Here is a 121,896-nt window from a genome sequence, read left to right on the forward strand (position 1 = left end):
CCGCCAATGGCTTGTAATAATCGTCCTTTGTAAACTGTGTAAGTCAACATCGATTTGCGATGTATGCAGACAACAAGACAAAACAATTTTGCCGGTGTTAAATGATAATAATCAAAAGCGATAATGAACGTTTGTTGTTAAAAAACCGATAAGGAAAGCATGTGTCATGAATATATCGATGTATCCACATATGATAATCAATACAATAATCACCAAAGATTATACATACCTGGACAACAGGTTTGGTCGGGTCGGGTGAATCTCCCACCCAACTATTGTTATAATATGCAGTCGAAACGACATTTTTTATTTAGTTAAAACGCAATCAATTAATTTGCGCGCGGTTTTTGAAAAAGGGCGGTATGTGAAACAACGTTTCCTTTATATTTGACTCACACGTCGATTCCGTAGCTGCATCGCAAAGGGGTCATCGATATCTTCATCCAGGCATGGCGCCAAAGAAGAGGACGATGGAAGCAATACGACCAGGCATGGCGCCGAAGAAGAGGACGATGAAAGCAATACGATCAAGCATGGCACCAAAGAAGAAGACGACAGATAATCAGCCAACATCGATGAAGAAGACAACCACATCTACACGACCAACACTAGCACTTAAGGCATATATTTTTTGAACCTCGTGACCGGTTTAAGCAATATTTGCCTTTTTATGTCGTATATTCGATTTGTGTTGTTTACTGTAGAAAATAATTTCAATGTCGAATTCTGAATACTATGCTCATGGTGCACTTAGTTCAACATCCACAGACAAGGGTGGACGACAACGCCCTAAAAAGTTCGAAGAGAACATCAATCAGATGCAAGATGAATTTGCAGACGGGAACACTATCAGTAATTTTGTAGGTATGTAACCACTATCATTTTCTAGGTCATCGGTTTGTATGTTATGAAGTTCATAAATTTTTGCAACCAGACAATGTGTGATTTCGTCAATTATATTCAAAGCAACGCAACACGCAATATCGTACGCATCATCACCCCTTATTTCATGGTATGTCTATTCTGCTATCGTTTTATTTGCTTTTATGACTTATTCACGTTTCTTGGTGGTTAAACCTTACTATTTCGTGCAACATACGTACGTCCGGCGAAAGCCATACAACAGTGGATTCGTAGATGCACTACCTTGTTGGAATACCGATGATCACTGCGTAGACCTTTCGAATTTTGAAAAGGTAAGTGAACAAACCTCTTCTCCAAGGTTTAGTCCTAACATCCTCATCACGACATGTGTATGGATTTATAAAATGTTGTATCGATTCACAAATTTTACTTCCTACACTCTGGCAAAATCCTGAACATTGGGTCTTATACGAGATGAATTTACGGGAAAAACAACTATGGTGCTACAACTCATTGGACTGCCACAGTGGTGTAGAACGTGACGCTATGCATTTGGTAACCTTCTGTCCATAGGTGAATCGTATCTATTTGGGGTGGACCGAATTTTACTATATTCTCCATTTATCACAGGCGGGATTCCTAAACGGCCTTTTGGGTGTCGACATTGCCGAGTGGATGTTGCTCTGTGCTGACGATGCTCCTTTACAAAGTAATGGGGTCGATTGTGGCATATTCGTAATGAAGCATATTAAAGCAATATACAATGGAGAAGAACCTTGTTTAGACGCTGTATGAGCTTTATATCCGCTATTATTGGGGAATCCTTTTATATATTGGTTTCACATTACATATTTTATTGCAGAAAGATATACCAGAATTACGCTACGAACTATGCCGAAATTTGATTGAGTTTAAAAAGTCGGCATACATAAAAAATCAGCCATCAAGACTACCTACAAAGGAAACGAACAACACGATCAAGAAAAGTTTAAAAGGATGTAAATAGATTTCTAACATATTTTGGAGACTGTCTACACCAATTTCCGTAGGCAAATTTTGTAAGACTACAAATTTTATAAATTTGTCTCGGTTGAAATATAATTTGAACTTTACTAAACACGCTTGTAAATCGTTGTACTGCTTCATCTACGAAAATTAAATCGTAACGAAAAATAGTTTTGTGTTGTATGCGGTGAACCAATGCTAGTAATTATGCTCTTCAGTAATTAAAAATATTGCACAACGAAAGATATTTTGTTGTTGTTCCAAAATCTTTGTATAACTCACACTCCGTGAATGAAAATCGTGAAATAGATTTCCGCTTTAGGTGGTCCACAAAGGCACGTAATGTTCACCCTTAACAAATGACAAAGTAATTATCGATAAGAATGGTTTGTTCCTCAGAAATCGTTGTATTGCTGAACTTACGAGAATGAAAATCGTAATATATATGCCTCATCGTGAATGAAAATAGTGCATAGCTAGAAGAGATGCTTCATGCTTAGAAATCGTTCTATTGCTCAATCTCATTGAATTAAAATCGCCAATGGCGAACCAGTCTGAACAATGTCTCATTTTCTGTGATGAGTTTAGTTGGGAGAGTGACTCGGGGTGACCCATTGTCGAGGTGTAAATCCATAATCTACACCTAAGGCGATTTGTTGGGACGAGGGTGGACGAAGTTGTGGATTTATATTAGACCAAAAAATATTTCTATAGTCAAACCCACACGATACGTGCTACCGTGATTTGAACTACTATGTCCAATCACATTGATTAGTTTTGTATACAGCTGTATGAAATGACATTGTTTAATTTCATTAATGCGGAGTGTATTTTATTTGAGATTTTCTCGATGTTTTTGAAAACTGTCATATTTATTTGAAAACTGGCGGAGGGTGATAGGACATTTCATTTATATATGAATGACACATCACACAGGTTAAATATGTGTTCCACTTTGCTTCGTGAATAAGGAACCGACAAACCGACAATTCCTGCATAAACGACTTGTTCTTGAATCGAGTGTATAACCGGCTACGTCGCAATTGAGGTATCCGTCTAGACTTATTTAAGATGTCCGCAAACTTATAATTAAAGGAAATGTCGTTTCACAGTGCAAATTTTTTCAAATTATTACACAAGATTTCATGGTAGTAGCAGTCAAGATGACGTTAGACCACGATTTCTGAACAGCAAACCTGTCTTATCGTTGTGTATTGTTTCTAATCACGAAAGCGACATTAATGACTCTTGTTGACTGCATTCATCACGAATCTCTTTTGTGATTTTCATTCAGTGAGTGTGAGCAATAAAACGATGTATAAACATCAACCATTTCCTATCGATGTTGACTATTATCATTTCGAACATTACAAGCCTTTGTTGATTGCATACATCGCAATCTAATTTTGCAGTTGTCAATCATGCGGGTTGAGCGCACATCGTTTATCAATTAAAAGATTTCATTACTTGCGCATGCTGACCGTATAAATCTCATATTTTTCTTGCGATTTGCACTCAATGACGACGAAGAATATTGTGATTTCTGAATAAAGAACGTTCCTTATCATTGTTGAGTATTACTATTTTAGGGCAAACATATACATGTTTTTTTAGAGCATGCATAAATCATGTTTGTTGTAAGATATGCACTCATGATAAAGGTCCAAAGTGGTAAGATATGTTTGCTGATCAAAAATCGCTCTTTTGCTTAGACACTATAAATGCAAACCGCGAAATAGGATTGTGATTCATGCGGTCAACAATGACTTATAATATTCGGTCGAAATAGGATTGATTACACACAAGTTGGTTGTACCGTCTCTAAAATCTACTTGAAATAGACGAACATGAAATTACTCTGGCGTGGTGGGCACCGCTGTTCGTTGCTTTTTAGATCCTCGTGGTGGTTGCGTTAGTTTCTCCTCCGCAATTAGAAAGGTCGTCAATTTTTGGCAGAGTTCTTCGTGGAATCCAGGTATATCAACCTGCAAAAAAAACTGTAATGTGAAACCAATAGACATGCATTTAATCCCCAATAACAGAGACCAAGAAATGGCATACAACGTTGAAACAAGGTTATGCATTATTGTATATTGCTTCAATATACTTCATTATAAATATGCCGCAATTAATGCCATTATTTTGTAAAGGAGCATGGTCTGCTCTGCGCTAGATCCACTCGCTAATGTTGACTCTCAAAATGCCTTTGACGAAACCGATCTGAGAATAATGCGGCTGAAAGTAAATTCATGACCCCAGTACATGACACGATACTCCTATAGATGGAATCTTACGAGATGGGAAATGTCAAGCCGTAAACCACTGTCAACATCTAACAAATTGTAATACCATAGTTGTTTTTCATGTAAATCCATCACGTATACCCAATGCTTTTCATATTGTCAAAGTGTAGGAATCAATATCTGCAAATGGATCGTAAAACTGTTGTTAGCACTGTTATGTTGCAACCTTGAACTCTAGGTTTGTTTACTTACTTTTTCACTTGACAAAAGGTCTCTGCAATGGTTACTGTTAACCCAGTAAGGTAGGCCGTCTTTAAATTCACTGGAGTATGGAAAACGACGTAAGATAGTCTGCAAACTGAAACATTGTTAACAACAATGTTAAAATATGAATCACTTGGACTAAATCAATAACCAAAAAAAATATAAAACATAACTGATATACCATGAAATAAGGGCTGACGATGCTTATAGTTTTGCTTGTTGCGTTGCTTTTAATATAACTGACGAAATCAGATATAGTCTGTTTACAACAAATATGATGTTGTTAACATACATACATATGACTTACGTATATAGATAACTCCTACTAGTTTCATACGAACAAAATTACTGATCATGTTGCATTGTGTGAATTCATCGTGCATCCGTTTGATATCCTCCAGGAGTGATTGACTGAGTTTTCGCTCAACTTCCTCGGTGGATATTCTACTGAAATGAATAAAGAATTTGCAATGAACGATTTTGAAATTACATTATACAGTACCTAACACAAATCGCAAAAATGGCATGAAAGAGACGGATTTTGATGAAAATGGAGACGATGTGTAGACAATATACGCCTGATTCGCCATCGTTGGTCATGTAGCAGTCTTGGTCTGCCTCATCGACCACAATTTGTTATGTAGCTGGTTACATGTTCGAGTGATGAACTCCAGGTTTATAAAGAAACCGTCGGTTTGACCGTTGCTCGTTCACGAAATAGAAGATAATCACACCATCCAGTACTTGTGCGACTATTTATGAGCTAAAAGATCTATTGCTCAACCACCGTGATCAATGAATAATGTACAATCAATGAAAAAATTGTCAATACATCTTTTGTTGTCCGTATGAATCGCATATGTTTCCTACGATTTACATTCAATGACGATGAGGAAAATAATTGCACTGTACTGTATTATTTGTTGTCCGTTGAGGCTTCCTGTTCAATTTTTATCTCGATTTATATTGTATTATGCTATACGTACATCGATGTTTGTATTAAAATCGTTACTTTGTTATAAATTTCTCATAAAATCGATACACAGTATTTCAACTACGAATTGTTGTAAATATGTATTAAGCGTATACGAATGGCTGTTATAGATTTCTCATACAAATTGCAGCCGGATGACTGCAGAAATCGCTATACAGCGAATACAAAATTGATTCACGCACCACCAAGCACGAACCACAAATTGTCACCGACAAATCAAAATCCAGTGAATACGAAAGACTTCCTCGGCAAGATCAATGGACGTCCTAGGAGTTCTGCTGTTGTCCGAATAAGAAGGGAAACCCAATAATTTCTCAGTAAACGAGCTCTGTTGTAAACCCTAAACTCTTAACAAATCCGACAATGTGGAAATCAGGTCATGCAAAGAGGCAAGACAACTTAATTAATAGCCCAAACAAGATTCCTGTGTACCAGTTTTCTCTTGCGAATTCATCAAAGCCTGTCATGAAACAAAAAATATAAAACACTGCCTTAAGTTTCACAAGAAATGCAAACCTCATCCCAACATTGATTACATACCAAACGACTTGTAAAACTGAAGCTATCGTTGCCAGAAATCTGGTCGGGAGGAATGAAGGTTAGCACATTGGGTATTATGTCTTTAGGGTATTGCTGCATGTTGGACATTACACGAGTTAGATATTGACAAGCTTCACGTAATGGGAAGCAATATAATGTCTTACATACATGTTCATGAGAAAGGCTTTGTTGCTTTTGATTAGAGGTTGGTTGTTTCTTAGACTTTTTCTTGCCAACCAATTTTAGTGCACCCTTTGTCCTCCGACGACTGCAATCAGAGGCAGGTTTTCTTTTGATACCCTTTGCTTCATGAATATGTCCATCATAATCAACAACGTTCACTACTGACTTGTTGAATATGATGTTTAGGCTACAGCGCAACTTTTTAGGAGTGTCAAGTGAAGCATGATTTTCACCTACGTTGTTCGATCCCATTATCTTTGACCGGTATTCATTCGCTGCAACAGACTGAAGGTTAATTAACTACACATTTTCAAGTAACTCCCTTGACGCTTTTCTCATGCATACATAGCCTTCTTCACTTCTTGATGTCAAATCAGCAACATGCATAAATGACCTACACAGTTATTGATAACAGAAGGCTATGTGGCACTTCTCGTCGATACCAGATTTACTCACATTGTCCATATCAAACATTTCAATCTTTGCTAGTCTTCTCCATCTTCGCATTACATAAGACTCCGGTATTTCTTGTATCTTCTCTTGATTAAGTGCATTTAACGCATGACAACATAAAATACCTTTGAATTCATACATTTTGCACGAACATTCAACTCTTTCATTGTCCACATTGTAGGTGACATGTGCTTCTTGCTTTTTGTGATGCTTTTCGCCCTCCCATAAAATACGGTATTTGCGCATATTCTCGATTTGCATGGGTCCTTCTATATTGCAATTCATGACATGAAACACCTCTTTCTTGATCCATTCAAATACAGTTAGTGTATACAGATCTGCAGGTCGCATCAATATTTTTATGTCAAAAGTTGGAGGTCGTGTATTGAAGCATTTCATGTCTTGTTCAAGCTCATTCTGTCTTAGACCGTCTACAAATAATTCATATTGTTCCATGAAGCGAAACATTGTTAAACATGAATACAGGGTTTTCTTCAGCGTGGCATGCATACATTCAGCTCTTTGTGTGCTTATCATACATGCACAAAAGTATTGTCTTCCATATGCCAATGCCCACTTCTCTTTTTCTACATATAAATTTTGTAACCACAGACAATCTTCAAGGTCGTATGTCTGAATCATTTCCTCCCAATCAGACATAAAGGTGATCTCGTCTACGCTCTCAAGTACACACCTAGTAAACTTTTTATCAAACTCTGTCTCCTGATTAAATATGTGTCTTATGTTCTTTGCTGCATTTTGAAAGATATGCCATAAACATAGGCGATGATGTGCATCTGGCCACACATGAAGCACTGCAGCCGCAATTGCGTGATCACCATCTGTAAGTACAGCATCAGGTTGCTTCTTGTTCATTGCCTGTGTAAATACTCTGAACAACCACTCAAAGCTTTCCTTGGTCTGACCTTACAAAAATGCGTCGCCTAATATACAACTTTGTGAGTGATGGTTCACTCTGACAAACTGCGCAAATGGCCACTGTTCAGTATTAATCTTTACTGTAGTGTCAAATACAAGCACATCATTGAAGCATTCATAATTTACTCTTGACTTTGAATATGCCCAAAACATATTCACAACATATCCATCTTCATTTAGTTGCATTGCACTAAAGAAACCAGGGTCATTGCTTGATTTCTTCTATAAGTAATTAACCAAATAACATATTTCTCCATTCTTCATGTTATCTGTCATCTTCTTTCTCAAGTGAATTCTTAGATCCAAAGGTGTGAATGACACATTATCGCGACCACCATCTATGTGGGCAAACAAATTGTATGTCTTCCTTGGTGCAATGCCGACGCTATCAGCTATTTCAGCCATTACAGCATGCGCTACAGTTACTTTACGATGTGACCTTAACATAGGAGTCATAAATGATGCAGATAAATCATGATTATGATCACTGATTAAAGTATGAACTAAAAATTCCCCATTCGGATGTCTTCTCAAAACCATTCTCGCTTGACATCCACATCTTGATTCTGGCATGTTCCTTGTTGGATTTCCCATTGATTTCTTCTAACCTTGCTTGGAACAAACATATGTCTTTCTCACCACGACACCTTGTGCATTTTTTGACCAAGAAAACCTTCTCACACTGAAGCCAACTTTTAAGGCATAATCATTGTAAAATTTATACGCAGCTTCCTCATTATTAAACTGCATTCCTTCTACCAGAACATAGTCAAGTGTACTTTCATGTTCATTCTGAGTGCCTACACTTTTATTATGTGTATTGTTATGATAATTTACCTCATTATTGAATTGCATTTCTTCTACTGGAACATTCAAGTCAAGAGTGGGTCTAATGCATGCACCCTTCTTATCATGTCATCATTAGTGCATATGTTTAATTCTTCAGTAGCGTCATTAGTATAGATGTTCAATTCTCCATATCTTTCAATTGATTGAGTTAGATCATCTTCATTACAACCTAATGATAAGCTCAACAATGTTATAAGCAATATATCAGTTTGTGTTGCCAGCAACATAGCAAACAAATCGATATTAACTAACAAAAACAATATCTCACAAATCGGTAGTATGTTACTAATACCGCGGTTTGAGATGCAATGCATATAATGAGTGAATGTAGGATACCTGATGGGGTAGAGGCCCTTCCTAGCATTTGTAAACAAGTATTCTTGTCAACAGGTCCCAACGTCTTACAAATATCGATAAGTTTCCAACCATCGTAAGAACAAGATCTACCTGCAGTAACAAAACAATGCCTTAATGGCATACAAGATGACATGCGTTCTTCATCGACAGCATGATGAGATGGAAAGCTACTCACGACGCTTTAATGGCACTGGTCGGAATGTTTGTGCGTCATTGCTTTCTTCCATAATGCCTAACGACAACGCAAAAGAAAAGAAGACACTGGAATGTTTTGTAAGCAATATATCATATTGCATTAGCAAGAACACACGTTTACTACGATTTAATCAAGATGCATATAACAATGGATACCGATAAGGGTTAGCAAGTCAAAGAATCGATTTAATGAATGACAGTATAAAAGCAAGTGTGGTTTGATATTTGCTTATACTGAGCATCGAGTTGTCACTTACCATGCCAATAAACGACATGAAATGTCATACATGTGTGTTGATGATAACGCTGTCAGTAGATCCAAGAGGTTGTGAAGCGAGTTCAATAGAAATCGCTCACAAAGCAGCGATTTGAATGCGAAAATCACCACTGCATGCGTGTAACGATGTGTTTCTACACGCACACGGTTTCAAAGTTTGTGTACAATATCTTATGAATACATATTACAAAACATATAATATCTTACAAATCGATATACATATCGAATAATATATTGAAAATCGATACGGCAGTTCAGCATAATAACTTACAAATCGACAATACAAAATCATAATATCCAAAAGGTCAATAAATATATCGCACGATAAATTACAAATCGATACGGAAGAAATTGAGCATAATAGCAAACAAATCAATATTAACTAACAAAACAATATCTCACAAATCGGTAGTATGTTACTAATACAGCGGTTTGAGATACAATGCATATAATGAGTGAATGTAGGATACCTGATGGGTAGAGGCCCTTCCTAGCATTTATAAACAAGCATTCTTGTCAACAGGTCATAGCGTCTTACAAATATCGATAAGTTTTCAACCATCGTAAGAACAAGATCTACCTGCAGTAACAAAACAATGCCTTAATGACACACAAGACGACATGTGTTCTTCATCGATAGCATGATGAGATGGAAAGCTACTCACGACGCCTTAATGGCACTGGTTGGAATGTTTGTGCATCATTGATTTCTTCCATAATGCCTAACGACAACGAAAATGAAAAGAAGACACGGAAATGTTTTGTAACACAAGGCAGGCACGAGAAGGCGACAATGTGTTGTAAAGCCGGATAAAAAACAAGGCGGAAACCTCGACTGGAGACGAAGGCAAAGCTTGCATTGACAATGGGAGCTACTGTTACAGTAGATGGCGCAAGAGTTTAATGAATAGCGAACGTCTACACCTTAAATAGTTAACATCAAACTTTATGAATGGAGAACTTTTTTGTCCTTTTCTCAAACCGTAGTTTCTCAACTTTTGAATGGAGGATATTTTTGTCATTTCCTCGAACCATCATTTCAAGGCAAGAAAAGCAAGTAAGGATGATTAATTCTTTGCAACAACACCAGAGTTCGATGCAAAGTTATGTCAACATACACGGGAATACGAGCCCCATGTGCATAAATATGTGGCGCTCATTCGCCCCCCCGAGCACAGACGTGGGATTCAGTGAATCATCGGGGGGTAGCATACTTTCAGTTGAAGCATTGTGATGTGGTTAGTCTGATTGACCGGCGTGTTCATTCATTTTCAGTTAACGTTTGAAAAATTGGCAATATGTAGATGTGAATGCATGTGATGCAGTTGTGTGTGTGTTGCAAGTGAGAAAATATGTATTCATGAAAGTTTGTTGTTATGTTCGTATTTCAAGTATGACATTAAGTAGTCTGAGTATGCATGAGAATTGGTTTGTTTGAGATTAGTATTTCTAGTGTAGCAATACATAACTGTGATGCTTATGTGAGCACAAATTTTTTAGTTTGTATTGCAAAATTAACAATAGGTAGATGATTGCATGAGACATGAGTATAAATGTTAGATTTGAAGTGTTGACCCTGACTGTGGCTTGTGTGAGCGTATTGTTTGATGCATAAGCATTGAAGCTAAATAATAAAAAGTTACACTAAATGATCGTTTTAACTCGCCAAAGTATATGATTGAAGCTAGCTTGTCAAAGATGGACCACCATGAGCATCAATCCCATGAGAGTTACAGTTGATTGAGTTCTTGTTTGTTGGATTGTAGGGATCCCATCAATCCAAAACACAAAAAAAAAAAGTGATGGTCATTCTTTTTTTCTAGAGAAAGTGATAGACATCTCATTCATACAGGTTATGGATGTTGTTCATCCTTGAGATCAACGGCATCCAAAAGTGCTTTGACAAAATAACATCATAGCACACTCCGACCTGATAACATTTCCCGATTATTGCCCCGTATCTGCCCAACAAGAATAACCCTAACCCAGGCCAACAAGAGCCCGGCCTGGTTATATTTGGGCTCGGGCCCAGCCCTCTAAGGCCAACCAATAAATGGCCCCTTTCCTATTGAGCCCGGTGTGCTTGTAAGTTGTAACATAGACTATGCCTGATTCGGGATCGTTTACGTAATCAGAGTGGGCCTAGCCATGCAGAAAGCAGCCTGAACTCGGGCCATCTTGGGCTAGGTACCTGACTGCCTGACGAGTACCTGGCCTGATGTCCACCCCTAAATAGGATTGAAATATAACTCGTAAAACAAACACTTGTGAACCATATTTTATTTGAAAAGTTTAAGCGAAAGTCTTGAATAATTATCTTTAGCCAAGTCTCAACGTAATAACATGAAACTTATTAGGTTTGAATATTGAATTGTCAAAAGTATTTACAAGAGGTACCAACGGGCTCCGCTTGTCTGGTAGGAGCAGCTAGTGCACGTCACCTTGTGTTGGGACGTTGCAAGTTCAAATCCCAATAGTATCATTGTATAACTAGTAAGGGTTTGCCTAATCCCAGCTAGAATTTAAAAAAAAAGTATATACAAGAGGTATAGGTTTTATAATATGGGTCATTAATGAAGACTAATTGCAGTGCAAACACCATATATAGTCTTCTTTTAAATCTCATAACTAAAGAACCAAAGCCCGCAATTGCAACCAACTTTGAAGTTTTTATTATTACAAAAAGCCTTTGAAATTTTGACTAATGCACATGAATCTTATGAGTCATTGTTTTGAGGATAATAAGTTCACACTTCGTAGTTTTTTTCGCTGTGATTGTGACTTGGCGTTAAAAGTCATAGTCCACAACACAGTATTTTTTAATAATTCCCAATATCAGGAAAATTGGAAGTCAAGGTTTTTCAGCCACTCCTTCTCTCAACCAAGAAAATACAGCTTTGCTACACACTCAAGACTATACGGTAAACATGGATAAGACAAGACCTAACAACCCTAATCCTCCCTAGCTAGGGAAATCACATCCAAAATCCTCGAATGGTCATTCTCACAATGAATTTGCAAGTGGAAACACAATCGTGGGGGTGACACTGACTGTTCACGTGTGTATATATATATATATATATATATATATATATATATATATATATATATATATATATATATATATATATATATAAAACTGAACATATTATACCCCGTTTCTTATTCTGGCTCATAGGTTTTAATTGTTTTATGATAGATCTGAACCATTAGATGTGTTTAGCAGGTTCGATTTAACGAGAATCAACTATTGGATCATGTTTTTGTTTTTTGACAAAAAAACATGTTTTTTTGAGCGAGAAAAAACTGGTACCTTAATAGCCATTGATTTTGGATCACAGGAAAAACCTGTATACAAGTCAGATTCCGGTGATGCAAAAGCCGGTTTCCACTAAACAAAACCTATAGATCATATCTACAATGTTAGATGTGAGAAAAAATACTTAAAACTATGCTTTTTGAAGAGGCCTAACAAAAAAGGAGGTCTAAGGAACACATTACTCTCTCTCTCTCTCTCTCTCTCTATATATATATATATATATATATATATATATATATATATATATATATATATATATATATATATATATATAACTGAACATATTAAGCCTCATTTCTCGTCCAGCCCCATTATGCCCTATAGGTTTTAAGTGTTTTATGATAGATCAGAATCGTTAGATGTGTTTAGCATGATCGATTTAGTGGGAATCGACTCTTGAATCATATTTTTTTGATGAAAAAACATGATTTTATGAGCCGAGAAAAACTGGTATCTTCATAGCTATTGATTTTTTATCATTTGAAAAACCTATATACACTTCAGATTTCGGCAATCCAAAAGTTGGTTCCAACTAAACAAAACATACAAATCACATCTACGGTGTTATATGTGAAAAAAAAATACTTAAAACTATGATTTTTGAAGGGGCCGAACGAGACCTAACGAAAAAGGAAGCCTAAGGAACACGTTACGATCTCTCTCTCTCTCTCTCTCTCTCTCTCTCTCTCTCTCTCTCTCTACATATATATATATATATATATATATATATATATATATATATATATATATATATATATAGAGAGAGAGAGAGAGAGAGAAATTGGTAGTTATGAAATGCTTAGGTACTAAATCGATGGTTAATCACGCTGGTCATTCATCATGCGCATTGATGGACGATCAGGCAGACAAAACAAATAGCATCAAAATGATGAGTTTTTCTACCAAAGAAGCATTAGCGGTGACAAAAAGGTCATTGCGACGATTTTTGTCCATACTAATGCTCATTTTTCAGCCTAGAGCATTTGCGGCGATAATTTTGTCACCATTAATACCCCTTTGGGAAAAAAAAAACTCATCAAAAATGTGATTTTTTATTTTTTTGTGCTGGTGCGTTGATGGACGGTCAGCTCGTTTGACCACAGATTTAGTACCTATGAATTTTACAACTACCAATCACTCTATATATTAGGCCTCATTTCTCATTTTGCCCCACGGTTTTGAAGTGCTTTATGATATATTTGAACCGTTAGATGTGTTTGGCTTGCTAGATTTAGTGGGAATCGGCTCTTGGATCATGTTTTTTTTTATGAAAAAACATGTTTTTATGAGCCAGAAAAAATTGGCACCTTCGTAACCATTGATTTTGGATCACTGAAAAAACCTGTATACGGGTCAAATTCCTGTGATCTAATAGCCGGTTCCTGCTGAACAAAACCTATAGATCACATCTATGGCGTTAGATGTGAGAAAAAATACCAAAAAAATATGATTTTCATAGGGCATAATGGGGGCAGAACGAGAAAGTGTGGGCAGCACCAACGCATTATTAATATATATATATATATATATATATATATATATATATATATATATATATAGAGAGAGAGAGAGAGAGAGAGAGAGAGAGTACAAGATCCATGCTAAATATTGCACATTGCTAAATGAAACATTTTATCAGATTTTTTATGTCTTTTCAAATTTTTAACTGTGCAGATGTGTTCAACATGATTGATTTACTAGAAATCGATGCATGAATCATGAATTTTGAATGACAAAAATGGTATTTGAAGCCTCAGGAATTTATAAAAATTGTAGGCTATTGATTTTTAAAACCTTATAAAATTAAACCTGTCCGTGCATCATAATCAAATCCCCAAAGAATCGTTTCCTATAAAAACAAGCATAAAGATTACATTTGTACGGTCAAAATTTTGGAAAAACACAGAAAATCTGATAAAAATATTTCACTTAGTGCCATGCCACAATTGAAAAGGATCATGTATCCTATATAGGGACGGGCAATAGGTCGGCCCGGTCTGCTATTGGACCAGTCCGGTCAATGGTCTGGCCCATTAACGATGGGCCAGTCCATTGGGAAAACCCCAGCCCATGGTCCGCCTGTTAGTGCCATGGGCCTAATCCGGCCGGGTCAGGCCTATTTATATTATATATAAAATATATGTTTTATGTCATATATAATGTATATTATATATAATATATATTCTGAATCGGTTAAAAAATAATTAAAACATATTACATGTCAATCAGAACCTGACACATGTTAAAGCCATTAAAATAATATTAAAAATTTATTTTAAGTATTTGTTATATTTTATTAAAAAATAACCGATTTAAGAGTATAACATATCGATTTTCTGCCAATACGATAAGTATATATATAGGTCGATACACACGGATACTAATAACATTGATCCGTACATAATTTAGCATCACATGGACCATGGCCCTCCACAATGCAATCTGCCAAGCAAGGAGTTCATATCCAAGCGATTTGACAAAGATGCACGGATCTTTTGGCCGACGTTAATGATGGATACCAAACACGCTAATAGCTCAGGATTTCTCTAGGTTCACATGGAGAGACATTCCTAACGGTGCAGCAATTCCATAGTGTTCTACGTGTTTGACGCTCTGGACGAACGCCGCTTCGGCTAGCCATGTGGCATTTGTCCAGGATGCGCCAGTAGCATCAATTGTCGCATGATTTCGCAAGAAAATCACGCTGGGAACAGTGTTTTCAACAAACATTGAATGCTCTGGATACAGAGAACGCGTCTGCGGCGTTCTTATTTTTATGTAATTTTTGTTTCACCCACCCTCTTACGGTGAGAACGGGGACAGGCGAAATGAAAGTAAAAAAAAAAATTGGGCCAAGAGTGGGCCCCCGATTCTCTCTCTCTCTCTTGCAGCCTGATGGAGGCCGGCGCTGGTCATCACCGGCATCAAGTGAGGCAGCATCCGTTGTCACCAGCGCCCGTGGTGAGGCCGGCAGCGAGGGTCCTTGACGGCCAAGTTTCCCTTTTTCTTCGTCTCTCCTTAGTTTTTCAATTTTTTCTTTTTTTTTCTTTTTCTTTGTCTCTCACCCTTCTTCTTCCTTCTTCTTTTCATGTTATGGTATTTGGATCCAATTCAAGATCCATATTCAGGATAAAAATTCATGATTTTAAACTTTGTAATTAAATGCATATATGATACCAATTATAATGTTGTGCAGCAATTCCATAGTGTTATGCGTGTTTGACGCTATGGACAAACGTGGCTTGGGCTAGCCATGTGGCATTTGTCCAGGATGTGCCAGTCGCATCAAACGTTGCATGATTTCGAACAAAAATCATGCTGGGGACAGTGTTTTCAACAAACATTGAATGCGCTGGATACAGGGAACGCATCTGCCGCGTTCTTATTTTTATGTAATTTTTGTTTCACCCACCCTCTTACGGTGAGAACAGGGACAGGCGAAATGAAAGTTAAAAAAATTGGGGGCAAGAGTGCCCCCCGACTCTCTCTCTCTCTCTCTCTTAGCCCGATGGAAGCCGGCATTGGTCATCACCGGCATCGAGTGAGGCAGCATCGGTTATCACAGCGCCCGTTGTCTCTCACCCTTCTTCCTTCTTCTTTTCATGTTATGGTATTTAAATCCAAATCGAGATCCATATTCGGGGTAAAAATTTATGATTTTAGACATACATTCATAATTGAATGCATATATGATACCAATTATAATGTTGTGATATTGAAAAATTTATTGCATATTTGTTTTATGTATGTTTTTATGTTATGCTATTTGGATCTAATTCGAGATCCATATTTGAGGCAAAATCCATGATTTTAGACATACGTGGGCCCCAGCCAGAACCACTTTGTCCCCACGTATCAAAAGGGGGACAGCACTCAGGAAGGGATAAGTCCGTTTTCTCTCAAGCGTGTCCCGCGTATCAAACACGTCCTAAGAGAACTGCACTTAACCATCTACAACTCTCACTATATAGTTTTCATCCAACCAATCATTTTAGAGAAACAACAAGATTCTACTTTCTAGTTTTTATAAAGAAATGGTGTTCTATTTATTTTCGTAGACAAGGATATCCACACATTTAAGTGCAAACTCCTTCTAGGTTGCAGATCAACCATGTCTTTTGGTCCTGCTTTTTGGATCCAAAACCCAGTCCGGTTAAGTTATAAAAATCTGCCGAGACCATGTTGAAACTAGATCATGTCAAGATATTCTAACTGGATTCTGGTCTGAGATAGTCGGTTATGTTTTGACATGGTTGATGGGTGCATTCAGAAGTTCCGGGTCCAATGATCTCATTGGGCCTCCTGCTCCAAATCCGACGGATCATAGTCAGCTACTATTTGCACAAGCACCATCTATTTATATCAAATTAACAATGATCTTTTTCAGAAAAGAAAACCTTAATTAATAACCAAAGAATACATTGGGCTTTAGGGCTCCATGTTAACTCCAATAAAATATTGGCAATATAAATGTCAAAAATTCTATGGGGAACTTGGATTTGTCTTGAATTGAATTGGACGAAATAGTTCTTCTTTGCCTTGTCCGTTTTGAGTGTTACAGTTGCACCTATGTTTCAGGTAACACGGGTCCCTGTGGCTTGACTCTCTTCAGTTTTTGTTTGTCATTTCGCCACAGCAGCTCTATTGGGCCTTCCCCCTTTCTCACCAAAGTTAGTTTCACATGAACCTACATGTTATAGGTAAACAAGATAAAGGAAAAGATTTGAGAGAATATTTTTCATATAAACATCCAATTTTCATTTTGTTTCAATTTTCAAGTACCTATAAACATCCAAATAAGGTTGCCCAGTTAACAAGCAATTGGTTTGGATGCATGTCAAGTAAGAGAGGGGATGGAAATAGGAAGAAGACGAAAACAGAGCCAAGGCTGGCCTCCCCTTGGCACCCAAGGCATCAATGGCAGAGTTAATGCTCTGGCACTAACCCCCGTGGGGCCATCAGTTAATGCAAAAACCATGGATTTCCAAGGGGTTCCAGTTGAAGGGAGAGCCTCTTGGGCTATAATAGTTATCTTATTGTTATATGTTCGAAGCTCCGAATGCACAATGGCTTCCGATGCCGGGTCGCTCGTTGGCAACGCTAAAAGATTGTTTATGTAATGACCCAAACCGGGGCTTATTGAGCTCGGGTTCCTGGACGTTAGTTTCCAAAGAAAAATTACCAAAACAACCTAAAAAATCATGCCAGAATTTTTTATATATAACAATAAGGTCCATTTTATCCATCAATTTCAATGATGACCATCCCAAATAAAAGTATTTAAATTATATATTCTAAATAAAAAGGGAAATGCAAAGATGAAATAAAATACTCCAAGTACTTCAATGTTCGATAGTAGTTGAGTCCGAGGTCAAGTCCTTCAATCAACAACAGTCCATGAACCTACATTTGTAACCAAACGAGGGTAAGTCTATAACTCAGTAAGTTCACATCATTACATCTGTAGTAAGCTCTAAGCTCCTAATCTTAGTTTATTTTGTTAACTAAGCATACATGTTATTTATGAATTTTATCTTCCTTACTAATTTTTTATCTTCATTCTTAAAGTAGGCATTCAAATTCTTTTCTAATTGGTTATTCCAAAAATAGCTTCATTGAGCGTAGCAACCCATGTAAACAACTTCAAAGTATATGGTGTTGGCCAGACATATGAACCACTCACAACAACATAGTTCAAACTGGCTCAGACTATGAACTCATAATCGCAGCAGCTTTGCTCGTCGAGAGCCTCAAAATGCTCATCGATAGCTAGCTGAAGAGCCCAAAAAACTATGCATACAAGAACGTGACAAAGATTTGGTTTCCTGTTTGTAGATTAATTAAGCTAGTTAACTTGGCCTACAGACCACAACAAGTGGTAGTTAATAGCATGATCTGAAGAACGAATCTTGATGGATTTGAAATCCAAAGATGCCACCATCAGACAGGAACATGGGGGACACCTTGTTGGGTCCTCAATTAAAATAGTAGGTCAATACAAATGCATGGTACAGTGCCATCAACTCAGCTCCGGGGCTGAACACAGATCAGATCCAAGTTGGATTAACTGTCAACCCGGTTCTATGACCAAACACAAAGCCTTGTGAACGTGCCTGTCTTGGTGAGGGACTTCTTTCGGGTCAGTAAGTCGTGGGCTCACTTGACTTCACCACCATTTGGTCCAGATTTGGCTGGTTTGCACGGTGCTTATAGGTCAACCCCATGTTAAATCAACCCCAAAGGGATTTGTTACAGTGGGGTGGGGCCTAGGCCATCGTATGGATGGTATTGTGGTGTCTTTTTCATTCCGAGTTAGGATAAAGAAAATAAGTTCCGGCCTTGATGCAAATTGAACCCTCGATTTACAAAAAAAAAACTATGTTATGATACTCCTTAGGAAAACCGATGGAAAGCAGGAAAGTACGACAAAGTTGCATAAATTTCAAGAAAAAATCAAGTTTTTTATCCAACCCTTGAATCACACTACGCATATCACTTCTCATCTCTTGCAAAGAAGTTATGATAGAAGCTTTTTGGGCTTTTGTCAAGTCACCTAGCAAACTTTCCTTGCTATGATATCACTTTGATGCAGTGACTAAGGGAACCATGTAAGAATAGCCACTCTAGCGCAGCTATGAAAACTAGGAAACTTCGAAAAACAAGAATTGACAAAAAATTAAGAAAATCATTAAAAATATCTTAGAATTCATTCAATTTTCAACTCTGGATTCTATATAGAGCTCTCATCCTTTTATAGATGAGGTTTCACAAATCTCAATCCAAGTAAACTACTTAATTTGATAAAATCTTAAAAAGATAAAACTTATCTTAATTAAGATGTGACTCAAGCATAAGAATTCAATATCTATTACAAAATGACCTAAATACGAAAACTAATTAAAATGATAAAAAATATTCAAAATCATCAAAATAAATTCAAACATATCTTTATGGGCCCGGGTTTTCTGCCTTACTCCTACATCAACCCATTATGGATTTTATGACCAAAGCTCAGCTGGAATGTTGGGTCTGGTCTTGCCTAGACCTGGGTTAAAATGATTGAACCAAAATCTTAAGAGCACTGACCCAAAGCATACTGTCTTAATTGGTTTAATTGGAACGGGCCAATTAAGCCACAAAAGGTGGCCCAACTGCTTATTGTTAAAGAGGTGTGTGTAAGTCTAATTAAATTGTTGATGATGTGGGGATAGGCATTAGAGCCTCCAACCTATTAAGGCATCTTCAAAAAGGATTTTTGCCTGCTATATGCTCACTACCTGTCCCTGATTATATGGTAAGTTCCAAACTGTTACAACATGTCCTTAGAGTGAACAATTTTTAACAATATGTTACAGTGGGTGATCTCTCATTGCAGTTTGGTAAAGCGATTATTTACTAAGATGTGTGGGCTGAGGCGGTAAGGTACGAATTTACTGCAGTAGATCGGCCTAATGGGTTTATTATCTTGGTTGTGGTCGTGCTTGGGGGCAAGGTCATGGAAATATCCAGTGTACTAGAGGTAATTTGTTCTTGAACATCTCTTTCTTAATTGTTTATGTTTTGTTGCTACCTTCACATTCATATAGGTGAGTACCAATTTTGGCATTTGAAGTATGTGCCTAGAGCAGCAGTTGAGCAATAGGCTGGAATTTGCAGGGCACAGATTCCTTAAGAGAGAAAAAGGTGGGAGTGAAGCGCTTAGGAAGGAAGAAGTCGGGCGAGTCCGAGCATTTTAATGTTGGATCTAGAAAATGGATCCAGTATGAAGGATTCAGTTCTTCTGTGGCCATAGGGTCTCGTGCATGAACTAAGTGGGCCTATTTTTGAGAGCTTAATTAGTGGGTTATTGGGAGTTACAACTTCACGTTCTGTGGTCAGTTACAGAATGTGAAGGGCCCATAACTTGGGGTTTGTTATGGTGGGAAGGTAACAACTACTCCAAGGGAGGCTATAAGAGCCCAACACTTGCACACAAGCAAATCATGAAAATACATGTGCGTTATCTTCCTTGACACAGGCCGTTTACCAGAAACCCATTTTTCATCTTCTTCCTTATTCCTTCTATTCTTTGTGCACACCTCCTGTAAGATCCAACAGTGGTATCAGAGATACGGTTTTTTGGTGTGCACAGTCCCGACGTTAGAAGGTTTATTCTCTATTGAATGGGTCTTACGGCCAGGCGAGGGGATGACTGTGGATGGACCTGGACAGCCTAAGACTGCGGAAGGACGCAGAGCTGCTAAGGGGTGTGAGCAAAGAAGCAGGCCCTATGGTGGCAACATGTGTCTTCCTTGCAGGGCTACGTGTAGTAGCGCACCGGGTGGAGCCAGCACTCAAAGACACCATGGGTGAACTCGCAGGCGTCGTAACACTTATAGTTGGCCTTGCGGAAGTATGGGCAAGCAGTGCCAGAGTAAAGGAAATTGCGTGGGTCATGGCGCTTCGCCTTCTCACCCGTGTGGGAATCCTCTGCTGCAGCGTCAGGGCGTTGAAGCTATCGACGAGGCACAGTGGTTCATGATGAGGATCCGATGAGATCACAGAGGGTGCAGACGGTCGATCCAATGAGCGATGGCTCCTTCTTGGGACTCTGGGCGTATGGCTCTGCTCTGTTGGAGAAGCCGACGAGGTTTTCCCTGAGGGTCGGGGCATCATCGACAACGCTGGAGGAGATGAGCAGCATCCGTGTCTAGTCCGGGTGCGACATGCAGAGGAAGCTCCAGTGGCACGACCTCATGGGGCTGGGCCTGGGAGCAAAGGTGGGCATGGGCATCTTCGTCACCATAGGCTGCATCGCCGCCCACAAGGTCAGGTTGGTTGTTGTCCTCTCCTATGTCATCGTCGGCCTCTACGCACTCCTCTCTGCCTTCTACTTCACTGAGTTCACCGTCAAAATGTCGATCGTCGGCGGTGCCTTCACCTCCTACCTCGCCACCATCTTCGGCAACTCCTCTCCCAACACCTTGAGGATTTTGTTCTCTCGCTTGCCAAAAAATTACAATGATCTTGACCTCGTCGTCGTCGCCATCATCTTGATGACGATCATCACTTAGAGTCATCGATCAATACAAAGGAAGGTGGAGTTGCTAGAGGCCGGCATTGCTGTCGACCTCAGGGGCAGCAGAGAACCCCTCTGTCACCATCTTCAGTTCATCAACAACGTTGATCGTTTGTCAAATTATGACCAAGTCTTCACCTCTATCCACCGACACAGATGAATTAGAGAGCAGGGTTTCCTGTAAGGATTAGTATGAGAAAATGATCGATTTTCCATATCTCAATGTTGTTGTTTTAGTTGAGGCTCTTCCGGATCAGCTTCGCCTACATGGTGGCCGCCATCCTTGCCGAAAAAACACGGATAGAGATTCATAACCACACAAGTAGAGAGAATCAGACCATATTTGGCTCATAGGGGCCTTCCTTATACAAAAAATGATTTTTTTTTACATCGAGTTTCAGCTCTCGGGAATGGGACACCCACCCTCATCGGCGGCAAAGAAGGAGGGCAGAAGAGATTGGTGGCCCATGCAGATCTCGAACCGGCAACCTTCGCATTATCAGCACGAGTCTCGTCTGGCCTGACATCTATGGCGACATGTCGAAGGATGATGATAGGCATCGCCGCTCATTGAGCGTCATAGCTTGGTTGATGGGCCTTGACATTCTAGGTTATGGCTCTGTACAAGGGCTTTATTCCCTCCATCAATAGGCAAGGCCCCTTCCTCGATCGGCTTCTTCTTGGGTGTCAAAAGCTGGAACTACCGTGCAACTAGAATATCACTGCATCAAGCGGTGGTCATTCTCGGAGGCGTTGCTCAAAACCCATTCACACTTGATATGTGGCTTGGCGAAGACCTAGAGGGGCTTGAAGGCAAGGCCGACGATGGCGAATCAGTGGAGCCCGCCTCTATACATGCCTATCTGGATGAAGACATAGTCGACCAAGTTGTAGGGGTTGAAAACCCGACGGAGGATCCGGCCATCCTGTTGCTCCTCCTCCGATGGCATGAAGAGGCAGGAGGTGACACTAGTGAAGGAGTTGGGTTTCGGGAAGAACTCGGAGAGGCAAGAGCGGAGCTGAGAGGCGAAGAAGTCACAGGCTGCTGAGAGATATCAGGGGCATGATCTACATTTTTTCCAACCTCAAGGATGAGGATCAACGACATATCAAAGCTCAAAAACTAGACTAGGAACAACTTGGCAGTGATTGGAGATCAATCCTTCCTCCATTCCTTCGTTGGAGTTAGGCGAAGGAGTTAGCTGGAAAAGGTCACCATAAGAAGGATTTGGCCATAACTAATATTTTCGAAGAGGGTTCCTGCGAAAAAACCCCATTGGAGGAAGAAGCAGTGAGAAACAAAGAGAATGAAAGTGGAGACACCTCCACCGAATGTGCGTCCATTGCAGACCACCGAACATGCCGAAAGGTGATGGAGACAACCCCCTTTCATGGGGTGGTTGCGTCGGCCTGGCGGTTGCCATAACTTTCGGCGAAGACAGCGGTGAGGGTGATGGCAGTTGCCCCTGTTCCCCCTTTTTAGTTCCTCTTTGGTTTCCCCATTTCGTAAAAGGGGAAAACCCTAAGAGTCTCCCTTTTACGAAAAGGGTAACCAAAAAAAATAAAAAAGAGGAAGTCAGGGTTTTAAGAACAAATCTAGAACTCACTCATTTTTTTTCTTTTTTTAAAGTGGTTTTTACCATTATGCCCCTTTCTTTTATATTAATTTTGCCTGTATTTTTTACATAACAGGGGCTCTGTTTCTGAAAAATTTCATAAACATACATGTTCTCTGAAAAATATTAGAGACAGGGTTATAGTTTAAGGATTTTCTCATAACTGGTTTTTGAACTTTTTTGAAATTACAAAAAAGCTTATGTAATTTTCTGTTTAACTCAAAAAATTATGTTTTAGTGTTCTGTGATCATGCATAAACTATATATATATATTTATACAATTTATGCTTGAATTTCATTGATTTTAATGTTAAAATATCCATGGTTGATGAATTTTGGTGTTTTTGTGTGCAAGAAGCTTTTGGTGCAAATTTCATCCAAATCGGGTGCAATTTGGGCATTTTAATGTTAAACTCTCTCTCCCTCTTTCTTCTTTCTTCTTTCTTCTTTCTTCTTTCTTCTTTCTTCTTTCTTCTTTCTTACATATTTAGATCAGATTTTGTTTTATTTTTCTTACATATTTAGATCTACTCTATATGTTTTTTACGTGTTAGGTTTGTTTAGAATCGTTTAGACTCATTGTTTTATGTTTTAAAATTTGTATTTTGGCCGAAAAACTCTTTTCTTCACCAGCTGGATTTTCTGTGTCAGACCTAAATTTTTCGGTCTGATAAATAACTTGTTTTAGCTGATCCAGAAAACATTGAACGCTGAAATTTTAGTATGTGTTAGTTGTTCGTGTCTAGAGTATTCTCTCAAAATTTCAGTTCAATCCGACTAGGGGTTAGGATTTTAAGGCCATTTTACGAAAGCCAGTTTTCTGGCATTATAGAAATCTGACCTCCGGTTCAGAATTTTTTTGTCTGATAAACAGACTGTTTCAGCCAATCCAGAAGAAGTTTAAGGCTAAAATTTTATTATGTGTTATCTGTACGTGTCTAGAGTATTCCCTCCAAATTTTAGCTCAATCCAACTAGGGGTTAGGATCTTACGACCATTTTATTGAAACCGGTTTTCTGGCCATGCAGAAATCTAACCTTCGGTTTTAGTTGCAGCGATCTTTGAAAATGAATTTTATTTTTATTTTTTTGTAAGTATCGAGTTTTTATTGCCTAGGTGTGATTAGACATGTTTATAAAGTGTCTAGATATTTTTGCCTAATTTTTAGAGTTTCCTAATTTCAATTTTAGAAGGCTCCAAAAAAAGAGAGTCCTTCTTCTTTTTTATTATCCTTTCTTGGACTTTCCATTTTTCTAAATTGAAAAGTCTAACTTGGGAATCCTTTACTTCCCTTCTTTCTAAATTCAATTTTTTTTAAAATGAAGGTCCCCTTGTGTGTGTTAGGCAACTAGAGGCCTCCCTTCTAGGAAGGGAGGGTCGTCCCCCCTAGACCCAACCTAACCTAGCCTAGCTAGGTCGGGTGGGTCAGTCTAGTCAACGTGATTTAGCCGGGTGGGCTAGGTCCTTTGTTGGTTTGTGTTCTTTGTCTTTAGTAAGTCAAGTATTGTGAGGTAATTTAGGGTTTGTTTGATGGCTTGTCCAGAGTTGAACGAAATGAACAAAAAGAATAGAACAGAACATTGGTTATGTTCGTTCTGTAACAACTGTTCCAAGTCCAACGTTTGTTTGCACCGTACTCAAATGCTATGTTTCAAATGTCCATTGTTTGATGACGATATGCGGACAACTTGGACATTCATGGATAATGGGTTGAATTACTTTGTTTTGGTTCGTATGACCCGATCCGTCTACCGTTTTACATGTTTTAACAAGTTTATTATGGTTTTTTGCCCGAATATGGATCCAATTACCAAATTATATCTAAAATCATAAATTTTGCCTTGAATATGGATTTGAAATTAGATTTTTGCCTCAAATATGGATCTCGAATGGAATTTTTGCCCTGAATATGCATTTTTGCTCCAAATAAGGATCGCAAATTGGAATTTTGTCCCGAATATGGATCTCAAATTGGATTTTTGCCCCAAATATGAATTTTTGTCTTGAATATGGATCTTGAATTGGATATTTTCCAAGAATATGTATTTTTGCCTCGAATATGGATCTCAAATTAGATTTTTGCCCTGAATATGGATCTCTAATTGGATTTTGCCCCAAATGTGGATATCAAATTGGTGCATACAAACCCCCGAAAACACATGTATTCATGTGTTTGCCTCACATAGACTGGTGCATACAAACCCCCGAAAAAATTTATGGAAAGTAGTTAGCCATGTCATATTAAAATATTCTCTTATACAAGAAAAAAAAAGGTAAGATATGGATGCAGGTTATGCATTGACTGAAGGCTTTCCTTTTGTAAGTTATGAGTCATAACAAATACTTAAATATGTTGAATTATGTATATGCCTTACTTTGGCTTCAATATCCATACCATAATTGAGATTGGCAACAACCACTCTGGTTCCCTTTTCATTGGCACTATGAGCAAGTGATTTTCCAGCTCCTCTAGCTCCAATGACAACAAATAGGTTTCCATCAAGGGGTGAACCACTAGAAATATTACTTTGAATATTTGCAACTGTGATAAATTACAGTAGGCACATAACTTGTCAGGCAATGTAGCTAGCATTTGTTAAGTATCACCTGAAAATAGTTCAAAATAAAGACCTCTTAGTGCATCTTCAATAGCAGAGATGGCACAGATATAATCAGTGTTGTATCCAAGCAGCTTCCCATCATGTCCAATAATCACATTTACTGCCCCAATAGCCTGCAAATCAAAGAATGTGAATGAGACTGCAGCAAATACTGGATCTTCAAATTTTTAGGCATTGTCTCACAACAATGGCTCTTAGCAGGTAGAGCTTTACAGTTTGTTATACTTGTGTTGCAGAACTGTATCCTCATAGCATTGTATTAAACCTATTAGAGGCATTGCTTCTATGCAATTCTAATAAGCTTGAATTGTCCTTATCACTGATATTGAGCATTTTTCTACTGTGAATTGCTAATAAGTTTTTATCGAGTCCACTTCAATCAGCAACTCCCTGACAAGTATGACAAACTAGAGAATTAACAGATCTAAGCAGAGTGTTGCAACTTTCTAGCCCATGATCGATGAGTCATGCCCGGAACCATTTAGGTAAAATTCTGGTTTCAGATGAGGTGGGAGGTCCAGCAGATTCTAGAAAAACTAGATTAGATATTTGCTTCTTTAAGCATTGGAGCTTGAATTTGGTCTCAAATAGGTATTGATTGCAATTAATAATTGAACAAAGAAATGGCACTTGGTAAACATGAACATCAATGAAATTCTGAACCAAGTGAAGGTTAGTTTCAAACATCATTATTGATAAGAAAATGGGGGAGGTTGTAGCTTATTGGAGTAACATCTCTGTTCAACCTTTTTGTGGCAATCGTCAACCCATCTTTTTTATTGGAAAGCTTTATCAGCTTGCCTAGAAATCTTCTGTTAATCGTCAATACAACAAACAAGAGTGGTGGTGACAATGATGACGTTAATGGTGTTCACAAAAAAACAGTTCTGAAGATACATAACTATGAATGAAGGCAATAGATTACTCTAATAAAAAATGATTTAGGAGAATGAAATCCACAAATGAAACCCCAAAAAAATCAATCAGTTTCAGAAGCGAAGAAAGTAAGGTCTAACAACACATACATTCTCATCGAGGATGACACGAAGACCAGTATATGTTTCTGAGTCTTTGTCCTGGAGCTCGTAAATCAGTCGGTCCTTCTCGGAGATCTTCTGCTTCAGCCTCCCCATCTCTGATTCAAGCTTCAAATTAAAGATTAGGTCAAAAGTTAAAGAGAAAAATCTTAATTTCCATGAAGGAGAGAGTCGGGCAAGAGAGGGGTGCGCCATCGCTGTACAGGGCAAGAGAGAGGCTCTCCTTTGCTGCACAGGAGAGAGGGAGAGTCGCACAAGAGAGGGGCGCACCTGTCGCTGCACAGGGCAAGAGAGGGGCTCCTCTTCACTGCACAGGAGAGAGAGGGACGGAGTCGGGCAAGAGAGGGGTGCGCCCATCGAGGCAAAACTTTTTTTAAACTTTGTTCCCCTCGTCCTGTTCTTTTCATAACAGGGGAGGGGGTGGAACGAAAATAATGATGTTTAAAGGACGCGGCGGATGGTGTTCTGCACATCTGATGCGTCCAACGTTTGTTAAAACTAGTATCTTTTTTGTGATTTTTGTCCCGCATGATGCGTGAGACGCTCCATCAAACGTGCCCTTAGGTCACCTAGGTTAGGTTTAGGACACATTCAGACCTAGTCCAAGGTCTAACCAAACTAAGTTAGATTAAGTTAAATCGGGTAGAGTAGTTTTGCTAGTTTTGTCAAGTTTTTAGTGACTAAGTGTCTTGGGGTGTATTTGGTGAGTTTTTTATGTCTTAGTTAAGTTACTTTGTATATGTTAGGTGCTAGTTTTCATCAAAAAATCAGAACCTAAAATTATGTTTTGAGTGCTTAAGCTACGTCTAGTTGAGTCTTTGTCGGGTCACTAACATAGTATAGAAATAGGTTTATCTTTTGTGTTTTCGTTTTGTGTCATTGCAGGTGGTGGCCTCTGTGAGCACTAAGGTGAACAAGGTGGTTAAAGTGGTCACACTAAAGTTCCTTGCACACAGGTTGAAGGAAGATAGCTTGAGATTATATTTGGCATTTTTATTTTCTTGTTTTCATAGTTAGGGCATTAGGTCATTTTATCATTTTCGGGTTATAATTTTTATTGTTGCTCGTGCTTTTGTAATACGTTTTGTGTGCATTTGCTTTCAAACTCTTTTCTGTTTTTTAGGCAATAAAGAGTGTGATTTGTTGGAATATTTGTTCATATCTCGTTCCCTATGGTTCGACCCAAACTTCACCACTTTTGTGTGAGCCAGATATATTTAGATTTGGTGTGCGATTTACACTTGATTTTCATTGAAAATATCTTTTAAAATAGCTTTAAAAAAAAAGTAACACCATTATGAATTGTTGATTTTACCCAGAACTATTTTGACCTTTCTGATTTTACAGAAAAATGCTTCTAGTTCGCGAAATACCTTCCAGAGCATTATCTAGACAGGTTTGGATCCAGTTGATACAAGTAGTTTCATAAAGACCTGGTTGGATCTGGTAAAACTTTTTTGTTCCTAAAATTCCTTTTGTTATTGTATTTTTTTATGCTTAACATTATGTTTATGTTTTGGATCATATTATATCTAGATCCGGTATGGTTTGTATTGATCTGTTTTTTATTTAGATCAAGTTTATTTGTAAGATCTATTAAATATAATGTTTAAGTCAAGATTGGATCTAATTAGTATTAGATCAGATGTTTGGATCTAGTAAGGTGACATAGATCTAGTTTGATCCAATAAAGCATATTAGATATGGTTGAACATATACGGATTTGGATAGATCAAATTGATTGAGTATAGATCCAGTTGAATTAGTTTTGAATCCAGACAATATTATTGGGTTTTTGTTGAACTTACATGAATCTAGATTTGATCTAAGTTTGTGATTGATCTGAATAAGTCTAATTACCATATGGAATATAGATCTAGATTTGATTCAAGATTTATGATTGAATCTGGATAAGTGTTATGCCCAGATATGGGATATGGATCCAAAATTGATCCAGATATATATATATATATATATATATATATATATATATATATATATATATATATATATTGTCAGATATATTATATGGATCTAGATTTGATCCAAGTTTTATGTTGAATCTAGATTGTATCAGCTCAGATATTTGGACCTAATAATGACATATATTTTTGTATGGGTTCGAGTTTGACACGGTTAGATACAGATAATTAGAACACTGGATGTGTAATATGGATCTATTTGCATTTGAAATATATGGTTTTGGATATGGATTTGGATTATGGTCAAATCCTTAGTGATCCATGGTTTTATTTAAGCTTGAATGAAAATCCATTTTAATATGGATTGTGTTAGACTTGATAGATAACATCTCAAGTCAGATTTGAATATGGACTCCTACAAATTTAATATATTTGGATACATATATTGTGGATCCGATAATGGATTTGAACTTAAATATTCAAACTTGTGGTTTGACTAAAGCCTTGAAATTAGTTTATCATATTTGGCATATTCAAATAATAACTCTCATTGGATATAGATCTGGTGTATATCCAAAATTGGTTTTGGATATATAGCTTTATGCTTTACTTCATGATAGAAAATCAACCAAGTCTATGAATATCTTCATGATGATAATATATCATAAAAGAAAAATCCATCTAGTGTATGCAAAACCTCGTGATGTCATGGCTGAATGCAAATATTGCTTAAATGCAATGCATTGAAAAAGTGAGAGTTGAATTATAATTTTACACATGCATGTGAGGATATTTATTTGTATATGATGCTCTTTATGGTATGGATACATTAAAGGATATTTTTCTTGTTTTAAAGTATTTGCATGAAATACAACAAAGTCAGACACTTATATAACTATCTAAATATATTAATCTAAAATGATCAGGTGGTGACCAACATGTGATAGAACACATGGATAGTGGGAGTATAAACTATAGAAAAAGATTTTTAAAGAGAGAGTAATTGCTATGTTTTGGCAACTCATGGATTTATGAATTTCATATTACTCCACTAGAATGCATGATTATGGTATGGTCATGGAAGAGCCACAATAACCCCATGACTATGTGAGACCCACATTATATTGTATTCATTTTTAAAAACTATGAACTGCATGACTCAGTATGCAGTGAATGGTGAATACTTAAAATAATCTATTACATATTAAAGGTTATGATAACATTTATAACATGATGAAAAAATAACCTAGTTTGTGAATAGTCTCATGATTGTGATATATCATGAAAGAGAAATCCAACTAGCATATGTAAAACCTCGTGATGTTATGAATACAATACATAATGCACAGATCAAGATACAATGTGGGTGTTCGACCCGTATAGCCAAGTGAAAGATGTTGGATCCAAAAAATGGATCCAGTATGAGAAGAATCCAATTCTCCTGTGGCCATAGGGTCTCACGCATGAACTAAGTGAGCCTCTTTTTTAGGGCTTAATTAGTGGGTTATAGGGAATTACAACTCTATATTCTGTGGTCAATTACAGAATGTGAAGGGCCCATAACTTAGGATTTGTTATGCTGGGAAGGTAACGGCTCAACACTTGCGCACAAGCAAATCATGAAAATACATGTGTGTTATCTCCCTTAACGCAGGTCGTCTACCAGAAACCCCTTTTCTATCCTCTTCCTTATTCCTCGTATTCTTTGTGCACACTTCCTATAAGATCCAACATTCAAGTGGAAGGAGGACGTGTTGGTTCCTTGTAGGCATTTGGTTCCCTCTAGGAAGGATGACAGCCCCTTGGTGTACAACGAGTACGCGGTTTATGATCCAAAACAGGTTCCCTGTCCCGAGTAGTTTGTTGCTTTCTCTTTTTTTCTTTTTCTTGTGAGTCAAAGCTAAACGTTTAGGCTAATGCTGGTGAGGGTTTCTGGTGGCTATCAAGTTCGAGGAGACGAACTTGGAGATGGTCCCGGGAGAATGAAGGGGGAAGGTGGTGAGGGTAACCCTTCTTAGCAAAGGGGTGGTGGAGGTGTATATATAGTGGTAAATAGATGTAAAGTCGTTTAAAGGAATGTGGGAATGCTGAAGAGGGTCGGTGGGCTTTCTTCATTGCATTACCTTTGTTTGGTTTTGGGTGGAGTTTTTTGAATTGGTCTTGTGATTTGCTTGGTTTTCTCTTGTTTGGTTTAGCTCCCTTGTGAATTATTTTCTTGGTGTTGGGCCTTGCTGTGTACATTTCCTTCACTTTGCTTTTGGCGCCTCTCTCTCTCTCTCTCTCTCTCTCTCTCTCTCTCTCTCCTGTGGCGATTGTTCTTAGGGATGCAGATGGATCGGATTTTAGATTCCAAAATACATTGGGAAGTCAGATTGGTTCTCTCTCCCCTGTTGCGATTGTTCTTAAGGATGCAAACAGATCTATTTCAGATTCCAAAATACATTGGGAAGTGGGATTAGTTTGGAGTTGGCTTCCTTTGCAACCCTAACTGTTCTGTTTTGTTGGGTAAGAGACTTTTTTTTTATGAGGAACTTTTGCTGAGAAAAACTCCCGATGGGCCTCAAAATCACCACGTGGCTCACCTCTTAAAGCTACTTCACACTCACGTCCCTCAGTGGGGTTTGATCGGGAGCTTTCATCTCAGCACTCTTACAACTACCTCAGTGGGGTGCTTTCATCTCAGCACTCTTATAACCACCCCAGTGGGCGCCCACCTCCACCCGCGTGCAGCAGAAGCCAGGATCAGGTGCCATCACATGGCCCACTTTGAGTGTGCCTACTGATAGAGGGCAATCAGGTGATTAATGCACAAATTTTGTGCCATGTGATTGCACCCGATCCAGGCTCGCTTTTGGGCCCCACAACTGTCATGTGATGGCACATGATCCTGGCCCGTGCAGCAGCATGTTTGAGATGTGTTATGTGTTGATGGGGAGGAATGTTTGGGATGGAATACACATCTAATCATAGGATAGGTTTCATCCTACATTCAATCCTAACCGTCCAATCAACAGTTAGGATTGGTTCACTTGGATGTAGAATGATCTTAACCGCCCACATGCTTCCGATGGGAGGGTAGGATTGACATGGAAATGGGATCACACCAATCCGATCCTTGCTGCTATATTAGGCAGTCACACGAAACAAGGCATGCATGCCTGCGAGAAATTTGCTTCCCCTAAGAACTCTTGAGGGGGGCAAAATTCAGTTAAAACTGATGCGTGGGAAATCATTTTTCTGATCCCAGTGACAAGCCTTAGAGCATTCATGTCCGATTGAGATCCGTAAGGTAGGGGTGGCAAAACCTGACACGACCCGCCAACCCGCCTCTTAGGCGGGTTCGGGTTTGGAAAAAATGAACTCGTTTAATAAACGGGTCGACCCGCCTAACCCGTTTATTAAACGGGTCGGGTTCGTGTTAGGGGTATGTCAACCCGCCAACCCGGCTGACCCGTTTAATAAACGGGTTAGTCGGGCGGGTCAACCCGTTTACCCGAACCCGTCAACCCGCAACCCGTTTATAACTTTATATATATGATTCTAACCCTAAAGTTAGCATTTTCACTTTTCCAGTTCTCGCTCCTTCTTACCTAGCCGCAGTCGATAGCGAGCTGCGAGACGCCGAGAGGTCCGAGACCCCTTTCTCACTCGACATCATCCACCGCTCTCCCTCCTTCTGTTTTGGGTGTCTCTCTCTCTATTTCTTACAGCATCCACCGCTCTCCCTCCTTCCGTTGTGGGTTGCTGAGTTGCGTTTACAGGTCCACAAGCAAGTGGAATACCAACAACAGGCTGCTACGAGTGCCTCTGCATCTTTTACTGTGGAGGATGCACATCCATGGGGTTTCTCTCAAATTGGGTTGAGGCTTTTGTAGGGTTCTAGTTTTTCCTCCTAAAATTCCATTTTTCCTTTTGTTGGTGTTGTTTTGGCTGGAATTTGAGGGTTTCTTTTATGGTTTTTTAGTGTATGCTCTCAAGCTAATCTGCGCTTGCTGCCCTATCCAGTTTGGTTACTCAATGTATCAGATTAAGTTGTTTTTTACCTACAGCCTGTTTGGACTTAGTGGTAGACCTATCGTTGGTGGCATGTTTTTGGTTTAAATATTTTGTTGTTGCCTTCCATCTTTATAAAAGGGAAAAACCATTTGAAGCACACGGCTATATATCCCACCCCTTTTCACATTCATCGGTGTGAGTAAGAATTACTATTTATGTTGTTTCAGGCTGATCCTTTGTTGTGGTTGTTACCATTTATTGGTACATCAAACATCATGTCTTTAGTATTATACTTGCATATTTACCTGTACATAGTTCAGATTATATGGAGAATGCATCTTTATACCAGCTAGGATATTTCATATTTGAAACAGATCAATAGTATTGGCTGTTTTGACATTGCCTGATTCTACCTTGCAGTACTGTGGTATGGTTGGAATTTTAGCACCACTTTGTGAAGAAACATTATACAAGGGTTTTCTGATGGTGTCTTTGACAAAGTGGTGATGGTGAGCATTTGAATTGTTCAGAAAGATGCAGCTTGAAGAGCTGAACCCTGATGCATTCACTCTGTCAGCTCTTTTCATTCTGTTTCATCAATTGGCAGTTTTAGACTTTTAGTTTAACTCATCAATCTGAAAGCCAGTCGGGTTACTCGGATCGGTTATCGTGTCTATGTTATTGGGTCGACCTGTTTAATAAACGGGTCCCCGTGTCGTGTAAATGGGTCGTGTTGACCCGACCCGTTTATTAAACGGGTTAGGCGGGTCGTGTCGGGTTACCCGTTTAATAAATGGGTCGGGTTTGTGTTTGCCACAGTCGACCCGTTTAATAAACGGGTCGGGTTCGTGTTGAGGTATGCTGACCCGCCGACCCGACCCGCCAACCCGACCCGATTGCCACCCCTACCGTAAGGGGAAATTTCAAATCAATATGTTAAAGGACAAGATTCAAAATCTTGAACGCCTAATCTCTTCAGATATGAAAGTTACTCCTCAAGAAAAGAAGTTACACTCTTGTGATGTGAGTTTCCCAAAATCGTGGATTTGATTCCAGTTACTTTTCGTTGTAAATTGTATAATTTTGTAAAGTTTACTCAAGGAACATCCTCACCTCCCCCTCGTGGTGAGAAAGCTTGAGGATTCTACTGCATTATAGAACTGAGCGTAATTTGCAAAAAGCGGCCTCACTTATCAGAAAACCGCCTAAACCTTCCTTAATTACATTTAGCTGTTACTTTTCAATGACACTTGATCCAAAAAGTCAAAAAAGTAAATAAAATTCACTTATTGTTTATCTGTATAACAGAAGACCATAAGATAGCACAAGATTGAGTTGTTATATATAAAAAAAAAAAGGACAAAACGCTATCTTGAACCTCAGCTGGGTATTTGAAATGCATTCAAATAAATGAGGCGGTTGAGTGCTATAATGTAAACTGTGACCATGCTCTAGTAAAAAGTCTGGGCAGCTTTTTGTAAATTACCTTTAAAATCAATATCTTCCGTTATCTCTCTCTCTCTCTGTAGGACGTCCAGTCTCAGATGATATGCAGCCCAATTTGAGAATATAACAGAACACAAAACTCAACATGTACTCGAGCTTAATATTCTGAATACATCAAGACTAAATGATTCAAAACATGGCAAGGAAATTTAGATAGCTAAGTTGGCTTCCAATTTACCCTTAATCTTAGCGTCCTCACCAAATAAATCTTCCATCTTGAACTCACACTCACTACCCCACCGGTTGCTGCTACTGTCTCCCACGCTGCTTCTTCCTGAAACAGTGAGAATTTTCAGGGAAATCAATTGCTTGATGTTGCTGGTGAGCTCTCTGAATGGAGTCCTTGTCTTCTCACACTCCTCTCCCAACACCCATCTGGCCATCATCTCCTGTGGAAAACGTGCCTTCTTGGGCGCCAGATCGGGGACCGGAACGGCAGCAGAGAGTTGGAGCACGGTGGAGAAGCAGTTGGCAAGGAGAACTTGGTTGTTGTTGGCGAAGTGGACGGTCAACGGGCTCGATGAATTCGGAGTGTTAACGTCTCTCCTATTGACCACATTTTCTAGATTTATCTCAAAGAGTTCGTCGTCGTCGTCGTCTACTTCTTCTTCAGGCCTCTCTGTTGCTCCTTCGCTCTTGGTCTCCCCTTTGGTGGTATCGGAGGCCTGTGAGGAAGGTGATGATCCAGCGAAGTGGCTCTTGAGGCGCTTTAGTGAGTTGAGGATGAGAGCTAACAGGGAGAGGAAACAAGTATTTCTCCATAGGGTAGGAGCTTCACCCATATTTGAATTCCTATTTCTTTCCTCCTGGTTAAGTTGTAGGTTCCAGTCTTTAATGTGCCAGAGAGAGAGTTGTTGATTTTCGTTGGTTGCCGTTACAAATCAGGTCAAACAATTTTACCAGTTTCACAACGACGAGCCACAAACTCATCTCTCTCTCTCTCTCTCTCTCTCTCTCTATATATATATATATATATATATATATATATAAAGAGAGAGAGAGAGAGAGAGTTATATATATATATATATATATATACATAGAGAGAGAAGAGGGGTCGGTCATCGAACTTCACCAATCTGCTTCCCTGGTGCGGTGGGTGGAGCGGCTTGCCCTCTCACTCTTTGATTGATGCAATAAAAGGTTTTGTTTAGAGAATCACGAGCAACATTCATCATCCTTTATTCCTTACAATATGAACAAGGTACGGCTAGGATGACTATCTCTCGAGGCATGTTGGTTGGTCCTAAAACTACAGCAGGAACCCGACTAGCTTCAAGTCAAGTTCTGTTGGGCAAATTGTCTATGATCCCACCACCCCCATACCTAACTAAAGTTCGCTTCAACCCTCCAACATCATGGAATGCCCTGTTGTGATTATAGGCACGAATACCAGCAATATTTAGAAAATATTCCGAGTCTGTAATTTATATATTCCCAAATCGATAAAAAACTGATATTTTCATATTATTTATTTTCAAAAGATTTATTTATTTGAGGGGGCATCGTCCTAGCCTTTATATATGTTCAGCTTTTTAACAATCCAATTCGTCCAAGTGCTTCATTAGAAGAACGTTCAAGTAATCAAATCTGAGCAGCTTCTGACCAAAACCGGACAAGCCAAATCTCAATATCAGATGCTGACCTCGTTGCAAGGTTGGGTCCGAATGAAGCAGCAATTTTTATCGTGATTTTGCCAACCATGGTGAAAATGAGTACCCAATAGCCGTTTGGATTTTCACAAAATTGAGCTCATAGGCATTCTCCATGGGCTCACAAGGGCTCTGCTCATCTGGTAGGTGTGACTTGTGAATGTCACCAAGGTGGCATCCCTTGCGCAAGGTCGAAGCTGGGTGTACTACCCAGTGGGCAGGGGGGGAGGGGGCGGGCTCAAGCGTTATAGCAACCAGAGGTCAGCCCCACCAAGTGATGGGGGAGTGGGGGGTGTTTCCCTTGGACTATCCAAAAAAAACATTCTCATTGGACCATAAGTGATGGAACAAAAATAGTGGACCATGTTTTAAAAATACGGATCACGTAGATTAACACCCAAGAACCAGCTCATCAAAGCAATAATATTGCCCAAACCAAACCAAAACTCACAAACTGGTCTAATCCTCTGTATAAGTTTGATAACAAAGTACCCCAACTGTTAGAAATTTGATTGTTGGAGTAACAAAATGTGGAATGAGGTGTGCTTATAAAGGTGAGCAATCAACAACTAAAAGCAAGATCCTATGACGTGATCAATCCTAACCGTCCAACCCAATGCATTTGGATGGTTAGGATCATATGTACAAATGCATCGGAATGTGGATAGCAAGGTCGCATTCGGTTGCATGGATGGTTAGGATCAACCAGTGACGTGCATCATCCAGAAGATATGATACCACCCTTTTCGCAAAAAGAAATAAACTTAGCAGCAGCACAGATATTAGATCCCCATCTTCAAAACAGATGGTTGGTATTAGCAGGAAAAAACATAGATGAATGGTGGATATGGGGAAAAAATATAAAGTATCAAGAGATGAGGAACAGTATTGCCAGAAATCTTCCCACAAGCGCTTAAACAGTTTGGTTACTTGGGGATGGATCAGCTCAAGGATGGAGGATGTTGGATGCTCAAGAAGATCATATTATCTATGCACCTCTACATGACATCAACTTTTCATCAGTTGGTAAAACCCTTGATGTCCCCCTTGCGGACTGGGATGTACACCCAGCTTGACCTTGGTGACATTCACTCACAAGTCACACCTACCAGATGAGAGCCCTTGTGGGCTCTACATGACATCAACTTGGTTTGTGGCATCCCATCAACTTGGTGACATTCCACAAGTCTCCCCTACCAGATGAGCAAAGCCCTTGTGGGCTCTACATGACATCAACTTACTAGAGAAAAGATGGTAGACCATAATGAACACACAATTAGCAATAACTGGTGTGGCTAAATGATAACTAGGTTCAGATCTATTAACTATGAATGTAACTCAAACTACATAATTAACAATACATCAATTGCTAAATGTCATCAAATGCTTAAACTCCCATTCAAAAGCAAACATCAATTGCATGCAAGGGCATCATCAATTGAGTAGTCATTGAAAAAAAACAGGCAGAACTTCTTTATCTTCGTCTCCACAACATCAGCATGTTGGACTATTAAATGTACCCGCAGCAATACTTTCCACAAAATAGTGTTATTACACAACTGTGAAAGAGCTCCATCGAATAATTTGATGTGAAGATAACTTTTGTTTATTGTATAACCACAGGAGAAACCATCATGTGATCATGCCATAACATTTAAAGACAAGATAACAAATAAGAACAGTTATCACAAAAAGATGACAAAAGGCGTATAAAACAAATAATTTGCTTCAACTAATGCCAACACATGATGGAAGCTACAGTTGCAGCTTCAAGAACAGATCTAAGGATCAGGGCAAATGTTCTTGTAATTCAACAACTTGCAGATCTATCATTTCAGCATATTGTCTGCAAATAGAGAAGGATAAGAGAATAGGAAGACAAAGATGACAATACGAGCACTATTGCAACTATCTTCCATTTTTTTGTTTTTACAAAAGTTTCCTAAACATAAATCATAGAAATGATGTGCTAGAACCTGAAAAAGTTGCACAATTGGATCAAAGTGAACCAGCCAATGACACCACACACAATGTGATCATCATCAACAACAATTATCTTATAGTAACCAGTGAACGTGTACTGTCTCCTTAGCATGCAAACAGCATTATAGAAGGTTGGAATATGTCATCATACAAATGTTGATACTTTAATTCTTGTAATATAGAAATAGAATTGGTCAAAGGCCATAGTAAATTCCTTTGCACAACACATTTGAATTTCCTCCTAAAGTAAAACTATGAAAAAATGTCTTCATTAAGATTTATGTTTAGCACACCCAAAAATATTATATTTAGTAGTGTTACAGTTTGCGGCTAGGGTTTTCAAGTAAACAAGAGAGAGAGAGAGAGAAGAATAGAAATCGTTATTCAATTAGGGCTAATCTCTATATTAAATAGAGAGAGTCCAAAGAACAAAATTACACCCAGGTCCCTCATTAAAGAATAAGATTCAAATAACCTCTAGTTTGGAAAAACTTATTTACTAAAAACATTTTACTAAAAACATCTTAGTCTCAACACTCCCCCTCAAGCTGGAGCATAGATATCAATCATGCTCAGCTTGTCACAACACTTTGAGAAATTTGGTCTCGCCAGGGCTTTGGTAAAAACATCAGCTACTTGATCTTCGGAAGATACATGATCTGTGCAGATATACCCAGCCTGAACCAAGTCGCGAACATAGTGACAGTCAACTTCAATATGTTTAGTCCTTTCATGAAACACTGGATTGTTGGCAATATATGTAGCAGCCCTATTGTCACACATCATCAATATAGGTAGGGATACTTTCTCCTGAAGCTCGGTCAAGACTGACTTTACCCACATAATCTCAGCTGCAGTCTGGGCCATTGCTCGGTATTCAGATTCAGCACTCGACCTGGCTACAACGGTTTGTTTCTTACTCCTCCAGGTAACAAGATTTCCTCCCACAAACACACAAAATCCAGATGTTGACTTCCTATCTTCAACAGATCATGCATAATCTGCGTCAGTGTAAGCAACAACGTCCAAAGATGGATTTCGTTTAAACAACAGACCTTTACCAGGAGATGCCTTTAAGTACCGAATAACCATCATAGCTGCATTCCAGTGAACTTTTGTAGGTTTGTCCATGAACTGACTGATTTTACTCACAGCTAATGAAATGTCAGGTCTAGTAACAGTCACATATAGTAACTTACCCACCAAGGATCTAAAGTTGGCACTGTCTACATACTCAGACTTCTCATCGAACATGTGAGTTTTGGGATCCATTGGAATATTAGCAGGCTTGGCTCCTAGCATTCCAGTCTCTTTTAATAAGTCCAACACATACTTTCTTTGAGACAACACTAAGCCCTCTTTGTTTCTTGCAACTTCGATACCCAAAAAATATCGAAGGTGACCAAGATCTTTAGTAACAAAGTGTTTCTGAAGATGATCTTTTGTGGCAGAAATATCTTGGGCACTGCTCCCTGTTAATATGATGTCATCGACATATACCACCATAACAACAATTTCAGCACTGGTTTTCTTGATGAACAAGGAGTGATCTGAAGCTGACCTGACAAAGCCAAAACTAGACATTACCTCAAATAATTTGTGAAACCATGCCCTTGGACTCTACTTCAGGCCATAAATAGCCTTCTTCAACTTGCACACCTTCTTACACTCCCCCTGAACCTCGAAGCCTGAGGGTTGTTGCATGTAGACAGTTTCATGCAAATCCCCATACAAGAAGGCATTCTTGACATCCAACTGAAACAAGGGCCATCCATGGTGCACAGCAACAGAAAGAACAAGACGAATCGTGCCAAGTCGAGCAACTGGGGAGAAAGTTTCAAAAAAGTCAACACCATAAGTCTGAGTATACCCTTTTGCAACCAACCGTGCTTTGTACCGTTCAATTGACCCATCCGAGTTATATTTAATGGTATATACCCATTTGCAGCCGACAATATCTGCATCAGTTGGAGGATCCACCAAATCCCAAGTGTCCCTGGAACATAGGGCATCCATCTCATCCTTCATAGCCCGCATCCATTTGGGGTCGAATAGAGCCTGACTGTGATGAAGCGGAACAGAGGAGGCAGACAAAGCCGAGATAAACTTCTTCATAGAAGCCCCAAGATTAACTTCAGAAACAAACTGAGAAATGGGATGAAGGGTGCACTGTCTTTTCCCTTTTCGCAGAGCAATAGGAAGATCCTCATCAATAGCAGAAACTTCAGTATGCTCAGTGATACTTGCCTCAGGAGAAGAAGATAGTGGGGGCATGGAGGTAGGTGGTAACCTGTGAGTATACACTATAGGAGGGTTTCTGTAACGAGACTCCCCAGAGGATGGAGCCACAGGCTTTGGACTGAACGACTCTAAAGGAAAAGGGGGAATTGGCAGAGGAAAAACATCACCCTGACTCTCTTATATCCTTGGAGTAGTACTCGAAAAATAAGGACTAGACTCAAAGAAGGTAACGTCCGCACTGACATACTCTTTATGAGATATAGGGTCATAGCAACGATATCCTTTTTGGTTTTTAGGATACCCAAGGAAAACACATTTAATAGACTGCGCAGCAAGTTTATCTCGATCAGGACCCAGCTTATGCACAAAACACACACATCCAAAAACTTTAGGGGGGATAGGAAAGAGAGGAGCCTCTGGATGGAGAATTTGAATTGGGATCTGGTCTTCTACAGAACTAGACGGCATGCGATTTATAAGAAACCCGGCTGTCAAAACCGCATCGCCCCAGTATGTAGCAGGCATATTAGATTGAATCATAAGGCACCGAGCAACATTAAGGAATTGTCTATGTTTCCTCTCAGCCACCCCATTTTGCTGGGAGATATGGGGACATGTAAATTGAGGTTGAATCCCATTACCAGAGTAGAATTTAAGTAAGTCTTTGGATTTGAACTCAAGAGCATTATCGGTGCGAACAATTTTAACACATATGTCAAATTGAGTTTTTATCTCTGCAATTAAAGATTTAAGAATGACAGGACCTTGAGACCGATCTTTTAACAGGAACACCCACGATAGTCTCGAGAAGTCATCAACAATAACTAGATAATAACGACATTGAGACCTATTCGGAATCCTACTCGGACCCCACACATCTACATGAAGAAGATTAAACAATCCTTGACTTGATGGATTCTGACTAGAGGGAAAAGAGCTTCGACAATGTTTTCCCAATTGACATGTTTCACACTGAAAAGAAACTGAGGGAGGTATATGAGGAATGACACGACGAAGTTTTGTCACTGGAAGGTGACCCAAACGATGGTGCCACAATAGAGGACTTGAGGATGATGTAACAGCAGAGTGGGCCGAAACCTCTGGTTGGTGAAGGTAATACAGACCACCTTCCTCATAGCCACCACCAATCCTTCTCCCCGTCAGCAAGTCCTGAAAGGTGCATCCCATAGGATCAAAAATCACTCTACAATTCAACTTTTTTGTCATTCGACTGACTGATAATAAATTCTGTGGAAACGAAGGAATATGAAGAACATGTGACAATTGAAGAGTAGGGGTAATAGACATGTTTCCCTGCCCTACAATTGGGGAAGAGCTACCATCAGCAAGACGTACCCCTTTCTGACCTATCACAGGTTTTAAACTCAAAAAATTGCTCGAGTTTCCGCACAAGTGACCAGAGGCTCCAGAATCAATGACCCACCTACCACCTTGAGCATATAGGCCATCACCTGCCGAGCACACAACCTCCGCAACAGAAGACTTTGAATTGGATGAAAGTAAAGCAAGGAGCTCGTCATATTCAGCCCTACTAAGAGTTACACAATCATTGGAGGAATCTGCATCTGATTTAATCACTTGAGCCATAATATAAACTAATGGGCTTGATTCACAAAATGCAGGAGCAACCACACGCGCATACCCACAATCAACAACAAGCCTGACTGTATCAAGATTTGACTTCACCAATGAAATCTGAGAAACACGACCTTCGACTGTTCAGATCCAAACTCCAAATATAATTTTAAAGAAACTTGACTAAAGCCTTTCACCTCAACCAAGGATGACTATAGGCTGTAAATCAAGATCACACATCCAACACGACTTAGAGTGTGTTATCATCACACATACGCCTCTACTACAACCAGTAGCAGCACCCAACACACGACTTAAAGTGTGATACCACAGTGCCCAACACAGAATCCCACTTAAAAAAAAACATGGTTCTGCACAACACTTGTACTTATCAACATAGATAAAGGTATTCACGACAGCTGCGTATTTATCAACCAGCCAAAAGGAATTCACGACGAAAACTCCCAGCAATATAAATCACGACAGCCACACACAATCTGCTGCAACAACTATATATCTGACCAACACCTAGATGCAATTATAACACCAATAAATCTGATCAAATTTAAGAGACGCTGATCAGTTCTGGTTTTCCACACCGATCAACAACTTCAACACTAATAGGTCTGATTAGCTTTAAGAGATGCTGATCAGATCTAATTTTCCACATGATCGGTAACTTCAACACTAATAGGTCTGATCAGATTTAAGAGACGCTGGTCAAATCTGACTTTCCACACGATCGACAACTTCCATTGTCTTATTTAAAACACCCCCCACAAACACTTCCATCGACTTAACAGATCTGATTTAGATCACAAAGAGAAAGGCTGCGACACGCAGCATGAAACCCACAACCACGACAAGAAGTTTATAATCACCCAAAACTGAACACAGACTTGAATCATAAAAAAAACTGTGTCATTCACCCTCAGATCGATACCCAGATCTGAACACACACAATTAAAACTGTATCATACCTCACCAGATCGACTCCAAGCAGCAACTGCAATCTTGGTTTACATACCCGATAACTACGACGCAGAGATCACATGCTTGCATTCATCGACTGGCCTCCACTCCGATGTCGACAAAAAATCTATCCTCTACGACACACCAAGAACAAAGATGACGCCCAGATCTGCAACCTGCTTTGATACCATGTTACAGTTTGCGGCTAGGGTTTTCAAGTAAACAAGAGAGAGAGAGAGAGAGAAGAATAGAAATCGTTATTCAATTAGGGCTAATCTCTATATTAAATAGAGAGAGTCCAAAGAACAAAATTACACCCAGGTCCCTCATTAAAGAATAAGATTCAAATAACCTCTAGTTTGGAAAAACTTATTTACTAAAAACATTTTACTAAAAACATCTTAGTCTCAACAAGTAGTATCTATTAAACTGAGCGATAGTCAGTACATCCCACTGTCATTTCTTTTCCTTGTGAAAAGAATTAGCGATTAATAGATCTCCATAAGAATGCATACATCACAACTGTATGTCTGTAGAGCAATGTTCACCAGACCACAACTTAAATGCCATTGATTCCTTAATGGACATGAGGTTTAGGCTACGTTTGGGAGCCTTGCAGTGGGATGGAAACACTGTTTCAGTGTGTAGCCAAAATATGGTTTTTCCAATGTGAGATGTTGAGAGATCAAGTTGCCAAAAACATCCTCCCGTGAAAGGTGTTGAAATGTGATGTTGGGCCTACCAACACCAGTCCCAACACATTGTTTCAGCAACACCACTGCTCCCAAACAGCAAGGGAGTATAAGAGCATTGAAACTGTCTCTACACAACCGCCGATTCAAGGCTCCCAAACATAGCCTTATTGGAATTCACATTTAATAGGTACAACAACACAAGGACATGAAACCTTTGAATTTAATATCAGCTAAAATGCCTAAGAAAAATGTTAGTATTAACAAGAGGATGGAATTAATTAAATTTCAAACATCATCTGTGGCATAAAATTCTGACTATTTGAAACTGTGAGCGAGGATGAGAATGTAATGTTCAAAAAATACAAATTGATATTGCAATAGACTAAGGCCAAAAGATAACCTATAAAAATATAACATGGTTTGAATGGGAGATCGCTGCAAAGAACGTCTGTCATGCTACTTTACGTGGCATGCCTGGGAGCCTTATTGGACATGGTGGTGGAATGAATTCATTGGAGAAATGCAGCTCAAAAAGGATATTATTTTCACTAAACATGTGATTTCGACTAACACGGGATGCAAGCAAACATGCTCTAGATCTTTCTGTATAGTAGATCCAAGGTTATAAGATGACAGATGAATCTTTCAGGCTCTTCTGGTATCATTTCAAACATAAAGCGGTTATGAAAAGCATCATCCAATTTCAAATTGAAACGCCTCAGGATCAGCCAATTGGCTGTGGCTAGAGCATGAGTTGAAAATTTTAAAGGCAGGTATGCTTACTGTGAGAGAAAACATTCACAGAAAGGCACCTGAATAGATAATGTTTACAGCAGCAGTCTATGGAAAAGAACTGGGATTTTTTTACTCAACAGTCTCCATCTGCCTATATATTGTCTTATGGTCGATACAAGAACCTATCCAACAGCTCATATACCAACAACACCTAAAAGAAACCCTTAGTTCTTCGCCCTGAAATGCCAGCCTGATGGTCATGGTATCTCAAAGTAATCATACTATTTGAACTAATTCTTGACAAATAATAAGTTCCACTTCGCTATTCAAAGTTCAAACTGTAAAATTTTGCAAAAGTCATGCTGCATCGCCTTCTGCATCCGTTCAGTGCTTTTGATATGACATGAGAACAGAGAACATCTCAAGCTCATAATGCATAATCAGAAAATTAAACCCAATCAAGACAAAGAATTCGCAAATTAGATATTTCCTCAGGTAACCATCACTATCATATTAACTCTAAAAAAATGTGTAAATCAAAGAGCATTAAAAGAAATAATGTACACCTTCAGAATATAACAAAAAGAAAGAAAAAGATACAAAAACCAGCAATGTCATGAGACATCACAAATAACCCAGTAAATGTTTAAATCTACATGAAGGAAAAAAAATGTCCAATGAGACCAATGGAGAGAAGATTACAGAAACCATTCTAAGACGTTGCACCTATGGCACCTACCCAAACCGTGGGGGAAGAACCTTCTTTCAATTTGGTTGTTTCCTCTCCAAAACTCCAACCCAATCAGAATATAACCAACAGAGAAAAGAGCGAGAAAATCAAGAAGCAGGCGTAACCCACCAACCCCCGATGCTCATCTCCATAAGAAGCCAACTCCACCAAAAGCCCCGTGCAAACTCTCGTCGACCAGACGACGAAAACCGCGGCCATAACGTAGATGGCGACGCTCTGCTGCGGGACGAACAGAGAAGAGGCCGAGAATATCACCATGGGAAACATACAGTAACCCACCAAACTCAGGCATCGGTAGAGATCCAAATTGCCGTTTCGCCCAGCCAACATATTGAAGACAACATACAGAAACAGAGCAGCAACAGTGACCCACCCAAGAATAATCCCAAAATGCAACTTCCCGGAGAGCAATTGGAACAATCCGAAGGCCATGAGGAAGATGAAGGGGCCAGATAGATCATCATCCTCGTGCAGATTAGGGTTTACTCTGAAGGGGTTGAGGATCGAGAGCGATTTCTTCCAGATCAAGCGGGTATTGATCCCCAGTTCTTCGAGAAGCGGGAGCTCATCCTCGAAGGAATTCCCGATTCCGTGCCCGCCGAACACCGGCGCCGAGTAGGCGGCCAAAGAGCTCGAGGAAGACGCCGATCCGATGTCAAACGACATGAACGGGAGGCTAGGGTTAGGGTTAGGGCTTGGCTGCGCCGGGCGGATTGCCGGCTGAAAGGGAGGCGCCGTCGTGGGAAGCCGACGTTGCTGGGGTCCTCCGGTGGTGCCCGTCGGAAAAACAACCGGAGGGACGTTGAAGTCCTTCGACGACATGACGGAAGCGTCCGCCGGACTATTTTCCGGCGAGAATAGGAGTCTGTATCAAAGGCGCTTCAGATCTACGGTCGAGGAGAATTAGGGTTCCGTCCTCCCCATTTCTACCGGTCTAGGATTGGAGATTCTGAAGAGAACTACGGATTTTCCTGCCTCGTTCTTCCTTCAGATCTCCGTTTGAAGAATTTTGAAAATCCTTCGCTATTCCGACCCTTCTTTTCTTCTTGGCCTCGCGATTCCGCGTTTGGAGAAGTGACCGGAAAACGGAAACTTTCCAGGGTTTTCAAGTGACGCGACGCGGCCTCTTCAGCACCGGCTTTTTATTCTTAACAACTAAGAAAGCGTCGGTTTTGGATTCTTTGGAATTTGAGAAACGGCAAAAACACAATTTACTGAACGGCTGGTGACACAGATACGGTACGATTCGAAACACGATTTGAGTTCTTTTTTCTTGTAAAATGTTTGATCGAATCGATTCGATTTTTTTCTCTTCTTTTTTTTTTTTTTTTGTCAAGGAACCGATTTCCAAAACATTGCTAAGGGCCACTAGCGAATGCCGGGGATTTTGGTTAGTGTCTCCTATGCAAACAGACCGGATCTAGTATGGATATTTTATGATTTTGGTTGTTTCAACCTGATCCAGATCTGACCCATTTGCATCCTTAGTATCTTTTTGAACAGTTATCACCACCAACAAGTTTTTTTTGTCGATTTATAACTCGAAGAAACAGCACCCTACAATTGCTGAGCCTTTTTAATTTGATTGTGAAATGGTAGTTTCACATTCCATTTAACAACAAACTTGACGGTAGTAAACTTGTAGGCCTTTTTAATTAACCACAATAATTTTGAAGGGCATTTTTTAAATTTTCAAAAACATAAGTGCTTTTATGACTAATTCACAAACTTTAGGTGCCTTTTTGAAAATTTCCCTTAGTGAGCAGAGAAAAATATAGTTAATAAGGATAAAACTAGGGTTGATAAATGAGCCGAACGAGTTTAGCCAATCTTGTTCAAGCTCGGATGCTATCATCTAACTCAGCTTGGGCTCGGCTCATGTTGATAACTAGATGAGCCAAGCTCAAGTCAGCTGAGCCGAGCTAGCTCTAGCTCGTTTAAAAAAACAAGGAATATTTCAACAATGGGATTTGAACTGCAACTAGGGCTAAAAAATGAGACAAGCAGCTTGTTGTTCATCTCGGCTCGGCTCATGAGAAGCTCATCTTGACTTGGAAATTGAACTCAGGGAGCAGAGCTATAAGTCAGCTCGTTTAGGTAAATAAGCCGAACACGAATATGGCAAGCTCGGCTCGGATTTTGTAGGCTCGTTTTACATAGTAAATACTTATATATTTTATATTTTATATATATTATATATAATATACATGTTATATGTATTTTATGCATTTATCATATATATGTTATGTATTATATATATCATATGTATTTTATATATTATCAAGATTAAAAAACAATTAAAAATAAAATTTTAAAGAAAACAAGACAGCTCGTGATCAGCTCATAATGAGCTTGGGCTTGGCTCGGTTTGTGACAAGCTCACGAGCGAAACTCTAGCTGGGGGTGTGCCTTTAACGAGTCGAGCCCGAACAAGCCAAGCTCGAGTTGTTCGGCTCATTTACCAGCCCTAATTGCAACACTATTTTTTACATATCATAAGTCCTTCTCAATAGTACAAAACTATTTTTTATGATAAATTTTATACTAGCATTCTATATATTATAATCTTACGAGCTTACACAAGTTGAATGGAGTCAAGCACCTTCATGCTCGGCTCCTTTTTGTTAACAAGTTGCTCATGGCTTGGCTCGGCACCTACATGAACCGAACACGAACTAGTTCATGGTGATCCGAACCACCAGCAGCTCAGCTTGTTTCTCAGCCCTAGATAAAACTGTCATATTTTGTTATTTGTTAACTATTAATTATGGTTGAAGAAATAGTAGTTACTTGATATATGAATTTGAATAGCTGAAGAAAAAACTATAATTTTTTTTTTTTAGTGAAAAAAATAGGTAAGATGTTAGTTACAAGTTTATCTAGGTATGAACCTCAAGGGAGGTCGGCCTAGTGGGGTGAGGCTTTGTCTGGTAAACAGGCAATCAAGGTTCAATCCCATGAGCATCTCTCCTCTGTGCAAGCCAACACCCAACATAGGCCCTAGGGACATGGGTCCTACTCTCAAAGTTTTACACCTCCAGCACGAGGATATGGCACTGCGCCAACACGGCCAAGTTTTCCTGTCCGTTGTGATTTCTTCGGGTTATAAATAAAAAAGTTCATCTAAGTATGAATTTGAATTATAGTAAAAAAAAAAACATACTTTTATTAATAACCCAAACTTAGTGATCGCACCCATAAAATGTAATTGTGATACAAAGGAGGTTTTAGATATATACATCAAGACTAATGAACAAGGCTATGTTTGAGAGCATGTATTTGGTATTAAAATGCTAGATCATAAATATACGAAATTCAGAATTTGGGAGCTTTGAGATTTGCTAATAATACCTACGCTTATTTTTTAATATTTACAGGGAGAAACTACCCCATGAACAGATAGCTTGTCGTACTTACGATCATTGTTGTATTGGCAATTGGCTACAAATTAGGGTTGCCATCTCCTTGTCAAATACCAATTCTAAAGGAGCCAATGCAAAATGAGGGAATTGAGAAGGGCCATGTAGGGGTGGCAATCGGGTCGGGTTGGCGGGTTGGCATGTCAGCATACCTCAACCCGAAGCCGACCCGTTTATTAAACGGGTCGGCTGTGGCAAACACTAACCCGACCCATTTAATAAACGGGTAACCCGACATGACCCGCCAACCCGTTTAATAAATGGGTTGGGTCGGAAAACGGGTTGGCGGGTCGGGTTAGCGGGTTGAACACCCCCCCCCCCCCTAACCCGTTTATTAAACGGGTCAGGCGGGTTGGCATACCCCCAACCCGAACCCGACCCGTTTAATAAATGGGTTAGGCGGGTCGACCCGTTTATTAAACGGGTTGGCTTAAGCCCAACCCGAACCCGCCTAAAAGGCGGGTTGGCGGGTCATGTCAGGTTTTGCCGCCCCTAGGGCCATGAGTAGAAATTGAGATCCAGGGATTGAATAAGCGTCAGCTTCATTATGTGACACAACCCAATCACGTGGCAGCATTATGAGTGGGGCTTGCATTCTGTTATTGTGGGGCTGATGGGTTGTATTATGTGATTCTTGTATCCCAACTGGATGACTAATGCATGATCCCTTGTTAGAGTTGGTTACTACAACCAATAGAAGTGAAGAGATGGTAGTCCAAGGTGGAAATCTTATTCTAAAGAAGCACTAGCGTGCAATTGAGCCAGCTTTGTTGGATCAGGCAAAACCGTTCTAGAGCACAAGTCAAGCTCATGATAGGCTTGTAGCATTTGAGTCAAGGAATGAATCTGCTACATCTGCTAATGCAACTTTTGATGCCTTCACTTAACCTTGTGCAGCCATAGCGCTATACTTGAAATGCTTTCTTAATTGATTCGATTTCATCTCGAAAACATTATTGTCAATTGGTTTGGTTCGATCCGGTCCAACAGACACCCCCCTCTAAAAACGGAACTTTTAAAAGGCACGAAGCTTCTGAAGTGGGTTTTCTCACCTTTTCTTAAAAAAATATTCATACGCATACGCTAGGGCTGGTAAATTAGCTGACAAAAAGCCAAACTAGCTTTTTTACAAAACAAATAATCATTTTTTTTAAAATTTGTGCATTGTTTGGGTGCCAGAAGCAATAAGATTTTATCCCTAAACCTATTGCTTACAAACTAGATACTTAAATCATTTGTTCAACACATATTATATGATATAGCTATTGAACTTTTTGGATCCTGTTCAATCCGATGTGACTCGGTTTGATGCGAGGCACACCAAGAGATGCATAAGAGTGGGAGGGGTGTTAGGTGAAATGTTTGCATTCAATATGAGCCCATGACCCAAATTCACGTGCATGAATACCATGCATGTAACCCCCACTTTTCTCCCACTATATAAGGAGATCCATGGTAGCTAGATGAGGACTACTAAGGTGATCTCTCTCTCCTAATTAAAATGGTTTCAGGTAGATCGGGTATGCTCCTGATCCGGAGGGACCCAGTGCAAAAAGTTTTGGGTCTTGGACTGGGCCTTACCTTGATCTGGTTTAACATTTGGATCTGACCCAAGATTTGGTTGGATCGGGTCTGGATCTGGACCAGGTCTGGATTGTGAGATTTGACCAGGGTTTGGTTGGATCGGGTTTGGATCCATACTGGTTCTGGGTCGTGTGATCTGATCCAAAATTCATTTAAACTGGGTCTAGATTCGAACCGGTTTGGTGACCAATATGACGCATTTTGAGACCGATTTAGAGCCTTTTCTGACCCGTTCTAAAAGGTTTTTCACTAGTTCCTACAAGTGAGGACCTTGTTTCCTTGTATCTCAGAAAAAACAGGGGTTTTCTCATTTGGTTTTAGGGGTTTATAAGCTTTTGTGCATGTTTCTGACCGGTTTGACTGTTTCAGGACTAGTTTGGGGTCTTTCTTGACTGATTTGAGGTTGTTTTAGACTGGTTTGAGGTATTTTATGATCGGTTTCAATATTAGGACCCTGAGTATTACCTGTAAGAGCATGTCTTTGTCATTTTAATCATGCTCATGTAATTTTATCATAGATGCATGCCTTTTATATGTGTTTGATATTGTCTTGTGGCATCCATGATATATAAGCATGCATTATGACTAAATTCATGATATATATGATGTATTTCATCAAAAATTTATTTATGCATATGATATGTAGCATAAATTTGTGTTTTTTATTTTATTATACATAGTTTGTCATAAATATACATGCATTATCATGATTGCATGGGCATGCTTTGTAATACGAATATGTTTGCGGTAATAGATCTCGATCAACTCACTTTTGTAATCACCAAAGTGATCTAAGTTGTGTTGATTGAGAGTTCTTTGAACCGTGATGATATTCAGTTTTATGGTTATGTATGACTTTATAAAACAATGATTCTACCCAAAGGTAGGTCATTGTGTTTCAAATTCACACAGAGTATAATAGTAAGTGTGTTCACCATCCCATGAAGCACGATTGTACCCAAAGGTACAATATTGAATTGACTCTAGTGACATGATCTACCAGTTTTATCAATTGAAGTTAATTTCTTGAGAATTGAGAAGGTGAAACAACTTTGAGTTTATTGTTTCCACCAAAGTGGAACAATAGTCGCCCTATTATGCTTGTCTTTGAAAAGGTGAATAATAAAGGATCTCAATTTTACCTTTTTGACATGAGTCTCGTATGAGCATTTTATATGGTATTTTTTTTCATTCTTGCAGTACTAAATTCATTGATCATTGACGATTCTAGTAATATCTTCATCTTAGGAGGATCCAATTTTATGGATTGAAAAGAAATAATGTTATTCACTTTGGGTTACATAGACCTAGATTTGTCTCTTAAAACTAATGAATATTCTGCTCTTGCAGAGTAAAGCACAACCGATCAAAAGGCTACCCATGAAAAATAAGAGTACTCGAATAGACTTAACCTATTATTTTTGCAATTGAGAGTGGCTAAGAATATTTGAGGTGTCATCCCTCACTATAGGATAGTGAAGGAATTTCTAGGAGTCATTGAGGCTCAGTTTGTCAGTTCTAATAAAGCTTGAGCCAGTACTCTGATGTCTAAGTTGGTATCTATGAAATATTTTTGTGACAATCACATCTGACAATAGATTTTAAAAATAGAAAATATTGCATCTCAATTAAATGACATGAAGTTTGTCATTTTAGAATTATTCATAGTCTACCTGATTTTGACCTTGCTACCTAATGAATATGGACCCTTCAAGATTTTTTATAACACACATAATGATGAGTGGTTCTTTAATAACTTTTTAACTAAATATGTTAAAGATGAAGAAAGACTGAAGGGCAAGAAAATATAGAGTGCACATATGGTTTCTCATAAGGAAAAGTATAGGCTGGGGGCAAAGAAATATTCTTTCAAGAATAAGACCTCTAGGGAGAATTTTAACTCTCAGACGAATGCCAAATCCTAGGTAGGAGGTTCTTCTATAAAGTACTTCTTATGTAAGAAGAAGAGACATAAGAAGGTGGATTGCCTAAAGCATAAGAAATGACTTGAGAAGAAAGGTAATGAGTCATTTGTTTCTTATTAGTGCAATTTAATTCATATTTCATTACATAGTTGGTGGATTGAGTCTGATACCACGATGCACATTATCAACTATTTACAGTTATTTTTAAATAAAAGGAAACCAACACAACATGAAAGAAGCATCTTTTTAGGAAATAAGATGTGTTCGCATGTCAAGAACATTAAGACCTATAGAGGTGTATTGGAGTCTAGATTCATTTTTTATTTGGTTGATATATTTTATGTTTCATCCTATAGTCGAAACCTCATTTCTATTTTAAAACTTGTTAAGTTTAATTTTGCTTTTAATTTTGAAAACGCCAAGCTTATTATTGTTAAAAAATTTATTATTGTTGGTTCTTTATATGTGTGTGATGGTTTGTATCATTTAAAACCAAATTTCAAATCCAGGAATCTCACTCTGTTAAGAATACAATGATTGACAATAAATATTATTTAAAAGATGATCAATCATATTTCCTTTGGCATTGAAGGTTAGGATACATCTCGAAAGTGAGAGTCCAAAGACTTGTGAAAGAAGAGACTCTTGGATCTCTTGACTTTATGGATACAAAACCATGTGTTGACTGCATAAATGCTAAGCAGTCCAACATATATAAGAAAGATGCCAAATGCAACAATAAAAAATTAGAGATTGTGCGTACGAATGTTTGTGGGGCATTTTTCTCATGTTACACAAGTGAAAAATATTTTGTCATCTTTATAGATGATTACTCACGGTATATGTATCTCTACTTGTTATTTGAGAAATCAAGAGTCCTTTGAATTTTTAATGACTTTAAGAAAGAAGTAGAGAAACAAACTGGTAAAGTTATAAAAGTAGTTAGGTAAGATAAATGTGGCAAATATTATGATCATTTTACTGAAATGAGACAAAAAAAATGACCATTAGCGTGGTTTCTAAAAGAAGAAGGCATTGTACCTCAATATATTGTGCTGGTAGTGCTTATCTGAATGGTGTAGCTTAAAAGAGAAGCTGTATATTTAAGAAAATGGTTTGAGCAATGTTAAATCACTCAAATCTTTTTTTGACCCTGTGGAGTGAAGCTCTTAGGACAACAATGCACATATTAAACAAGATTCCTATGAAGGTTGTCTAAGAGACTCCTTATGAGTTATAGACTGGTAGAAAACCTTCATTGTCATATATGTACATATGAGGATGTCCAACTTAAGCTAAATTATATAACTCACATATAAAAGCCTTTGATCTTAAGACGACTACATAATAGAACTAAGGGTGTACTTGGTCTTTCTCAAAAATCATGTATCATTAAAGTTCTTAAAAGATATATGATAAAGAATTGCTTACCTGGGTCTACACCTATAGTAAAAGGAGATAAATTAAGCCTAAAGAATTGCCTTCAGGTTGATAATGAAAAGGCTCAGGTAGCATGCATCATGTATGCTTTGACAGTTGGGAATTTGCAATATGTGTAGACCTGCATACGATCAGATATCACATTTGTTGTTGGGATGCTTGGTAGATATTCATCTAATCCAAGCATTGCGCACTGAAAGATGATGAAGAAGGTCATGTGCTATTTATAAGGAATGAAAGACTATATGTTGACCTACAGGAAGGTTGACCACCTAGAGGTCGTTGGATACTCTGATGCAGACTTAGGAGGATGTCTCGACACTAGAAAGTCTACTATTGGATATGTTTTCCTATTAGCAGGTGGTGATGTCTCATGGAAAAGCAAAAATAAATCTACAACTTCAGTTCATACCATTCAAGTAAAATTTATTGCTCTATACGAGACTTCATTTTAAGTCATATGGATCAGAAACTTCATTATGAGTCTTGGTATAGTAGACTCTATTAAGAGGCTATTAAAGATCTTATGTGATAATGAAGTTGTCGTATTCTTCTCAAATAACAAAAACTCTACCTCATGTCGACACATGGAGTTAAAGTACTTTGTTGTTAAATAAAAGACTGAGAATCATTTAGTGTGTATTGTTACAATAGGTACGAAGGAGATGACTGTGGATCATCTTACTAAATGGCTAGTACCAGGATTATATTCCCAACATGTAATAAGGATGGGTCGATTTGATTTCTTCTAATATATGATAATATATTATGATGTTATGTGATCACATTTATGAAACTAAATTGATTATTTATGATTTTGTGCATTGTTGGTTCTTTGTAAAGTATCTCTCATTTTGAAAAGAGAGAATAACATAATAACAATATTAAAAAGATCAATAGAATGGGTTAGAGACCAACCTATTCATAAAGGTATTCTTAACATGCTAAATACTTAAAATGAATAATATTGTAGTACATAGAAATATGACATCTCATATAAAAGTGTTCGTCTCCATGACTCATATGATTCATTCTTGTGATACATGACAGCATGTGAACTCACATGAAAATTTAATCGAAATAACGGTAAAGAACCTCGATTATGTGTTTTTCTGTGTCAATGGGTCAAGTGGGAGAATGTTAAACTTTTTAGATTGGGTCCAACTAGATGTGACCCAGTTTGACATAGGGCACACCATGAGATGCATAAGAGTGGGAGGGTTGTTACATGAATGTGAAAAGTTCACATTCAATATGGATCCATAACCCAAATTTAATATGGAAATCTGAAAGATACACATGCATGAATATCATGCGTGTAACCCCCACTTTTCTCCCACTATATAAGGAGATGCATGGTAGCTTGATGAGGACTACCAAGGTGATCTCTCTCTGGGTTCAAGAGTCCTACTCACCATCGACCTGATGACCTGGACTCATTGATGGCATCGATTGGCTGAAGAGAATGCCGACCACTCACGTCCGTCCAAGCTTCAACCAAATCAACCATGGTGGCTTTCGGTAAGTTGCATTCTCCATGGTTTTTCACTGGCAATAGCATAATCCAAAATATACTTATTACTACTTAACAAACTTATATGAGTTGTGCTGACTCGAACACCTATTGTTCATGTTCAACTAAGACTATTTTATGAGTTTAAACGAGCTTCTTATGAACCATATATGAGTAGCACCGCTTATTTCCAGCCTTAGTTTTTGGATTTGCGAGATGAGGTGGACTTGGGGCTGCCAAACCTCATCCCATCTCTTAAGATTTATCATATCTTTGCTCCCAAATAATAGTAGGCATTGGAGATTTTGTGCCAACTAGGAACTCCCAATTGGAGGAAAAAAGACCAGGTGCAATGTGATTGCACACTTTTAGTGTGCTGCTACACCTGGTCACCCTCCATCTTGGAGAAAGGGCTTGTTGGTTTGGGGCCAAAAAATTGAAGGAGGGCGATCAAGTGCAGTGGCACACTGAAATAGTGCAATCACATTGCACCTGATCCTCCCTCTAATGCCTAGGTAAATTCAATTTCATCGTTGGATTTAGGCACCTAAGTGTGCACTAGAACAAGAAGCTTGCAAATAAGTGCCAAGAAGTATTATGGTATTAATTTACTTTTAATTCCTAAAAAAATAAATTGATATATCAAGTTCTATACTTTTGCCTCAAAGGGGCTTGGCATAGTGGGATGGGGCCTAGGCCACTAGGCAGGCGGTCTAGGTTCAAATCCCATGAGTGTCATTCCTTGTGCAAGCTGAATTGTGGCAACTCCCTGGGGGCAAAGAGTACGCTCACAGAATTTTACGTTGCCAGGATAGTGATAGTAAGTACGACATGCAGAGCCAACACAACTAGGTCTCTAATTCTGGGGGCGGTTTCTCTGTGTAAATATAAAAAAATTGTTTGGTTCAACTAGATGGTGGCTAAGGACTACTTATTAAATAAAAGAATTTGGTTTAATATTTTTTTAGTGGCATGTATTATTGCAATAAAAGGGAAGTATGTGACACTAGTTTTTGAAATTTTGACTTTAGTTTTGCTTTCATCATACAAATAGTCCAATTTGATAAGATTATGCATGATTTTAATTCATTTTATGAATTAAATAAAATTTAAACATTTAATTTCCCATCAAACATTATGTCAAATTTGAATTTCTCTATATGGTCTAAGAATGACCAAGCAATTGGAGACTACATTATAGATACTTTGTCTCGAGAAGTCTTGTTTCATATTCTCACATGTGTTAATGCTCACAATCTTTGGCAAATCTTGCATTGTTAGTTTGAGTAGACCTCTATACCTAAAATCTATCATCTGAAGGGAGAATTTGGAAGGATTTTCAGAGGAGATTCTAATGTGATAGATTATCTAAGCCAGGTAAAATCTATCATCGATCAACTCGCAACAATAGGTGCATATGTTGCTCATGAAGATATTTGCATGCAGACTCTTAGAGGTTTGGGGCTATAATTCAATATGTTTGTCACTATATACTTAGGATAGAGACCATGACCTCCCTTCGATCAATTGTGTGCTATGTTGCTAGAACACAAGGCTATGTTTGATCTTAGCACCTCCTCAAGAAAGAAGGATATGGATCCCACATCTAATGAGTTTGTGTTTACTGGCTCATATTCTAGGCCTGATCACGGTGAAAAAGGCAATGGACATGGTAGAGCTAATTCTTTTGGTAGAGGTATAAGACTTTTACCGACTCCCAGTGGTGGACCACGTCCAAATGATAACATCATATGTCAGATGTGTGGAAAACATGAGCACACCAGTTCATATTGTTATTGGAGGTATGTGCCCTATTCTAGCTCATTTTTATGCACTTTCAAGACTTCTTTTTGGAGGACCAAGGCCTCCATCACCCTCTATAGCACCACCTTCACATCCTGTATCAATTGCCTCATATCAGGATCATGATCTCTTAGAACTACATTCCCAATCGACGAATCTGTGGTTTACAAGTCCACATGTGCAGTAGAACGTTAGAGGACATGCCACTCATTCCTCCTCACAAGCTTCTTCTTAGAACACATAATGTCTGAATTCCATGGCAGCTCACCATGTGATAAAAGATTTAGGTAATTTGTGTATGTTATGCCTTATCATAGATTATGATGTATTATTAAAGGAGATGATAAATACCACCCCATCACTTACATAAGCACTATCATGGTTTCTACTAGCTCTAGTCCTCTTTATTTGTCCAACACTCTTCTTTTTCCTAGTATTAAGCGCAATCTTATTTTTGTTTCTCAATTATTTGACCAAATGAATTCTCTTGTTTCCTTTTTTTCGTCTTTTGATTCTGTGAAAGATATTCATGTGAAGCAGATGCTCTTCCTCTCTCATCAAATCATTATGTTTTCTCTCCTTCTGATTCTTCATTGCTTCTATCTAGAGTAACTTGTCATGTTGATAATATCGAGATGTGACATCATAGATTAGGTCATTGTTATTCTAGTTTCTTGAGTGTTTGTCTAATAAAAATCACATTCCATTGAAAGATAAAGTCAAGGAGTCTTTTATTTCTTGTGATAGTTGTCATGTATATAAGAGTCATGAATTGTCATTTCGACATTGTAATAGAAGAACTTCATTTCCTTTTTAGCTTATTCATTTTGATGTGGGGGGGCTAGTACTTGTTATGTCGCGTTCTAATTTCAATTACTATGTAATTTTTGTTGGTAACTTTAGCCGTTATACTTGGATATTCTTTTTAAAGTCCAAGGATCAAGTTTTTCCTATTTTTAAACAGTTTAAAGCATATGTTGAAGCCCAACTCCTCCCCCCCCCCCCCTGCAAAAAAAATTTGCCTTTCATAGTTATGGGGGAGATGAATATACTTCAACTTATTTTGTTGAATATTTTTGTGACAATCACATTGTGTATGAAATGTCTTGTCTAAGGACTGCAACTCAGAATGAAACTGCTGAGAGGAAGCATCACCATGTGGTAGAAACAACTCTCACCATGTTGAACATGCCCGTGGAAAGAAGCCTTTCATACCGCTGTGTTATTCACTAATCGAATGCTTTTGGATGGGTTGAATGGTGAAACACCCTTTCTTAAGTTGTTCGAAAAGCATCCTAATTATTCTATTCTTAGTGTTTTGGTTGCAAGTATTATGTTCATGTTGATGATTTCCTTCGAAATAAATTTGCTTAGAAAACTCAAGTTTGTCAAGTTGTTGGGTATGATGATAACAAGTGCCTTAATCTAAAGACTAGTCTCCTTATTTCCAAACATGTTACATTTCAGGAAATTGAGTGCGTTGTTTCAGCTGAAAAGGATAATTCAAATAGGTTAAAGTTGTTGATAAGATTCTAGCCCATAGCAGTTCAAACAACGTCCAATGATTCCCAATCACATGGGGGAACATCTCCAACTCATATAAGGTCAAAAGTCAGTCATCTAAAGACTCAGACAATAACTCTTGATGTGCAGCCTAGCTATGATTCTAATCAGGATCATGAGTTCAACGTTAAGAAAAATACAACGGGCCTCGTTCAGTTTTAGTTTTTTAAGTAATTTCATTTGGTATATAAAAGGCATTCTAAAGTGCAGCCAAAATCACAGCCCAATCAAAGGGCTAATGGTGATGATAGGATTCAAGAAAGAATTTTAGATAATGTATATGACATAACAAATAGTAGTGAACATCATATTCAGTTAGAGATATGCTATAAGTTATGCTGCCTTTTATGTTGATTTTAAATTGTTTATGGATGCCATTGGAGTTTTAGCAGGTTTACACTTTGCTCCCCAATAATTTTTCATCTCTTCTCTTCTCTTCTCCTCCTTTCCCTTGTGACGTGAGGGTTGTAGTTATGTTAAAATCTAACATATTTTACATGTATTTTTTGTAATCCTATTTCTTTCAGCTCTAAGCTAATGTATTTTTTCTATAAACAAACCAACTCCAACTTGGCTTGGCTCACCACAAGAAAGAGCCAAGCTTGAACACTTCAAGCTCGGCGAGCAGCTTGTTTACCAGCCCTAGCTAGGGCCCCTGCCCACCCCCCCTTGGTTACGTCCCTCATCCAGACTCCAGCTGCATCCACTACCAAACTACCCAAAGGCTCTACTTCCCGAGTCTCAAAAGACTCCAAAATCTGACAATGCACAAAATTTGGAAGAGATAGGGTTGTCAAAAAGGTTGAGTACTTGACCCACAAGAGTGTACTCAAACCCGCCCAAACAACAAATGATTGGGTTTCAGACTTCAAGTTTTACCAAGTCATGTAAATGAAATCTCAAACCCATATCCATATAATTTTATAAGCAAGCTCTTTATATATATATATATATATATATATATATATATATATATATATATATATATATATATATATATATATATATATATATATATATATATATATATATATATATATATATATATATATGAGTCACTAGATTATGAGAACTAGAAATATGGGGCATTTTCAAAACATTTTTTTTGCAAATCCTACCATGTGGATGTGCTTGGCATGGTGAATTTGCTAGGAATCAACCATTGGATCGTGTAATTTTGATTAAAAAAATATGATTTTTGAATGCTTAAATATTTATAAAGATTATGAGTCATTGATTTTAAAGCCTTAAAAAATTTGCATTTATGCATCAAAATTGGACTATTCAAGAGATGGTTCTTATAAAACCAAGCATGGAGATCACATATGTACAATTAGATTCAAGAGAAAAGAACAAAAAATCTATAACATTAGTTCTCATCATGAGAACATGAAATATAAGAACTAATGTGTGGACCACAATTTTTATGATTTTTTTATTCTTTTCTCTTGAATCTAACCACGTGGATGTGATCTACAAGCTTGGTTTCATAAGAACACACTCTTAAATGATCCATTTTTTATGCATAAATGAGATTTTCTTAAGACTTTAAAATCAATGGCTCATATTCTTCATAAATATTCAAACATTCAAAAATCATATTTTGTCATCCAGAATACAAAATCCAATGGTTGATTCCTAGCAAATTCATCATGCCAAGCACATCCACGTGGTTGAATTTGCAAAAATTCTCATATTTTGGTTCTCGTATTATAGTGATTATATATATATATATATGGGTTAGTGCTAAACCACGTGCTAAATGGGTTTTTAGCTTCTCCGATGATTTTTATACGGTTCCGGCCCTATAAATGTGTTGGGTATAGTGAAATTACTAAGAATCCACACCTGGATTATGTGTTCTCGATGAAAAAAAAATGATGTTTTGAGCCTCAAAAATTTACAAAGTTTTTGAGCTGTTGATTTTCAAACTTTATAAAAACCCACCCATTTGTTGGAATCAAACTCTTGAAGAGTTGATCCCTATAAAATCAAGTACATAGATCTAGGGGTGGCAATTTCTGACACGACCCGCCAACCCGCCTCTTAGGCAGGTTCGGGTTGGGCTTAAGCCAACCCGTTTAATAAACGGGTCGACCCGCGTAACCCGTTTATTAAACAGGTCGGGTTCGGGTTGGGGGTATGCCAACCCGCCAACCTGGCTGACCCGTTTAATAAACGGGTTAGGCGGGTGGGTCAACCCGCCAACCCGTCTGCCAACCCGACCCGTCAACCCGACCCGCCAACCTGACTACCTGCCAACCCGCCAACCCGACCCGCGAACCTGAAAACCCGTTTACCCGACCCAACCCATTTATTAAATGGGTTGGCGGGTCGTGTCGGGTTACCCGTTTATTAAACGGGTCGGGTTCGTGTTTGCCACAGCCGACCCGTTTAATAAACGGGTCGGGTTCGGGTTGAGGTATGCTGACACACCAACCCGCCAACCGACCCGATTGCCACCCCTACATAGATCACATCTGTACCGTCATAATTTAAAAATAAAATGAAAAAAAGCTCAAAAAACCTATTTAGCACACGATTTAGCACCAAATGGGTTTAACACCGACCCATTACTCTATAAATACATGACAATGATCGAGTTAAGTATCCGGCAAAAATCATAATGCAAACCCGGCCCACATAATGTTCACGTCGGGTATGGGCCGAATCAATTATTATTCTTCACTTTTTACGCCCAAACCTGAAGTTCGGGTTAGGCTCGGGTCGGTACCCAATATTACCCAATACAAATCTGACGCATCGATAACCCTAGCCAGGGGATGAACCAAAAACTGATCGACCTCTAAAGTTACCTTGAGAAAGTTGTTGGTTGCCACGTTTAAACCCCAATTATTTACATTAATTACCTTAATACCCCAAGCTTCGCCTCTCATCGAGGGTAAGCTAGCTGAAGAAGAAAGGCCAGAGAGGGAGAGAATTCCGCGCCACCACCATCGAGTCTTTCTCTCTCTCTGACACCGTCCTATCATGGACATGGAAGAAGCTAAGTGGGTGGTGGGTCGAAATCCCGCGCATTACGGGGCAGAGGGCTTGGTCTCGAAGGGGTGTGCACTCGTGGCCTGCTTCTTCATGGCCCTCTTCTACGTGGCCGTCCTCTACGCACCGACCCTCCTCCTTCGCCTTCCCACCGCCCCCTCCCTCAACGCCTTCATGATCCGACGCTTTCTCTGCGCCGCCTTCTCCTCCGCCGCTTCCCTCCTCCTCTGCGCTCTCCTCCTCCCCGTGAGCTCTCTTCTCTTCCTCAACCTTCCTTTTATAACGTTGTATTTTGTTGGTTTTCTTCTTTGAACTCCGCCGATCGGTTTTCAGTTTCTGATTTAAGTGTTGGTTGTTCGAAAGAATCGGAACTCCGGGACCCCATCTTTTCGCTGAATTTAACGGCAAGGATAATAACGGATCTTCAGTATGAGATATTGGCCTTTTTTACAGTGATTAAAAGTTGGAGAAACTAGCTAAATGAATTATAAGCTGGAGAAAACAGAAACGAGAGTTTATCGCGTTTGGGCATGTTTTTAATGGGTTAATAACGCGATTTAAAGCAACATTAGTTGGTTGGTAGGGTTAGATCTCTTACCGAAGAAGCTAACAAAGCAGTGGTAAATCATCAAACTGAAAAAAAAAAACGAAACTTATTTTGGGGCACTATGATTGTCAGTGTTTACATGCCCAATCCATAGAACAAGCATCCAATTGTCGAATTTATTCCGTTCTTGTTAGTTGATCCAAGCGCGAGAACTTCGAATATTTCATAGTGTTAGTGAGGAACGCAATTTTGTTGATGAATGGTTAATTCAGTTACTGGTGTTGTCGCAGCGTCTTATCATGGCTGTAGTCATAGATGGTACACGAACTTTGATTGTTGTCTTCACAACAATGTTACCTTCTATTGATGGATTTTGGTGGCTTAGATCGATAACCATGCAATAAGCGTCTATGCCTAGCTTCATGTCCTTTTTAGCTGTACATGTGAGAGGAAGTGATGTCTGCCTGTCATCCATAAAATGATATAGTTCGGTATATCTTAACGTGTTCGTGGATTATTAGGTCGATGATTGCACGAGAAGCATTTATATGTTCTTCATGTCCTTTTTTAGCAGAACACATGACAGGAAGTAATGAATATCACCAATTGATTTGATGTAACAAGTACTAACATCATCTCCTTAAAAAGATATAGAGCCGTACATATCAACAAATCCCTGTAATATTCAACGAAGACATATCTTAATGTTATACGTAAAATGCACTTGAATTATAATCCAAGACATCTTGTAGATTGAACGACTTTTTGAAGAAGCCGACAATTTATTTCTATTTTGTTTTTCCAATGATTTCCTCTAGTTCATTAACTGGGTTTGGCTTCAGCCAACAGTGATTCTATTTATAGTACTAATAATAGTACCGGTGCATTTAAACTTTGCTGTTTATATTTCAGGAATTTTTTTTGGTCAAATTTATGTAACATCTGCATGAATCTTTTTTTGTGATTCTTGACTATTGTTCTCTTCTCAATATGACTTCCAGGATGACATAGCAATGCCATTTTACAATTGCATCTCTACTGCCAATAAATACAATTTGTCATTGACTTCTTCTCTCTCTTTCATGCTTTTGAAGATGATTTCTTGAGTCAGGGAATTCATCATTACCTCAAAAAGTTAATTGTCTTTGTGTCACAGGTTAGAACTTCTCAAGGTTCATCACTTATTCTCAGCATATATGGCATTCGAGTGGACCATCTGGTAAATGCTTGAATAGTCATGTGATGTACTTTTTAAGTGTTTTCAGGCAGTGTTCTGTTGTTTTGCATTTGAACCTCGATGAGCAATGCTGCAAGAAGTGAGAATTTATTTGGCTTCTGTCAAGTGTCAACACATTTAATGCTCTATGCATGTTCTTCCGTTCATCTGTAAACTAATCTATAATATCTGTTGTGAAACAGTGGCAGGCCGTGGCTATTCCTCTTTGTTTAACATCCCTTTTCTATGCTGGATCAATTGTTTCAAGATTTTTGGCTTTGAGTAATGCATCAGAGGAAGAGGAATCCCCTGCTGAAGCTTATTTAGTTAAAATTTTCAAAGTTGCTTCCCAGAAACTGGTGGATGACATCTACTTTGTTTCACTGAATATTTTGGCTTGGCGTAACTATGTTGTGGTCAGTATTATGCTGTTTATAATATTTTTGTATTTCATTTGAATCACTTTATAACCAATTGTAATTTTGTTATAAGCTTTAATTTGAGATGTTGATGTACTTGTTTAAGCAATTGTAATTTTGTTATAAGCTTTAATTTGAGATGTTGATGTACTTGTTTAACCAATTGTAATTTTGTTGTAAGTCATTTATGTGTGCTTTTCAGTATTTAAAATTAGTTTACACTTTTTCTTTCTGTGAAATTTAATTTCTAGACATGTGCATGCTCACACTCGCACATGCGTAAACGATACATGGAGTCATGGACACACACACGACAGCCATGTTCATCGTACAAAGAAAAACAGGTGAATAACTTATGCACAACAACATACAATGTTTTTACATCCCTTACCCTAGCATACCAACCAGCATCCTCATAGGTGCATAAGGAAGCACATGACATTGTTCAATGGTTGAGGAGAAATCTTCATTTCATTGGAAGGTTGATGGATCCTTTCCTGTTGTCATTGTGTCTGTTTTTTTTATTTATTTTGAGCACTGTAACATATAATTTCTTTTGTGTTGAATGGTTGCTCTTTCCTCTCAAGTTTTAGGTTTCCCAGGAGAGTTTGGACAAGATGTTAATATTGGAAGCAGTTTTATCACTTTTTGCCAGTATTTCTTTCATTAAGGTGTTTAAGGGCAACATATTTTCCAACTTTTACAAAATTTGAGGTCTTTTTTTTATAGGTGTGAAAAGGATGGGATATAAGGAGTTTGGTCCAACATAGAAGTGGAATCCTATGACCATTCAACAGTAATAATCACTTAACACCTACTCCCTTGTTGGAATATAGAAGAATAAAAAAAATTATGCAAGGAGCCAAGCTTTTGGCAAGGAACTTGGGCTTGGCTTGAGCTTGCTCATTTAATAAATGATCAAACTGAAGCCTAAAATTATGGCTAATTTACATATTGTAAAACCATTAAAAATCTATTTATTTTGATAATGCATACTAATAAATATATTTAAACAATTTAAATATATTTAGTAGTGACTACTAATATTTATATGTATGGATTGTCTTCTTAAACAATGAAATAAAATTTAGAGGGTTTACATTTAATTCTTGAATATAAAGGCTAATGTTCTTGTGTTGGTTTGCATGAAAGAGGTGACAGGTCACATGCTTGAGCTGAGTCAATTTGAACTTAATCTTACCTGCTTTAAACTCATAGAAAGGTTCAGCTTTCAGCTAGGTTAATTACTAAGGTGAACTTGAATAACCCAGGCTCAAGCTCAGTTTGCCTTGTGTACACTGGAGGATAGGGCATGCTGCTTTGAATACATGTGAAATTGTTATGGCTGAGTCTCTTGGTACCAGTGTGTTAGTTCACCTTAGAAAGAAAGTGATTCACATTGTCTGCATAACTAATAATAGTTAGTAGTGAAAGGAAACAAAGTCCTTCAAAAGGTATTCACCAAAACAAAAAGTGGAACCTCAAAGAGTTCCACCAAAGCACCAAAAGAACATTCACAAGCTACAAAATGGGCTCACACACAAACACTCACTAAAGGGGCAAACACAAGAAATAAAAATAATATTTTATTGATCAAGACCATTCAAAAAACATATATCATGTGGGGGCTTTGCCCTATATTTATACACAAAGGAGGAGGACTCCATAGAGAGCCCTTGGGACCCCAACGACTCTTATGTTTGACTAGTCAACATGTGTTGACTAGTTTAATTACAATTAAAAAAGTAAAAATCTAACCCTAGTTCATGTTCTTAGTTACTATCTAGTTATATTATATATATACATTTATTTTTAATGCTCCCCTCAAACTTACAGTTGGATAACCGAAAGTTTGTTCAAGAGAAAGTGAAATCTAAGAGCTGCGAGAGGTTTAATAAAGAAGTCCGAAAATTAATATTCTAAAGTAATGTAAGGGAGATCGATAGTGCTGTGTAGGAATTCCTCTCATACATAGTGACAATCCATCTCAATGTGTTTGGTTCGTTCGTGGAAGGTCCAGTTACTGACAAAACTTTTGTTGTCAAGGTATAGTTGGGATGCTCCTTTACTCTGAACACCCATGTTAGCCAGTAATCTCCTTAGCTAGACTACCTCTATGGTTATTGTAGCCATGACTCGATATTCTGCTTCAGTTGACGAGAGAAAAACTTTTTGCTGCTTCTTGAACCTCTATGAAATCAATGAGTCACTTAAAAATACACAAAATCAGTGGTTGAGTGTCGGTTATTGGGATCACCTCCCTAATCAACATCAATATAAGCAATTAAATCTAAAGAGGAAGAAGCAGACAAGAAAAGTTCTCATAAAATAGAAGTTTTGATATATCTAATAATACGCAAAATTGCTCCCACATGAACAGTGGTGGGAGCATACTGAAACTGGCTCACTGTGTAAACTGCATGCGCAATGTCAGGCCTTGTAATTGAGATATATGACAGTGCCCCGATAAGTTGTCTGTATGGTGTTAGATTTTTGAGTAGTTCCCCATCATCAATCTTTATTTTGACATTAACAACTTTAGGAGTGTCAACCTTCTTATCATTTGAGATACCAAACCTAACAACAATATCTAAAGCAAATTTAGATTGAGCCAGTAAATACCCTCTAGAAGAATAAACAACTTCTATACCAAGAAAATATTTTAAAAATCTCAAATCAATCATTTTAAAATGTGTTTTAAGAAGCCTTTTAATATGTTCAGCTCCCTGTTTATGACTCTCAGTGATGATCTTGTCGTCCACGTAGAGAATAATAATAATAATACTTGCATCAGAAGTCTTAACAAACAAAGCTATGTCAGTTAAACAAGATTGAAATCCAATATCAAGTATAACCTGACTAAAGCTATCATACCAAGCCTTTAAAGCTTATTTAAGGCTACACAAAACCTTATTTAACCGAATGACTTTTCCTTTAGAAATAATTATACTAAGCGGTGCCTCCATATATACTTCTTCAACCAATTTTTTTATTTAAAAACACATTCTTAACATCCATTTGATATATGTCATTTCTTCACAGAGGCAAGGGCTACTACAATTCTAATTGTGGTCATCCTAGTAACTGGAGCAAAGGTTTCCTCATAATATATTTCATACTCTTGAGGGTATCCCTTGGCAACTAACGTAACTTTGTATCTTTCAAGTGTTTTATCACTCTTGATTTTTATCTTATATACCCATCGACAACCTATGGGTTTTTTTCCTAGGGTAATATCTTTGACAGTCCAAGTATTCACCTTTTCTAAGGCATACAATTCTACCCTCATGACTTTCACCCACTCAGAATGTTTCTTTGGTTCGTCATAGTTTAAGGGTTCTATATAAGAATGTATCAGTGCAACCTAAGCTTGATACTTAGGTGAAAATGACTCAGGACACAATTTTTTCAGGGGGGGTAGATACTCTAGATGTCCTTCTAGTTTGTATTTCTACATGGTTTTCATTATTAGTATATTTTTTCTAGAGCGCATAGATGTTCAGAACTACTACACCTGGAATATTGAATGCAATCCTGATTTTGAGGTTGTTCTTTACTTATCTCATTATCATGAGATTATTCATCACTTACCATATCATTTTTGATGTCCTGATCTTCATCACAATCACCAAACTTTGGAATTAGATCAAATATAAAGAACACTCAGTTATTTCCTTAAGATTTTCAAATTCAAAGAAATTTTATTTTCTTAAGAAATACACATTTCTTGAAACATATAATTTCTTATTTTTAAAATCAAAGCAGCTCTAGCCTTTTTGGTTATTTGCATATCCCAAAAAGACACAAGAAATAATGCAAGGAGAAAGTTTATCATTTTTATCAATGAAAGCAAAACATTTGCACCCAAAAACTCTTAATCGGGAATAATCAATAGTAAGTTTAAAGAGTTTTTCAACTAGTGATATATTTTTCAAGGTGACAAATGGCATTATGTTAATAAGATAAACTGCAGTTAATGTGGTTACAACCCAAAACTCTTTAGGTACTTGATATGAGATAAGTAGACTTTCAACAAAGCCATTTTGTTTGTGGAGTGTAGGGACACGATTTTTGATGTGTAATACGATTTGATTCCAGGTAATCTTTAACATCTTTTGATAAGAATCCTCCCCTGAATAAATGCGAAAGATAGAGACTTCGTTTTGAAATTTATTTTGGACCAACTTGTAAAATGTTTGAAAATATGAAAAAACTTCAAATTTATGTTTGAGAAAATAAATTCACGTGTGTCTAGTAAAACCATCAACAAAGATGACATAGTATACAAACCCACCTTTAGATATAACAGGTGCTTGACCCCAAACATCCGAATGCACCAACTCAAGCAGTCATGTAGAGACAAAAGTTCTTTCTTAAAATGATAATCTTTTCATTTTGCCAAGAATACAATCTTTACATGAAAAAATTTCAAGATTACAATTTTTTTTCATATTTGAAAAGTGTTGGATTTTGGATACATTAGGATGACTAAGTCTTTTATGTTATAAATCAAAATTCAGTTTCTGAATATTACAACAAAAGTCAATCTTAGGTATTTCCAAAAACTCCATGTAGTATAAACCTCCTTCTCTATGGTCTTCCCCAATCACCTTCCCAGACTAGTGATCCTGCACTCGACAACCAATAGAAGAGAAGGAAACATTATGCCCATGGCTAGAAAAGTTAAACAAAAGATTTAGGTTTAGCTTGGGAATATATCTAATTTTTGAAATAAAAAATCTTTTGAAACATTTTTCATGTTTCCTTTATCTTAAGAGATGTCTCATCAACAGTAAAACATTTGACCCGTTTGAGTTACGACCAATGTTGTGAAAAGCGTTGAGGCGTAGCAAGACGCTCCACCAAAAACTGAGGCAAAGCGTAAGCCTCAATTTTTTTTTGAAAACTTAAAAAAAACTATAAAAAATATCTAAAAATATAAATAAATAAATAAAATATTGTATTGATGAAGCAACAAGTAATAAGAAATAGAAAATCTAAAATAAATACTAAAAAATATGAGATTAACATGTAAAAGTAACTGAGAAATTGATCGTAAAGCGTAAGCCTCAATTTTTTTTTTGAAAACTAAAAAAAAACTATAAAAAATATCTAAAAATACAAATAAATAAAAAAATGCTTTATTGATGAAGCAACAAGAAATAGAAAATCTAAAATAAATACTAAAAAATATGAGATTAACATGTAAAAGTAACTGAGAAACTGATCATAAAGCGTAAGCCTCAAAAATAAATTTTAAACTTAAAAAATATCTAAAAATATAAATAAATAAATAAATGCAAAAGTAACCTTCTTCTTCTTCTAAAAAATGCAACTTCTTCTTCTTCTTCTTCTCCTCCTCCTCCTCCTTCTTCTTCTTCTTCACCATTTGGTGTTCCTCCTTCTCCTTCTCCTTCTTCACCATTTGGTGTCATATGAAAAGAAGCAACTGAGTTAAGAAGCCAAAAGGACATGCTTCCGATGTTTGATTCTTGTGTAGCTTTGAACTCATTTGGCTCTTGTGCAACTAAGGCTACCTTCTTCTCATAGGGTCTCTTTAATTTAGGACAATGTCTTGATATATCCCGATTCATGGCAATAATAACAAATAATTTTTTTCTTCTCAAACTCATTGCCTTGTTTTCTATAGTGTTCATTGTTAGGTATCTCATAATGTAGTGGTTTGTAAGAATGAACATTGTTTCCTGGCCTAGACACAGCTAGGACCGAATCATCATCATCTTTAGATATCTTCTTTTTTAGTCTATTTTCCTCTATACTTAGCTCTTCAGTAATATCTTCAATATAGGGGACTTTTCTTCTATGAAGAAAACCAATTTAGTAGACTCAAACTCCGATCTTAGACCATTGATGAATTGATAGAAATACTCCACATCAATTTGTCTTTGACGGAGTTCCATGTCTTTGGGACAATGCCATTGTGGCTCAAGAAGAGCCAACTCATTCTAAAGGTCAGACAACTCACTAAGGTACTTAGTTGTCAAAGGCGGCGCGTATGCGACCTAGGCGCAGCCCTTCCGCCTAGGCGACCAGGTCTGGGGGGTTGGAGCCCTATATTGCTACCTAGGCGGTCTTCATCTGAGCTTTTTTTAAAGCTTAGGCTTTTTTTTTAAGACATATCATTTTTTTTTCTTCGAGGAGGAGAAGAAGAAGAAGAAAGAGAAGACATGTTATTTGTCTATTGCTTTTATTATGTTTATTGTTGAGAAGAATAAGAAGAAGAAGAAGAAGAAGAAGAAGAAGAAGAAGAAGAAGACATTATTTGTCTATTGGTTGTATTATGTCTATTGTTGAGAAGAAGAAGACATTACTTGTCTATTATTTGTATTATGCCTATTATTGTTGTTAATTTTTTTGTATACATGATTTTATTTTTTGTGTATTGTTCATTCACATTGTTAGTTGTATGGTTTGTTTATTCAATTGTTAATTTATTTTTAATTTGTTTGAGCAGGTTAAGGTTATGCAATATAAATGTTTTACAGTGTTCAATGACATATTATTTGTCTATTGCTTATTATTGATTGATTTTATGTTGTATACATGCTTCTTATAATGTTTATGTTTTTAAATTTTTTATTTTATTTTGGGTACTGCCTAGGTCTTTTAGGGGCTCACCACCTAGGCTCCGCCTAGCGCCTATGACAACTAAGCTAAAGTATTATCTAATACTTTTTTCTCCTTGAATCATAGTGCGTACTTTGTCTTGCAAGTTGCAAATGTGGGCAATATCTTTAAGAGAATACATTCTCTTAAGATATTCTCGTGCTTTATTTGTATGTTTAAATTTAGTTAGACTCAAGCAGTTTTTGATATCAATACTACTAATGAGCCAAGACATAATCTTGGCATGCTCCATTCTTCATTCTTTTTATTTTTATCATACGTGGCCATAACCTTGGTCTTTTCCGCCTCCGTAAGAGTTATTTCTTTTTCTCGTTCTATCTTACTAAGAATTAGTTTGGGTTTCATATTCGACCCATCTACTAATCCCCACAACCTTTCCCTCCATATGAAGTACTTCATTTTTGAAGCCTATGTGACAAAGTTTGTGTTATTGAGCTTGATGGGTTTTAGGGTAACATTATCATTGTCATCCATGATTACAAGTGTTAAGAGAAAGAATAGAAGATAGAGGGGAAGAAAAAAAAGAGAAAATAATCAAAATGATCACGAGTATTCCACCACCAAGAGATCACGTCTAATGAAGCGCACGAACACACAATCACTCCACCACCAAGAGAGTACCTCCAACGAAGAGCATGAACATATGAGCACTCCACCACCAAGAGGACACAACAATCTCGCAAACACTTAAATGAATTTTGCAAAAGAGACTATCTCTTCCAAATCTTGAGCACCACACTTCCCAATGCACCAAAAAATCAGCTTGATCTCCAAGCTCTGATACCATAAAGGGAAACAAGGTCCTCCAAAAGGTATTCACCAAAACAACAAAGTGGACACTCAAAGAGTTCTATCAAATCACCAAAATAACATTCACAAGCCACAAAATGGGCTCACATACAAACACCCACTAAAGGGGCAAACACAAGGAATAAAAATAATATTTTATTGATCAAGACCATGCAAGAAGCATACATCATGTAGGGGCTTTGCCCCATATTTATACACAAATGAGGAGGACTTCATAGAGAGTCGTTCTAAATAGAGCCGTTGGGACCCCAACGACTCTTATGTTTGACTAGTCAACATGTGTTGGCTAGTTCAATTACAAATAGAAAAGTAAACATCTAACCCTAGTTCATATTCCTAGTTACTATCTGGTTACATTATATATGACTATATATATATGTACATTTATTTTTAACAAGTAGAAATTTGATACCTTGCTTAAGACCCAAAATTTGTGGTAAAAATTAAGATCTATAAGGCTTCTTAGGCCTTTATTTTTTTGCTACATTAATTGCTGGAAGATACTGTAATGAAAAGAGGCGGAAGCACCAATAGAGCAAATGTCACTCTTAAAGAGTGACCACTAAAGCCAAGAACACAAACACCAAATGTGCACACACAAAAACTCTCAAATATGGAAATGACTTAAAGTCATAAGTTGGATATTATTGAAGAAGAGAAGAGAGAGGGGTATAAACCCATACATTTAAGAGGGGAAGACCTCCTCTATTTATAGAGGAGGGAAGCACTAAAGGAACCACAAGGGGGGGGGCTCCCTTGTAGTCGTTGGGAGCCCCAACGGTCAGAAATCTGACCGTTGGGGCCCCAACGACTACAAGTGTGGGGCCCCCTTGTGGTCATTTCAAAAAAGGAAAAATAAAGGAAAAAAGAAAAGGAAAAAGGGAAAAAGAGAAAAAATAAAAAAGAGAAAAATACATAAGTGGTTTTACAAGAATACCCCTATCGGGTATTTATCTAAATGAGAAATAAGTATATATATATATATATATATATATATATATATATATATATATATATTTTAACACGCCCCCTCAAACTTTACGGGGAGAAGACTGAAAGTTTGCTAAGGAGGAACATAAATCGTGGAGTTGGAAGCGCTTTGGTGAAGAAGTCAGCCAGCTGATATTCTGAAGTAACATATGGTAACGAAATAGTCCCTCTGAGATATTCGTCTCGAACATAATGGCAATCCATCTCGATATGCTTTGTCCGTTCATGAAAGGTGTGATTGCTGGCAATGTATATCGCACTTTTGTTGTCACAGCAGAGCTTGGTAGGAGTGGAAATGAGAACGCCCATGTCGGCAAGGAGACTTCTGAGCCATACGATTTCCATAGTTGTCATCGCCATAGCCCGATACTCAGCTTCAGTAGATGATAAGGAGACTTTCTGCTGCTTCTTACATCTCCACGAGATGAGAGATTCTCCTAAAAAAATACAAAGACCCGTAATTGAGATACGATCATTGGGATTGCCTCCCCAGTCAGCATCAGTAAAAGCAGTCAATTCAAGAGATGAGGAAGAGGATAAGAAGAGTCCCTTTGAGATGGTATTTTTTATATATCGCACAATTCTCATTACAGCCGCCATATGAACTGTGGTAGGTGCGTGCTGAAACTGGCTTGCTGCATGAACCGCATGAGCTATGTCAGGACGGGTGATGGATAGATAAGTGAGGGATCCAATTAATTGACGGTAGGGAGTTGGATCTTCAAGAAGAACACCATCTTCAAGTCTAAGTTTTGCATTGATAACTTCTGGAGTCTCAACTTTCTTTTCGTCAGATATTCCTGATTTGGTACAAATTTCAGCAGCTAACTTCATCTGAGATAAGATGTATCCACGTTCGGAATAAGCCACTTCAATACCTAAGAAATAGCGTAAATAACCAAGGTCAGACATATCAAAGGTATCTTTTAGCATAGACTTAACATCATTTACTCCCTTTTTGTCATTCCCAGTGATGATCATATCATCAACATACAACAGAAGCATAATAATGGAGTCACCTGTTCTCTTCACAAAAAGAGCAGTGTCAGTATAACAAGAAGAAAAGCCTAAATTTATTAATACGTTACTAAACCTATCATACCAAGCTTTAGGTGCTTGCTTAAGACCATATAAAGCCTTTTTTAATTTCAAAATTTTTCCATTTAAATCCATACCTAGAGGTGGTTCCATATACACTTCTTCATTTAAATTACCATTCAAAAAGGCATTTTTAACATCAAGTTGAAAAATTGGCCATTTTTTAACTGCGGCTATAGCAATAAGAGCTCGAACACTAGTTATTCGAGCAACGGGGGCAAAGGTTTCATCATAATCTACCCCATACTCTTGGGCATATCCTTTGGCTACCAACCTAGCCTTATATCTTTCCAATGAACCATCACTCTTAGTTTTCACTTTAAAAACCCATCTACATCCAATGGGTTTCTTGCCATTGGGAGGATCAATGATTTCCCAAGTTTGTGCCTTTTTGAGGGCATTAAGTTCAAGTTGCATAGCATCATTCCAATGAGCATATTGCTTAGCATCATTGTAATGAGATGGTTCATGAAAAGAGTGAAGAGCAAGAAGACATGCTCGAAAATTAGGCGAAAAAGAATCATAAGAAACAAACCTATTTGGTATTTTAGAAATTCGATTTGACCTTCTTTGAGAAGTCTCTTCGATGGACTCATTTTGGGAAAATCTTTCAAGGGCACAAGGAGGATTCCTTTCATTCCTTCTAGAGTAGACTTGTATTTGTCTTGAACCATTTTCTTCTAAGTTTTGATCATCGCTTGGATGTTCAACAAGATCTTCACCAAGGAATTCATTAGGATCAATATGATCATCTTTAGGCAATAAGTCAAATAAGAATGAATAATCGATATTTTCATTTGGTTGGGGCGAAAAACCACTTTCCTCTTCAAGGAATGTGACATCTTTAGAAATATAAAGCTTGTTTTTAAGTATGTCAAAACATCGATATCCTTTTTGTTTTTCGCCATATCCCAAAAAAATGCATTCAATAGCCCTAGGGGAGAGTTTATCATTCTTGTGGGTTAAAACAAAGCATTTGCATCCAAAAATTCTTAGTCTTTTATAATCGGGAGACATGTTGTAAAGTTTTTCAAAAGGAGAAAGATTTTTCAAGTAGGACGAAGGAGTTCTATTGATAAGATACGCAGAGGTTAGAACCGCCTCGGCCCAGAAAGATTTTGGAATGTTTCTTGAGATCAATAACGTTCTTGTAGTCTCTATTATGTGCCTATGCTTTCTTTCCGCAAGGCCATTTTGTTGTGGAGTGTTGGGGCAAGAACATTGGTGAAGAATTCCATTTTCTTTCAAATAGGTTTGAAAATCATTGGACATATATTCGCTTCCCGAATCGGATCTAAGAATAGATAGATTTCCCAAAAATTGGTTTTTGACCATTGCATGAAATTCTTTAAAGAAGGAAAAAACTTCGGATTTACGACTTAGGAAGTAAATCCATGTGAATCGAGTAAAATCATCAATAAATACCACGTAATACGAAAAACCACCTTTAGACAAAATAGGGGAAGGTCCCCACACATCGGAATGAATAAGTTCAAATGGCCGAGTGGTAAAGTAACTTCTTTGAGGAAATGGAATAGCTTTAGATTTCCCAAAAATGCAATCTTTACAAGTCATGTGATTGTCTTTACAAGTATTGTTCAAAAACGGAAAAAGAGACATTTTTACAAAATTTGGATGGCCAAGTCTCTCATGCCATATTCCAATACTTTTGTCCTTTACAAGATTACATGATGGCTTAGATGGAAGAGTCAAAAAATCCATAAAATAGAGGTCACCCCTTCTATGGCCTTGCCCAATCAGCTTCCCTGACTGGAGATCCTGCACGGTGCAATCCTTGGGTGAGAAAGAGACTTGACATCCATGATCGGTAATTTGAGATACGGAAAAAAAGTTTAAATTTATTTTAGGAACGATTCTTACTTTAGGAACAAAAAAGTTTTTAAAATTAAGAGATCAGATCCAATACTTTCAATTTTTAATGATGTACCATCGGCGGTTGAAACACAAGAAGATATAGGTTCGGAAAAAACGTTTGAAAGAGAATTTTTATGAGATGTCATATGAAAAGAAGCACCGGAATCTAGAATCCACATACCTGGAGGAGATGAAGAGTAGGCAATGGCGGCCCCGGATGTTGAAGGAGAAGCCTTGAGTAGATGTTGGAGAGCTTCGGAGATGTGATTTAGAGTTTCTTTGATATCTCCTTCTTTTGTGCAATCTTCCTTCTTTGGAGAATCTTCTCCAACGGCGGCAACTTTTCCTTTAAGCTTTGGGCAAACCGGTCTTATGTGCCCCGGTTCATTACAATAATGGCATATAATCCCCTTTCTAGGTCCATAGTTATTTTTGTTAAAGTGGGGAGGTCTATATGCTTTAACATTAGATCCGGGCCTAGTAACGGCCAAAACATCATCACTCTTAATGCTCAAACCAAACCGAGTTTCTTCTTGACATATCTCGGCAAGGGCGTCTTCAATAGGTAGGGCTTTGCTTCTATGGAGAAGAGATGCCCTTACTTGTTCAAATTCCGGGCGAAGACCATGAAGGAATTGAAAAAAGTGCTCCTTTTCAATTTGTTCCCTTCTTAGCTCAATATCTTGAGGAGCAACCCACTTAGGCTCAAGAAGAGCAAGTTCATCCCAAAGGGGGGTTAGAGAGCTAAAATAGTCCCGGACACTCATGTCCATTTGTTTGGTAGAACGGATTTTCTCTTGACAAAAAAATTGCCGAGCAAGATCCTTTTGGGTATACATACCCTTAAAGAAAAACCAAGCCTCATTGGCCCTTCTAAATTTGGCAATATTAGCACAATTTTTAAGATCTACATTATTCATGAACCATGCCAAAATTTTGGCATGGTTACTTTCCCAATCCTCAATTTTGGATTGATGTTCATTAATGGCTTTGATGCGCTCATCGCCATCTAAAGCCTTCTCAATCTCGTTTTCCATTTTGGTGAGAACAAGAGAGGGTTCGGGAGTAGTTCCCATAACAAAACCCCAAAGTTTCTTACCTCTTAGGTAATTTTCCATCGCGGAGGCCCACATGAGGTAGTTGGACCCATTTAGCTTAAAAGAAAGCTCCACTTTAGAGTCACGTTCCATCGGCACCAACTATTTTTCTCTTCTTCAAAAAACTTTGAGAGGCACGCGTTCCAAGATGATAAAAGAGAAGCCCAATCACCAACCGAGCTCTGATACCATGTAATGAAAAGAGGCGGAAGCACCAATAGAGCAAATGTCACTCTTAAAGAGTGACCACTAAAGCCAAGAACACAAACACCAAATGTGCACACACAAAAACTCTCAAATATGGAAATGACTTAAAGTCATAAGTTGGATATTATTGAAGAAGAGAAGAGAGAGGGGTATAAACCCATACATTTAAGAGGGGAAGACCTCCTCTATTTATAGAGGAGGGAAGCACTAAAGGAACCACAAGGGAGGGGCTCCCTTGTAGTCGTTGGGAGCCCCAACGGTCAGAAATCTGACCGTTGGGGCCCCAACGACTACAAGTGTGGGGCCCCCTTGTGGTCATTTCAAAAAAGGAAAAATAAAGGAAAAAAGAAAAGGAAAAAGGGAAAAAGAGAAAAAATAAAAAAGAGAAAAATACATAAGTGGTTTTACAAGAATACCCCTATCGGGTATTTATCTAAATGAGAAATAATATATATATACATATATGTATATACATATACTTATATATATACGGATGTATATATATATATATATATATATATATATTTTAACAGATACATGGTATCTAATGATTTCTTATCTCAGCCACAGGTCAGAAACAATAAGTATTGACAGCTGAGTGCTGCCATGTTCAATGTCACGAGAGTTTTTGTTTTCCCAAATTTGTTAAATATAAAAGGAACCCTGAACTTTGTGCAACTGACAGCTGGAAATAATGGAGACTTGATGTTTGGGTTCTATCTGGTCACTGTATATCTGGAATAAGATGAAAATGTACTGGACTTATTTTGTTTGCACAAGGGTTTAATTTTAAATAGCTATTTCTTACTAACGTTTTCTGGGTTGTGCTGTTTTGAAGGCAAATGATTGTGGTATATTTAGTGGATGGAATTTATTATTATCATAGATTATTTAATGAATATGTAAATTATTGATTTTTTTGTTGTGCAGGCGCCGATTACAGAAGAGTTGGTTTTTAGAGCATGCATGATTCCGTTGCTTCTCTGCGCAGGATTCAAAACATACAGCATCATATTTCTCAGTCCTATCTTCTTCAGCCTTGGTAAATTGAGAATTTTGTTTGAGAATGTCACACAATATATATGTAATATTAGCTGCTTTTGGTTAGATGCTTGTATGAACAAATACCATTTGAAGATCTGCAGTCCTACTTATGCTTGGACATCAGGTTGGATACCTCATGGGCCACTTGTGTACAGCTAAGATGAACCAGTTTTGAGCTGCAATTCAATAATGGGGGTTGGGCTTCCGCCATGTTTTAATGGTCTGATGGGAGGTTGACTCTGATGCTCACTCCTGGTCCTGCAGACTATTTTGGGCTTTTGCTGTGAGCCCTGTATTTGATCATGAGAATTTATGTCTTTGACTGCATGGTGCAAGATGATGCATGCATATTATACTCCTTGTCACTGTTGAGATTATAAGAATAACTATAACCTATCTAAACTCTAAAGGGACATGGTCCTTTGATGGAGGAGTCATGTCATGTTCAGTACCATGGATTTAAGACTGCAAACAAAGCTTGTAATTGAGAAAGTATAAGTAGATTTATAACTATGACAGCTGAAGGAATTATTTGAACCTATGTCACAGGGATTCGGCTAGCAGGGTGCCGCAGTCGCGTCGATGCGGGTGCGGGTGGGGCACAGGGTGCGGTCAACCCGATCCTGGGTGCGTTGACCGCACCCATGATCATTTAGGTCCATTTTTTTTGGATTTTTTTTTTTAAATTGCCCTATGAAATGGGCTGCGGAATTTTTTTAAAAAAACATTATACTGCCTTTTCAATCCTGATCCTTCTTTTTCGTAAAGGATTTTCTCTCTCCATAATAAATGATAATGATGGTGGTTAGGGGTGGCAATTTCTGACACGACCCGCCAACCCGACCCGCCAACCCGCCTCTTAGGCGGGTTCGGGTTGGGCTTAAGCCAACCCATTTAATAAACGGGTCGACCCGCGCAACCCGTTTATTAAACAGGTCGGGTTCGGGTTGGGGGTATGCCAACCCGCCAACCCGGCTGACTCGTTTAATAAACGGGTTAGGCGGGTGGGTCAACCCGCCAACCCGACCCGTCAACCCGCCAACCCGGCTGACCGACCCGCCAACCCGACCACCTGCCAACCCGACCCGCGAACCTGAAAACCCGTTTACCCGACCCAACCCATTTATTAAATGGGTTGGAGGGTCGTGTCGGGTTACCCGTTTATTAAACGGGTCAGGTTCGTGTTTGCCACAGCCGACCCGTTTAATAAACGGGTCGGGTTCGGGTTGAGGTATGCTGACCCGCCAACCCGCCAACCCGACCCACCAACCCGCCAACCCGACCCGATTGCCACCCCTAATGGTGGTAGCCTTGCTGATCCTTCTTTTTTGTAAAGGATTTTCTCTCTTCATAATAAATGATAATGATGGTGGTAGCCTTGCTGATCCTTCTTTTTCGTAAAGGATTTTCTCTCTCCATAATAAATGATAATGATGGTGGTAGCCTTGCTGGCTATTAGTATTCACTGCTCTCCTGACGAGATGGGTGCGCTATCATGCAGCTGTATATAAAATGAAATTTGAAAAACCCCGCGTCGGGGGAACCCCCGACCCCCTTTTATATATATATATATATATATATATATATATATATATATATATATATATATATATATATATATATATATATATATATATATATATATATTACATTTTTGCCCCTGCCGCACCCGGGTTTTTTGGAAGTGCCGAATCCCCGCACCCACACCCGCACCCACGCCCGCACCCGCACCCATGTGACATAGATTTGAACATCTGGTTACCTTAATTATCATTTACAGTAGTTGATATTATGCGGCTCTTATGGGTATGAGTGTAATGAAACAAGCGAAAGTACAAGAGAACCCACTAAGGGCATACAAGAACACAATAAAGTGTGGGATAATACAAGAACCAAGCATAAACAATTACAAAAGCACAAAAGTGCAAACAATAGCCACTATGGTCCAACACATAAAAATAATAAATCTTTATTCACTTGAACAATGCTTGAGAAAGCGTAACAAGAGAAGGGGTTTAACCCCCTTTAAATAGGCACATTGGACTCCAATGTAACCGTTGGGATGCTCCCAATGGATATAATTATAGCTGTTGGGGAGATCCCAACAGCTATATTAGACAAAGTCCAATATGCCCTTACATGAATATAAAAAAGACAAAAAACAAAAAAATATACAATGACAGAACTGCCCCTAATGGGCAGTACTAATTACGAAAATGCCCTTACATGGTCCAACCTATTACAATGAGAAAATAGTCATATATATATATATAAATTTTATATAGTCATATATATATAAAATATATGTACTCATATATGTATATATATATAACACTATAATTTAACACTCCTCCTCAAACTTACGGTGTGATCACTGAAAGTTTGTCAAGAAGAGATACAAAACGAGGTGAAGGTAAGGCCTTAGTGAAAAAGTCTGTCAACTGACATTCCAAAGTCACATAGGGTAACTCAATTGTTCCTCTCAAGTATTTTCAGTCCATCTCTATATGCTTGGTTTGTTCATGGAAAGTGTAATTGCTTGTAATGTGGATAACACTTTTATAATCGCCGCATATATTCGAAGGACTAGAGATGACTAAGCTCGTATCTTTAAGAAGACTCCTCAACTAGATAATTTTCATAGTTGTTGTCATTGGCTTGATATTCAGCTTTGGTCGATGATAAAAATTTTTTTTGTTGTTTCTTACACTTTCAAGATATAAGAGTCTCTTAAAAACATACAAAAACTAGTAGTTGAAACTCTATCATTAGGATTATCTCCCTAATTTGCATCAATATAAGCAATTAAATATAAAGAAGAAGAGGAGAATAAGAATAGTCCTTGAGATATAAAATTTTTGATATGTCTGACAATTCTTAATACAACACTCATGCACCGTAGTTGGTGCATGTTGAAATTGACTGGCTGAATGCACAACATGAGCAATGTTTAGTCTTGTAATGGATAAGTGGTCAAAGATCCAATCAGTTGCTGGTATAGAGTTGGATCTTATGGTGTATCAACCTTCTTATCATCAGAAATTTCAAACTTGACAATGATATCTGCAACCATCTTCATTTGGGACAAGATATATCCTCTAGGCAAATAAGTCACTTCGATACCTAGAAAATATCTTAGAAAACCAAGGTCAAACATATCAAAATGATTTTTAAGAATAATTTTAATTTCATCAACTCTCTTTTTGTCACTCCCTGTAATAATCATATCATCTACGTATAACAAAAGAATAATAATGTCAATACCTCTATCCTTAACAAAAATAGCAATGTCATTATAACATGATCTATAACCCAAGTGTTAACCTATCATACCAAGCTTTAAGAGCTTGTTTAAGACAAAGAACTTTTCTTCTCTTGATCTTAAGGCTGGGAGGAGGATCTATGTACACTTCTTCATTTAGGTCATCATTTAAAAAAACATTTTTGACATCAAGTTGGAAAACATACCACTTAATGTGATCACATTAGATAGTTAGAGTCGTTTAGCTTGAATGTGATCGCCATCATGGATTATTTTTCGCCCTGAAAGAGAAGAACAAGAGTTTGAAGAAGATCCCTTCTTTGCCGCAATCACGATCTTTGAAGAAGTTCCATGATCCCAAGAGCTTATGGCTTTGATACCATGTAATGAAACAAACGGAAGTAAAAGAGAGAACCCACTAAGGACATCCAAGAACACAATAAAGTGTGCACATGCACTAGTCCACCAAGATACAATACAAAAACTAAGTAGAAACAATTACAAAAGCACAAAAGTGCAAACAATAGCCACTATGGGCAAACACATAAAAATAATAAATCTTTTTTCACTTGAACATTGCTTGAGAAAGCATAACAAGAGAAGGGGTTTAACCAGAGTTATCAGAAGCTTCTTAGATAAGTGGGAAGCCCGCTTCCCGAAAACTCGCTTCGGAAGCGCGATACTCCTCGCTTCCGAAACTTGATGAGAACCTCAATTCCCCCACATTTCTCCTATGGTTTTCACACACTTCATCTATTCTTCTTATATATTTTTTTATGCGTTTTCTCAAACTCTTCTCACTTACTTTCATGTGCTTTCTCTAAATTGGTAGTCATCATTTTTAGATTTTGTTAAAAATGTAATTCTTACACTAATTTATTTTAATTTTTATTTGTGTTTCATTTTGATTCCCATTCAATTTTTATATTTCTTGTTTTATTCCTCGCTTCCCGCTTCCTATACATTTTAAAATGCATCGTTTCTTGCTCGCTTCCGCTTCTCGTATCGTTTCCTGCTTCCGCTTCCTAGTCTGGCAACCTTTGGTTTAACCCCCTTTAAATAGGCACATTGGACTCCAATGTAGCTGTTGGAATGCTCCCAACTCCCAACAGCTATAATTATAGCCGTTGGGGAGATCCCAACAACTATATTGGACAAAGTCCAATATGCACTTACATGAAAATAAAAAGACAAAAAAACAAAAATATATATAATGACAGAACTGCCCCTAATGGACAGTACTAATTACAATAATATAAAAAGACAAAAATGCCCCTACATGAACAAACCTATTACAATTAGAAAATAGTCATATATATATATATTATATATATGCATATGTAACACTATAATTTAACAGTTAGCTCGTCTAGAGCAATATTGTAATAGTATAAAGTTCTTTGCCATTTGCAATTCTCCCATGATCAATTTTACCCATCAGAGTTGGCTTTCCTTTCTATTGGTGATTTGGCTTTTGCTTATTTCTGTACTTTTTGCAGGCACATTTGCGGTGATTGAAGCATATTGTACACATTTTATAATACCTGTTTTATTTTTGCAGCACACCTAAATCATCTTCTGGAACTATATTATGGGCAGAAGTACACCTTCTCTAGAGCTGTTATAATTGTAGGTATTTGTTTATCCCTATGGGCCTTATTGTTAGAAAGATTCTTCTTGCACATTAAGAAGTTGCTCTAGATGCCTTAAAGTATCTTCTTGCTTTATGGCCATATTTGTGCTCTCGTTTGGCCTTTTGGGAACTTAAAATGGACAAGATGCGGGTGCATGTTATACTTTCTCCTGTGTATAACCATGCTTCATCACCCAACTGCATGTAACTTTGTGATATTTACATTGTGAATGTTCTTTGCTTTCGTTTGCAGTGAAATCCATTATTGTATCCATATTTGTCACCTAAATGGTTAAGAAGCATTTCATTTACTTTTTGCATGGAAATGTTCATGCCCAAACCTTTCTCCACTCCTCAGGCACATTCTCACACTCGCACATATGTGCGCCCCCACCTACCCTCACATGTACATTGAATTTTATAAATCTGGACGCGGCCACTGCTTATGAGCACATGCGTGTGTATTAACACATATGCTGAGGGCATATTTATCTTACTTCCTATTTTTTTATGCTTCCTGTTGGGTCACTGCATCATAGGTTTATCCACAATACCCCTAATTAATAACCTGTTAGTTTCACAATCACAAATACTACTGATGTTTTGAAAAATTTCAGATACTTTTGCAAGATTGTGGAAAATATCTATTTTTGGCGATTTTGAGAAAAAATCTCCATTTTTTAAAACATGGAAAGGACATCCAGAGAATTTGAAAAATTCCTGAAAGTTTTTCATTTTTTTAAATATTCAAGCAAATTTCATTACTTTCTATTTATCTTGTTGATTCTTTAACATTTCTTTTTATGATTTTTGTAAAAAGAAAACTTTTCTTGATTTTTCATATTTCTAAGATTCTTTTTTTCTCAATATTTTTGTAAGATTTATAGGAAAAGATGCTTGTGAAGATGTTAGCAGGACCAATATTAGTTATTAATATTATAGCTAAAACTACAGTTTTCTTCTCCATGTTATATGCCCATGAACAATACTATAGTAGACACATAGTAAAAGTTAAAGCATCTGTGCCAGATGTGTCTATTCCTATGCTTTTCCCCTTGTCCCCCATGTTTAAGAATGTCCAAATTGGCTTGTATTATAATTGCTTTTGATTTTCCCTGTTGAAAATTCTACATGGATACAGTGCTAGAGATTATTGAAGACATGGATGAGGTTTAGGAAGTACAAACTATATCCAATGTCTCATTGCATGCTTAGTTAACTGAGTTTTCCATCATCAAACAATAAGGTCAATGAAATATTCAAGTTTCTAAAGGGTGCTTCCATGTAATCAATGAGTTGTTCTTTCAGGGTTTAGTATAAATATAATTTTTATATAACCAGCTATTGGGACCTAGAAAATGTGCACCTGACTGATGGCGTGGTCATGTTATGAAGATTTAGGTGGTAAGTTGAAGTGCCTATGCAGTGTCCGTTCTTGTTCTTAATAAAATAGGGCTTTTGAAATTTGTGATATTGCCATACGCTTACTGTTAGAAACATTAGGTAGTATTTTCATTTATCTTGACAACCAAGTTTGGTATCAATTCTAAAGCCATTAAAATTTAAAATTCTGCTTTTTATTTCTATATTTTTGCAAATGTATCAATTATCTGCTGGCATCTTTTTTTATCGGATTAATATTGACTAATTTATAGTGTATGGCAGGTGTGCAGCTTGGTTACACAGTGATGTTTGGGTGGTACGCATCTTTTTTATTTCTTCGAACAGGTTTGTGAACCCTTTCACTTGGTCATGATTAACTTCACGTGTTCCAGAAATGTTCTATGGTTGCACATTCTGATGCTAAGTATCTCTTGGTTTGTATCTCAAAAGTGGATAAATTGGGTTATCCAGTGGTTATCTGCTGGCCCCCTTTGTTACTATGAAACTGGAGCATTTATGCTGATCTGCTGGAGCAAGAAACATTTTGTATCCTTATTCTTAAGTTTGGTGTTTAAGGTGTTGCAAACTGATCCCTCTTTGATTGTTACTTGTGAATGTTAATATATATATACTTTTGTAATTTGTCATAGCCCACAAGGGTATTTTAGTCTTTTTGTCATATGTAATTCGAATAGTCCACTAGGAACTAATTTGTATTTTTTTTTCTTTTTTTTTTATTCTTTTGACCAAAGGCCTTTTGGTCTCTTCATAGAGCCATTGGGACTCTCCCCAACAGTCATAAATATGACCGTTGGGGAGCTCCCAACGGCTCTATGGGAGCCTCTCGTTGGTCTCCTTTGGTGTATAAATAGAGGGTATTAGTCCCTCTCCTCCTTAATGCTTTTTAGCATTTGATAAATCTATTATTATTTATTTTATGTGTTCTTGATTGTGATCGTGTGCTTAGCGCTTTCTGGTTCTTTGTATCTTGCCCATTAGTGGCTTCATTATTGTGTGGTTGAGATCTCTCTGTAGCCTCTTGTGGTCTCTCTTATAAGCTTGTATTTCATTACATAGTATCAGCGCCCATTGGGTTCTTTTTATCTTGAAGGCCTTATTCGTGGTGATAGAAGATCGTGTGCTCATGATCAAAGTGTGTTGCTTCCTCTTCTTCTTTACTCACTTTTTTTTTGTCATGGGGCATGAATCAAGAGTAGAGCTTTCCTTCAAACTCAATGGATCCAACTATATGATGTGGGCTTCGGTCATGGAGAATCACTTCAAAGGCAAGAAACCTTAGGGATTCGTAATGGGCACTACTCTTGAACCCTCTTTGAAGCTTACCAAAATCGAAGAAGGTGTTGAGAAGGTCCTTGAAGGAGCTGATCGAGTGAAAGCTATCCATGAACACCAAATAAAGGTAGAAGATTATGGAAACAACCACGTTAAAATTTTGGCATGGTTGATAAACAATGTTGACATAAAAATATGTGTCAACATTGCTAAGTTTAAAAAAGCCAATGAAGCATGGTTCTTTCTTAAGGATATGTATACCAAAAAGATCTTGCTAGACAATATTTTTGTCAAGACAAGATTAAAACCACTAAACAAGGGGACATGAGTGTCTGATTATTTTAGTGTTTTGTTTTCACTTTGGGATGAATTGACACTTTTTGAGCCAAAATGGATAACTCCTGAAGATATTAAGCTTAAAAGAGAACACGTTGAGAAAAGACACTTCTTTCAATTCCTCTGTGGCTTAAAATCGGAATTTGAACAAGGTTCTCTCTTCTTCGTAGGACTAAAGCTATGCCTTTTGAAGATGCTCTTGTCGAGGTATGCCAAGAAGAAACTCGCTTTGGCATGACTAATAAAGGTGAAGATGTTTTGGCCATTACTAGGCCTGATATCAATGTAAAAGCTTATAGGCCTCCTCATTTTGTAAAACAAAATAACAATAATAGTGGATACAACTATAATAGTGGATATAGAAAGGGATTTGTCATTATTGTAATGAACCGGGACATATTAAACTGGTTTGCCCAAAGCTTAAAAGCAAAATCGCTTTCGTTGGAGAAATCACACCCAAGAAGGAAGGATTTGGCAAGAATAGAGGAGATATCAAAGACACTCTTAGTCAAATATTGGAGGCACTTTAACAGCTCCTCAAATCATCTCTTTGGGTGCCGCCATTGCATCTTCTTCATCTCCTCTAGGTATGTGGATTCTTGACTTAGGTGCTTCCTTTCATATGACCCCTCATGAGAATGCTCTTTTCGAAGTTTGCATTAATTATATTTTATCTTATGTTTCAACCACCGATCAAACCTCTTTAAAAATAAATAGTATTGGAACTCTTGATTCAAAATCTTCTCAAAAAATTCTTGTTCCAAAAATAAGGGTTCCAAAATTAAATTTAAATCTTTTTTTCATCTCTCAAATTTTCGACCATGGTTGCAAAATTTCTTTCTCATCTAAAGAATGCACCGTGCAGGATCTCCAGTCAGGGAAGATGATTTGGCAAGGCTATAAGAGCGGTGATCTTTATTTTATGGATTTTTTGTCCCTTCCACCCAAGTCATTTTGTAATTATGTACAAAACAAAAGTATTGATACTTGTCATAAGAGACTTGGCATCCTAGTTTTTTGAAGATGCATCTCTTTTATTTTTTGGAAAATGTTTGTAATGAAAATGATATATCTTGTAAAGATTGCATTTTTTTTAAAAATGAAAGCTATTCCTTTTCTACAATGATCTTTCATTTATACTTGTCCTTTTGAATTAGTGCTTTCAGATATATGGGGTCGTTCACCGGTCATATCGAAGGGAGGTTACTCCTATTATATTATTATTGTTGATGATTTCACTAGATACACATGAGTTTACTTTCTAAATCTTAAATCCAATGTGTTCTTTTTTAAGGAATTTCATATGATGATTAAAAATCAATTCCTTAATAATATATATATTCTTAGGTCTGATTCGGGAGGAGAATATATGTCAAATAAATTTTAAAATTATTTGAAACAAAATGACATTTGTCATTAAAGGACTTGTCCTCTAGAACCCCTCAACAAAATGGATTAGCGGGCAAAAAACATAGACATATAATAGAAACCACTAGGACTCTTCTAATTTTTAGGGATATTCCAAAATTTTTTTTTGGGTTGAAGCCATTTTAACTTTGATTTACTTAATCAATAGAATACCTTCATCCTCTTTACAAAATATATTTTCATTTGAGAATCTTTTTAAAATGACTCCCAATTTTAAAAGACTAAGAATCTTTGGTTGTAAGTGCTATGTGCTTACCCATAAAAATGATAAACTATCTTCAAAAGCTATTGAGTGTGTTTTTTTGGGATACGTGAAAAATAAAAAAAGGGTATAGATGTTTTAATTCAAAGAACAACAAACTTTATGTTTCTACTAGAAAATGAAAATGTATTTGATCAAGGAACTAAAGAAGAAGTTGATTACACCTTTTTATTTGATTTCTTGATTCTTGTTCAAATGATGCCTCTAGTAATGAACATCTGGTTGTTGATGAAGTATATCTTCAAAATGAAAGCTTAATTAAAGATGCATCCAATAATATGCATGTTTATACTCGGCGTGGACAAGGTGATCATCCATGTGCCATTGACAAGTTCTTTCAAAACATATGCTTAGAGGAATCCCAACTTATGAAATCTAATCGAATTTCTAATGCTCCTAGTAAATTTGTATCCTAAGATTCTTTTTCTCTAAATTTTAGCACATGTTTAGTAACTATTCACTTTTATTATGAACCATCTCATTATAAAGATGTCAAACGATATCCTCATTGGAATGAAGCAATGAAAATGGAGTTTAATGCCCTTAGGAAAGCCAACATTTGGAAAATAGTTGATCTTCCTCTAAGCAAGAAACTTATAGGATGTAGATGGGTGTTTAAAGTTAAAACCAGAAGTGATGCGTCTTTAGAAAGGTATAAGCAAGATTGCAAAAGGATATGCTCAAGAATATGAAATAGATTATGTGAAAACCTTTGCTCCTGTCGCTAGGATGAGTAGTGTTCAAACCTTAATTGCCATTGTCTCTATCCAACAATGGTCAATTTATCAATTAGTTGTTAAGAATGCCTTTGTAAATGGAGAACTATGTAAGGAAGTTTACATGGATTTCCTTCCAGAAGTTCATATTGATGATAAAATTTTGAAGCTCAAAAAGGCCTTGTATGATCTTAAACAAGCTTCAAATGCTTGGTATGATAAATTTAGTAATGTGTTAATTGGTTTGAGGTTCATTTCTTGTTATATTGACACTGTTCTTTTTATCAAGAAAACATGTACTAAGATTGTGATACTCCTTCTATATGTTGATGACATAATCATCACAAGAAATGATAGGAGTTATTGAAATTAAATATGTTTTTAAAAAAAATTGATATGTCTGATTTGGGGTTTTTGAGATATTTTTTAGGAATTGAGGTTGCTTACTCACCTAGAGGATATATTCTCTCTCAGATGAAATTGGCTGCTGACATATGTGTTAGGTCAGGAGTTTCTAATGAAAAGAAGGTGGAGACCCCAAAAGCTATAAATGTCAAATTAAGACTTGAAGATGGTGTATTACTCGATGATCTTACTCCATATCGCCAATTGATTGAATCTCTCACCTACCTCTCTATCACCCGACCTAATATTGCTCCAGTTTCAATATGCTCCTACCACAGTGCGCGTGGGTGCAATTATGAGAATTGTTTGATATATTAAAAACGCAATCTCAAAAGGGCTTTTCTTATCCTCTTCTTAATCCTTAGATTTAACTGTTATACTTATGCAGACTGGGGTGGTAACCCAAGTGATAGAGTCTCAACTAGTGGTTTTTGTGTTTTTTTAGGAGATTCCTTAATTTCTTGGAGATGCAAGAAACAACAGAAGGTCTCGTTGTCTTCAACTGAAGCAGAATATCGAATAATGATTACAACTACAATGAAACTTTTATGGCTAAGGACTCTTCTTCAAGAGATGGGAGTTTTCATCTTCAAACCTTTAAAGATGTGTTGTGACAACAAAAGTACAATTTACATTGCAAGAAACCACACCTTCTATGAAAGAATAAAGCACATTTAGATGGACTACCACTTGTAAGAAAATGCAATCCACAAAAAATACCTCTCAACAAGTTCTCACAATGAGATTACAACTGCAAAGGTTCACAAAGCGAGCATCAACACCAAACATACACCATACCCGAAAGAGGGTATTCACAACAAAAATAGAAAAAATAAACTTTTATTAAACTTGGGATAAAATCCCACACTCAAGAGCATGATTTGTACAAGGGGAATAACCCCATATTTATAGAGGGAATGAGAGGAACCTCAAGGGAGTAGTTGGACTCCCAACGGCTCTAATAGAGCCGTTGGGAGTCCAACGGCTCCCTTGGAGCTGCACCTTTTTGACTAGTCAAAAAGGTAAAGCCTATGAGAGTTCTAAACTGGGGATTTAAGTTAGTTGTAGTTGAATCAAACTAAAAACTAACTGGAAAAAAGAAAAATATTGCAAGGGATTACATGAGCTACCTATGAGATTACATATGAGATACATGAGCTGCCTATGAGATTACATATTTTAACACCACTATGTACTTGATGAGTATCTAAAATAAATTATTGAGTTGTCGTACGTCACATCGGAGTACCAACTTGCAGATTTTTTTCATCAAAGCTCTTCCTGCACCTTGGTTTATCTTTCTCCTTAACAAAGTTTCGGTGATCTCACCGTAAGTTTGAGGGAGGGTGTTAAAATGTATGATAATATATATATATATATATATATATATATATATATATATATATATATATATATATATATATATATATATATATATATATATATATATATATATATATATATATATACTTTTGTAATTTGTCATAACCCACAAGGGTATTTTAGTCTTTTATCATATGCAATTAGAATAGTCCGCTAGGGACTAATTTGTATTTTGTATTTTTCTTTTTCTTTTCTTTTATTCTTTTGACCAAGGGCCTTTTGGTCTCTTCATAGAGCCATTGAGACTCTCCCCAACTGCTCTATGCGAGTCCCCCTTGGTATATAAATAGAGGGTGTTAGTCCCTCTCCTCCTTAATGCTTTTTAGCATTTAATAAATCTATTATTATTTATTTTATGTGTTCTTGATTGTGATCTTGTGCTTAGCACTTTGTGGTTCTTTGTATCTTGCCCATTAGTGGCTTCATTATTGTGTGGTTGAGATCTCTCTATGGCCTCTTGTGGTATCTCTCTTGTGAGCTTGTATTTCATTACAATGAAGCCAATCATTGGACAATGTACTACTTGTGGCAATGTTTATACATTTTAGTGATGTACTTTAGAAAGTTGATATCTTGACAATCTTGTGCTTGCATAATTGGTCATATCCTGTTAAAGTTTAGTTAATGGAATTAGTTCTCACTATGAAACATTATGAGTTTAGTGTTTTCATTTTGGTTTTAAATCTATAAAAGGATTATTGATTTGGAGCTATAATTCTTGTGATACATATTTGCTTAAGTTGAATATGGTCTTGTTAGCCACATTAATTTTGTTTTCCTGTTATAGGTCATCTCATTGCTCCCATTGTAGCACATATACTATGTAACGTGATGGGCTTGCCAGTAGTCTTCTCCTCGACTAAAAAAGGTATGTGGTTGAGATGTCCAGGATTTTTTTTGTGCTACACATTGTCCTCTGTCCTCATCCTTTCTATAAAGTTTCTTATGCCCGCTTCTTAACCACTTTGACAAATTTCTGATTCATGGAAACGACTGTGTGTGTGACAAAAATACCACGTGGATGTCTGGAATGCAAAAGTTATTCAGATAAATCTAGACTAGGCTAAGATCTGCTCTCGTGAGGAGCTTGAGCTCAGCTCCATCCTACTCCTTTAATAAACAAGAAGAGTCTTAAGCCTGAGCTTGGGCCCACTAAAAGCTTGATGTGCTTGTTTGCAATTTTATTAAAAAGTTAAAAAGCAGAATATTTATACATTTTTTTATAAGATAAGCTTTGTTTCAATTATACAATGTCATCTTTACGTACAGGGGGTGACATGTTCAACTTTCAAGTCCTGTTCCTTATGAAAACAAAGTAACAAACATCACACAATGCACATACACATAAACACACACACACAGCCAAACTTGCTACATGCAACACCTATCTTGGGTTTGCTCATGTACACCGCTGTCTGTCACATTCAACCTGCCTTTAAGAGAATCACACTATTTTTTTTTAATGATGAGGAATCTGCCTAGGAATGGGGTCACTTATGGACCCCCTCCTGCGAGTGCCCTAGCCTGCAAAGAAGGGAAACACAGATAGCATCACATACATCTCTGAATGTTCTGAATCCTTGTGAAAATTGTTTTAGATGATCATGATTTTGTTACATTTTGCATATTACTGAGACTTCTATATTTGAGCTTGTCTTTTACCTTTTTTTCTTCAAGAAACATGTACCTATTAGCTGTCATTTACAGATATTTATTATTTCTATTGTTTTCTGCAGCACTGGTCATGATTTCTTTCGCGATTGGCTGTGCAACTTTTTTCATTGTATTGTTTCCAGTGACATCTCCAGATCTGTATAACAGCAAGACAGAGCATTGCAGATGTTGGCATGGCTACTGTAGTTGGAGCAAGAGTTTGTAAAATGGTGGTTGGTTTAGGCATGCCCAAGTAATTATCTGTTGTGGCTCTCTTCTGTTTGTGCTTGTACTGTTGTAATCTGATTTATTGTTGCATGAAGCACCCACAGGGGCAGCATTGAAGGGGGGTGGGGGGCGCTTATGGATATTGTCAAGAGGGGGGCCCCTGAAAAATTACTTTGGGACTGGCAATGTCATTGGCTGGGAAAGGAAGATTATGCTGCTAAAGTTTATTTTCTCTTGATGTCAAATTTTGTACATTGAAGGCATAGGTCTTGTTTAATGAGACCTGATAGACAGCAGCCTTATGCTCCAAGAAAGAGGATCTTTTGCAATATGTGATGCTTAAGTTTATCCTCTTTCTCTATTGATTGTACAAGAGGATGTTCAAGTCTTTGAGGTGACCCCTTTTGTCAAGAAGAATTTTCATGCCTAAATTTTTAATTTGTTGCATGATCATTGAAAAGTTTGATTTTTAATGTGTTTCTGTTGCTTGAATTTACACCTCAAATGTGTCTGTCGTAATGTAGAAGAATACTGCCTTTGGAAAAAAATGTAGAGGATTCATCATGTTTTCTTCTTTAGTCCGCTGCTTCTATATAAAATATTCTTTCTTTTTCTTAATTGTACATCAAAAAATGAAACCAAATGTTTTCCTAAGAAATTGCTGATAAAAATGAAATTGTTGCTTTTGTATGATAGTTTTTAATGATAAAATCGTGATACTTCAGTGTACCATAATCTAGTCTCCATTTTTAATCTTCATAAAAATATTATGGTTTTGTGGTATTTTTTCTGAAATACGGTCAAGCGAGTGAATTGTAAGGCAATCTCTTGAAAGAGTAGGGGCGAAAATGGGCTGGATCTCCAACTGAGGCCCAACCCTGGATCCAATGCATATTGTCAGGTCCAAATCGGGTCAGGGAACAAATATGTTCGGGTTTATCAGTCCGTGTTGATTCCCCGCTATAGATTCTTGAAATAAGATTTAGGATGTATTTGGACTGGATTCAGATTTATATGTTCAGATTATTGTTGGATTTGGATCAATATTTTCAATCAGAGATATGTTTAGTTTTAGTTTTGGATTTAATTCCATTCATTTACAGTTTTTACATGTAAAACTCGTGGCCATGGTTTTATTGGATCCAGTATTGCCTTGTATATTTCAGATCCGGATTCAGCTGTACATCATCCGATCTTATTTAGATCTTCGGATTCATACCTTTCACACAACAGTGGGATTCAGATTCAGATATAGTATGATCCAGTTCGAAATTGATCCATTGTAACGTCCACTATGAGATCCGGTTCTAGTTCATGCAGGGATACGGTCCCACTCTTCAAATGATACGTATTGGGTCAAGCCTGATCTAACACATACCCGACCCGTTAGAGGAAAACAATAAATAGGGAAATGTCACTTGTATGCCAACTTTTTACCCTAATCTCAAGAAACGGCATCACCTTTCTAAATTTCCTGATATGCGTCTTTTATTTTTTCTAGAAACTTTCAAACAGATATGTAATATTACAATCGAGTAATTGACCATTCACTCCTAGTTAAATATCAGTAAAATTAAGTCAAAATGACAACAATACCCTCAAATCACTGAAATGCCCACCTTTTTCGCGAAGTTAAATAGCTATTTCTCAAGTCTCAACTCCAAGGGGCAACATAGAAAACTCAAAAAAGTCACATTTTTAACCTGAGCCCTCGATTTGGCATTTTTATAGAAAAACTGTGCCTTGTATCAGCAAATTCATAAAAATGAGTCCAAATTTTTGAAATTATTGGAATAGATTGGGCCTAAATGAAATTTTTCCGCAACAAAAAATCCTTAACGTTCACCGGATCGACGTCAGTGGATAAATAGGGGAAGGGAGCGATAAAAGGGCGCGCCCACTCGTCCGGATTTGAGCTTCCCGGGAAAAGGACGATGGCGGCGAGTCGCCTGCAACTGCTGAGGCCCTCTCCCTTCCTCGCTTCGTCGTCGGATTTCCGTCGCCGGAGACGTTTCTTTCCCTTCTTCGGATCTGGAAACCCTAAATTTATTCTTCTCCGACCGATCTCTTCGTCTCCGTCGGCTCGGTTTCTGTGCTCGTCTCTACGTTGCTCTCAGAGTCCTTCTTCAGACGTATGCTCTCTCTCTCTCTCTCTCTATGTCGTTGAATTCTTGATTTATAGATTTGATATATATCTTCCTTTCTTTGGTTCGATTACTGGAAGAAATAATGACGTAGATTGTGATTGTTGCGGTTTTCACTGATTTCTTTTGTTAGATAGAGGGAAGGATTTAATTTCTCTTAGGACTCATTTTCATAGGATGTGGCTGGAGTTTCACGGCCGTCGGGTCGAAATCTCCCTAATGGTGGAGTTAGATAGACAGAAATGGAGAAATAAGACTTGTAAAGTCGACCCCATATTGTTGGGATAAGGCTTCGATGATAAGGGAAGAATTTAGTTTTATTTTTTATTACGTCGTGGAAACGTGCAGTGTCTTTCTCTCTCTCTCTCTCTTAACAGAAAGTAATGACGTGTATTTCTGATTGAAAAAACATGATCTTTCAAAATGTTTCCTATTTTGAAAATATCATGTTTTTATTGCAACGGCAACATGATAAAAGAATATTTTTTGATATTTTATATTTTCTTTATGATTTGGCATCCTTTTATATATATATTTTGTGCATACCGATATTTTCATGATATTTTCTCGGAAAGTCAAAATATTTTAATTTATCACGAGATTTTCGTCGCCAGGATTTTCCTGGGAACGATATTTGTGAGATTGCTTTTAGGATTGGAAGATAAACGGTAAGATGTTCTTTCTGGGAAGGCATTTGGGACAGATTTCCTGTTTAATGAACCTCACGCTATATTGTTCTGAAATTTCTGCAGCAAAATAGGAATCTTTGTATGTATCCTTTTAATTATATCTTATTCTCTTTGTATTGATGATAGACTTCTGCAAGTGAAGAAAGTCCATCGGTAGTAAGTGGTCTGCTGGATTTTCTGAACGAATCTTGGACTCAGTTTCATGCAACTGGTAAGAACTTGTATAGATGAGCAGTCAGTGAAAATTTGAGTTTAGTATCTGTGGAGAGAATGTTCTAATTGTCTGATTTTGTATTAAGATATCCAACTTTAGTTTTGGTTAATCATTTCTGCCTGTTCATTTTTTTGAATTCGTTTGCTTGAATTTGTTCGTGTCACTCTTTTGATGTTTTACTTTGCTTGCTTTGGATCCACTATTGACTCTTATGTACACTCTGTTTGCAGCTGAAGCAAAAAGGCAATTACTAGCAGCCGGATTTCATTTGCTAAATGAGAATGATGAATGGGACATAAAGCCTGGTGGACGCTACTTTTTTACGCGGAACATGTCCTGCTTGGTTGCTTTTGCTGTTGGAGAAAAGTGGGTCTAATCTGCTAGTTTTTGAGGCTCAGATTTACCAATCTATTTGTATTATGTGATGAATTACTCACCTTTCTTCAAGGACTACCCATCAATTTCATCTCCCATGTTTATTTTGCATCAGCGAATGGTGTTGGGCGTATATGTCACTTGTTTCCAGTTAGTTTTCTCGACTTCCAAGGACAGAGTTGTCCATGGATGTTTTGTCTTGTGATTCTCGATTTATGGAATAAGCAAGGGTTGCTGATTCATCGAGAGGACTATTCCAACTCAGTGCTGCACGTTTCATTTTTCTGTTTCTGCCATTTCCATACTGTGGCCTTACTACAGCAACTGGGAAGGCTAGGTCCAACATAGTTCTATCTCTATTTTCAAGCATTCACTGACTCAGTTGCATGGAGTATCCACACCCTCTTGAGACTATGAAAGGAATTTTTTGTCAAAAAAGAAGACTGCATTTTTTCAAATTGGTAACCATGGTCTTCCTTTCTTTTTCTCCACTTCAAGGTTTGCTGCTCATTGAAAAATGGGTTTGAGTTTGTTTAGTGTTGATGAATAGTGGTTATCCAAATTGTAATATGAGGAGCATCTATTTTGCTGTTGGTTCAGACAAAAAGAAAACAACATACACAAACTCAGAGGCAGACATACACAAAGAAATGATCAGATGTACTATGTAAATTTTCTAATTGCTTTGTTATGACTTGTTAAAGTGGGATCTTTGCATTGCTATATTGTTCTTGGCTTGGATTTTTAAGGTCAGAGTTCTGAACTAAAGCATCAGCTACTTATCTTTTTGCTATCAATCTTGGACATATAAAGCATTTTCAGGGGGTTAGAATTATATCTCTTTGGGTATTTGATCCTTGCAGCTGAATATATACAGTTTTTTTTGTTTCATTGTGGCCCAAGATCTTCTAGAGAGCCTGTAGGCAATGTCCTTCCTCTGTTATCATTTGCCTTTGTTTTTTCCAGTAGTTCTTCAATATAAAGCTCTAAAATGGTTCTTTTTGTTCCACTTGGATCCATACTTAGTTTATTGTATTCCTTGTATTGTGGTTATGATTATGCTTATGCTTATGCTATCTAGATGAGTTATCCCTGAATATCCATTCACAAGCTGAAAGTTTGGTTCAGTCATTGCCATCATGTTGCCCATGTGCAACCCTGAGAGTTTGCTTAATGTGTTTTTTTTTCTTTTAGTGATGCCCATTGTTGCAGTCTTTTTTGCTAATGGTTCTCTATTGTTATGCAGGTACAATGTGGGTAATGGATTTCATGTGATTGCTGCACATACAGATAGTCCCTGTCTTAAACTGAAACCAATATCTGCATCATCAAAGTCTGGATTTCTGATGGTGAATGTGCAGACATATGGAGGTGGTTTGTGGCATACGTGGTTTGACAGAGACTTAAGTGTAGCAGGAAGGGCTATATTAAGAACTGGCGATGGGTCTTTCGTGCATAAACTTGTCAAAGTGAAGAGGCCTATACTGCGTGTGCCAACACTGGCAATCCATCTTGACCGGTTGCTGATTAACTTGTTCAGTCTTGCTTTTGCTGAAACTTGATGGATTTCTATCTTAGCTGTACATGTATTTCCTCTTAACACCAAATGTTCTTTTGTAGATAACATAGTGCTTGATTTAAAGGCAATACCATAATTATAAACTGCAAAATATTTTGAATAAATCTGAAAAATTGAAGGTCAGAGTTTAGGTTGGAAGGCAGTCATAATTTTGTTTTGTTGAACAGATAACTATGATACAAGTAACTATATAAATGTGATCTGTAGCTTGATGGCTTTCATGGTCGAGATGTGGTTGAATGCTTCAATTTCTGAAGTGAAATTGAATTAGACTAATTTTGGGTTCACCATGTAGGGTATGTATATGGGGTACTGAAATGGCTAAAATGCCCTTACTAATATGCAGAATTATTAATAAAAAAAGACTGCTATGCAGAATTATTAATCAAAAAAGAATGAAAGACCTTTGAATAGTACTGCATGATATAAAAGTTATTTGATGCCTATAACTCGGCCATATATGTTGATTTTGAACATTACTGCATGAATAAGGAATATGTGTCTTTGCTATACGGGGCATGCTTATTTTGAATATTCACTTCCCATCACTTACATGCACATTGATGTGTTGTTTTCATCGGATGATATATATTGCTTGCTTGTCTTTCTTATGAACAAACTTTACTAAATGATGGAGGCCATCAAATCCTAGTAGTTTTTGTCAGATGTTGCCAAATTTTTGGCCTTTCAGTGCCATTTTAAGCTGTGGATGTTGCCTCTTTGTCTGGAATTCAATAGACGTGGTTCTATGTGTGCTTGAGTTTTGCTCTCACCTGCAGTATCTAATCACTAAAAGATTAGCTGAACATTTTGCTGCTTTTTTTCTATCTTGATTTATATTTTGCAATCTGAACTTTGCCAATATCACATTGGGTAGTGCTCATTTTTTTCTGTATGAAGTGATATTTTGAATGTCCAAAACTGAAATGCTGAATATATTTTCTTTTACTGTCACAGCACAGTCAATACGGAGGGGTTTAAACCAAATCTTGAGGCTCATCTTGTTCCTCTTTTAGCAACAAAACTCGAAAATGAGACACCTCTTAAGCATGAAGAAAAAAAATCTTTTTCATCCTTCAAAAATGCTCATCACTCACTTCTTCTGAAGGTAGTTCCAAATCTGCAATTTCTTTACATTAGTTTTTATAATGGGTCAGTTTAGTTGCATTAAAATTTTTGTAATTACATAGTTTAGGAGATTTGAATGTATAAAACTGCACTCTGTGCATGTCACTGTCATGGAGATATTGTCATTTCTCTTATTCTAATTTGTTCCAGATTTTGTCCGATGAAGTGGGATGTACTGCTGATGAAATCATGGAGATTGAGCTGAATCTTTGTGATACCCAACCTAGCTGTCTTGGAGGCGCACAAAATGAATTCATTTATTCTGGACGACTGGATAATCTTGCGTCAAGTTACTGTGCACTGAGAGCACTTATAGATTCTTGTGATTCTTCAGAAGGCCTACTCAATGAATCTTCTATACGGGTGGTTGCTTTGTTTGACAATGAGGAGGTATTTACTTTTGTTAGATTTGCAATCATATCTTTAATCATTCTTACAAGGATGCAAGAAATCCATCACATAAATATGCTGTCTTTGTCATATTCTGCATGGACTGCAAGCAGTATAAGAGTTTTGTTACTTTTGAAACTTGATCTTGAGTTATGGCTGCCAATCTTTCTAAAAGCTGTGATATTCTAACTACTTTTATTGAAGAGGTGACTGGTTTTTCATGACAAGAAATCTGTTGTATCCTGCAGAAGAGTTGGTGGCTGAATCAACTACCACTCTTAAGAGTAATAATAAAAGTTTTCTTTTCACAGTTAATAATTATGTGGCTGGTGTTTATTGTTTCTTCTGTCTATTATCTTGTACTTTTGTTTGTTGTCTCATATATTTTCTTTTGGAATGCTTAGATTTTGATTTGAGTCCAAGATTACTTGGCTAAGGTGTCAAACAAAGCTATTCAACCTTGCATTCAACCCCAGACTGTCACATAGGTGCGGGTGCAGATGTGGGTGCGGGGGTGCAGGGAGGGTATATATATATATAATTTTTAACAGTTTTAAGTTAATACTATGTGTATATGTGTGCATTTATGTATTTATATATATATATATATATATATATATATATATATATATATATATATAATATAGATAAAACTGGACTTGGTTAGGGTTAACTGAATCTACTTTTGGACAGAAATGGACCTCTTCAACTGACACAAGGGAAGCAGTGTCCAAGTGTTGCACTCACATGGGTGCAGGTGCGATGTGGGTGCAGTGCCTTGTTAAAAATTTCGGATGTGGTTTGACTTTTGTCTGGAGATTAAGCTGTAGTTATCAGGGGCTGGGAAGCATACCTCCTAGGTGAATTCCTTTCCTGGAATCTTGCTTCATGAATAAAATTCCCTATCATTATAGGAACACTTTCTTTCTTCTTCACATGATGCCCAAAAAGTATTCTGCAATATGATATGCTTTCTGCATCAATTTCTCAAGATTCATTGTTCCTGGATTCACTTTCGAGATTTCACCCTGGTAGCTACGGTCTGCGCCTATGGAGCTCCCCAAGTGCTCTATTATTGATGAGATGAAGTTCTTCATTGTCAAATGTGATAGCTAGATTGGTAGATTCACACTACTTAAACAAAGAGGTCCTCAGTTGAAGATCCCACTGGAGCCTATTTCCCTTGCTGGTCTGTCAGGAAAGAAAAATAAAAAAGAACAAGAGAAGGCTTGAAAATTGACAGATTGAATCTGGTGTTCACATGCCTGGGACGAAGTTACTACTCACTACTTGTTCTTATGGATCAAAATTCTGATTCCATTTAATTAATCATATAGATCTTAGCATTTCTTGGCAGTCTGGCTAGGATATTTTTCAGAAGATTTTTACCAGTGTATCTCTGGATGAGCCAGTATAAGTGAAGTTTTTATATATGAATTGTTGCTTTGTGAATATAATTTTACCATGGTACAAGAAAACTTTTTCTGTAAATATGGCTTTTGAGTAGCACAAATGATGTTGTCTTTTGGTCTTCGATAATTGTATTATCTATGCCTGTCTTGCATGTTTTTTTATTGTATGCTACTCACCCGGTAATCAAAAGATTTTTCAAATTTTCTATTTGTTTCATTTATCATTGATGCATCTTTTCTCAAAAGTATTTTTTTAAAAGGGATTTTTTAATAAAAACTGTCAGTGCAAACTGTGCATCAAATTCTAAATTAATCTGTTCATACTAGTGGTGAAGTCCAGGTCGAACTCAGGGAACGAGGTTAGCATTTTGTACTCCACACAGAACAATCTTTATTGCCTTAAATAAAATGTAAACAAAGCGCGCTACCCTATTACAATGGTTCGAAGTAAAATAAAATTATTACAACCCAATTAAATGAATGGTTTGAAGCCCTAAAAAAATAAAAATAAAGAAAAGTAAAATTTGCAAAGCTCTGTTTGCTCACGATCTAGCTTCCGTTGTCCGCACATGCACGATCCTTGCTGTCGCGTTTCAATGAAAATCTAAAGGCCCGTACCTACCTGCAAAACTCCAGACCACATAAAAACGAAACAACTAGACCAGTGTTGTGAAAAGCGTTGAGGCATAGCGAGACGCTCTACCAAAAACCGAGGCGAGGCGTAAAGCATAAGCCTCAATTTCTTTTTTTGAAAACTTTTAAAAAATTATAAAAAAATATCTAAAAATACAAATAAATAAAGAAATGCTTTATTGATGAAATAACAACCAATAAGAAATAGAAAATCTCAAATAAGTACTAAAAAATATGAGATTAACATATAAAAGTAACTAAAAACTGATTATATAATTGGAAAATATATGAGATTAACCAAAAAAAGTTAAAATATACTACGAAACTTATTACATAACTGAAATAACTGAAAAATATATGAGATTAACCTACAAAAGTTAAAATATATGAGATTATTCTAAAAAATATGAGATTAACATATAAAAGTAACTAAAAAAATGATTACATAACTGGAAATATATGAGATTAACCAATAAAAGAAAAAATATACTAAGAAACCGTTTACATAACTGGAAAATATATGAGATTAACCAACAAAAGTTAAAATATATGAGATTATTCTAAAAAATATGAGATTAACATATAAAAGTAACTAAAAAACTGATTACATAACTGAAAAATATATGAGATTAACCAACAAAAGTTAAAATATACTAAGAAACTGATTACAAAACTGAAATAACTGGAAAATATATGAGATTAACCAATAAAAGTTAAAATATATGAGATTATTCTAAAAAATATGAGATTAACATATAAAAGTAACTAGAAACTGATTACATAACTGGAAAATATATGAGATTAACCAACAAAAGTTAAAATATACTAAGAAACTGATTACATAACTGAAAAATATATGAGATTAACCTACAAAAGTTAAAATATATGGTATTATTCTAAAAAATATGAGATTAACATATAAAAGTAACTAAAAAACTTATGACATAGCTGAAAAATATATGAAATTAACCAACAAAAGTTAAAATATATTAAGAAACTAATTACATGACTGAAATAACTGAAAAATATACGAGATTAACCAACAAAAGTTAAAATATAGTAATATACTAAGAAACTTATTACATAACTGAAATAACTGGAAAATATATGAGATTAACCTACAAAAATCTTTTTGATTATGTCTCAGAAGTCTTGTTGTAAATTTTTTTTTTGCGCCTTGAGGCACAGAGGGCCTCATGGCGAGGCACGCCTTTTGCACCTCAAGGCGCGTTTTTGATAACACTGAACTAGACTATCTAATCTAGTTAAGGTTAGTTGCAAGCAAATAACAATTAAATCTAAATATATTTAAATCTAATAAAGAGAACAAAATCTAAAAGTAAATCTACTACACTAAAGACCTAACACTAAACTAATAAACTAACGAAAACACACAAACCTAATGCAGTCGCGCCTTGCTAGGATCTGATCAGCAAATCGAATATGCAAAAATAATCAGGCAAGACTTCAGATGGCAGTAGAATGGTCGACTACAACCTAACAGGCTGATTTGAGCAGACCTGGTATGCTGGCTGGATCTGCAGTGTATTCAACAGACTGCTGCTGAATCGGGATCAGATTTGATTTGGCTGTACGCTGACCAGATCTGATCGGCAGTTTTGCTGACAGATCACTAATTGATCAGGGGCTGATCTGCGATCGATAGATCAGAGTCCGATCTGGCATGGCAGGTCTATATAACAGATCTACTTGGCTGCTCGGCTAGCTGCATGCTGGCTGGTTGCAGATTAGGGATGGTCTGTTGCTGCCACAAAACAAATAAAAACTGGACTGATCTGCCAGCAGGGCTGACCGTAGGTTGACTGTCATGCTGCCTGATCGGGTCTGCGCTTCAGTATGGACTGGGTCTGGTCTGGCCTGGTCAGGGTTTGATTAGGCCTGACTTGATCAGACTGGCAGTAGATCGGCCTGGTCGGTTTGGGGCTAGCTGAGTCTGACCAGTTCTTGATCTGGTCAGATTATGCTGGCCGAAAATAGGTTGATCTGATAAGAAAGATCAGAAATATATTTTTTTGTGTTTTCTTTTTCAGCAAGTAAAAGAATAAACTAAACTATCAAGCAGAAAAATAATCTAATCAAGAGGAAACTAACCTATGTAGCAAAAAAAATTAAACTCTAATGTATAACTAAAAGTATAGAGAAACGGGGGAGAAGAGGCTTACCTCGGGTTCGCCTCCGGGGAGAACATAACAGACTTTCCTCTTTTATCACACAGGTCACACACCTCTAAATGCAATAAAGAAGAAGAGAAGAAGAAGAAAAAGAAGAGAGAGAGAGAGAGAGGGTCTAGAGGTGGGGGCGTGAACTCCAATGAGGGAAGACGCCCCCTCTAGCTCTAAAACAATTATTTATAATGCTAGTTAGGGTTAGAGGGTGTTTTAGAAAATTTTCTAAAAGAGTATTATGATTTTCAAGAATTTCACAAAACCTTCTATTTTAAAAAATAATAATTTCTGAAAACATGTTAAAGAAAACTAAAATTTTCTAAAAACAAAAGTGGGTCCCAATTTGTTTTTTTTCTTTAATTGTGATCAAATGCGACCATGTAGGACAATGCATAAACATCAACTAAACATAGGCTTTTAATACTAATTTTGCACAATATCATGCATAAAAATATCTAACAATATGAATAAACTATGCATGATCAATCATTCTGAGAATGTTTCAGAGATGTTCTTGCAAAATTTCGGGAACTGGAACTCTTTGAGATTTTCATATTTTTTTTTCTTTTGAAAATCTAGGCAAATTTTAGGAAATAAGGGGATATAAAAAAGGTGGTAATCCCTCTTTATTTTCAAGGTTTGGTCAAGCACTCAGGATACATGAATAAAAAGAAAATTCAAATTTGATGACATTGATATGCCTTTTTTCTATTTCAAAATCTCATGTTAAATATAGAAGGATTTTCAAAATAGTGATATATGTAGAGAGCTTTGAAAGACAATGGACATATTTTATTTTTTGATTTTTATGGCATTCAAGTACTCAACAATACTTCTCTGACCTCAAAAATAGCCCCAAATGTGTTTTAAATGGTTTTTGTTCATTAATAATATTTGGTGTTCTATTTTCATGATGAATTGGTGCATGTACATGCACAGGTGGGGTCAGATTCAGTACAAGGAGCAGGTGCACCTACTGTGTTTCAGGCCATGAGACGCATAATTGACTGCTTAGGACATGCTCATGTGGGTGAGGGTACATTTGAACGTGCAATTCGCCGATCATTTCTGGGTATGTGCCTACTGTATCACCAGAGTTTTCTTGAAACCATTAGTTTGTAGTATGTGATTACTTTTGAAATTACGGTTTATCCATATGATCATAAAAGTTGTTTTTTTTTTTAATTTCCTTTTGTTCTTTTGGTTTTCATAGTCAATCTTTGGGAGTGTCCTCATGGGATTTCAACCCTTGATTATCATAGTTACCTCTACCCATTCAGATATCTTGTTTGGCTCCCATTATTTTAAAATTGGTGATTCTGTAAATAACCTTTGGGTGCTTGAAGCACGTTGTTCTTTTCCACTCTTAAGAGATATCTGTTTCATAAAACCTCTTCCTGCTCACATCTTTATATGAGCATGTCTGGAGGGACTTGTTTGAAATGCTTGATCAGGAGATGGTTGTGTTGGGAAAATTCACCCATAGATCATTACACTTTTTGTTTCAAAAAACAAAAGAAGAGCATTAAATATTTTTCATTGAGTATTTTACATATAAAGAGAGGTAGGAAAAGGGGATAGCAGACAGTAGTGGAAAGATGCAAATATTGCAAAATTGGCCAGGCGGTAATTTTGCCTTGACCAATGACAAGAATGTGGTATGTTGCAAATGGATATATGGAAAGATGCTGCAGGCCGGTGGCAAAAGTTTTCTGTAAAGATCACGACTTTGAAAAATGGGCAACATGCAGACAATTGTAATCTTTTCTCTTTGCATCTGGTTGGGAGTCTGTTTTCATACCATTTACATGGTTTTGTTGAATACATTAAGGCTCTGTTTGGGAACCCATGTTGGAGGGAGTTGCAAGCAGTCGGGGGAAGTACAACTACTGGATTTCAAGGGAAATGGATTTGGGAGGAGTTGTGGACTCCCTCTTTTGTTTGGAAGCATTTACAACTCCTTCAAGGATTCAGGCTTGCAACTACTCTTGATTTTTCGCCATGTTTGGGATCCCGTAGCATGGTATTTGAGTAGCAAAGAATGTAGAGAAAAGTTATATCATATTTAATTACATCATTGACATTTTAATTTTTTTGACAAACAAGTAATATTTAAATTAAACATAAATATTAATTAAACCCACTACAATCTCAAGTATTCTAAAATGCCTAAACCATGCCATGACCTTTGCCCCAACATACCACAATGTGGAATAGAAAAATAGAACTTAAAACAGAATCATTCTAGAATTGACAAATAGAATGAATGGATCAGATTGATGCCTTTAGCACCATCTCTTTGAAATCTTCATCCATGACTACTTCAAAGATGGAATTAACCAAGGAACTTTTATCCCTTGAGGTAAGCACCTATTCTTTCTTTCCCTTTTTCTTCGACATTAGATGATAGTTCAAAGCACATTCAGCATAGCAGGAAGATGAGGAATCATCCAACACCGCAAGAATACACACGAAAGAACATAAATAAAGCAGATACCATAATACATCACAAGGCTGAATAGAAAAACCAGTTTCCTGGCATGATACCATAATGTCCAAACTAGATATTGACCACAGCAGCAACGCCCAAATAAGAACTCACTTTTAGTTTACCTCAAGCTCAAAGAAGAAAAAAAAACTGTCTGCTTGCTTCAATATTCGTTTAAGATCTACAAAGCACGCACACTTCAATCACGGTACACCAATCAGTTCAAAATAACAAAACAGATAAATGTACAAGAAAAATTGACATAAACACACAGGCATTAGTCCTGAAAGAATGCATCAAGTAGCATAAATTCAATTGGCAATGTTTGCAATTCAGGAAAAACTTCTAAAACTAAGTCCACAGTGTGCCTCAAATACACATAAAAGACAGCATATCTGGTTAGATTCAATACATTAGCCATTATGAGTTCATGCATATACAAACTAGATCATCAACAAGGCCCATTGGCAGATGCACATATCATGCAGAAAAATGATCCCCCAAAATGGCTATTCAGCATAGGTGCTTCAAATTTTGCTGCATGCCCAGTTTGACGCTAGTACTTGTCAAGTGCCAGTGTAGGTGCATCTGGTTGCTGCCAAATACAAATACTATATAACATCTGATTGGATTCCTAAACCAAGATCCACTGTCTATCTACTCTAAATCTACGTCATACAATCATGAAAGATCACATGCAAAAACCAATCTATTAATTCAAAATCAAGCAACCCATTTCAGATAAAAATAAAAACAAAGTTAGAAATTCTTGTGCAGTTTTCTTTCAATTAGGTTACTCCTAGAAGTGAAATTCTGTGTTTATAATGTTTTGGGGACTGAAAGCCACCATTGATTCAGTTCTAGTGGATCTAATTTTAAACCTACATGTATTAATGATGAACTGCAATCTACTAATTATATTCTATGTAGTATGCACAAAATAGTGATCCAACTAGATCAAATTTATCAACTTTTATGTCAGCATTGTTCATATACATCTTCTAGCATACAACATAGGAGTAATGTCTACAAAGAAATGGAAATTAAAACCAAGTTATGAACTGAAATCCAAACAATCATAGAGTAGGCCTAACTTCAACATCATTGCAAAGAAAATCTTTCTTTAATTCATGAAAAAATGGTTCCAAAATGATGAAAGCATCAGCACTGCAATTTCCCGAAAATGGTACTGAACATCTCACTGTACAAGTTTTAATGTGGGAAATCATCAACAACATGCTGATCCTGTGTATTATAAAAAATAAATACTCATACACTGCAATAACAATAAGAATGGTAATATGTACAGGTACCCAGTGTAAAGACGTCATTCACGATTGGGTCCGGATCTCAGGATCCAGACCCAATTCATCTTGTTTATTAAAACACATGCTCATTAATGGCATGTTGTAATTTTTTGTATATCATGTAATGGGTATTTTCGTACCCTAATCATTGTACAGAAGAATACTTAATGACAAGCAAAACCGCAGACCCTTATTGGGTTTTCTCTGCAGCCATCAAAGCCTCTCTCTCCTCCCTCGTTGCTTTCTCACATGGTATCAGAGCTAAGATCCTCTCTCTAACGTCTTCTTCCAAGGTAATCTTTTTCTTACTCCTCTTGAATCTATTGAATCTCTAAGCAACGTATTCTGCAGAATATTTTTTTCTAGTTAACGTATTCTGTTTTTCCTTATTTTTAAAGTCTGCATCTAATCTCTCCCTTTTCACATTTAATCGTCACCCACCATTAATCGTCATCCTTCTTCTTTTAAAGTCTGCACCTTCTAAAGTTTGTATCTCACGTTTATTTCCTTCTCACACTGATTGACGTGATTCCATATGGTCACGCAAGAGTGAATCCTTGCGTGATTTCATAAGTTGTTCCTCATTTTCTTCAGAAAAGTAAGGACAAATTCTGATCTGAGTAAAATATCATATTTCTTTTCTTTACATTTTAGAATAACGTTACATCCAAAAATCAGATTCAGCTCTTTGCATCTTTCAAAAGGAAAAACATGTTTCATCTAAATAACGTGTTTCTGTTTTGCATTTCATTGACTGGTCTTTATTCAGATCAGTTTACTGCATAACTTCGTTTTCTGTCTCGGGTCTGCTGTAAAAAAAAAAGGCAGACGAGTTCTGAGTTCTTTGAAATTACGTATTGGTTTTGACCTTTATTTCAGACTTCTTTTGTTCTACTCCAGTATTGCTTCCGCCTTCAATTACCTATGAATTCTTTTTCTTCTTCTCAATCTGTCCTTTCTTCCAACTTTCTTAGCCAACTTGTATCATAAAAACTGAACAACAATTTTCTCACCTGAAAAAGACAAATCATCACATTCATAAGAAGTCAAGATCTTTCTGGACATCTAGATGGCTCTGTTTCTGTTACTCCAGAGTTCATATCACAAGATGGCAAGGCTGGGAAGGGTGACACTTCCATTACTTTTATCAGAAATTCAGAATATATATCCTGGATGAAGCGAGATCAGGCTTTGGTTGCCTACATCACTTCCACCCTGTCACAGGAGGTGCTTGTGGCAATCCCCGATGACTGCACAACTATGCAGTTATGGCATCGTCTCGTTCAGACGTATTCGCAAGTTTCTCAGGCTAGAGTTTTATTTTTAAAGAAAGAATTATTAAGTGTCGTATGCTGGTTTGAGAGTTTGGGCCTGGATCCAGTTTGGGTCTGACCCAGACCCAAACTGGGAAATCCTATTGACGTGTTTACTGGGGCACGCATGTAATTTGTAACTTATTCAATTATAACCTAATACCTAATGCTTAAATACATTAAGCCAGGCTACGATAATACATTGGAAAAAGAATATCGTCAACCTGTGTGCAGTAAAATCGACTCAGCGTCTATCTTCTTTCTCCCTTTTTCTTCTCACCTTTCCCTCTTTTGCAGATCAGCCCAGGAGGAAATTGAAGTTCTAACATGGTATCAGAGCGTGGTTGGACCTAGGGCTCGGTGTTGATTCCAAAAAGGTATGACCTTAGAGATCATCTAATTTCAGCCAGGAAACCTTCCTTCTTCCCAATCTGGCTTATCGTTTTCTCTCTCAAACCACGATCTCTTCTTCTCTTCCAGTTTTTTTTTTAAAGCACTGTCGTTTTTTCATCTGAAACCCTATCTTGAAACTCGTGATTTCCTCTTTCTTCCTTCATCTGAAAACACGATTTCTTCTTTCTTTCTTCTCTAAAATTTGTTTTCTCATTCCTTTATTGCTGATTAATCTGCAAATACGATTAATCAATATCTCTTGAATCGTTGCTCGTACTTTCCTTCCTTCTTTTTCTGTTGGATCTGTTTTTCCATTCCTTTATCTGAATATTCATCGTTGATTAATCTGAAAACTCAGTTAATCAACATGATCTGGCCCTTGTTCACGTGATCCGATATCTTGAATATGCATAACATTGATTAGTTGTGCTTTGGCTTGATTCATAAATATTGAGTTGATAATTTGAGTATTCTCGTGAAAAAAAAGGATCCGAGTTCTGTTATAGTGAGTTCTCTTCTGGACTGATTTTGAACAGTTACATTATCTTGAGTTTTAAGTAATCATTTGATTGCCTTTTCTTAGAGTGCTTTCCATTTTATATTCTCGTGTCTCGTTACCATGGATTCTTTTCCATCCCAGTCTGGTTTGTCATCAAACTTCCTCAGTCAACTTGTTTCTGAAAAATTAAATAACTCCAATTTCCTGACTTGGAAGAGGCAAATAGTTCCTTTTATCAGGAGCCAAGATCTCTTTGGTCATCTAGATGGATAAATTCCAGTCCCACCAGAGTTCATTGCAAAGGAGGAAACAAACGCTCATGAGGCTGCATCTACTCACCGTGTTCGCAACCCGGATTATGTCTCTTGGATGAGAAAAGATCAGGCATTGATTGCCTACATCACCTCGACTTTGTCTCAGGAAGTACTAGTTGCTATCCCCGACGACTGCACAACGATGGAATTGTGGAACAAGTTGACACAGACATACTCTCAGATATCTGAGGCAAGAGTTTTATTCCTCAAGCGAGAATTCCAGCTTCTTAAAAAAGGTGGTCTATCTATCATGGATTACTTGAATAAGATGAAGATCATTACAAATCAATTAGCCATTATTGGATGTGAAGTGCCGGACAAGGATAAAGTGCAACAGACATTGAATGGTTTAGGCCCAGATTATCATGTATTGGTGACATCATTATTGTGCTTGCCCGTGCTTCCCACATTTGAAGACCTCCGAGCAAAACTTCTACAATACGAAATGTCATTGAAAGGCATCACTGAAGATTCTAGTGCTCAATCTGACTCCCAAGATGTCTTAGCCACTGGGTTCTCCTTTGGTCGTGGACGTGGAGGAAATGGCTTCAGAGGAGGAAGAGGTTGTGGCAGATTTGCAGGTCCAGGTTTGCTTCCCACACCCAATATGTCGTTCAACTCTAATGCGAAGAACCAAACTCAAAGAGTTGTCCCGACATGTTACCTGTGCAATAAAAAGGGACATATTAAGGCAAATTGTTGGTTTAATCCTCAAAATAAAGGCAAATTGCAAAACACTGAGAGTAAGAAGGAAGATAATGTTATCAAGTCTGATGGGGAGGTGAAACCATGGTTGCCAGTTGAGGAAGCGGGAGCGGGAAGCGATACGGGAAGCGGGAGCGGGAAGCGAGGCACTTTCAAAATTTTAGGAAGCGGGGAAGCGTGGGACCACTTAGGAGCGATTCGGGAAGTGTCTCGGAAGCGTCTCGGAAGCGACCTAGGAAGCATCTCGGAAGCGAGGAGGAAGCGAAAAAATAAAAATAAAAAATAAAAAATACAAAAAATTTGAAAAAAACAGGGGAAGCGAGGGGGAAGCGTGGGGGAAGCGAGGGGGAAGCGTGATGGGAAGCACGCTTCCCATTAAAGGGAAGCGCGTCCCCCATTAAAGGGAAATGCGTCCCCCATTAAAGGGAAGTGCGCTTCCCAAAAAAGGGGGACGCTTCCCCCCATGCTTCGGAAGCGCGACGTTCCGCGCTTCCGAAGCGCGCTTCGGGGAAGCGTGCTTCCCCTTTTAGCTAGGCGCTTCCGGTAACCCTGGGTGAAACAACTGTTGTTGGCCGCACTGTCTGGGTTACACTTGAAACAGAATGATCAAGGATCATGGTATGTTGATTCAGGAGCAACGACCCATGTTACAGGCGATGTTGGTAAGCTCTCGAACTCAGTTTCTTACTTTGGTAAAAATAGTATTGTTACTGGAGATGGATCTCACCATCACATTTCGCACATTGGTAATGCAATCATTCCTTTGTCAAAATCATCTCTCAATTTGTCAAATGTTGTTCATGCTCCTAACATAAAAAAGAACATCATCTCTGTGTCTAAACTTGTTGATGATACACATTCTTATGTTGAATTCACTCCCTCTTCTGTATATGTCAAGGATCTTCAAACGAGGGAGACATTCGCTGAAGGGGAGCGAAAAGGAAATATGTACATCTTCAAGGAAGATCCACTTGCGCATACCAGTCCCGTCTTGAAGCCCTTATTGAAGTCTAAGTCTTTTCAGTCTGAGTTATCTAAGTCAGGTCCTGAGTCTGTTTTTAGTCTTTCCAAATGTAATAAGCCAAGTCTTTGGCATGATCGTCTTGGTCATTGCAGTTATTCTTTTCTTGAGAAACTTGTATCAAGCAAATTAATTCCTAAATCAAGCTTAGCCCTTGAGATCAGTAATAAAAAATGTCCCAGTTGTCAGATGTGTAAGAGTCATGTACTTCCTTTTGATTCTATAAATAAAAGAGCTCCAAGATCCTTTGAAATTGTTTATTCAGATGTTTGGGGTCCTGCGCCCGTATGCTCTTCTTCTGGCAGCAGATATTATCTCATCTTTATTGACAGTTACTCTCGTTATACTTGGATATTCTTTATGAAGAATAAGTCTGAAACCTTTTTCATATTTCACAACTTTCATGCCTTTGTTCGAAACCATTTCTCTACCAATATTTTGCATTTTCATTGCGATGGAGGTGGTGAGTATACATCGAAGGATTTTACTGATTTTCTCCAAAGTAATGGAATAAAGCGTAGAGTGTCTTGTCCACATACGCCACAACAAAATGGGGTCGCTGAGAGAAAGCACAGGCATATTGTTGAAACTGCCATGAGCATGATGCACGACAGTAATCTTCCCATTAGTTTTGTGGACAGAAGCATTCCATTCAGCTGTTTATATTATAAATCGTCTGCCTATGACAGTTTTGCAAAATAGTTCACCATTCTGTTCTCTTTTCGGCATTCAGCCCGATTATAATGCTCTGCGGGTGTTTGGATGCATTTGTTATGTTCATATTGGTGATTCTCTCAGGAACAAATTCCAACCAAAGGCTTCCAAGTGTACATTTGTGGGATATGCTGATGATTATAAAGGCTATCGGTGCTATGACCCCATGACTAAGCGTATTAGGATTTCCAGGAATGTTGTGTTTGACGAGAATAATCTTGAAGATGTATCATTTAATACTAGTCAAGGGATTCCCAGAGAAGAAGTTTATCATCCGTGGATGAATGCAGAATTATTTGCAGATACTTATGGTGATTGCTCACCTCAGTGTACTCAAGAAACAAACTCGGCGGACCAAAATAATATTGACTCAGGCCAAGCATGCTTACCTCAATCTGGGGATCAAGTCGGTGGAGCTTCATACACTGAAGAAGGGGCAGACCCACAATCGCATCCTATTGAAAAATTTAAAAGGTATGTGTATGTGCGAAGAGAAAAAGGTACTCCCCCTGCTCCTCACATTGGATCAGATACTTATATGCCTGTTGGAAACCTGAGGAGTTCGAATAGAATCAGACATCCTATTGACAGATGGGTCAGCTACAATAATTTTTCTATGGATCTTCAACTTTTTTTGTCTTAGGTTGATAAGCATGATGAACCTATAGGGTTTCATCATGCTGTGAAATCAATCAAATGGATTGAGGCCATGAATGAAGAAGTGGAAGCGCTTCATGAATGTCAGACATGGGAAATTGTTGCCGGACCTCCTAACAGAAATGTTGTTGATTCCAAGTGGGTTTATAAAATCAAATACAGACCCGATGGCACTATAGAACGATACAAAGCAAGACTTGTTGCAAAGGGGTTTACACAGGATAATGGTCAGGACTATGATGAGACTTTTAGTCCAGTGGTCAAAATGGGGACAATAAGAATTATATTGTCTTTAGTCGTCAAACATGGATGGACATTGAGTCAGTTAGATGTCAAAAATGCATTTCTTCATGGAGACTTGAAAGAAGAGGTTTATATGGAACAACCTCCAGGATATGCTGAGGGAGACTCGAGCACATATGTATGCAGATTAAAAAGAGCCATATATGGTTTGAAGCAGGCCTCACACTCGTGGTTTGAGAGTTTCTCCTTAGAAATACAGAGGCATGGGTTCTGTAAATCTCTCTTAGACCACTCCTTATTCATCTTCAAGGATAAAGGCATAACCACCTTGTTGTTGATATACGTTGATGATAATATAGTTACAGGGAACTCCATGAATCACATTGAAGAAATAAAAGGACTATTAAGTCAAAGGTTTAAGATGAAAGATTTGGGAGATTTGCGCTATTTCCTTGGAGTCGAGGTAGACAGGAAGGATGGTTACCTGACCTTGACACAACATAAATACACGCTAGATTTATTAAAGAAATTCGGTATGCAAGACTGCAAGCCTTTGTCTACACCGAGTGTCTTACATCAAAAGCTCAGTTCACAGGATGGAGATTTGTACTCGGATCCTACAAGATATCGAAGTGTAGTTGGCATGCTTCAATATCTTACCTTTACTCGCCCTGACATTGTTTATTCTGTCAATCAAGTGTCGCAGTTCATGCATGAGCCACGAACAGGGCATATGGATGCTGTCAAGAGGGTGTTGGGATACTTAAAAGGTACTATTGGAGATGGGTTGGTGTATCAGAAAAGTTAGAAAAAAGGAAGCATGCATGATGTCATGGTCTACAGTGATGCAGAATGGGCAGGAGATCCTGATGAAAGGAGGTCGGTTTCCGGATATTGCATCTTTCTCGGGGAGAACCTAGTATCCCGGAGCAGTAGAAAACAAAAAGCAGTGGCTAGATCAAGTACTAAGGCTGAATATCGATCAATGGTTGCTGCAACTGCTGAAGCTACTTGGACGAGACATTTGTTGAATGAATTGGAAGAATAGATTTCCAAGTCTATTTTATTGTGTGACAATCAAAGTGCCATTAACATATCCTTTAATCCTATTTTCCACAGTAAGACAAAGCACATTGAGATAGATCAACATTTCATTCGACAGAAGGTTGAAGACAAAGAGATTGAACCTCATTTCATTTCTACAGAAGACCAAGTGGCGGATTTGTTTACAAAGGGTTTGACGAAAAACAAATTTTGGTTCCTGAAGAACAAGTTGTCCATGGTTCAAGACCATGCACAACTTGAGGGAGAGTATTAAGTGTCGTATGCTGGTTTGAGAGTTTGGGCCTGGATCCAGTTTGGGTCTGACCCAGACCCAAACTGGGAAATCCTATTGACGTGTTTACTGGGGCACGCATGTAATTTGTAACTTATTCAATTGTAACCTAATACCTAATGCTTAAATACATTAAGCCAGGCCACGATAATACATTGGAAAAAGAATATCGTCAGCCTGTGTGCAGTAAAATCGACTCAGCGTCTATCTTCTTTCTCCCTTTTTCTTCTCACCTTTCCCTCTTTTGCAGATCAGCCCAGGAGGAAACTGAAGTTCTAACATGACTGTCATGGAGTACTTAAACAAAATGAAAACCATCACAGATTAGTTGGCCATCGTGGGTTGTGCGGTCAGCGACAAAGATATGGTGCAACAAACCTTGAGCTGGCTGGGACCCGATTATCATATGATGGTTACTTTCTTGCTGTGTTTGCCAGACTTACCTACATTTGAAGATCTTCGTGCTAAGCTCTTACAGTATGAGATGACTTTGAAAGGATTCTCTGAAGGTAATCACAACCTCATTAGAGCCCACGACGTTCTTGCCACAGGAGTCACCTATGGTCGAGGACGTGGCAGGTATGAATCTTGAGAAAGAGGAGGTCAAGAGAGGAATGGACAAGGAGCTCGTGGAATATTACCTACTCTCAGTATGCCTCCTAATCTGCAAAGGCAAAGGACAATACCTACCTGCTTTCTCTGTAACAAAAGGGGGCACATAAAGGCAAATTGCTGGTTTAACCCGCAAAATAAATGAAAGTAATTGAAGACAAGAAAGGGAACATATACATTGAAAAATAGTGGAGAAGTCAAAGAATTGTTATTGTCTGCTTTGGCTGAATTAAATATCAAACAGAATGATCAAGGCACTTGGTATGTTGATTCTGGTGCAGTCACTCGTGTTACTGGTGATGCTAGTAAGCTCGTAAATCTTGTTCCTTATGTTGGTAGAAATAGTATAGTCACTGGAGATGGGTCTCACCACCATATTTCGCACATTGAAAATTCTGTAATTTCTATGTCCAACTCTTCTCTTGCTCTTTCAAATGTCATCCATGCTCCTAATATCAAGAAAAATATTGTTTCTGTCTCTAAGCTTATAGATGACATTAATGCTTCAGTTGAGTTTACTCTTTTCTCTGTTTATGTTAAGGACCTTCACACAAGGGAAATGTTTGCTGAAGGAAAACGATAAGGGAATATGTATGTTTTCCAAAAGAATCCTTCATCTCGTATTCAGTCTGTTGATTCCACCTTGAAGCTCATATCCTCTTCCTCAGTTCCTTCTGTCAGTGTTTTTAATCTTTCTGAATGTATTGAGCCGAATCTTTGGCATGGTCATCTGGGTCATTGTAGTAGTCGTTTTATTGATAAGCTTGTTTCAAGTAGTCTTATTTCCAAGTCAAGTCTAAGTTTAAGTATCGACAATAAAAAATGTTCTAGTTGTCTTCAGTGTAAGAGTCATGTTCTTCATTTTCATTTCATTAATAAAAGAGCTTCAAGACCATTTGAGATTATATGTTTTGATGTTTGGGGTCCGGCTCCAGTTTCTTTCATGTCCGACACTAAATATTATCTTATCTTTGTTGATAGCTATTCTCGATATACATGGATCTTTTTTATGAAAAGTAAATCTGAAACCTTTAAGTTGTTTCAGAACTTTCATTCCTTTGTTCAAAATCAATTCTCTGAGAATATCATTTATTTTCAATGTGATGGAGGGGGTGAATTCTCTTCAAATGACTTTATTAGTTTCCTCCAGACAAATGGGATAAGTAGGCATGTGTCTTGCCCTCATACACCTCAACAGAATGGGATTGCTGAACGTAAGCATCGCCATATTGTCGAGAGTGCAATGAGCATGATGCATGATAGTAATCTTCCAGTTACCTTCTGGACAGAAGTCTTTCATACAACAGTCTATGCCATAAATTGATTGCCCATGAACATCTTGGAAAACAAATCACCCTATTTCTCTTTGCATGGTGTGCATCCAAATTATCATGATTTGCGTGTATTCGGGTGTGTATGTTATGTTCATGTTGACAGTTCAATGCGGCATAAGTTTCAGGATAAGGCTTTAAAGTGCAGATTCGTTGGGTATGCTGATGATTACAAAGGCTACAGATGTTATGATCCCGTAAGCAAGTGCATCAAAATATCCAGAAATGTTGTGTTTGACAAATCAAATTTTGGTCACAATGCTATCACTCCTCCTGAAATTGAAGTTTATCATTCTTGATTAAACTCAGATCTCTTTTATAGTATTGATGATGTTTGTTCCTCTGAATGTCATCAAAGAGATGAGGGAAATGTATCTACTGCTGAGCAAATAACTCAGGAAAGTGTGATTTCTGAGTCACGATAGGTCCTAGAAAGGTATAAAGGCATTGTTTACTCTCGACGTGAGAAGGAGATACCCTTCTCCTGTTTCCATTCAATCACCTGTTCACAGAAGGTCTACTCGATCTCAACATCCTATTGATAGGTGGGTTAGTTATGAGAATTTTACGATGGATTTCCAACTCTTCTTAGCCTCTTTGGGAAAGGAGGATCAACCCACAACATTTTATCAAGCAATAAATTCTAAGAGATAGATTGAAGCTATGAACGAAGAATGGAGGCTCTTCATGAATGTGGTACTTGGGATATTGTTTTCAGACCATACGATCGAAATGTGGTTAGGTCAAAGTGGGTGTATAAGATAAAGTATAAGCCAGATGATACTATTGAACGATACAAGGCTAGGTTGGTTACTAAAGGCTTCATACAGGAGCAAGGACAAGATTATGATGAGACTTTCAGTCCGGTCATGAAAATGGGCACTATCTGCATCATACTATCATTGGTTGTTGAGCACCAGTGGACTCTCAGTCAACTGGATGTGAAAAATGTGTTTCTACATGAAACTCTAAAGGAGAAAGTATACATGGAGCAACCCACTGGGTATGCAGAAGGAAACTCTAAAGAATACGTGTGCAAGTTAAAGAGAGTTATATATGGTCTGAAGCAAGCATCTCAATCTTGGTTTGACAGTTTTTCGCTCGAAGTAGAAAAATATAGCTTTATTTGGTCTCTTGACCATTCTCTTTTCATATTCAAATGCAAAAATGTAGTTACCCTGTTATTGATATATGTTGATGACATTATCATTACAGGTAACTCTAATTAACATATTGAACAGGTTAAAGAACTTCTGAATCATAGATTCAAGATGAAGGATCTTGGTAAACTGCGATACTTTCTTGGAGTAGAAGTTGACAGAACTGTTGAAGGCATGACACTTACTCAACATAAGTATATCGTTGATGTTCTTAGCAAGGCAGGTATGACTGATTGCAAGCCTCTAAGCACACCCAGTGTACTCCATCAGAAACTTAGTTCCCAAGATGGAGATTTGTATGAGGACCCTACAGGATATCGCAGGACAGTAGGAATGCTTCAGTATCTTACCTTCACTCGGCCTGACATTGTCTATTCTGTCAATCAGGTATCTCAGTTCATGCATGAACTACATATTGGGCATATGGAAGCTGTTAAACACATTCTTCGATATTTGAAGGGAACTATTGGAGATGGTCTTCTGTACAGAAAGAGTATGCATGGCCATCACATGCATGAACTTCTTACTTACACAGATGCAGATTGGGCGGGAGATCCAGATGAGCGTAGGTCAGTTTCAGGATACTGTATTTTTATTGGCCTAAATCTTGTCTCCTGGAGCAGTAGGAAACAAAAGGCCATAGCCAGGTCGAGCACAGAAGCGGAATATAGATCAATGGCAGCAACTACAGTTGAAGTAACATGGATCAGACATCTGTTGACGGAAGTAGGAGAACCGATTTCCAAAAGCGTTCTCTTGTGTAACAATCAAAGTGCTATCAATATGTCATTCAATCCCATTTACCACAGTCGTGCCAAATATATTGAAATTGATTAACATTTTGTAAGACAGAAGGTCGAAGAAAAGGAAATTGAACCAGAATACGTTCGGACTGCTGATCAGTTGCTGACTTGCAAGGACATATTTTGGATGTTAAAAGGTAAGTTGTTCATGGTTCAAAATCATGTACAACTTGAGGGAGGGTGAAAAGACGTCATTCACGACTGGATCAACCCAATTCATCTTGTTTATTAAAACACATGCTTATTAATGGCATGTTGTAATTTTTTGTATATCATGTAATGTGTATTTTCGAACCCTAATCACTGTATTCTTAATGAGAAGCAAAACCGCAGACCCTTATTGGATTTTCTCTGCAGCCATCAGAGCCTCTCTCTCCTCCCTCGTTGCTTTCTCACACCCAGTTGACCATTATGATCGCATATGGCTACCAGGTAGTAGTTCATGTACAGCCTCCATCAACACCACACTCAGCATACAGGAAGATTCAACCTATTGATTTGATCTACCCTCCAGTGTACTACAGACTGCTGTAACCTCATCTAGTGATATCTGAATCAATTGGGCTGCAGATCCATACTCTACTTTCCATTTTTTTATGCAGTTTGTGGAGTTAGAGCAACTCCCAGCCAATCAAGCAAGAAATATGACAATAACCAACAATGGGGCATATTTTATTAGTGAGGCTGTTCCTATTTATTTGGCTTGCTAAATGCAGAGTTGAAAACAAATTCCTATTTATTTGACTTGATGAGTGCAGAGTTCAAAACAATTCCCAGCTTTCTCAAGATCAGTCTTGCAATCAGGCTGGAGAAAAAAGCAACACAATCAAAACAGTAACTATGGTGCTGATAGTGCTATCTAGCACATCTAGCATGACAGTCATCGTGTTAACCGTTTTGGTTATCAAGATGAAATAAGTTCACTGTACATTCTGTTTTAAAGCATAAAATCAATAACACAAAGCCATCATTTTTTCTTTCATTGCAGAATCAAGAAGAGTTAGTCAAAATATGGTTTTTGTCTAAATCAGTGCTCTAAAGCTGCCTGATTTACAGATCTACAACTAAACAACATATGAAGGAGAGAAATACCTGTGCACATTAAGCATATCCAAAAAGATCAATGATATCTGAGATAAAAAGTATGTTCCCAGCGAACTGGCAACACTGGTGTTTGTCTGCCAAACAAGATCAAAATAAATATTAAACGAAATTGCTATAAAGGAGCCACACCCATGTTGTAGAGCAGAAAAAAAAAACCCTCTTAATGGTCTAAGCATGAAAATAGATCTAGATCAACAATTCACAGCAAGATTTCTCCAAAAAGGAACAGTATGGGGCAATATTCTAGAACTTTTATTGCAGCCAAAACAAATCATCTAGTAACATGCATAGCCTGCATTATACAGTTTAGCAATAATAGTGGAAAACATACTAATTTCCAATCAAATCAATAAAATGGAAAGATGACATTCAAGGAAAAAAAAAAGTAAAAACCATTTGTTTTACCTCTTTCCCTTCTGAGATTGAGAACCAGAGGAAAACAATGTTGGAGCAGGAAACAGTGAGCCACATTGAGGAGTGTCAACATATATAGATTTACTGAAGATGGAGCAGTAAAAATGTGTTTAAAAGGGGGGATTTACTGCGGTTAAACCATCACCAAATGTGAACCATCGGAATTTCAGGGAGCCACCAGATTCCTTGTGATTCCAGGGGTCCCACATACCTCCTCTCTACTCATGGACTTCAAATTGCAAAAAACGGGGATTTGGAGTTGGTGGATTACCTGGCGTGATTCACGCTTCCCTCAAATCCGACTCCCAATCAACCTCCAACTTTTTCTACGGTAGTCCAACTCGGATAACTACCTCCGATTACACCCCATCTCCTCCGATGACAGGCTCCCAAACACTGCCTAATTGATTTTGATTCAACCCATGTTAAACAGAGACGAGGTTGCGAATGTTCTAGGAGGTCCAAGTATCATTGTACCGATTGCAAATCTGTGCAAGTTGCTGGAAAGTTGTGTTTTCTCTTCCAGTGTTGGTCTTTGAGATCTGTTTTTATCATGCTTGATAAAGTGATTATATTTGTTTTGTGCATCTGTAGAATAGCAAATTGTATCCACATAGAATGATATTCGTGGGCAAGTATTGCTAACGTATTGATTGATTTGAAGTTTCAGAAGTACTGGAAAATCCCATTAGCTGTGTCCGCCATCTAAATGATGAGTACTTGTTTTTCTTTATGCACAGTATCAGCAGACATGGCCCATGGTGTCCATCCAAATTTCACAGACAAATATGAAGATCAGCATCGGCCTGCATTACAAAAGGGAATGGTTATCAAGCATAATGCAAATCAAAGATATGCAACAAATGCATTAACAGCTTTTCTCTTCAAGCAAGTAGCAAGCGTGCATAACCTTCCAACTCAGGTATAATAAAGTTTTATGACTATCCAATTCACTTATGATTTCCCATTGCATCAAAATTTTCATGTATGCTTTCCTGAACCTGAAAACAGAATGCATTTCCTATTTCATTTCATCTAGTCCACTTCTTTTCAAGCTACTAATGATCATAAGCTAGGTGATAATATTACTGATTCAAATGAAGCAGGCACCTATGACATGCCATGAAACTGCAGAGTACTCATTCCGTTTCTTGCTATAGTTTATAAAAGTGTAAGCAAATTCACTAGGACAATGTTTTTGTAAACCACAAATTTTATTGTATCGAGGAAAACGTTTAGTGATTTGAGCTTACCAAATTATGAACCATTTAGCAGTGTCATGAGTGCCAAACTATTTGCAAATCCAGGTGCCAAACTTGGATGTGCTTGCTTCTACAATCCTCAGTGGTTCTTTGTTGGTAACCCTAAATTGATTTTCTGTGCATTACATTCTTGTTCAAATTTGGCAAGATGGAAATATTTCATCATTATAACAAAATTAAAAAAAAGTTACGGCATTGACCTCTGTGCCGTTTTTTCCCTTCGCATGCCTGTGTGTGTTTTGGTTGGGTAGGCAGCATAGTGTTGCTATACTTGCAGAAGGAAATGAAAAAATAAGTGAAAAAAAAATGCTAACTGAGTGGCACTTGTGTAGGAATTCGTTGTGAGAAATGACATGGGATGTGGATCTACCATAGGTCCTATTCTTGCCACAGGGATTGGTATTCGCACTGTAGATTGTGGAATTCCTCAACTTTCCATGCACAGGTCTCTCTCTCTCTCTCTCTCTCTCTCTCTCTCTCTCACACACACACACACACACACACACACATACAACACATATACGTACAGATGCTAACTAAAAACTGCACTACTGGATGTCCGGCTAGTTCTTGAATTCTTATAAAAACACTTATACAAGATGATGCCACAGCTAATGCTGGGTATGACCCATTAGGTGTGTCTTCAACCTGAAGCTCTGGTTTACAGGTTAATGCTCAAATGTTCATATAGTGTTTTTTTTTTTTACCTACTTGAGCTGTGGTGATGTGGATCATCCAACACTGATCACCCAAACAATGATTCTAAAGGTTGATGATCCAACAGGCTCCATCTTCAGTCTCCACAATGAATCAAGATTGTGGAACATGAAATACTCGAAATCAAATCTTAGGTCCAAGTCACATTTGAATCTCTCTTGGTTGGCTTCTCCTGAGTTGTCGTCACTTCTATTGGGTCATGTTCTGCAGCAAAATTATCAAAAGGGCTTGTCTGACTCGGACCAATTTCTTCTCTTGGTTAATTGACCCAGATTTAGGCTTGGACCTGTCTGCGTCCCAAGAAATCTTGTATGGCTGAAGTCTTAATTCTATAATGGTGGACGCCATTGTAGCGAACCTACTGACTTTAGCTGTCTTGATCATTCAGGTCCTTGACTAGCAATGCTTTAGTAATTAACTTTTCTTGGTTCTTGTTTCTCTCATGCAGTATACGTGAGATATGCGGGAAGGAAGATGTGGACATCGCTTACAAAATTTTCAAGGCATTTTACCAAACGTTCTCTAGCATTGACAATAAGCTGAACGTAGATGGTTAATGATGGATGGGACTGGTAAAATGGTAAATTACTCATTTATGTGATCGTGCTGAATGCTCTATGATATCAAAGCTCTGAAAATTACTGTCGTTATCGTAAGTGAGACACAATGGAGATGTTGAATAACCAGGGTTAGTGAACGAACACTTCAAATGTTCTGAGCTTGTTTCAGTGGGAAACTCCATTGGTTCGCGTCAACTTAGCTCAGCTTCTTTTAGTAGGAAAACACCATTTGAACCATTGTAACGACGTGAATATTGAATATTTAAAATCACATTCTCATCTTTGACATTGGGGGTGGGGGCAGGGGGTCAACTTGTCTAGGTGCTAATGGATCGGATCGGATCTGGATCATATTATTGGCACCAGATTAGCATTTTCTTTGGACATGAGTTGGTTATGACATTGGATTTAGATCATCTAGGACCAATTATGCTACCATTAAAAATGTGGTTTAACGGGAGAAATGTGGAACACGGATCCATGGATTTCACCTGTATATCTCTGGATCTAGTGCAAATTAATATGTTTTAGGCTATACTTTGTGATGCAGGGAGGGGGGAGGGAATGAGACATTCATCCTGAAAGCTGGAATGCGTGGTATCTGGGAGCGTTGCAGACTAAGTATTTGATATAATCTTAGACACAAGAAACCAGCTTAAGCTACTTGACAATTCGGGACACACCAACTTTGACAAAATGAAGAAAGAATGGACCATCTCTTTACTAATTAGCTTTACTCATTTTTAGGATCCATAAAAATCATTGATCTTAGGACATATATCTTCCAACTTTTTGCAGTTGCACCACAAAGATATCTTCTCTTAAATAATTCGCTGACTCTCTGCACTTGCACCACAAAAGTTGGTACCAACGAGTAATAATCCATTACTCATGCGTTATTAAGCAATTCTGACCGTACAGATTCAACCACCATAGTTCATTTACTTTAAAAATGCCTTGAATTAATAAAAATAAATGTTTAAATATATTTTGAATAGGGACGGAGATGAAGGGGTTAAGATTTGCATCAAAATATAATTATGAGAAAAAATTCCACATCCAAATTGTCATGTAAAAGCATGAATTTGTATCAAATAAACAATACTAAACTCATCTGTACGGCCTAAACTAGTTCAAACCTTAGTATAAAAGT

The 121,896-nt window shown here is 37.5% G+C and overlaps 3 protein-coding genes across 4 annotated transcripts; 2 read left to right on the forward strand and 1 right to left on the reverse strand.

Annotated features, from left to right (window-relative positions):
* Positions 1-44,595: 44,595 nt before the first annotated feature.
* On the reverse strand, positions 44,596-45,996 carry LOC149848541 (uncharacterized). Its single transcript, XM_090011803.1, has one exon. It carries the CDS (start codon positions 45,680-45,682, stop codon positions 44,912-44,914), a length of 771 nt encoding a protein of 256 aa, XP_089867929.1. The 5' UTR covers positions 45,683-45,996; the 3' UTR covers positions 44,596-44,911.
* A 15,049-nt stretch (positions 45,997-61,045) lies between these two features.
* On the forward strand, positions 61,046-91,130 carry FACE2 (farnesylated protein-converting enzyme 2). 2 transcript variants are annotated; one of them, XM_090011810.1, is made up of 8 exons: positions 61,046-61,353; positions 62,811-62,873; positions 63,074-63,286; positions 76,945-77,056; positions 81,882-81,953; positions 83,619-83,681; positions 89,947-90,027; positions 90,896-91,130. In XM_090011810.1, the coding sequence occupies exons 1-8, from the start codon at positions 61,099-61,101 to the stop codon at positions 91,036-91,038; spliced, it is 1,002 nt and encodes a 333-aa protein (XP_089867936.1). In that variant the 5' UTR covers positions 61,046-61,098; the 3' UTR covers positions 91,039-91,130. The 2 variants fall into 2 exon arrangements, with proteins under 2 accessions (XP_089867936.1, XP_089867932.1); XM_090011806.1 differs by having other exon boundaries at positions 81,882-81,949; positions 83,609-83,681.
* Positions 91,131-92,924: 1,794 nt separating this feature from the next.
* Positions 92,925-121,105, forward strand: LOC149848543 (Zn-dependent exopeptidases superfamily protein). The gene is made up of 10 exons (XM_089995993.1): positions 92,925-93,172; positions 94,000-94,084; positions 94,318-94,453; positions 95,709-95,981; positions 96,999-97,149; positions 97,320-97,559; positions 102,730-102,862; positions 118,945-119,126; positions 119,799-119,911; positions 120,632-121,105. The coding sequence occupies exons 1-10, from the start codon at positions 92,975-92,977 to the stop codon at positions 120,738-120,740; spliced, it is 1,620 nt and encodes a 539-aa protein (XP_089852119.1). The 5' UTR covers positions 92,925-92,974; the 3' UTR covers positions 120,741-121,105.
* The last annotated feature ends 791 nt before the right edge of the window (positions 121,106-121,896 follow it).

This window comes from Nuphar pumila, chromosome 1, assembly GCF_984573655.1.
Source record: "Nuphar pumila chromosome 1, dmNupPumi1.hap1.1, whole genome shotgun sequence".
Taxonomy (NCBI): Eukaryota; Viridiplantae; Streptophyta; class Magnoliopsida; order Nymphaeales; family Nymphaeaceae; genus Nuphar; species Nuphar pumila.

Excerpts from the sequence above, each read along its gene's own strand:
- LOC149848541 (XM_090011803.1), bottom strand. The coding sequence starts at position 45,682 with ATGTCGTCGAAGGACTTCAACGTCCCTCCGGTTGTTTTTCCGACGGGC.
- LOC149848543 (XM_089995993.1), top strand. The coding sequence starts at position 92,975 with ATGGCGGCGAGTCGCCTGCAACTGCTGAGGCCCTCTCCCTTCCTCGCT. Across the intron at positions 94,085-94,317 it reads GACTCAGTTTCATGCAACTG|CTGAAGCAAAAAGGCAATTA; the intron begins GTAAGAACTTGT and ends CTCTGTTTGCAG. Across the intron at positions 95,982-96,998 it reads CTGGCAATCCATCTTGACCG|CACAGTCAATACGGAGGGGT; the intron begins GTTGCTGATTAA and ends TTACTGTCACAG.
- FACE2 (XM_090011806.1), top strand. The coding sequence starts at position 61,099 with ATGGACATGGAAGAAGCTAAGTGGGTGGTGGGTCGAAATCCCGCGCAT. Across the intron at positions 63,287-76,944 it reads CTTGGCGTAACTATGTTGTG|GCGCCGATTACAGAAGAGTT; the intron begins GTCAGTATTATG and ends TTTGTTGTGCAG. Across the intron at positions 90,028-90,895 it reads CTTCTCCTCGACTAAAAAAG|CACTGGTCATGATTTCTTTC; the intron begins GTATGTGGTTGA and ends TGTTTTCTGCAG.